General features: G+C 37.2%; 1 protein-coding gene and 2 pseudogenes across 1 annotated transcript; 1 reads left to right on the top strand and 2 right to left on the bottom strand.

The window, feature by feature from the left end:
- Positions 1-7,122: 7,122 nt before the first annotated feature.
- Positions 7,123-86,469, bottom strand: UHRF2 (ubiquitin like with PHD and ring finger domains 2). The gene is made up of 16 exons (XM_003995480.6): positions 85,879-86,469; positions 79,143-79,376; positions 67,111-67,370; positions 49,555-49,773; positions 37,714-37,823; positions 34,049-34,235; positions 29,683-29,806; positions 29,281-29,388; positions 25,729-25,833; positions 19,972-20,078; positions 16,547-16,709; positions 15,719-15,859; positions 13,924-14,020; positions 13,434-13,591; positions 9,510-9,608; positions 7,123-8,526 (listed from the first exon to the last, which is right to left on the bottom strand). The coding sequence occupies exons 1-16, from the start codon at positions 86,029-86,031 to the stop codon at positions 8,380-8,382; spliced, it is 2,412 nt and encodes an 803-aa protein (XP_003995529.1). The 5' UTR covers positions 86,032-86,469; the 3' UTR covers positions 7,123-8,379.
- A 29,448-nt stretch (positions 86,470-115,917) lies between these two features.
- Positions 115,918-116,232, top strand: LOC101093652 (annotated as a pseudogene).
- Positions 116,233-123,665: 7,433 nt separating this feature from the next.
- Positions 123,666-124,263, bottom strand: LOC101099912 (annotated as a pseudogene).
- Positions 124,264-128,392: the final 4,129 nt, after the last annotated feature.

The following is a 128,392-nucleotide window of genomic DNA, read 5'->3' as shown; positions in this document are numbered from 1 at the left end:
TGCTATCTAACTTACGGTAACTCTCTTGAAATCAGTAACTTATCTATAAAATGTAGATAATACCATTTACCTCACAAAGTGTGTATGAGAAGTGAAATAATAATGTATGAAAAATGCCAACAGCACTTTTCTTTTTGGACACAGACTCAAGAGATGTGGGAACTGTTGCCATCCCTGTTCCAAATGGAAAGGCTGGTAAAATGCTCTTTACCCCTCCCCCCCCATTAAAAACAAACAGGAAAACAAAAACTGGTTATTAAGGAAGAAAAGGAGACCTCCAGATGGCAGAAATGAAAAGGGAACCCACAGGGCCTGAAACCATGTGGACATGAAGGAGGCTGGACAAGATATGTGTTTTATGATTGGGGCTTCCATGCCTCTACAGCAGACTTGTTATCAGAAACCATAGAGGCCAGAACGAAGTGGCAAGATATTTTCAAGTGCTAGAAGAAAAGCCAACCAGAATTCGATATCCTGTGAAAAGATCTCCCAGAGTAAAAGTGAAATAGATTTTCTTGGATGAAGGAAAACAAAGAGAAGTTGTCACCAGAAGATCTGATCTATAAGAATTCTTATAGTAAATTCTTCATACAGAAAGGAAATAACAGAAAAGCGGAAAATCAGCCTTGTAAAGAATAATGGAAAGTATCTGAGTAAAAGTAATAAATTATGTTCCTCTAGAGTTGTTTAACCCTAGAAACATGACCCATAAAATAAAAAACTGATAGATAGACTTCATCAAAATTAAAGCCTTTTTCTCCGAGAAACACTCTCTTAACAAAAATATGAGTCACAGACTGGGATAAAAATATTCTGAAATTCACATATCTGACAAAGGACTAGTGCTCATATTAAGAATTCTAGGGGTGCCTGGGTGGCTCAGTCGGTTAAGCATCCGACTTTGGCTCAGGTCATGATCTCACAGTTTGTAGGTTCAAGCCCTGCATCAGGCTCTGTGTTGACAGCTCGGAGCCTGGGGCCTGCTTTGGATTCTGTTTCCCTCTCTCTTTGCCCCTCCCCGCTCATGCTCGATCTTTTTCTCTCAAAAATAAATGTTAAAAAAATATTCTAAACTCAACATTAGAAACAATCCAACTAGAAAACAGACAAAAAATTTAAACAGACACTTCATGAATATACCGGATGGTAAATAAGCACATGAAAGATTAAATCATCAGCTATTAGGGAAATGCAAAAGAAAGCCATGATGATACTCCTACACATCTATTAGAATTACTAAAAGAAAAAAATATTGACGATAACAAGTACTGGCGAGAACACTGAACAATTGGGTCTCTCAGGAATGCAAAATGGTACAGCCACTCTGGAAACCTGTGTAGCAGTTTCTTATAAAGTAAAACACACACAATATAACCCAGAATTGTGCTGTGTATGTATCCTAGAGAAATGAAGACTTGTGTTCACACAATAACCTGTATGAGTTTTTGTTTTGTTGGTTTTTTTTTTTTTTTTTTTTTTGCCTTATAGGCAAAAACTAGAGACAACCTCAAAGCCCATTGATGGGTTAATAGAAGATAAAACTGACTACTCCTCAGTAATAGAAAGAATGAAACTATCAATATATGCAATGACTTAGGTGGATCTCAAGGTTATCATGCTATGGGGAAAAAAACACATCAATCTCAAAAAGTTACATATTGTATGTTTCCACTGATATAACTTTCTTGAAATGACAAAATTATGGAGAACTTATTAGCAATTGTCAGGAGTTAGGGTTAGTGAAAGGGTGTGACTATGAAGTGGATAGCATGAAGCAATTTTTTTGTGATAGAACATTGAAATATCTTTTTTTAATGTTTATTTTTGAGAGAGAGAGACAGAGTGAGTGGGGGAGGGGCAGAGAGAGAGGGAGACACAGAATCTGAAGCAGGCTCTAGGCTTTGAGCTGTCAGCACCGAGCACGTTGTGGGGCTCAAACCCACCAACTGCAAGATCATGACCTAAGTGGAAGTTGGATGCTCAACCGAACCACCCAGGTGCCCTGTGATGGAACCTTTAAATATACAGTTACACCCATCTATACATGTATAAAATTTCAGAACTAGATTTGTCTAAAATGACTTCATGTAAAAACTGATGAGATCTGAGTAAGATCTATAAATTTATATTATTGCACCAGTATCAATTTCCTGGTTTTGATAACTTATTGTGGCTATAGAAGATGTATCTTTAAGGTAAAGGTAAGTGAAGAGTACACAAGAACTCTAGAACTTGTCAGTGTACAATAAATTTAAAATACAAAGTGAAAAAAAGTGAGTCGGGGGTATTCTCTATAAAACTGAAGTATTTTTTATAAGTATTATATTTTATAAGTATTTTATAAGGACTTATAGATTTGTTAAGATGTGTTTGTGTGAATTTTTGGTAAATAAATATCTGGGACCAAAATTAAAATGTGTAGTCTATATAGTTTAGTGGTGGTTGCAAACAAGCTCAAAACTCATGCAACTTTTACTGTGATTTCTTAATAGATAACCAATCAGGCAAATTCTAACTAAAGCATTTGAGCAATATAGTTCACGATCTTCACACAAACAGAATGAAGAACAGATATATGTGAGAAGGGAAGGGCACCTCAAAAATTTTTCCTAGTGTCTAGTAGAGTTCTAGTTAGAAGTTTTTTGGAGACCATTTCCAGGCAAAATGTTCATGGGAATGCTATGCTTTCTACTGGTATCATTTCTCATCTATGGCAATTCACCAGAGATTTAAAAAACAAAACAGAACAAAACAAAAAAAACCCCTGCATTTTCTCAAGGAAAAAAAATGGTATTGAGTTAAATTCTTGGGTATGGTAGGGAAAGAATATTTTCAGAAACAAAGTGTCAGGGTTAGGTCATCAGAGATCTTAATTGAGTCTATGAATAAGGTAATCTTTCCTAAACTTGACCACTTTAAAAAAGGAAAAGTGAATGGTATTCATAATCACTCTGGAACAAACAATAAAACTTGGTTTGTCCTGACGAACTGACACTTAGGGTTACCCTATCTGTATTAGTCATCTTTTGCTGCATAACAAATTACCCCAAAGTTTAGTAATTAAAACAACATTCCTTATCATAGTTTCTGTGGGTCTGGAATCCAGAAGTAGCTTAGCTGGCACCTCTGGCTTCTAACAGGTCATGTTGTCTTGGTCATATTGTGTTAACTCAAAAATCTTAGGGTCTGAAGATTTACTTTTCACTTATGGTTACATGTTCATCATGGCTTGGCTGGGGGTGGGGTGGGCCTCTGTATTATTCTCATTCTGGGACCCAGGTTATGAGAAAAGCTGTCTTGGTGCTACTGATCCCCATGAAAGGGCAAAGAAAACTCTGGAGGGCAATGAAATGCTCTCCCAAAAGTGACACACAGCATTTGTTACAGTTCAATGATTAACTGGTCACATGACTATAGCCAGCCACAAGGAGGCTAAGATGTACAATCCTAACATGCCCTTGAGAGTCAGAAATACCAGGAGTACAGTACCAATGACTATCCTCATTCTGGTCAGTAAATATTCAACCCACTCTTGTGTCCTACAGAAATTACACGTCCCCTAGAATGATTATAATGAAAGGGCAAAAATGAAGTGTTAGTGAGAATGTGGGGCAACTAGATTCCCATACATGACTGGCAGGAATGTAAAATGGTATAAAACACTTTCGAATATCTCTTAATTTATCTTGAGTAAATACTAATGAAACTGGTGGGTTGCATAGTAAGAACATATTTAATTTATAGGAAACTTTCAACTATTTTCCAAATACTTACACATGAAGCAGCTTTATACAGCAATATCCTGGAAACTCAAATATCCATTAGCAGATGCATTAACAAATTTTGGAATATCCATATATAATGGAATACCCAGTAATATGTTCAGATTTTGTCTATTCTGTCTATTTTGTTTTCATTTATTTACAAGAATTTTAATCTCAAACTACTCTTCACACAGCAGCTTGTTGTTATTCTATCAATGCAATGCAATTTTATACTTGAGAATATAGTGTGACATTCTTTCATTTATTCTTTTTTTTTTTTTTCCGCGTTTTTACTTATTTTTTTGGGACAGAGAGAGACAGAGCATGAACGGGGGAGGGGCAGAGAGAGAGGGAGACACAGAATCGGAAACAGGCTCCAGGCTCTGAGCCATCAGCCCAGAGCCTGACGCGGGGCTCGAACTCACGGACCGCGAGATCGTGACCTGGCTGAAGTCGGACGCTTAACCGACTGCGCCACCCAGGCGCCCCTCATTCATTCTTTCAATAGTAGTCATTTGGTCTGCCTGTCTGGTCCCTCTAGCTAGTTCTTGGTATCTTGTGTCTAGTGTTTGTTTTGTGTGTGTGTGTGTGTAGTGTCTGATTAATCCAGGTTACTAAATAATTAGTTCCTTCAGGGATTTAAAGGTCTGATATGGGGATCAGCCAGCATACAACAGTTAAGCACAAAACACTCTTCCCAGCGTAAGCTGGTGATGAGTAGACCATCAAGCTCAGTTCCCTCAAATCAGGTAGTCATGAGCTCTATCTTTTCAGGGTGCTCTGGAGAATAGGGAAAGGTTTGATCCCTAATAAGCAAAAATAGAAGTGCCACACAGTGGACAAGTCAGAACAGATCTCTATCCAATTTGTATGTAGACTCTACAGTAAAATCCAAAGCTTTTAAGTTACAGGCAGGGCCCTTTTCTGTTAGCCAAACTGTCGTAACAAGTTTGTGAGAGAGCTTACGGTGTTTTAGATTGCTACCTCCCCAAAGCTTACTTAATATTATTTTGTTTCATTTTGTTTTTCAATGTTTATTTAATTTGAGAGAAAGAGAGCATGTGACTGGGGGAGGGACAGAAAGAATCCCAAGCAGGATCTGTGCTGTTGGCACAGAACCTGAAGTGGGGCTCCAACTTGCAAACCGAGATCGTGACCTGAGCCAAAGTCAAGAGTTGGATGCTTATAACTGAGCCACCCAGGTGCCCTCCTTTTTTTTTTTTTTTTTAATGTTTGTTTATTTTGAGAGAGGGCTTGCGAAGGGGAAGGGCAGAGAAAGAGAGGGAGACAGAGAGAGAATCCCATGATGGCTCTGAGTTGTCTGCATAGAGCCCAACATGGCGCTCAATCTCACAAACTGAGATCATGACCTGAGCTGCAATTAAGAGTCTGATCAGCACTTAACTAAGCCACCCAGATGCCCTTACCTAACATTCTTAAACATACCTGCATGCACATATTTGTTGAGTGAGCCATATTATTTAGAAATGAGTCTATAACTAGAAGCCCTTCTTAATCTAAGAAAATTTAAGAAAAAAACCTACCCATATGAAAGTGGCTAAGTACTTAATAGTAATCACTGTAACCTACTACATGTACCAGAATCCAGTGAAAAGCTCCTCTTTCAAATTTAAGCCTGAGAAACCAGATACTATGTAGTATCTGAAGGGATAACCACATCACCTATGAAGAAATCTTGCCAAAAAAACCCCTCACACCTAAATCTGGTCATGCTTGAATTCTAACTACCAATTTACATAAAAGAGAAACAGGTTAAACCATACCACATGGTTACTGTCAGCAAAATCTTACTCTGTCAGACTCTAGAGTAATTTAAACATACAAATCACAAAAAGTAAAGGAAAATTGACAGAGGGGATATATGCAGACTAAAAGATACTTAAGTGATAGCAATTAACAACAATGTAAGGTCCTCATTTGGATCCTGATGCAAACAAACTAACCTAAAATATCTATATATGACATTTGAGACAATGGAATTTTGAATATTTACTAGATATTTGATAATAACATTTTTTTTCTTTACATGTATGACAATGGTATTGTGGTTATTTCCTGTATCTTTTAGAGTAAACTGAAATATTTATGTAAAAACAAACGAAGCCTTTTAAAAAAGTTTAAAAGCAAAATAAAATTGCTTAGTTTGGGGCTGTCCTGGACTCCTGAACATGTTAAGCTGGAATCAGCTTTCTTTCCTAGTCTATAATGTTATAGCAAAGTTAAGACAAAACATAGCATAGGGGTGCCTGGGTGGCTCAGTCAGTTGAGTGTCTGACTTAAGCTCAGGTCATGATCTCGCAGTTCATGAGTTCAAGCCCCACGTCGGGCTCTGTGCTGACAGCTCAGAGCCTGGGGCCTACTTCAGATTCTGTGTGTCTGTCTCTCTCTCTCTGCCCCTTCCCCACTCATGCTCTGTCTCTCAGAAGTGAATAAATGTTAAAAAAAATAATAAAAATTAAAAAAAAGACAAAACATAGCCTAACTATGGAAATCACTAATTTTGCTAATAAAAGCAGAACAATCCAGTTCAAGTAGCTGAAACTGGGAGATGTTCCCCACCCTTCATGCAGAGAGATGGCCAATGCCAAAGGGAATACACTAGATGATGCAATTTAATGACTCATTTCAATCTAAAAAGGTTCTATTTAAATTAGATCCTTCAAAATAAAAATGATTCCAATGTCTGTTAAAAACAAGCCCAAAGTGACAACCATTCCAATCACTATGCTGTAAGTGTTCCCCAGAACTTGATTTTGATGTGAGATCCTTTATAGCCCAACAGTAAAGACTGCAAGCACCTGGGCTCACATTGCCTGTTTCTAGCACAGCTGTGCCACTTCTCTGAAGTATGAACTTTGGCAAGTTCCTTTTTTTTTTTTTTTAATGTTTATTTATTTTTTAGAGAGAGAGAGAGAGAGAAAGAGAGAGAGACAGAGAGAGAGAGAGAGAAAGAGAGAGAGACAGAGAGAGAGAGAGAGAAAGAGAGAGAGAAAGAGAGACAGAGAGTGAACAGGGGAATGGCAGATAGAAAGGGAGACACAGGATCAGAAGTAGGCTTTGGGCTCCGAGCTGTCAGCACAGAGCCCAACGTGGGGCTTGAACCCACCAACTGTGAGATCATGACCTGAGCTGAAGTCAGACGTTTAACTGACTGAGCCACCCAGAAGCCCCTGAACTTTGGCAAGTTTCTTAACCTTTCTGTACCTCTGAGGTTCATCCATAAGATGGGGATAACAGGACTGCTTCTAAGGGTTGTCAGAAGGATTAAATAAACACACATATACTCAATAAATATTGGCATTATATATGGCTCTGAATTCAGGAATAGAAAAACTGATTCAATCATATTAAAACTTTACTCTGATGAAAACAATATACTTTCAGAGACTAGAACAATGTTTTAGCATATTCTCATGTCTGTGAAATAAGAAGTAGCACTGATGCTAAAATTGAACGTAAGACAAGTTATTATAGAAAATTTTTCTAATTTAGTAAAATTAAAAAAGAAAAATCAAACATAAGGTGAAACCTGTCCTTAGTTCATACTAGTTCTTATTACCAAAAACCAAGAATAGAGAATTGTACAAAATGTCTATTTTAAAATGCACAATGAAATACTCTGGAAGTGATTACTTCTGGAAGTGATTACTTCTTAAAAATACATACTTACAAGCCAGACAAATGTAGAAAAGTGAAGTAAGATGAGCTATTTTTCTGGTCATAAAATATTTATTAATGTATACTTTAGGGAATATAGTGAATATAAAATTTAGGATCACAATATGAAGCAATTTCAGTCCTCTCAAAAGTCAAGCCCAGCCCTCAATGCTCTGCAGATGTAAAACCACTGGTGAGACTCACTAAAAGCAGTTTGACTAGTACAGAAGAGGCTTTTCATGAACATTTACAACTAGAGCATCTGAATACCTCTTTTAAGTGCAAAACCACACCACATTACACTAATGCAGCAACAATGCATTCATATTGTTCTCATTAGTCATTAGTAGTCAACTTGCATAAAACACCAGAAAAAAAGCACAATGGAGCTCACAAAATGGGCTAAAAAATGAACTTGTCCTTGCAAAACACATTGTAATGGAAGAAGACATTAAAAATGTATTATGCACAATACAGAAGCTGCGTTCCAAAGATCTCGAGTGTCATTTCCTTTTCTGTAAAATCAAATTACATGAACCAGGCACAACTAATATTTGGGAGGCAGTGCGTAGCTAAAACTTCATTTAACTAATTACTCAATGATTTAAAAAATCCCCATACGTCTTTTCTGTCCTGAGGTAGTTGCAAAATAAATCATAACTTGGATATCAACTAGAGCTGAGGCTTTGACTTTTTACTCATTTAAAACTAGTTGTTACTGACAGGAACTACCTTTTGATATTTAAAAGACAGTTGAGAAATGGGCCTCTCACTACACACACAAGATAATGGCTATGTAGGAAAGAGGATTAGCTGCTTCAGAACGTGAGAGATATGGTCCACCATAGCGCTTCCACCCTCCCCGCCCCCTCCCCCCAACCATTTTAGATTCTTTATTGTCCAAAAAGCCACCAAGAGCAACACAGTAGTAGACAAATCATCGTCCTTTGCTGTAGCCAGGGAAGAAAAGGTCAAGTAGAGTCTGCAGAATCTCATTGGGAATCATGAGATAATTCTGGCCAAGATCATGCCGGCAAGCAGGGCAGGAGAAAACTTGAGCCTTAAAGGAGCGCTGTAAGCAATCCTAAGGCAAAATCAAAACAGAAACAAAAACATACCCAATTTCATCAGAGTATAGCATGTAGAAAAGTCAATGGCTTATGCTTTTAAATAGGAACTAGAAACTTAAGATGAACTGTAAAGGCCTGAATCTGCACTCTGAAAACTAGTCTATAGACATGGCTTTAAGTTCCACTTACAGCATATATTGTGAGACTTCAGGTAAATGACCTTAATTTTGAGTGCTTTAATTTCCTCATCCAATAAAATGAGAGTGTTAGAATTTATGTATGATTTTCACTAGCCTCACCTACATTGGATTTTAATCCTGTTCTTTATAACAAAACACCTAAAAGAAATTTAGGATTTCCCTGCTTAGAACTAAGTTATATATCTTATCAAATCACTTAACATAGAATGTGTCTTCCAGAAATATATGGGTCAGGCACAAACACATATGTGGAAGATTTGTTTCCATGTTACAAAAGAAATTAAAATTCAGAAGCTAGGTCAGGACACACAATCACTGAGCAGTAGAGCAGGATTCCAACCTTGGTTTGACTAAAACTCAATCTTCCCCTTTACACCACACTAATAATGCAATATTCAACTCCTCTGGAAATGCTACCAGACAGAATCTGTTTTAGGTTTCATTAAGTGGATGGAATTATTTCAGTCTGCACTATAATATATAAAACATACATAAGCTATAACAAAAATAGCAATGACACCTTACTTTCTTCTCCATTTCAAATTCTCCTCAACAATTCCAAACATGATACAATACCTTTGACTATAGAATACATATTTGACTATTACTGTCTATAGTAATAAAATTAAAATAAATTAAAACATGCATTACTGCCAAAATGTAATGAAATGTTTCTTAACTGGCAAGGTTCCACAACTATTCTGCTGCATGGAAAAATGTTTCACGTACTAAAACTATGTTTGGAGGTTAGTTGCCCTCTGTCCTAACAAGGGAAAATGAGAAAGAAACCTACTTACTTTACAGACATTATGGAGGCAATCTGTTGTCACAGGCTGGTAAACTAGCTCCTGGCAGCAGACACACATAAAAGATTGTTCCAATTTTTTCAGAAAATTCTAGAATGGCACCCAGGGGAAAGAAAAAAAAAAAAAAGGTTAGCTTTGTAAAAAATTAGTAAGATTATAAGTAATTAGGGAAAAAATGTCTTTGTCACATTTAAAACATTTTGTATTAAAAAAAAGTAACGGTAACCATAAGCAAGTATGAAAATATAAAACCGAAGAAACTTCATTCCATAATATATACACATTAGTTTTAAATCTTATAATTGGTTTGGAAAAGCTGCAAAGTGAAAATATATGGCATTAAAAAGTGAATGTCTCCCCTTAAACCTCACATTCCAGAGATTACTATTTTTGCCTTTAACACAGTCATGGACATGTGTTAACAAACTAGAATTTAAATAAAAACTTAAAAGGGGGAAAAAATCAATCATGGATAGCTTGTCTCAAGGTCATTACATATAGATGTCTCTTTTCAAAAAAGCTGGGTGGGTGGTATTCCAGTAATATGAACACATTATTTATTTAATCTTTTGCTGTTAAGAAACTTCAATATTTATTTTTTAGCTAAATAAATAAGTAAATAAATAAATAAATAATAGCACTAGGCAATAATACTCTGTAGTATCTAATACTCCAAAGAATCAACATATTTATTCTCCTAGGATTATCTTCTGTGATATTTTGCCTCAATCCAAAAATCCCATATTTTCCTGATGCCAATGTTCACTCAAATTGGGACTAAATTATAAACGGTAGAGCCATCTAAAGCAAATATGATCAAATGGGTATTCTTATACTCATCAAAAGCGATTACTGGTTCCATTTTACCCAACTATTTCTTTTAAACTAGAAAGGTAAGTAGAGTTTTGAATAGTCACAAGGCTAATCTTCTGTTATTTCTGGTAATATGGGAAAATATTTTATGTTTTTTTCTGTCAATAAAAAAGTAGAATTTACAAGAGTTTCAAGTTAAAATTAAACCAAAGATCCCATTTCAAAGTTATATCTTGAAACTAACTTATTTATGGACATTATAAAAGTCAAGTGAATTAGTAACAAAATATTATACAATATACTGGAAGAATAAAATGGGAGGAGATATGGAAAAAACTCAAACTGTAATACCAAGTACACCCCCCAACACACAACAAACTACTTTGTTAATGACTGCTAATTTCCCTGGCATCTCCATGATACTTGTAATATGTACTAAGATATTTCAAATTCCTACAATGGGCTAGGTACTCATCTGCATCGTGGTGACAAAAATGCAAAGTCTCTCCTTTCATGGAACTTTATAAAATCAATTTCAGATAGTAATAACTGAGCAAACAAAGCAAACTAAAGCAACAGAGTAAAAGAGTGGCTGTTTTAGAAAGTGTAGCCAGGGAAGACCTTTGTGAAGACCTGTACTTTGCAGAGACTTACAGGAAAGAAGGAGTGAGCGACATGAAGGTGTAAAGAATTTTCTAGTCAGAGAGATAGTATGGGTCTAAGGGCCTAGGATAAGGAACAGGCTGAGCATGTTTAAATAGCACAGAGCGTGTTTAAATATGGCTGAAGCGTTTGGGCCTGAGAGGGCCCATGCCAGATCATGTAGGGCCTTGGGAAGGTATTGGGATAAAAATATACTCACATATACGTAACATATGCACTTATTTTAAAGCCACCAATGGCCAACACTTAGTTTTTCTGGCTTAATAAATGTGTTCCTGGCTTATCTGAAGAGAATGGGCATAAAAGCTGTTCACAACAATAGTACATACACATCCAGAGTAATCAATAGCAGCAAGCTCATAATCATCTCACCCAGGCATGCAAGATCCTGCCAACAGAGGATAACCTACTGGATACAATTTTGTCTTTTTTTTTTAAGTTTATTTATTTTGAGGGGGGGGGGGGCAGAGAGAGGAGACAGAATACCAAGCAGGCTCCATACTGTCAGTGTGAAGCCTTATGAGGGGCTGGAACCCACAAAAATGCAAGATCTTGACCTGAGTGAAACCAAGAGTCAGATGCTTAACCAACTGAGCCACCCAGGTGCTCCCACCTTTTTTAAAATTGTGGCTTGAGAACTGTCAATTATTGACTTTATTTCATATTAAAGTTACATTGAAAGAACTCACAAGTTTAATTGGTTTGCACACAATTGCCAAGTCTCACAGGACTCAATCACTTCAATAATTTTTTTTAATTGATAAACAGTATACACATATTAGCAGTCTTACACTGAAGCCCAATACACACATCCAAACCAGTCAATAGATGTGCAAGAGAACTTCCATGTACACTCAGATAGCTTTTTCCTCCACCTGTATCTGCTACTTTGTCTCCTGCCCACCCACAGCTGGAACTCACCCACGTTATCCACCTAACCACCAGCTGTACCCCTCCAACTAGAGAATATTTAGACTATGATCAATAACTGTTTGCTGCACCTTACTTTCTCTAAGTGAAAATGACCTACCAGGGTCAGACTCTCACTATGTCTGGGTCTCTTGGCTAAAAAGCAAGTAACACTTCACACAGAGCTCAATCACTTTCCTTCTGTCCTCCAAACACGTAAGCTTCATTTTACCAAGAATAACCCATTATCACATACATAAGCAAAGGAAATGATGACTCCTAAAGGGTATTTGATAAATTTCACCCATTTCTAAAACTTTAAAAATTAGGGGCATCTGGCTGCCTCAGTCTGTAGAGCATGAGCGTCTTGATCTTGGTGTCATGAGTTTGAGCCCCATTTTTGGGTGTTACTCAAAAATAAGTTAAAAAATAAGTAAGGCGTCTGGCTGGCTCAATCAGTAGAGCCAGGGTAGATCTCAGGGTTCTGAGTTCAATCCTCGTGCTGGGTACAGAGATTACTTAAAAATGAAATCTTAAAAAAAATATGTACACACACACACACACACACACACACACACACACATAGAAATAAATAAATGTTTAAAAATTATATCAGGGAACATTCTTCCTTAATATTGATGACTATTTCTCAAACAAAAAGCAACACAAAAATTCAGAGTTCTAAATTTAGATAGAAAGATAGATCTTAACTAACCCGATTTCAGACATATGAGAAATTCTGGCTAATACACTGATAAAAATAAAAGGAGCATTGGAAAGAAGAAAACTAGTAGAAGATGACAGGATAAAACTTCAAGAGAAGATACTAAGGTTCACTCACAATAGCTGCACAGAGGAAAAAATGCAGAGAAGTAATTATGTCACACCTGACAAGGGGTTAATATCTAATAAACAGAATATTCTAATTTTAAGCAAAATAAATTAAGACATAAATAAAAGCAAGTGAACAAAGAAGGAATAGCCAATTCACATTTGAAAACTCCAGCTTTTAGGATTTGATAAGGAAGCCTCATTTGCAAAACACAGCTTAACACAAAATCCACACACATCAGTTGTAATTTCTTTTCACTTTAAAATTTCATGATTACCAAAAATGGGAAAAAAAATCCAAAACATATAAAGTATTTAAATAAATCAATACTGGTTTATTTTACAAACAGGTTAAACATGTGCTGCATTGCTTAAGACTTATGCCATCATCAGATAACTTTGAACTATAGCAAAAAATTTCCTGATGAGTTTTAAACTAAGTGTGTTTACACAACTGAAAATTCTTCCCATGAATAGTGCCTTCAACATAAATGATTAAGTTCAGGCACAAAGAGGTCAAAACCAACAACTAAGAGGCCTAAAATCCACCTAAGAGCATTTAAGTATTAGATTATTTCTGAAAGTGACACTGGATGAGATGATTACATAAAAACGTTAAGTTTTGACTGACTTGCAAAGGAAAATTATTTTTCATCATGTCAATAATAAAACATTATTATTTAAAAAATCTTTACATACTGGACCTTCCACAAGAGATGCAAGCACTTCATCCCATAGCTTCTGGTTTTGGTGATCTTCTCTGATTAGATGTTGTTGTTGAGGGGTTAGTTGGAAAGCCTCAACTGCTTCTGCTGAATCTGATGTTTTTAACACTTTGGAGGCACTTGGACAATCATCTAGATTTATTTAAAAATACATAAGCAGGTTTACTGGCGGTTCTAAGCACAACTATGAGACCTAAGAGTTAACTGGTACCAGTTAATGTTTAGCATGAAGATAACCTACACACAGCAGCATCTAACTTCCGATGGAGTTTAGAATACTACGTTTGCTGCTATTTTGGCTCTGACACTATTAAAATACACAGAAAGCCCCTCACCACCCCTCCACCCCCAAAAAATCCTTCACTTTGCTTTTAATTTCTTATGAGTTTCTCAAATTTTTCTCTTAATATTTTTCTTTATTAGAAACTATGATTTTAGGACTTATGTTTGCAATCATTACCTACCATCTGTAGTTGGCCTTTTTGAGGCTCCACTAGCCTGCTTCTTTGACTGTCCTTTAGTCTTCTTCCCTTCCTTATCTGAAGGGTAACCTACTGGATACTGTTGGGGGAAAAAGTACAATATAGATTTAAGTTTCACAGAGAAAAGGGGTTCTAGATGCTGCTGAGAAATTAAAAAAGGGTAGGTGGGGTAAGAGTCTGTATTTTCCCTAAACTGAAAGACTTTATATAAAGGAAACAAACATTTAAAGGACAGAAGACTATTAAAATCCCCAATTCAGTGTAAAACCATGTAGTTTTGACTGTTAAACATTCCATTTTATAAAATAATAATATTAGTTTCAGATCTAAAAGAGGAAAGACAAGTTTTCAGGAAGTTTGACTAGGTGGCTTGAAAAGTATGAGGAAGAAATTAAAGAATCTAGATATGAAGGTAAGTGAGATCAACCACACAGCACAATATGGTACTCATAGAGATGGTAGTACACTCAATTGTGGAGCCAATCTTTAAAAAACAAAACAAAACAAACCCACCCGCAACATTAAGGGTCAAATTTCTTATCTCCCAAAATAAGGTGGGGCACAGGGGCTTTTAGAGGACCTAAAGACACTAAATTACTGAATTCTTTATCAGCTAAAGGTTAGACTTTAAGGAATAAAATTCTACCTATTTGTGTTTTACTGGCTACCCTTATGGGGAGAACATGCTTTGTTGATAACACTGATATTTAAAGCTCAACATGTTTCAGGCCCCATCAATGATGTTTTTAACTTAATCATAGTAGATGAGCTTACATGCTTCTGCTTAGTTTCAAATCTAACCTATCTAGAGCATTGCTCTGCTGAACAATGAATCTGAAAAATTCTTTTGAAAATGGATTTAACAAGTTATTTTTTTATATTGTTATAAAAAGAATATTGGCAGTTATTTTCTCAGCTGATGGGTCTCATTTAAACAATCAATTCTACAAGTTTAAAAAGAAAACAAAAACAGACACAGACTTGCACTAGAAAACACACACTCACCTGCCTGGGTGGTCAGACACTTGCCCATAGTTCAGCCCCTACACATGCAGTGTGGGCAGAGCCAGGGGAAATGAAAAGCTGGTAGTCTTTACAGGAAGCACAACAATGGGGGATGATGGAAGATGAACTCAAACCATGCTCTGAAGTCAGTGTCAGGGACAAAGTCTAGGGTGCATAGGCAGTGGACGGGGGAATGTAGCCATACCATCCATTATGCATACAAAACCAACAAAGTCTTATATGGGCTAACAGCTGAACATGGGCAAAGGGGAAAAAAAAGGCAAAGCACTAAAGGTGGTGACAGGACAGGGAAGCAGCTTTGAGGGGGAAGAGAAAAAAGGGGTGAGGAAAAGTGAGAAGGGTAGGAGAAGCAGACCACTCTTATAAGCCACCTCCCCCTTCCCCTACCAGAGACACACCCCCTGTGCCCTCTATGATAAACTTCCCTTCTTAAGGTCTTCTCTATATTAATTTTATGTATCCCTCTCCTTCATTGTTCAAGTCATTTCCAAATTGAATTACAACTATTTTACTTTTCATTGAAGGCTTGGTTTTTCCCAAGCACAATTCTTGGTCTTAGAGCAGTTTGACACCTAGAATGCTACTACCTTTTTATTTGTTTTCCTTCTGTATACTTGAATGATTTCATTCCTCACCCCTTACAGTCCACTGATCAATTGCTGTGAGCTGTATCCAGTGTTAAGGCACAAAGATACTACAGAGGTGTGTGTTTTTATGAGCATACAGGTAGCCTAGACAAATGTAATCTAACCTGTAAACGTAGACATAGTCTCCTTGACCGTTCTATTCCTTCTGAGGTCCAAGGAGCAGGTTCAACATCATCTCTTCTTAAAAGGTAGCGCCAAACCAAGAATCCATGGCTTGATGAAATCTCTGGCCAGTATTTCACCACCTAAATCATAATTATTTCGGTACTAGTTTGAGATTTAATATTTAGACTTATTCATAATGCCACATTACTAGTTTAACTAAGTACACTTGACTTAACTGAATGCAACTTCAAAAGATACTTGCTTTAAGAATAGTAAATAAAAAAATCACTAGAATACTGTTTTTACCTTGATTTTTAATTAAGGTAGTTCCCACATAAGTACCCATTGCTATAAGTTTGAAATATTAACAAGATTATGCTCAATAATAGAATCTCGCATAATAGGATATAAAAATGGTGGCAGTAAATGCCTCCATTTTTTAAAACAATACAACCTATCTGAACAATTATAATGTGCTTGGCTCTGAAAATCTATTATAATTAAAATAATTCTGAAAGATATAACAATCAGTATCTATGATGCCCATGTTATTTAAATAGTTTTATCACAGAGAATATATACTTATAAAAAACTTAACCTAAAACAGAACTCTGCCCTTATGGACTTCAAATAAGCATTAAGAGAAAAAATATCAAAGTTAGGAGCTCACTTTGTATATCTGTTACATTTCCAGAAAAAGTAGAGATACCAACTAAGGTGGTCTACTACTTCCTTTAGCCCACCCACTGTAGGGTAGTTCCCTGTGGCAACCCTGTCTTGAAAGCCCAGGAAAAATGACTAACAAGATGTCATGCCAGATAGAGCACCTTATAAATGCCATCATATCTGTTGCCTTCTTCAGGAGCATATTTGCTGATCTTCCTCCCTTTAAAACTGCGTATCACTCTGACTGGCTTACCAGCTCTCCAATTCCGAGACTCTGCTCCAATTTTATCATCCAATGGAGCATCACAGTTTAGGGCCAATGCCCTAAAAAATAAAACAAAGTCTTTATACCAAGTAATCTTTAAGTATATAATCGCATTATTAGCTCAATTAAAAGGTGAATTATGCCTTACCTGATAGTTAAGATTCTATGATTCTTTCCATATTATTCCAGATAATAGGATTATGCTTTCCCCCACCAGCAGAGAAGACAAATCAGTTTTCTGATGTCACCCCCAAGCCAGGGGATTGGTTCTCAGATAGCCTGTAGGGTTCTTCTGAAAGTAATAACATCTGTGCCACGTATAATAGAAAACAACTAGAAATACATGGAATTTTTTTTTAAATAACGAGGGAAGGGAGAAAGTTGGACACTAAAGCAAGTGATTGTTGTAGTAGTTATTTGTGATAAGGGAGGGAGTGAAGTATATTGCTGGAATAATGTAGAAAGAAATCCAGAAAAATAAATTTGTCAGCAAGGTACAAATGACCTTTCTAGGTCTACTTTCCACATTCCAGATGATAGAGATTCCTTACCGTTTAAAAGTTATTAAAGAACAATTTTAATATGAAATTATCGTTTAAAGATTTCTAGTAAAAAGGTAAGTTTAAATAAAACTGAAGCAATCAAATGCCTGCACTAAATCATGATAATAAAGATTTTTGGCTCCTCCAGATCACTATTTTTATGATGACACATGAACAAGGAGGAACAGTGAGTGAGAAGCAGCACCTGATTTACTTGAAGCTTCCTTAGTATGTGTACTCACTTAGTAGTAATTAATCAGTAAGGTTATGTTAGAAGACCTTTCTTGGGAGAACTTAGTCCTGCCAAAAAAACAAAAACAACAAAAAAAAACCAAACCAAACAAAAAAACCCCAAAGTTCCCACCAAATCAGAAACTATTTAAAATTAGTATTCTTCCTCTGAGATACCTACTTCCTAACTTAAGTGACAAGACACCACTGAGAACATGTAAGGTTAAAAACACACACACCCAATTTGGTAAATTCAGATATGATACAAAATACTTTTTCAGGGCATAATTCTTTTTATGCAGCTTCAAATGAAATTCACCATAAGATGAAATGTCTAATCTACCCAAATCTCTTCATCACAGTTATATTGTTAAAGTAAATACAGTGTTTTGTTAAAAAAAAAAAAACAAAAAAAAAAAAAAAAAAAAACTTTCATAAATGTGGTCAAATAGTTGGAGTTTACCAAGTTATTTTTTTTTAATCTCAAAGGGAGATGCATTAAATCTCTGGGAGGTAGAAGAAAATGTATCCAATCTTCTAGTGTTAGTATTATATCTTATTTATGGAATGCCTATTGAGATATACATACTTCATCTTCTTAAAGAGCAAGGAAAAGAATAAGTACTATTTTCACATTAATGAACAGAATGGTTTGGTACTTACAAGGACCTTTAGTCAGAACTGCCACCACTAACTGGCATTAATAACTCACTTCTATTTTCACATTAAGTATGTAGGTTGTTCAAGTATGTGAAGAGATTCCAAGAAGATCAAACTATGCAAAACAAGGCTTTACCATTAGTCTGCAGCTCAATTGGTTGTTTCTAACTGCCCTGATAAAGGAAGGCCAGGATACCTTGCTGCCCACTTCAGTTTCATAAAGTGAAAGAGCTGAGAAGAAATAGGAACAACCTTCTCAAAGCAAGAAGCAAGGGTCAAACTCCCTCTTAGTGGAGAAGGAAAAATAAACTGGACCATACACTAGTCAGGAAAAAGTGTAATATGGGTCAGAGCTAAGGGTCTTTGACCTTGGTTTTCATGTTTATGAAACATATATGTATCTTTGCTCAAGAGGTCTTTATAATCACAATGTGTACTCAAAACTTAATGTATAAATTAACTGAATGGATGTCAGAGTCCCTATGGTAAGTCAATCCTAAATTGTTTTCAGTCAGAATTTTATTTTCACTACCTTCTCTTAAATACAAACATTTTTACAACTTGTCAATTATTTTCTGAGATTGTAACATAATGGTAAACAGGGTTATACTTAGATTCTTTAAAAGCTTGAAAAATATTTACCATTTACATTACAAGTGCAGGTAGTTAGGAAACAAATCTCATTCAAACAAAATAACTCATTATTATTAAAGGGTAAATATAATCTTCAGATGAGACAACTTAAAAAAGCACTTTTAAAAATTCAAGATATACTTTCACTGACAAAAACACATCAAAATATTTCTAACTCCTTTTAAGATCATTCCTCCTAAAGAGCTGCTTTCTCGCTAGAAAAAGACTAACTAGGAACTGGACTCCTACTTCAGGAATGTTTTCACCAGCAAATCTGACCTGTCTCCTCTGCTGGTTCAGTTAAATAATCCTACTGTCAGAAATAATAGAGAAGGAAGACATAAAAACAGACTATGTAATTTGGTATGCAACAAATTCTTGAAATCATACTGGTATATTATTTACTTCACACGGTAATCAGAAATTAAGGGCACACTACTTAAAACCGAGTGATTCAGATTCAAAGAAAAATACTCATTTTTACTCAATAATCCATAAAACACTCGTAACAATAGGATATAAAAATTTTGACTTTATGAAATTGATCTAAAAATTATGACAAGTTATAATGTGGTTGTTGCTATCTGATGATCTGGGTCACTTTATTATTATTGCTATTAGCATGCATTTATGAACTAAAACATTTTGAAGTCGTCAAGTTTTCTGCTCCCATGGAAGCTGGCATATCATTAATACTTCTATAGAACAAAGGTCAGCACAAGGTGGCTCTTTTGTAATGCTTTATAAGCATTTAGTTAGAAAAGGTCACTTTTATAAAAAGCACCTTGAGTATAGCTTTAAGTTTATCTGCTATTTCATTTATGCCCACAAATGTGGGCTCCCAATCTTAAACCTACTTCATATTGGTGAGTTTCCTCTAAAAAGAAGTTTGTTACTTTAAAAGACAAATCTGTGTTGGGTAAAACATAACTTTGATCCATGAGGTAGTAGATAAGCCACCTTGTTCTCAGTATCACTTATATTAGATTCCCTTCCTTCAAAGGTTTCAACATGTTTTAAAATGTAAAGCACATGTATTAAGACTGGGAATTATGTTATTTACAAAATATAAAGAAATAAGTTATAATACTTATAAACAATTGTATAATCAGATAATGGGATTTTAAATTTAGATTTTTAACTCTCAATTTAAGATTCTGCCCTACAGAATAACTTACAAATTATATTAATATAATCAAACTTTTATACAAAGCCCAAATAAATAGACTTTACAAACTCTAACAGTAAAGAATACCTGTTCATGTTTGTTAATGTTTGATCAGCTGATGGTGCACCAATTCTTTTATTACCAGCAAGATTTTTACCACCACTCCCAGTGTATGTGAATTCATCACCTCGGTCCTACAGGAGAAAAATTTCAACATTAAGATACCTAAGCCCAAATATAATTTCACTAATTCTTGTTTTACAGTCAGAGCACTTGGTTAGGATGTTATGAATTTACACGTTCTCTCAAGGTATATACCAAAATCAGACAAAATTTAAATGCGGTGTATGTAGTATACCTTGTAGTATACCACAAGTTATCGAGTTGATCATTTTAAAGTTATAGCTTCCAATACTTCTAAATGTGGCTATTCTCATGCTATACATATAAGCCAATAATTTACAGAATGTTAGAAAACAGGGGCTCCTGGGTGGCTCAGTCGGGTAAGCGGCCAGCTTTGGCTCAGGTTGTGATCTTGCGGTTCGTGAGTTTGAGCCCCAGGTCAGGCTCTGTGCTGACAACTCAGAGCCTGGAGCCTGCTTCGGATTCTGTGTCTCCCTCTCTCTCTGCCCCTTCCCTGCTTTTGTTCTGTCTGTCTGTCTCTCTCAAAAACAAATAAACATTATAAACAAACAAACATTTTAAAAAATTAAAAAAAAAAGAATGCTAGAAAATAAGGTCTTATGGACTGGGAATATTATTTCATTTAATTCAACGATATTAAAATAAACATCAGGGGCGCCTGGGTGGCGCTGTCGGTTAAGCGTCCGACTTCAGCCAGGTCACGATCTCGCGGTCCGTGAGTTCAAGCCCCGTGTCAGGCTCTGGGCTGATGGCTCAGAGCCTGGAGCCTGTTTCCGATTCTGTGTCTCCCTCTCTCTCTGCCCCTCCCCCGTTCATGCTCTGTCTCTCTCTGTCCCAAAAAATAAATAAACGTTGATAAAATAAACATCAATAATAGCTTGTAGGTTTTTACAGAGTATCATTTCAGTAAATACTCTGTATCTGATTTCCCATCAGCAGTCGATGTCATACCCAAGTTTGCTGTTAAATTTCAAAATTAAAATCCTTACAGAATACTAAGTTCCCCACATTTCACGCTGTACAGGTTCACTCAAATCACACTGAGATAAAAAAAAAATCACCTAGCATTAAAAAGAACATTGGAAAAGAATTTGAAAACTAAAATCTGTATAAAGTATCTAGTAAATGTGAAAAAAACATGCCAAAGGAAGTAGGTATTACATAAACTAGCTCCACAAATATCTCTGTAATAGCTATAAATTTATATTGATATTACTAAGTTTCTATCTGAATCAGTACTCAAAATCAATTGAGAAGAGTATCAGTATACAAATTAATTCTATTAGCACTATCAAAATAGTGGTTCTTTTTTTTTTTATTATTGTTATAGTTGACACACAATATAACATTAGTCTCAGGCATCCAACATAGTGATTCAACAAAATTACACATTACTCTATGCTAACCACAAGCGTAGCTACCATCTATCACCATACAATGCTAATATAACCATTGACTATATTATTTATGCTGTCTTTTATATTCCCATGACTTAGTAATTCCATAACTAGAAGACTATCTCTTACTCCTCTTCACTCATCTTGCCCATTCCCCCACCCATTAGTGTTACTTCTTTATTGCAAGATTTTAATTAGTTTAGACTGAACTCAAGATAATGAAGTGTTCTCTATTAAATCCTTGTCTGTAATAAAGGTCAATTATTTTGCATCTTGTTTTTCCTTTGGATAAAGTCAAAACTAAAATTTCATGTTTAAAAAAAATTTTTTTTAAATGTTTATTCACTTTTGAGAGATGGAGAGAGACAGAGTGTGAGCTGGGGAGGGGCAGAGAGAGAGGGAGACACAGAATTTGAAACAGGCTCCAGGCTCTGAGCTGTCAGCACAGAGCCCTGCACGGGGCTCTAACTCATGACCCGGGGCTCTAACTCATGAACTGTGAGATCATGACCTGAGCTAAAGTCGGATGCTTAACTGACTGAGCCACCCAGGTGCCCCCAAAATCTCATGGTCTAGTAAGTGTTCTTATCTGTCTAAAAACCTTGACTTCAGTTTTTGTTGATCCAATACTGAGGACTATATCTTAAAGACTAAGGCTCATGACCTGAACCAAAATCAGGAGTTGGACAGTGAACTGACTGAGCCACCCAAGCACCCCAACTCTGTCAACTTTTGAAGTTAGAATTGTGGCAGTGCTATAAAGGAAAAGGGAGTGGGGACTAGGAGAGAATAATAGGGACAATCTAAGCTCAGTACTGTTTAAAATGAAAGAACAAAAACATTTCTGATTATTTTTCAAGCAGCAAATAAGTAAAAATAGTTAATTCTACCTCATATTGTATTCTATGTCATTAACTCATCCTTACTTTAATTGTCACACCAATAGAAACTTTAATTGTCACTGGGGAAAAAAGAATTGTCAGACTGTCAGAGCTCAGTCGGTATTAGTTCAGACTAATTTTCCTAAGGAAAAATGAACAGCCCAAATTTATTACATCTTTAAGTCCATGTACCCCTGTGAGCCAGTAGCCTAAAGACTGCTGTCTGAGAACCCCTCACATAAGAAGTCATCATTTATAGAGGGGACATACCACTGCCCCACAGTGACTCAATTTCCCAGTCTCTACTCTTTTTTCAAGTTGTAAAGCAGCTAACACAATAAGCTGGATGTTCCCATTCCTGCCATCACCTTTATCAAGCAAAAGGAGTTCATCTCAAATCTTCTCAACACCCCCCGCCAAAGACTATCAGATAAATATCCTAAAGCATAGTTAACATCATTAAACTTTTCTCAGACACCTTTGATGATTCCTTAATTCAAGGCTATTTAGATAGAATACAGTTGCAATTTCTGTGAGTTTCTCTCTTCTAATACTCCTTACATGTTTGCAAAACTGGATACTACCACTACTGCTGGTAACACTTCCACTTACTGTGTGTGTGTGTGTGTGTGTGTGTGTGTGTGTGTGTGTGGTTAGGCTAAGATTTTACATGGATTCTTTTTACCCTCACATCAACCCTGTGATGTAAAGTATCATAAAGCCTTATTTTATAGATGAGGAAGAGGTTCATTAACTTCCCTAAAGTCACTTAGCTAGTAAAAGATGGCACCAGGACACAAACCCTAACTGTTTAGTTCCAGAATCTGTTCCTATCACTAAGAAAACTACTTCTCAAGACAACTAAAAGGCAGACCAGCTTTGTGGATCCTCATTCCTTAAGTGAGGTCACAAAGGGCACTAAAACTAGCATTTGATTGTCAAGTTACTGGACTAAAATATTAACCAGTTTATCAACAGGTATTCAGTAGTTTCATGTCCATTCATCTGGACAGAACAAAGATCACTGGTTCCATGGATGTTAAACTAAATTAAAGGTTTCAAAACAAATCATTTTCTAACCAAAAAAAAAAAAAAAAAAAAGAGCTTATTCAGGTTTCCTCCACCTATTTCTGTACATATGATCTGCCTATGATAAAAGAGGAAAAGATTGAAAATGCTTATAAAATATATTAACATCTCCAGATACATCTTAGTTGGTGAACTAAGCCTATGTGTTTTAGCCTTAAAATATTCTTACATTATTTAACATTCTTTAACTGCTTAATACACATCATTGAGAGCTCATCAGTACTGCAAATGTTTAATGTTTGATTAGTAACTATATTCAAAAGATGGGGAAAAAGGGAAGTAATAATACCCATCTGAATTCAATTAGCACTCATTTTCAACTTTACATGTTTATGTTTCATATATTTAAGATAATCTGCTATAGACAATACAATTATTTGAATTCTTGTTATGTTCCAAGATTACATAAATTACCTCATTTAACATCAATTATTTTGATATAAAATGGTGATACTATTTTCTCTATTTTACACATGGGGAAACTGAGGTTCACTGGGGTAAAATAATTAGGCAAGTCTCACACACAAATGTGAGACTCCAGATCAAACACAACTGGGTCGATGCTAAAAACATGTTAAAGAGTTTCTACTCTTGGCTTGTTTTCTTACAGAGCCTTAAAAAAAATAAGTGCCTACTGTAATAAACTATACAACACCCTTTGTATTTCTGAAAAATACAACTTCAAAATATACATGTTAAAGGAGTACTCAAAGACTTAACTTGAATATTTCCATTTTCAGTTTCCTTTGCCATGCTAATGCAAATGTACTGCCAAATCTGCCAGTCAGAAAAACGGCAAACTTTTCTACCTTTGTCTGAAAGCATACTACATCTTGGCTTCTCCATAGCTATTCTAATTCATCATAATAATATACCATGAAAACAAACCAATGAAACAAAATGGGAGAAAATACATGTAAAGTACACATTTAATGAACAGCAAACCAAATGTGACCCAATTAGAAAAATGGGCAAACGACCTGAAGATATACCACCAAGGAGGCTCTACACACAGCAAAAAAGCAAATAAATCATGCCTAACATCATCAGCCATTTGGGAACTGTCAACTAAAACCACAAGGAGATCTCACTACATACGTATCAGAATGGCTAAAGTAAAATAAAGCAACAACATTGAATGCTGGTAAGAATGCAGAGAAACTGAATCACTTACACACTGATAATAGGAATGTAAAGTAGTATAATCCCTCTGGAAAACAATTTGGCAGCTTCCTAAAAAACTAAATGTTCAACTACCATATAACCCAACAGTACACTTCTGGGCATTCATCACAGAGAAATGAAGAGTTACGTTTATAAAAAACAAAAAACAACAAAAGCCTGTACTCAAACATTTATCACAGTCATCTGTAAAGTCAAAAACTATACCAACCTGAATGTTCTTCAATGAGTGAATGGTTAAACTGTGTTATACCTATATCGTGGAATACTACTCAGCAATAAAAAAGGAATAAAATATTAATACATGCCACAATTTGAGAATTATGCTGGGCAAAAAGTACCATTCCCAAAGGTCACATACTGTATGATTCCACTCATAAAAATTATTTATTTATTTATTTTTTTGAGAGAGAGTGAGAGTATGTAAATGGGGGAGGGGCAGAGGGAGAGTGAGAGAGAATCTTAAGCAGGCTCCATGATCAGTGTGGAGCCCAGCCTCACAACTGTGAGATCATAATCTCACTGAGCCAAAACTGAGCCAAAATCAAGAGTCAAACACATAATGGACTGAGACGCCCAGATGACCCCAATTATAAAAATCTTTGAAGCAACAAAATTATAGGAATGGAGAACAGATTAGTGGTCGTCAGGGGTTAGGGATGGGTTGAGGGAGAGCAGATACAGTATGTGTGGTTATCAAAGGGCACAATGAGGGATACTTGTGGTTAAGGGAAATGTTCAGTGACCTGAATGTATCAATATGTCAATATCCTGGTTGTGATACTGTACTACAGTTTTGCAAGATGTTACCATTGGGAGGAAAATGCGTAAAGAGCACAGAGATCTCTGTAGTATTTCTAATGCTACATGTCAATCTGCAATATCCCAAAATAAAAAGTTTAATTAAAAAAATGAGCTCTGTAAAGTATGTTTTCATTGCAATAATCAGCAACCACATGTACACATAAATCAACACTTGTAAAGATTGAAGACTGTCAATTGACTTTTCTTATAACTTATATAGAAGTGACCACTTCAACATAAAAACTATGCTAAAAAAAGATGGGGTTTTATACACCCTACACAAAACTTCTGTATTTTACTGAATGATTAAGAATGGTTCTAAAGAACAAGGTTGTATTATGACTTACTACTTCATCCGCAAATCCACCAGCAAGGACAAGAGAATAAGCCCCATCATTACTTCGACCATGAATTCCACCAACATGGGGCCTATGGACACCCGCTTCGCTCACCTATGAAATAAAGAGAGTCTCAAAATACCTTTGAACAGTTATGTTTACAAAATGCTTTCGTATATATTATTGGATCCTAAAACCCTCCAACTAAGAACTGAATGTCACCCAGAGTTCTATCTTTCCTCCCCGACTTTACTTCTTTCTAACTACATATCCCTTAGGTACTAAGCTGATGACTCTTAAAACTGCTCAGATCTAGAATTCCAAGTTTCAAAATAATTATTAAATAATCATCATTTTATGTCTACCGGTCATTCCAGCTCAACTTGGGTCAAACAGAATTTGCTATCAGTGGCCGAGATCCCTCCCCACCTTATTTCTTGTCTTTAATTATGGCACTGCTCCCTAGCCACATGAGAAAGGCAAGAGTCATTTTTGCATCATACTTCTCTATTCTTAAAACACATTTGGTCACAAATACTGCTGATTCAATCTCCTAAATCTCTCAAGTCTTTACTTTTCTACTTCTGCTATAATCTTAGTTTGAGTCATGAATGTCATTAACCCCCTTTTTCACTGCCTCCAGTTTTTTCCCTTCAAACCCCATTCTACCGATCACAAACAGAAAATACTTTTAAGAACAATTCTGCTTTTAATATTCAACTGCTTAAAATATATTAAATGGTCTTATTGTATACCAAGCCCAAATTAAGTATTACACATTACTCTCTCTCAATCTGGCTCCTATCTGCTTTCCCAGCCTTAACTTTTTTTTTTTTTTAAAGTAATTTATCGCAACGTTAGCTAACACTGTATACAGTGTAGTCTTGGCGTCAGGATTAGATTCCCGTGATTGATCACTTATATATAACACCCAGTGCTCATCCCAACAAGTGCCCTCCTCAATGCCCATCTCCCATTTTTCCTGCCCCCTCAACCCCCCACCCCATCAACCCTCAGTTTGTTCTCTGTATTGAAGAGTCTTTTATGGTTTGCCTCTATCTCTGTAACTTATTTTTCTTCCCTTCCTCTATGTTCTTCTGTTTCTCAAATTCCACGTATGAATGAAAATCATATGATACCTATTTCTGACTGACTTATTTCACTTAGCATAATACCCTCCAGTTCCATCCATATTGTTGCAAATGGCAAGATTTCATTCTTTTAAATTGCTGAGTAGTATTCTAGTGTGTGTGTGTGTATGTGTGTATGTGTATGTGTGTGTGTGTGTGTTTGTGTGTGTATATATATATACACACATACATACATACACCACATCTTCTTAATCCATTCATCAGTTGATTTGGGCTCTTTCCATAATTTGGCTATTGTTGATAGCACTATTATAAACATTGGGGTACATGTGCCCTTATGAATCAGCACTCTTGTACCCTCAGGATAAATTGCTAGTAGAGCTACTGCTGAGTCGCAGGGTACTTCTATTTTTAATTTTTTGAGGAACCTCCACACTGTTTTCCAGAGTGACTGCACCAGTTTGCATTCCGACCAACAGAGCAAGAAAGTTCCCCTTTCTCTATATCCTTGCCAACATCTGTTGCTGTCTGAGTTGTTAAATTTAGCCACTCTAACTGGTATGAGGTGGTATCTCAATGTGGTTTTGGTTTGTATTTCCCTCATGATGAGTGATGTTGAGCATCTTTCATGTGTCTGTTGGCCACCTGGATGTCTTCTTTGGAAAAGGGTCTATTCATGTCTTCTGCCCATTTCTTCACTGGATAATTTCTTTTTTGGGTGCTGAGTTTGGTAAGTTCTTTATAGATTTTGGATACTAACCCTTTAACTGATGTGTCATTTAAAAATATCTTTTCCCATTCTGTTGCTTGCCTTTTACTTTTGTTGACTGTGTCCCTTGCTGTGTAGAAGCTTTTTATCTTGATGAGGTCTCAACAGTTCATTTTTTGCTTTTATTTCCCTTGCCTCCGGAGACATGTCAAGTAAGAAGTTGCTATGGCTGAGGTCAAAGAGGTTGCTGCCTGTTTTCTCTTCTAGGATTTTGATGGTTTCCTGTCTCACATTTAAATCTTTCATCCATTTTTAATTTATGTTTGTGTGTGGTGTAAGAAAGTGGTCCAGTTTCATTCTTCTGCATGTTCCCAGCCTTAACTCTTATCTTCTCCAGCTTCTCCTTCATAGAGCAAATGTTTGAACCAAAACTACTCAATGTTACCCAAACATGCTACCCAATTCGTCAGTTTAATCATGCTATTCTACTACAATGGCCTACTGCTTCTCCCCATAGATCTTCAATTTTGGCTCACTAAAACAGCGTTACTTTGTGTTCCTCAAATTCCCTGGACGGTGCACAGTGGGGCAGGGAAAGACACACATTAGAAGCCAGTGAGAAGCTAATAAAAGCCTCAGAACCTGAGTGTAAGCCTTGAAAACACCAGGTACTTCAGAAGATGGGACCACCTGATTCTCAACCTCATCAATCCTGATGACAATAAATCTTTTCTGATTCTTCCCCACTTCCTAAATGGCAAATCCATTCTTCTAACTGCTCAGGCTAACAACTGCAAATGCATCTGAGACAGTATTAATGGGGGCTTTTAAAGTTTGGGAATGAATTAGTGACAGGTATATAAAAAAAGAATGAAGCAAACAAAAACCCAAGGCAATTAAAAATATGCTAAGTGTACTTTTTATTGTATTTATATTATATTGTATTTATTTGTAGTATTTTTTACTGTATTTAAAGATTTGAGTCATACTATACAACATGCATATGTATTTAGCCAAAATTGTAATATAACCATTGCAAACATGGGAAGACACACAGTGTGTTAAACTTAATGCTCATCAACCATAGAAAGAAGTTAATAAAACTAAAATACAAAGACAAAAGCAGTATAAACATGCTACTTAGAAATAAGGAGGTAAATCTAGAAGAAACAGCTAAAACTTCAAAGTGGTGGTGCCTGAGAAACAGAAAATGAGGACAAAAAACTTTTAAAATCTCTATAATGATAAAATTACCTTTATAATAAAGAAATTAGAAATGAATACAACAGGAAAAGATGTGACAAGTGATTTTATCATTGAATCACCTGGCACTTCCTTTGACCAACAACTTAACATTCATTCCGGAGGATAAACTACAAACAAAACACCCGGAATGAGCTTTCTTGGACTTCAATAACATTAAATGAGAAGTTACCACAAATTTTAAAGAAAGAAACCCCTAATATTTCAAATATTAAATTCTCAGCAAGAAAAATTCTCTAGAAAGTTTAATAATGTTAACTATCATATCTAGAAAACAGTAAAAATGATTAAAAAAAGCACAGCTGATGCCTAATTCCATGATGTATGGACCTGTTAAACTATGTGGAAGAGTCTACCCATCCTATAGAGAATCTTTCATTGTAACAACTGAATGCCATGCGATACAACCTAGATTAGCCCACTTATAATCAATAGATACTGACACTGCTACAATTTTTTACAACTTTACCCTTTCAACAAAGTCAATTTAAAACATACCTGAACTCTAAATCTCCATGTTGACCCAACAGGAATCCCAGGAATAGGTCCATAATGATTAGAAGGAACAATAGTACATTCTCTAGTGCGACCAACACAGGCCATCCCCTACAAGTTATAGAACAAATTGTTTGACAAATTGGTTATGTCAACCCTTAAAGCCAAATCTTAAAGTCAAATAAAATGAGAACAAAACAGAAACCTAACTGCATAATTAATACATAATTTATATGATTTAATTAACACATAATTAAGTTATAGCAAATAAACAATAAAATTATTTAATATTTCTGATACGGCAAACGTAATTTATGTCACTACTACTGTTGGTATCAAACAGTTATAACTTGCATTACAGTTAAAACATTATAGCTAAGAAGGAAAGATGACTTTCTTCCTTACCCTGCCCCAGTCTCTCCGGCTTTCAGTACTAGCTGATGGCATCTTAGCTTTCTTTTTACTCATCTTGAGTCTTTCACCAGCCTTTACAACTTCACTGGAATCAGTTTTACAGGAAGGACAATACCTTTAAAAGAGAAAGGAATTTTAATATACCATATTAAAGCCAGTAACAGAATGGCCTTTCTAGGTCAGAAAATGTTTTAAGATGTAATACTTGGTGTATAATATAGATGTTCAGCTGGCATTTTAGTATTAAACTTTTCAAAATATTTATATGGTTAAGGTAGCAGAAAAAAAACCCTTATCATTCCTTTAAAGAATGTGAAAGATTATAATATCATAGAATCTCAAATTCAGTTCAAAAGCCAGAGCTGTCCAATTCAAATGGCAGCATGCGCTCTGATCTTATCACTAACCTGGAGAATGGAATTTACTCATTTGAAGTTCCTATTATTAAAACAAAAGTAGCAAGAATAGATGATCCTAGACAGTTCAACTATACAACTGATACATCTTCCCATCCAAATTAGTTATTAGAACTCTCCAACTCAAAACGTATAGTCTATCACAGCAAATATAGAGGATTCAAGGATGCTTGTTTATGTTAATTAGCCTTATCCCTAGCTCTTTTTAATTCTCTATACTTGTTTTTTCTTTAGCCTATTTGTAGTTGGTTACCCTACTATAACTTATATATCATTATAAGCTACCTTAAATCATTTCTAAAGAGCAAAGTATAAATAAATATGTCTATAGAATCAGATGGGGCTATTCCTATGTCAGCAAGAAATGGAAACTTGAGGAATACCCTAACAAAGATCAACTGGCCTCTCCCTGCATTAATTAATCTTAAATGTGCCTATACTTTCCATTTCATAATTATCCATATGGTCTATAGGGAAAAAAAGACACCGATGCCCACCAGTTAATTCTAATTGCCTAATTATGAGATATCTTGTTTAGTACTACAGGAAAGAAAAATGTAAGTCAGTCACTGATTCTGAGAAAATCAGTTAAGTTGTGATATACAGATGCAAAATCAAGGCAAAAATTAAAATGTAGAAGTCAACAGATAATACCAAGTAGAATCCCTTCTAACTGAGAAATCAGGAGGTTTCCCAAAATTAATTTTACCTGATGTGCTAACTTTTAAAACTAATTTTATCAGAGATCTTAGGGGCAAAGCAGGTACTATTTCTCATGAGAAAATGAGTTCAGAGGTGAAATGATTTGGAGACATAGAAAAGATGGTCAAACCTTCATTCCTTCATCAGGTTTGCTCAGAACCTCCTATGTCAGGCACTATTTTGATACTGGGGATAAATGTGATCAAAATGTTTGTACAGAGTAGTTAAGGAAAACTAGTACATATAATGAAACAATTTCAGGAAGTGACAAGTTCTATAAAGGAAATACATCAGGGTTATGTGGATGTTAAGACTGATTAAACATGGCACGTATCTTTAGATAGAGTAGTTTCTGAAGTGATATTCCAGCTGAGACCAAAGGAGTCAGTTGGTCTCCTTTGAGAAGAAGCCAGGGAAGGCATTCCGGGCAAAAAGACATTAAGTATAAAAGTCCCGAGGCATAAGAAGGAGTGGTATGCCTTGAAAAACATGAAGGTTGGGAAGCTGAAGTTTAGGTCAACTCTGAACTGCACAGAGATAAGCAATGAGGTTATAGAACAGGCAGGGGTCAGGTCATTGATGGCATTGGGCTTAGTTTTATTCTAAGTGCAAAAGGAAGACACTAGGGGGCTTTGAACAGATTCGGACTTAGTAAGATCATTCTGCTGCTATGGGAGAAAGGACACCTGGTAAGCATTGTGAAAGCAAGGACACAAGTTGGGTGTTTGTTATACAGTTCAGGGAAGAGATGTTGGTTTGGACTGAAGGGTGAGAGTGGAGAAAGATTATGCAGGACTGACAAGATCTGCTCATGTATAATTGGATGTGGACTATGTAAGGAGGGCAAAGAGAGAATCAAAGATGAAGTTTAGCTTTTAAGCCTGAGCAAGTAGACAGGATGACTGTAGTATTTACTGAGGACTGAGGGAGGAGGAAGGTTTTAGGGGGTATGTTTATGGAAATCAAGATCTCCAGCTGGACTACTTTTGTGATACTTGTCAAGTAAGCAATTGAATGAATACAGGAATACAGAGTCCAGGGAAGATTAGCTATGAAGATATCAAAAATTTAGAACCATTAGCTTCATATTTAAAGTCTCATGATAGGATAAGGTCATCTAGGGAGCAAGCATGAAGAACGAAAAGCAAGTGAATAGTGCTCTGGAAAACTCCAAAATCTGGTAGATATGAGAAAACCAACAAGAGATTAAGAAGGAAAGGCCAGTGGAGTAGGATGAAAATTAGGTCATATGGTATCATAAAATCTATAAAGACAGAGAGCTGATAAGTGTAAGTAAGAGAGGGCTTAGACAGGACCAATGGATTTGGCAACACGGAATGTGTCTGTGAGCCTAACTTAAACAAATATAGTGGAGTTGTGAGACGGAAAGTCCAATTGGAGAGCTGAAGTATGAACAGGAGGAGAGGAAATGGAAATTACCAATGCAGACAGTTCTTGAGAAGCTTTGCCATAAAGGAAGCAAAGAAATGGGATCAAGGGAAGGGTGTGTGTGTGTGACTGAATAGATTATAGGATACTGAGAATAACCCAGCAATGGCAATCTGGGAGAGGAATTCACCGTAGGAATGAAGTTCCTGAAAAGGCAAAGGGATACGGAACTGTGTGTGAGAGCAGACAGAAGGGTTCGCATTTTAGAGAAGCAGGAACATACTGTCCACAGAAACAAAAGGGAAGAAAAATATATGAGATTTTAGAGGAAATATGTTTACAGATGGTAAAATTCAGGCTGTGACCACGCAAGGCAGAGGAAGGGGGTGAAAGGAAGAAGTTACATCCCTTCCCTCCACCCACCCTTACAGCGTCTGTGGTAATACAGTAACAACCCTCCCAACAGATGGGGATAGGCCAAAGGGAAGAAAACAATCTATTCTTTACAGTAACACCAGCTACCCAATTGTAATGTTATTACAAGCACACTTCATTTTATTGCACTTTGCAGATACTGTGTGGTTTTTTATTTTTTACAAACAGAAGCTTTGTGGCAACACCGCATCGAGCAAGTCTATTGGTGTGATTTTTCCAATAGCATTTGCTCACTTTCTGTCTCTGTGTCACATTTGGGTAATTCTCACAATATTTCAAACTTTTTCAATATTATTATGTTGTCAGGGTGATCTGTGATCAGTGATTAAGACCTGCTGAAAACTCAGATGATGGCTAGCATTTTTAGCAATAAAGTATTTTGCACACTTAATAGGCTACAGCATCATGTGTAAACATAAATTTTATATGCACTGAGAAACAAAAAAGCTCATCTGACTTGCCTTATTGTGATATTTACTTTACCAGACTGTTCTGGAACCTGTACTATCTCTGAGGAATGCCCGTACTTCTGAGTATGTCATTCCTTAACTTAACCCTCCACGCCAGCAATAGTCCAAAGCTTAAGAAGAAAAAACTTATTATGACATGAAAAAGTTCATTATTACTTTGAGCATGTTCTTCCCAGTCTCTTTTCTAATGATTTTGTTTTGTAGCTAAGACTACTTAGCAGAGATTTTGGCTGGTATATTTAACCTTAGTGCCTGGTTCCACTTATTAACCTCATAGGATTAAATACAATAATCCATGTAAAACACTTTGTTAGCATCTAGCATATATTAAGCACTTAAATAACTATTAAGTACTATAACAGGCACATCTAAAATAGCTGAGGGATAGAGAGGCCACCCAAAAAGGCTTCCCAGATGGAATCACAGTTAAGTGAAAACCTGAAGGATAAATATCCTAAAGTTAAGCAAAGACGAATAGGTTTCAAAGAGAAAATGTGTCAAGTATAAAAACCCAGAGGAGAGAAAGAACTGGACTTACTTAAGGAGCTGAAAGATATTTAATCTGGCTAGACTGTAGAGTATTTGGGAAAATGAAGAGGAAAATGGTAAGAAATGCACCTGGAGAAATCAACTAAAAAAATATTGTGCAAGGCCTTGCACGGCAACATAAAACCTGAGAAGCAAAGGAATTAACACAATCAGATTTGCATTTTTGAAAGAACACAGACTCCATATTAGAGGAAGGACTGCAAGGATTAAAAACAGCTAGAGACTGGTTCACAAGCTGTGATAATCAAAGTTATCAATGCCAATAAACCACTGGCTATAAAATTTTAAGTGCTTTAATACACATTACATATCTTAAGAAATCTTTTTGTGGTTTAAATACATATTTCACATTCAATTCTTAACACAGTAATAACAAAAAAACCCTGATAATCATACCAGTATTCCTCTTCAGGGACCTTATCCAAAGGTGGATTCAGGCAGTAAATATGATAGGCCATGTTACATTCATCACACAGAAGCTGCATGTTGGGTTCCTGTTTCCCACCACATATATGACAGGAGCAAGAACGGCACTTCTTACTTGGATCTCCACCACAAATATCACACTCAGGATCATTTTTCCCTAGTAAGAACAAAATTATAACAAGCTCAGTCTTAAAATAATTTTTATTATCTATGAATCTTATAAAGAAAACCGCATGAAAATAGATAGCATACAGCTTTTCTTAATGAACAGAAAAAAATCACAAAGAATAATCAAGTGTGGGACTTTAAGAATAAATGCCTGAGCTTCATTCTATACTTACCAAAATTACAGGGATAAAGCACAGGCACAGCAGGCATCACTACCTGCAACCATGGGGATAATGTATACTTTTGCCTTAAAAATTTGTATTGGCTAGCTGGAAGTTCCCCAAATGTCCAGGGGCAATACAGTGAACTCACCAGGGCATCATAAGGTATCTTTAACTTTCAAGGAAAGACCATGAGGGAAGGGGAGGGGAGAAAATAGTTGCAAACAGAGAGGGAGGGAGGCAAACCACAAGAGACTCTTAAATACAGAGAACAAACTGAGGGTGGATGGGGTGGGGGAGTAGGGGAGAGGGGAAAATGGGTGATGGGCATGGAAAAGGACACTTGTTGGGATGTGCACTGGGTGTTGTATGTAAGCCAATTTGACAATGATATTCATAATAAAAAAATAAATTTCAAGGGAATACTACATTCTGTTAAAGTCGTTTGGATCTAGCTACTTAATAAGTGGAACTATTAAATACCATGTACTCTGCAGACCCAAACCTTTCCTTGAATATGCTAAAGTAGGAAGGGGAGGGCTGTTAAGAGTTAGCAAGCCCATTCTGGTTCTCATTCAAGTTATGCCCCCAACATACTTTTTAACATAATAGAAATAGCATTTCTTTATTTGTCTTTAAAATTTATTTGAGAAAGAGAGCACATGCACGCATGAGCCAGGGAAGGGCAGAGGGAGAGGGAGAGAGAATCCCAAGCAGGCTCCATAGTCAGCGTAGAGCTGATGTTACAAATGTTGAGACCATAACCTGAGTCAAAATCAAGAGTTGGACGTTTAACCGACTAAAACACCCAGGCACCCCTAGAAATAGCATTTCTAACCCAGTTGATTTTTTATCTTATTTGCCAATTGGTTCAGAACTCTGGCAACCTACTAAAATCCAAACACCTTCTACCCAACTGTTCCCTTGAAATTTTAAAATATACAGTATATATACTAAAAAATCTTTATGTTCACAATACCAAAAATTAAAATGTCAAGAGAAATGGTTGGGAAGATTTTATGAAAACTAAGGTAAATTTATATAAAATTCAAAAAGGACTACAGAATTTTTTTTTTTAATGTTTATTAATCTTTGAGAGAGAGAGAGAGAGAGAGAGAGAGAGAGAGAGAGAGAGAGAGAAAACACAAGTGAGGGCAGAAGAGAGAGGACAGAGGATCTGAAAGCAAGCTCCATGCTGAGAGCAGCCAGCTTGATGCAGGGCTTAAATTCACGAACCTGTGAGATCATGACCTGAGCCACCCAGGCACCCACTGCAGAATTTTGCAGATGAATTATGTAGATAGAGGAAGAGGTCTAGGATGATATACATAGTTTGACTGATTACTTCTTGGGAGTTCTGTTTTTAAATTAATATTGTTTTATATTTTGAATTTCTGACAAATATACACAACATATTTGTGAGGAAAATTACCATATCAGAACTGATCTAGCAATATAAGGGAAATGGGAAACCATATCTGAAAAATAAGAGAGGGGGAAGAGAAAAGGCACTGATTTCAGCACTATCTTTCTAACTGGTGACTGCCTTATTTTATTTTATTTTATTTTATTTTATTTTATTTTATTTTATTTTATTTTAGAGAAAGAGAGTGCAAGTGAAGGAAGTGGAGGAAGGGAGGGAGGGAGGGAGGGAGGGGGAGAGAGAGAGAGGGAAAGAGAAAGAGGGAGGGAGGGAGAGAGAATGAATCTTAAACAGGCTTCACAATATGGGGCTCAATCTCACGATCCTGAGAATCATGATCTGAGCTGAAATCAAGAGTTGATTTCGACTCTATTGTTGCTAATGAATGGCAGATTACAATTTTGTTTTACTTTCACTAAGGGAGCTATGACAACATACAAGTAATGGATGCATGACAGACCTAAAAACATGCCTTTGGCATGCTTAGATTTTTGGTATGAAGAGTGATATGATCAGTGGCAGTCTGGCTGTGGCTCTGAAATGATTTCTTCACATACAAGTTGTAGCTATAATGTGAGTAGCATTAGGCAGAGAAGAGATATATGGAGAATGAGAGGGAACAGAATACATGCAGAGGTACTGAGAATAGAAAGATGACAAAAACCTTATCTATCTTGGTTTTGCACTGTTTTACTGAGAATGACTAAGTTATATTAAAGAGGTTTACTCAAATTACTCAAGTTACCTGTAATCCTAGGATATAACCACACAAGTACTCCTACAGAGTACACCTAAAGGTTCTTTTAAAAAAAAAAAAATTATGTGTATTTATTTTTGAGAGACAGACAGACAGACAGACCATGAGCAAGGGAGGGGCCAGAGAGGGAGAGACAGAATCTGAAGCAGCTCCAGCTGTCAGCACAGAGCCTGACAGAGTACTGCTAAAGGTTCTTAATTCAAATCTAGATACATCAACATTGCAGTCTCAAAAAATGAGAATGGCTTAGACTGGTAACATGAAAGTCTATTTACTGATCTGTTAAAGGTCTTGTCTTGCTGTAATCTTGCACAATTGTGGTAAGAAGAGGTTAGGCAGAACATTTTAGTCTGCCTAAAAACTTTATTTTTCTAAAATATACTAGAAATTGGGGGCACCTGGCTCAGTAGATACAGCATTCAACTCTTGATCTCAGGGTTGTAAGTTTGAGCCCCACGTTAGGTGTAGAGATTAGATTACTTAAATCTTAAAAAACAAACAAAAAATACTAGACATTGACATGTGGCATAAAGCCAATAAATTGCTTCCCACAAAAAATTCAGAATTAAGAAAGTATGAAACAGTAATCTATTTGGAAAGATAGCAATTCAATCATGAATTAAAAGACCTAAAATCTTGCCCAACCTTTGTTACCAACCAGCTGTATGATATTAAGCAAATACAATATGCACAGTGAAAAGGTAGGGCTACATCCTAATATTCTCATGATTATTTAAACCTCATTTATTACCTCCCAGAAATTCAAAGTTTAACCATCATTACTGTCAGGCTCTACTCATATGAAAATAAGTCTCATTATTAAAAATCAATCTAGGTAGCCACAAAATTACTGAAATGTTATTTGGACAGATTTATAATAAACGAAACAAGAAAATGGCAATAAAATGCCAAGGTGAGAAAAAAAATTTGTTTTTTTAAAAACAAATCTTATCATTTGAGAAAAATTCACTAAACTAGAAAGGATCTTAGATCAAAACTATGGTCATGAAAATAAATTTGTATGATCTGCAGCAGCTTTAGACTTTCTCGAAAGTTATTACCTGGGTGGTTAAAATACCAATCAAGTACAATATATGTAATCTAAATCCATAAGAAAAATTCATACTTAAAAACTTTCCATCTGCCAGTGAGAGGGGATGTGCTCCAGGTTTCTCGATCTTAAAGATTTCATTTACGAATCTTATCTGGCAGTCATTTAATTTTCCTTCAGAACCCCTGTTTAAAAAAAGAAGAAAAGTTAACTTCTGCCAGCAAAATCTAAATCATATACAAATAATTAAGAGTCATTTAGGAAACCCACTGAACTCTGTCTATTTACAAATTGGGACTATAGCTATTCCAATCACTTTGAGCTTTCCAATGGCAGGAAAAGTCAAATAGTGACTAGTTACTATTCAAAACTAAGTGTAACTTTAGTGTAATATTAGGAAAAAAATTTATAGACTTCACCTAGATTATCTAGGAACAAGACAGTTTTCTTATAAATTAAATACTAGATAAAATGATACTCTATCAATCAAAATAAAAGATTTAAATATATTTCCAGTAAATACAGTAAGTTTCTGGGTAAAAAGTTGACCTCTTATTAAAAAGAAAAGTCCTTCAGATACCAGGCCATACTCCTCACAGACACAGTTTATACCTGTTTGCATAAGTTTCTTCAAACTTTCTGGCTGTGACTATGGATTTATATGTGGATTTCTCCTTTTAACATGTCAACTTTGGTTTATATTTTTGAAGTTTTGTTATTGGGTACACAGAGATTTAGGATTCTTAAACTGTCATAAAATGGCTCTGTATCTCTGTAACGCATTCTATATCAAAAGTGTACTTTTTTTGGTTAGAATTTGCTTGGTAACTTTTTCTATTCTTTCACCTTTTAAAACTTTTAATGTCAAATATTCACAAATGCAGAAAACTGCATAGACAAATGTGTAGTATAGCCAATTATAAGGTATACATTCTTGCAGTCATCAATCATGACAGGAAATAGAACTGTTTACCTCAGAAGCACTTGACATGCTCCCTCCCAATCTCATTATTCCCTTTCAAGTTTTATTTACCTTAATTTTCTTAGTCTTATCACCTATCTGCCTAAGCATATGATATATATAGTTCTACCTGTGCTTTAAAGATTCTAACCTATCAATTTCCATGCAATCTTTTTCTTGCTTACAATTTGTTGAAGAACTGCTATCATTTGTCCTAGTTTCCCCGCAGACTTGATTTTGATATGTGCATTCCCAAAGTGTAATTTAAATAGGTTTTTTTCCCATCATTTGTATTTCTAGTAAGTTAATAGTTGGATCCAGAGTAGAGGTAAAAAAACCCTAGTCTGCTGCCTATTTTTATAAATAAAGTTCTACTGGAAAAACTACTCATTTATGCATTCTCTATAGTTCATTTCGTACTATAGTGGCAGAATAGTTGAGACCACTTGGCCACCAATGGTTAAAGCTACCATCTGGCCCTTTGCACAAAACAATGGCCAACCCTTGCATTTAGAAATGCTTAATCAAATCCAGTTCATTTTTTGGTAAAACTGTTAATAGTTCTTGGAAGTGGTATACCAGGAAGCAGGAATCACTGCAGGTTATTTTGAAAGATGAACATCATAACTGTTATTCTCAAAACAGCTTGCTGAACTAGTTTTATTATTTCAGTGTGCTTGGGTTCATCACATATGCTACAGTTACCCTCTCCTACCTCTTGTACGGCTGCTGATACCACAGAGGTCTCATAGCTATCAGTTATTTATCCCACCAACTATTTTGGTGTTTGTAGGGGATACCACAATTCCCTGAATGGTTATAAATGTTGCCCATGACTTTCGGGTTAGATATTTTAGTTGTTCTATGTTTGTATAAGAATATCTAGGGAGATTAAAAATCTATGCTGTTGTCATCTTTCTAGAATTTCATCTATCCTTGTAATTTCAACTTGTGTGACTTCATATTTAAGGAGTCTTTCTTATAAGCAGCATATGGGTTTTGTTTTTATCTCCTCTGTTGATCTTTAATATTTAGCTCACATATAGTTAATATAATGGCTGACATATCTGGGTTTGTTTCTACCATTTTACTATATGTTTTCTATTTTCTCTACCTTTTTGTTTCTTTTACTCTTCTTGATTGCTTTCTTTTGAATTATTCTAATAATTATTCCATTTTACCCTATTTGTTAATATTTTAATATTTAATTATGTATGAAAATATTTCTTTAATGTGGTGGCTCTTAGAGAATATACCAGGTAAAAATCAATCTTTTAAGTTCTCACTACTTCTCTGATCGTATAAGAATTTCATAGCTTCATTTACCAACTTCCATCTTTTGTGGTTGTCATGCATTTTATTTTACACATATTTTAAACTTCACTATTATTGTGTGTTGTGAATAGTTTATTTGAACTTACTCATACAGTTACCCTTCCTATGTTTTTTCTTTCCTGTATTTCATGTCTCTTTAGTATTTCTTTTAGTGTAGTATGTTGGTATTGGATTCTTAGGGTTTTTTTTTTTATTTTTTTTTTCAACGTTTTATTTATTTTTGGGACAGAGAGAGACAGAGCATGAACGGGGGAGGGGCAGAGAGAGAGGGAGACACAGAATCGGAAACAGGCTCCAGGCTCTGAGCCATCAGCCCAGAGCCTGACGCGGGGCTCGAACTCACGGACCGCGAGATCGTGACCTGGCTGAAGTTGGATGCTTCACCGACTGCGCCACCCAGGCGTCCCGGTTGTTTTTTTTTTTTTTTAATGTCTTTTTTTTTTCCTAGGATTTTTTTAAAAATTTATTTTAAAATTTACATTCAAGTTAGTTAGCATATAGTGCAATAATGATTTCAGGAGTAGAATCCAGTGATTCATCCACTATATATAACACCCAGTGCTCATCCCAACAAGTGTCTCCTTAATGCCCCTTGTCATTTAGCCCACCCCCCCACCCCCAATCCCTCCAGCAACCCTGTTTGTTCTCTGTATTTAAGAATCTTTTATGTTTTGTCCCCCTCCCTGTTTTTATATTATTTTTGCTTCCCTTCCCCTATGTTCATCTGTTTTGTATCTTGAAGTCCTCATATGCGTAAAGTCGTATGATATTTGTCTTTCTCTGACTAATTTCACTTAGGATAATATACTCTAGTTCATCCATGTTGTTGCAAATGGCAAGATTTCATTCTTTTTGATTGCTGAGTAATATGTACCACATCTTCTTTATCCATTCATCTGTCAATGGACACTTGTACTCTTCATATTTTGGCTATTGTCGGCAGTGCTGCTATAAACCTTGGGGTGGCATGTGCTCCTCTGAAACAGCACACCTGTATCCTTTGGATAAATACATAGTAGTGCGATTGCTGGGTCGTAGAGTAGTTCTATTTTTAATTTTTTGAGGAACCTCCATCTGTTTTCCAGAACGGCTGCACCATTTTGCATTCCCACCAGCAGTGCAAAAGGGTTTGGATTCTTAGGTTTGGTTTGATAACATCTTTATCTTGCTTCATTTTTGTAATCTATTTTCATTAGAAATGTATTTCTAACATTTTTTATCAGTGTTCTCATATGTTGTTCCATTGTGTTCTAGCTTACATCGGTTTCTGATGAAAACTCAGCTCATATTCGTTTTTATCTTTAGTTTTCAGCAGCATTATTGCAATATGCCACAGTGTGTTCTTTGTATTTATCCTGGTTAGGGTTCACAGGGCTTCAATTTGGACTATCTTCTCCCATTTCTGGAAATTCTAGTTATTAGTTTTTCAAATATTGTTTTCACCCTTCTCTTCTTTGGGAACAACAAACAGATGTAATGCATACCTTTTGCCAGGTCCCATGTGTCCGACAGTCTTTTCTGTGTTGTTTCTCATAATTTTTTTCCATGTTTCAGTTTTGATATTTTTCACTGACTTGCCTATCACTACTCCTATTTTCTGCTATTAAGCCAATCTAATGAAGTCTTAGTTTCAGATACTGTATTTTTCAGTTCTAGAGTAATTATCTTATAGATTCCCACTGATTTTTTTATAGATTCCAATTCTCAGTTGAAATTCTCCATCTTCATTTATTTTCTTGAGCATATTAATCATAATTATTCTAAAATCCTGTTTGATAACCTGAATTATCAGTATCACCTATGGGTCCATTTTTATTATTGATTTTTCTTCTGGTTTTTGATTATGTGGCCCTATCTTTTGGTAGCATACTTTTGGTTCCATAGCAAGATAAATATAAAGAAAATACAATCGCATATTGCAATAATGCTGCTGAAAACTAAAGATAAAAACAAAAGGAATATGAGCCAAGTTTCATCAGAAACAATATAAGCTAGAACATAATGGAACAGCATCTGAAAACACAGACAAAAAATTTCTCAACTTAGAAATACAGTTCTAATGAAAACATATTATAAAAAATGAAGCCGAGATAAAGATGTTATCAAACCAAACAAAAATATTCAACAATATAAGTATAAAACATTAGAGGAGGCTTTAGACCAATCTTCCTCGTGCTGGGAAGATACTGTGGTGATTTAACATTTTATTCAGCAACTATGCTGAGGCAAGGCCTGTTTACAAAATGTAGTCTACATATTTGTCTTAGCCATCCAGTTTTCAACTAAGAGCCTTTTGTATACTCTGTGGGATCATTTCACCCAGTGATCACAAAATCTGTTTGCCTTTGAAGACTACTGAAAACTCCACTGTGCTTTTTACTTACATTTTTAGCCTCCTGCCCAGCAAAACCCCAGTATTTAGCAAAAGTCATGTGAGGAAAACAGACCATATGCGTGAAACATCCCCAACATCTGCCAAAACCTCAGTCTCCACCCTGCCCCCAGCTGCTTTCAACTAGATCTGCTCTACATCCATAATTATTAGCAAGGGTTCCCAGGGCAAAAAGCAACTACAAAAACCAACTGCTTTCTAAGGTTCTTCCCATTCCAGAGTCATAGGCTCTGGTAGTTCTCCTTACCTCTCTGCTGTCATTAACATAACAGATGATAATGTTATTTGAGCTGGCTCTTCTAGTTTAGGTAAAAATGCTAATCTACTGCCAGCTATTCCATCCTACCTGGAAACAGAAACCTTCCATGTACTTCATTAGGTGGTACAATAAATATCACAAAAACAGATTCAAAACTAGAATCACCTTTTCATTTATCTATCATTTCAGTTGAAGGCTTACCATACCGATTTCCTCTGAACAAAACTGATGAAGCCAAAACTGAATCTAATAAACCACCAATTATAAAATACATTATTTTATGTACTACCAAAAAAGAACTGGCCTGCAATGGGGTAGTCTAAGAAGAACTCCCAAAGTTAGGACTCTAAATGGAAGACAACTATAAGGCACACTATTTTATGACATCATAAAAAAGAAAAAATTTTGAGATGAGACGTCTGAGAAACACCCTCAAATAAAGCTAGGACACCAAACGGCTCTTCTCACAGTTTAAGATAAATGGTAAATAAACCACCTAGCAGGTAGAGATAAAAAATAAACATGACTATTTCAATGTTATCAGTGGGTATAAGGAGAAAAAGTATCCCAGGAACTGAACCACAAGGTAGGATTCATGCAGGTTTGTAGATGCAAACTCAAACTCAATCTCTTAAAGAACCCAACTTTGGTCCAATAGCAAGATATTTTAATTTGAGATGGTAAAATAAAGAAAACCGTTAATCTCCAATTCTATGAAATACTCTATTTACTTAATATTCATTATAACTAATGCCTAGAACAGGGCCTGGCACACAGTAGCCAACAAAAGTCAAGGCACTAACATTTCAGTGGTATGACAGGCAGAATAATGGGTGCCAAAGATATCTATGCCCTAAGTACGGGAACAGGTAAATATTATACTACATGGCAAAAGAGAATTTTGTAGACATGATGAAGTTAATTACCTTGAAATAGGATTAACCAGGTAGGCCCAAGGTAATTACAGGGGAACTTAAAAGTAGAAGAGGGAAGTGAGTCAGAGATATGCAACGTTAAAATGGGAGAAGTAGGCCATGGGCCAAGGCATTGGGAGGCCTGTAAAATCTGGAAAAGGCAAGAAAACAGATTCTCCCTTAGATTCTCCAAAAAGTGACACATCTCTGCTGACACTTTTAGTCCAGTGAAATCCATATAAGACTTCTGACTTACAGAACTATAAAATGGTAAGTTTTACTATTTAAGCCATTAATTTTATGAATTTGTTGCAGCAACAACAGGAAACTACTACAAGTAGGGCAAGAGAGAGAAATCTCAGGTGATAATACCACAAAGAAAGCGTAAGGAAACAATTCAATGCCCTGCATGTACATATGTAATGTTATACAACATTAAAGGCTTCTTTTGAAGTGATGTCTGAACAAACAACCAAGACAAGACACAGAACAAGCCAAATAAGGATATGCATGGAGCAGACCAGGCAGAGGAACGGCAAATGGCAAGGGCTCTGAAGCAGAAGCATGTTTATATGATTAAGCACCACAAAGAGGCCAATATGGTTAAAATACAGTAAACTTTGATTTATAACTTGATATGGACACCAAAATTGTAGTGTGTAAGAATGGTACAATAATAAGAATATCATTAAAGAGATGTGATGATAAACGAGTTGGATAAAATTTAGTCAGTAAAAAGCCCTAGAAAAAGGACACTGAAAATAAAGTACATCCATAGCTTACTTTAGCTTTAGATAAAGGATTTTCTTCCTATAGGATTCAAATTCTACTTTTTTGTCTTTAAAGGCTAAGTTTTTGTTAAAAAAAATTTGAGAGAGAGCGCACATGCGCACATGAGTGGAGGAGGGGCAGGGGAGGGGTATAGGGGTAGGGAGAGAGAGAATCCCAAGCAGGCTCAGTGCTGTCAGGGCACAAGCCTATCTCTGGGCTCAATCTTACAAACTCTGAGATCAGGACCTGAGCCAAAACCAAGTGTTGGACACTTAACGGTCTGAGCCACCCAGGTGCCCCTCAAATTCTACTTATAGATATCTAAACTAATATAACTTCATGTGGTATTAAGTGAATATGCATCACAATAGAAACTGAACAAAGTATTTTGAAAAATGGACTTAAAACTCCTAAACTTTTGTTCTGAATTTTTTTCAAAGCTAAAATATAAACAGAAAATGATAAGCTAAAAATAGAATTTGATCGCTAGACAGTTTAAGCATATTCACTTTTTAGTAGTCACAGATTAAAAATAGAAACAAGCATGAACTTTAACTCCGAGTTCCCTTATCAAATATCCAAGGCAGATTAAAAATCATGTCCTATATTTACTACTTCCTTTGCACCTTCAATACAATAGAGAGTATCCAAGCTGAAGTTTAAATAAAACTTAGATAAAATCTAGTTCCTTAAAAAAAAAAAATTCTATTTCAAGAAGTAGAAAATCTGGATTGCCCTATGATCATTATAGAAATTAACCAATTATAAAAATCCTTCCCACAAAGAAGGCTTTAGTGAGAAGTTATACCATTCAAGAAAAGGAAACAAAACTCCACCATAAGATAAAGAATATTCTCATTATTTTATAAAATCTGAATAATTTGTAAAGGACAGTTAAATAGGAAAACTAACATGCAAATTTTAGTCATTAACACAATGCAAAAATCCCACACAAAGTATCCACAAAATACTTATGTCAAACACTATAGATATTGGTGAGATTTTGAAAGTTTTTTTTATAGAGATAAAGGAGAAAAAAGATGCCTGCTATCATTACTTCCTTTCAACAACATACTAAATGCAGTTGGTGAATAAAAGAAATCAAAAGACAAAAATGTCATAATTCACACATGATGATTATAATAATAAAGATTCCCAAAAAAATCGACATGTAAATTAAAACTAATAAATCTAGGGGCGCCTGGGTGGCGCAGTCAGTTAAGCGTCCGACTTCAGCCAGGTCACGATCTCACGGTCCGTGAGTTCGAGCCCCGCCTCAGGCTCTGGGCTGATGGCTCGGAGCCTGGAGCCTGTTTCTGATTCTGTGTCTCCCTCTCTCTCTGCCCCTCCCCCGTTCATGCTCTGTCTCTCTTTGTCCCAAAAATAAATAAACATTGAAAAAAAAAATTTAGAAAAAAAAAAAAAACTAATCTAGTAAGGCTACTAGATCCAAGATCAAAGGTTACTTGTATACCACTAATAAAGGAAAATGAAATAAAAATACCATTTACAGGAATAACAAGTAGTACCTGAAGTTAAATAAGGATAACAGACACCCATATAAGATCAGATCTCTGGACAGCATTAAATCAGGATCTACCATATAATTGCCAACATTCAATTATTTTGAACCTACAAAGACATTTTATGTGGTTCAACCTAATAAAAACATGAGAAAAACAAAGACCTAAATAAATGGAGAACAGGCACATTCATGGATTAGAGTCAACACAATACGTATTAAATTCCCAATGGTTTTTATGTTTAAATTATCAAGATGACTTGGAAAACTCAAATAAAAGCACACAGACCTAAGAAAATAGAGAACTACTGAAGAGCAAGGTAGGAAGCCCTGTTGTATCATATCATTAAAGTGTGGAACTGCTATCAGGACACACAACATAGACCCATGGTATAGAACAGACATCAGATGGATGCATCAAATATAGTCACTTGATATGAGGGGATACTGAAATCAGTGAGGGAAAAGTGGGTTTTATTTTAGCCTCTCTCCCTCAAAAATGGGCTATTTTTTTTAATTGTCAAAAAAAAATTTTTTTCATTACTGATAGAGAGAGAGAACAAGCAGAGGAGGGGCAGAGAGAGAGGGAGACACAGGATCTGAAGCAGGCTCTGAGCTGTCAGCAGAGCTCAAACTCACAAACGGTGAGATCATGACCTAAGCTAAAGTCAGATGCCCAACTGACTGAGCCACCCAGACACCCCTTCATTTTTTTTTAATGTTTATTCATTTTTTGAGAGACAGAATGCAAGTGGGGGAGGGGCAGAGAGAGGGAGACAGAATCCAAAGCAGGTTACAGGCTCTGAGCTGTCAGCACAGAACCCCATGCAGGGCTCGAACCCACAAACTGTAAGATCATGTCCTGAGCTGAAGTCAGACACCCAACCAACTGAGCCGCCCAGGTGCCCCCCAAAATGGGTTTTTTAATAAATGATGCGAGGAAAAATGATTATCCATATATATCAAGGTAAGTCAAACTCTCACACTGTACACAAAAACCTACTTCAAATGGATTAAAGGCCTACTAAAGAAAGATAAAACCACAAAGCTGCTTAAAATAATAATGCATTCTGGGCAGAAAAAGTTTTTCCCCTGCCAATGCCATGTTTTATTGAGATGTAATTGACATATACTGTGTAACTATACACCATAATGATTTGATAGATACATATACTGACAAATGATTACCACAAAAAGTTAACTTCCATCACCTCAGATAGTTTTAAGGTTAAGAATATTATTCATAACATGAACAAAGCTATAAAAGATATTTTCTCTACACATAACTGAAATGGCCAAGCCCCCCAATTAGAACTCCTAAAAAATTAGTAATATAAAAAAAATCAGTAATACAGACTACCTAATAACAGACTGCCTAGTAACAACAAAACATTTATGTTTGGAACAGAGTCCTCACAAAAGATATCTAAATTGACAATAAACATAAGGTTATCAATCTCCTTAGTAGTCAAGGAAATACAAATCAAAACCATAATGATATACTATTTTATTCTACACCCACCTGATTAGCAAAAATTCAAGTCTAAAAAAATTAAGTGTGGATGAGAATGCAGAGCAATGAGACCTCTAATACTGCTGTAGAAGTGTAATGTGATACAGCCCCTTAAATATTTGGTCCTACCTATTAAAGATGTACAGGTTTTACAATCCAGCAATTCTACTTCTAGACAAGATGCGTCCCACAGAAATTAATGCACATAAGCACCAGAACACAGGGATAATGTCACAAACAGCAAAGTTTGGAACAGCTCCAAACTATCAACGTCAGAACACATTTATACCTTCATTCTGATTTTTTATCCACTCTTTCTAGTAATGAGAAAAGACTTTTAAACATGGGGAAAAAAAAATTCTATCCACAAGCCACATACCACACTGGCTCCTTTTTGGCTCTCATGTTCCTAACACATCTAGTAAGGGCGCCTGGGTGGCTCAGTCAGTTAAGTGTCTGACTTTGGCTCAGGTCATGATCTCATGATTTGTGGGTTTGAGCCCTGCGTCGGGTTCTGTGCTGAATGCTTCCTCAGAGCTTGGAGCCTGCTTCAGATTCTGTGTCTCCCACTCTCTCTGCCCCTCCCCTGCTCATGCTCTCACTGCCTCTCAAAAATAAGTAAATGTAATAAAATAAATTTTAAATAAAAATTTTTTTAAATGACAGAACATAACGTGTTACAGGACAGCATGTTGCACTACTGGGAGAGGCATCACATAATTGTTCTAATTGTTTGCCTATCTATAATTTCCACTCAATTGTAGTTCTAGTCCCTAAAGCCAGGGTGCTCCACTCTAACTGTACTTCAGAATCACTAAGGGAAAACTTTTTAAATAGTGAGCTGGTTTTTTTTTTTTTTTTTTTTTTTTTACTCTATACTATGAGTACTGTTACCTCTTCCTATTACGTATACATGCTGTTTTTGTACTTCCTGTACTCAAGTACATTATAAGGCTCCCTATATAACCAATTTATATAGATGCCTTTTCTTTTTCTTCATGATTTATATCCTTATCAGAATTTCAAGCTGCTTGGAAGTCTGTGAGTTACATCTTTACCTGGAAGTGTGATTCTGTTTGTAGAAAGTTCAGAAACCATTTTCTAAAGTGTAAGTTATTATCAGCACCTCACATTATTTTTCTTTATTGTAAGAGTCAGCAAACTTTTTCATCAAGAGTCAGAAAGTAAGTACTTTAGATTTTGCAAGCCAGGGAGTCTTATATTTTCAGTACACATTACTGTAATGGTATGCATTGCAATCATTGAACAATGTTTTTCAAAACAAAAACAGCCATAGATCATGTGCATATGGATAGGCATTCCAAGAACTATTTTCCTAAAATCAGGTAGCCAGTAGGCTATAGTTTATAGACTCCTACTTTGTATTACTAACCATAAGCAGATGCTTAACCTCAGATTTGTTACAAGATAGAACACAGCCATTATATTTAACATATAAATTATTATCTATCCAATATATATTATATATAATAATTCTGTTAATCAGAATTTGACAAGCATTAGTGTGGCTGCTTCATATATAAATACATACATATTTATACACACACACACACACACACACACGCACAACTGCCAGGGTCATTCTAGAATCCCCACTGCTCAACAAAAATGTTCTTCTAAGAATTCATTCTACAAAAAAAGCAGAGCACAAAATACATAATCCAAGATTGTTTACTTAAACATTATAAGAACTAGAAACAGTTTAAGAGACTTTTCAAAAAGTAAATTAGTGAATTAATGATGGAAATAGCGGTTAAGTAATTTGGCATTTTGGGTGACGTTTTACATTTTGAATTCTCGTTAAGCTTGTTAAATTCTGTAAACTTAAGAAAATTACTATGAAGGAAAATTTCAGCTAGTCTTACAAGTACTGCAGATAGCTGATTAGGCTGATAGTCACTGCTACTACATCAACATACATCCTCTGTGAGGTAAGCAAGGATTTCTCTAATACTCAGTTATTTCCAAGATGCTTTCAAATAGTATCTCCAGTCTTAAAGCAGTGATAGACATTTAAGGGCCATTCTTATAAAAAAAAAAAAAAAAAAAAAAAAAAGGAAAGAAAAAAAATCTCAAGAATTTGTATAAAATAGTTCTCTTTTAGTATGTAAATTTTTATCTTTCATAGATTACATCTTTTTTTTACTGAGGAACATGTGAGTAATACCTAAGAATTACATTCCTTGATTACTTCAGTAATTATAGGGTATCAGTGTAGAGCATCTTACCCTAAGATAATATTCACACGAAGTTCTTTTTTGGTTCTTGAGATGGTCTTCAGTGCAGTAATTTCTGCATCAAACCAAAATCCTCTGTTACTAGGATTTTCTACAGAGTAATTAACCATTACCACATCACCAATATTTAGTTCATTCCATTTCAAATTCGTTCTAGCTCGTGGTCGAAGATCCTTGACATTTATTTCTACAGTACCACTTTCTGGATATCTGAGGAGAGAAAAAGAGAAGAATCACATAAGAATGTTGCTTATGGGGGGGCCTGGGTGGTTCGTCAGTTAAGCGTCAGACTTGGGCTCAGGTCATGATCTCACAGTTCGTGGGTTCAAGCTCCACGTCAGGCTCTGTGCTGAGAGCTCAGAGCCTGGAGCCTGCTACAGATTCTGTCTCCCTCTCTCTGCCCCTCCCCACTCACACTCTGTCTCTCCCTTGCTCTCAAAAATAAATAAAAAAACATTAAAAACATTAAACAAAAAAAAAAAAAGAATGATGCTTATGATTACTACCAAAGACGAAAACTATATGCAACATATAAAGAATCAAATCATTCTTAATTTAACTTAAATGACATCTTTTCATGATTTTAATTGCCACAATAAAGTTCTTCCTAAAATTTTAGTAAGACATTCTTTGCTAGCTTGAGGGGTGCGGGTAGGGGTAGGTAAAAAACACAAGTTCTTCTTATTCCATTTTTTTAACCTAAACTCAAGAATTACTTTAACAGTGGATGCCTGGGTGGCTCAGTCAGTTAAGTGTCTGACTTTGGCTCAGGTCATGATCTCACGGTTTGTGAGTTTGAGCCCTGCCTTAGGCTCTGTGCTGAGAACTCACAGCCTGGAGCCTGTTTCAGATTCTGTCTCTGTCTCTGTCTCTCTGTCCCTCCTCCACTCATGCTCTGTGTGTGTCTCTCTCTCAAAAATAAATGTTAAAAAAAAATTACTTTAACGGGACTAGATGTGGACCTCTTCCTGAACTTGAAATCAGTTTGAGATCTGTTGTTTGCTTTACACAACTTAGCACATTTCAATAGCCTCCATTTTTCCAGGAAGAGAGAGGTAAAATTCTAGTTCGTACATGTAGCCATGTAGTCTAGTAATGGCAAAAAAAAAAAAAGAAAAAGAAACTTGTATATATCAGAGAGTGGAACTGTGCGAAATAATTCTAGCAGAATCTTGATTTTGTGCTTCTAATGGTAAGCTTAACATAAAAAACAAAACTGATCTGAACCTAAAGCTTTAGAAGTTTTCTAACTTTTCAGTCCTAACTTCTGGTATCAACAAGGCCAAAGACAGCAATGTAACAGTCTGTAGTGGTTTCTATAAAATTAAGACCGGCTGCCCCTATGTATTGCTGGGGAGTAGGGGGCAAAGAAATGAGTAATGTCTGGTTCCTACTCCTGTAAAGCTCAGTCTTTTGGGTAAGCCAAACTACTGTAATATAATGGTGTTTCTCAAAGTATGATCAACAGAATCAACATCATCTGGGAATATGCTACAAATGCAAATTCTTGGGCTCTACTTTGGATCTAATGAGTCAGATAATCTGGGAATAAGGCCTAGCAATTGATTTCACAAATCCTCTTAGTAACTGAAAAGCATGCTCGAGTCTGATAACCTAGTGTGCTCTAAGAATACAAGAATAAGTAGCATAGCCTACTGTGACAATATTAAGAAGGTAGAAACTAAGAGTAAAGACCATTAACCCTTAACCAACTGAGTGGCCTGCTCAAAATGTAAGTGGGTCTGAAATTGGAAGCATCTCTAGCAGAAAGCCTTGGTTCTTCTGAAGAAACCAAGTACTATGAAAGCCTATGACTCTCACAGTATATTTAACTCATTTAGAGTAAATGGGTATTAATTCTAGGTGGGATCTTTAGTTAATCATCCAAAAATCTCAGGATTAGCAAAGGGCCTCAAAGTGGATCTCGTCTATTTACCTTCTTATTGCCTTAATTCCCTTCTACCACAAGCCTTCCAAAAAATCACGTAACCTCTGCTTGGACTGTCATGAGAGGGCAGTTTTTTGTTGTTGTTTTTTCAAATTTATTTGAGAGAGTGCAAGCAGGGGAGGCACAGAAAGAGAATCCCAAGCAGGCCCTGCACCTTCAGTGTGAAGCCTGATACAGGGCTCTAACCTGTGAATAGTGAGGTCACGGCCTGAGCTGAAACCAAGAGACCACTGCTTCACTGACCAAGCCACCCAGGTGCCCCAAGGGGGTAAATTTTAACCCTAAGAAAAGCCATTCTATCTTCACATAGCTCTGACATAAAAAGGAGAACATACTTGATACTGGATCCAACATAAGCTTTGGAACTCATTCTATGCCCCAATTCCATGAAGGAATCCATATACTCTATCCACAGAAGACTTAATATTTGATGGTCTCAATGTCCCCACCACCCTCAATCTTCTCTTCTAAGTAAAAATATCTTCAACTTACAGAAAAAGGTTTTGAGTCCTTTATCATCCCGGTGTCTTCACTGGCTGAGTTTAAATTCCCATTTTAGCTTCCTGCTATTGGGACTCCCTGGGAAAATTCTGTACCCTTACTAACACTCTGTCATGTTTAAAATGTAGCTTAATGATAACTAACTGTACGTCATGTGGTTGTTTTGAGAACTAAAATGAGAAGACTTGTAAAGTGCTTAAATTAGTACATAATAGGCTAAGTAAATGTTAGTTAAGATATTGTTATTATCCCACAGAAATAATCATAAAGAAAGAAACTGACAATTACAACGTCAGGTTTATGGTTCTGCTCTTCTATTTCAATCCCATTTTTTAATGGTCAAATCTTGGGGCATCTGAGTGGCTCAGTCAGTTAAGCGTCAGACTCTGGCTCAGGTCATGATCTCATGGTTCATGAGTTCAAGCCCCGTGTTGGGCTCCGTGCAAACAGCCCAGAGCCTGGAGCCTGCTTTGGATTCTGTGTGTCTCTCTCTCTGCCCTCCCCTGCTTGTGCTCTGTCTCTCTCTCTCAAAAATAAACAAACATTTAAAAAAGTTTTAATGGTCAAATGTAAATTTAGAAGTCTCTAATACTTGGGGCTTATACACTCATGTTGTTTCACAATGGTTTGGTCACAAAAATAACCAACATTTCTCCTAACCTGTAAAATAAAGTTAAACTAGATTTTTTTAAGGACTTCTCTAATTTTGAAGTTTGTGAACTTGTTTCCTGCTTCAATATTCTTAAGACCATATAAGAATAGAAAACTATTCTTTTAGATGAGATTCCTTTTTCAGCTGTAATGTGAAAATTATACTTTGACATCATGACATTATCATGTATCTCTGTAAGTTTAATACAGGAAGAAAGCATATTTCAATGGCAAAACAATTCTCCATTTGCCTAAGTTTGTCAAAAGTAGATACTAAGGAAATATTTTAAAGTAGAAAACTTGACCAAAGTTTCAAATTTGTATATAAAATCATGTTTATCAGAGACAAGGCAAAATAAATCATCCCATACACCACAGCAAGGGAATATAAGCTATATTTGCCAGGGAATAAATTTGTACAATTTCGTAACAGAATTATACATACATATACTCTATGTGTATATACTACTAGTCTATAGAAGGTAAGTCATGAAAATTAAGTATACTTCTTCTAATTCCAGCCACAAAAAGATGCTAAGTCAATGCTGTGTATAAACACAAACATGGAAGGGGCACATAAAACTACCCTTACCAAAATCAAGAGCATGCCAAACACTCAAATATTATTACTATTTACCTGAGCATCTTCATCTACAGACAGAGTAAACAGAATGGGAACACATAAACTCTACTATAATCCCAATTTTCTTCAGACTCACATATCCAACTACATTTCTAACAGATATCTCAGAAGCACTTCAAATTCAAGGCAACCAAGATGGAATTTCCCATCCTATAATCTGATGTTTGGTATTCTCTGAGCAAACTATTCATATTCCCAGAAACTCAGGAATTACCCCGATTCCTCTTATAATGCCTTCATCCAGTTAATAAGTCCTCCTTATGCTATACCTTTGACACTACTTTAATGTAATTGTACCTCCTTAGTGAAGACCTGCATTTCTCTAAGACTATTGTCAAAGCCCAACATAGCTCCCTGTCTTTATGATCATACCTCAAAATATTTTGTGAAGTTTGATAATGGTCTGTTCACAGGTTGAGGGAAAACAAGTATTCTCAAACATTGCTGATGGGAATACAAAGTAGTATTGTCCCCTTGTAAAGAGAAATTTAGCAATAACCAGCAAAATTGCCTATGTTTACCTTTTGATCCAGAATTCTACTTCTAGGAATCCATCCCAAACATAGATAACAAAAATCCTTGTGAAAGGACACATTGGTGGACGCCCTGGTGGCTCAGTCAGTTGAGCATCTGACTTTGGCTCAGGTCATGATCTCATGGTTTGAGTCTGAGCCCTACATCAGGCTCTCTGCAGTCAGTGCAGAGCCTGCTTTGGATCCTCTGTCCCCTCTATCTCTGCCCCTCCACCATTCCCACTCTTTCAGAAATAAACATTAAAAAGAAAAAAGGACACATACACAAGCCTATTTATATATGTACTATCTATAATAGCAAGACTAGAAACAATCAAATGTCCATAGTAGAAAACCACTTGAAATAACATGATACAATTACATAACGGAATATTATGTTCCTATAAAAAGGAACAGAATTGTCTACAGTGAAATAATATATATGGAGAGCTCTATGGTAACTTAAAAAAAAAAAGCAAGATGCAAACAAGTTTATAGTGTGCTACTTTATACCTAATAAGTGTGTGGAAATACAAACATAAAAATACACTTGTATACATATAAAAATAGATGTGAGTGTATGTATGTGTATATATATGCATATATGTTTATTTTGAAACAGAAGGATAAACCAAAACTAATAAACATAGTTACTATAAAAAGAGGTAAGAAATAGAAGAAACTGGGATAGACACTTCTATTCATATATCTTGTTTTGGAGATTTACCTATAGATCATGTAATGTTTTATAAAAGCAAAATATAAAAAAAAAATGTAAGAAATTCCTTAAAATCAAAAGCATGGTGGCTTAAATACATAGACAGGAATCACTTTAAAAACACTAAATTAACAGTACACATCCCATACAGGGTTGTTTCCCAAGGACATAAAGTAAAAAACAAAAGCACCAACTTTCCAATAATCATATTGTTTGCAATATTACTACGGCCTATTCTGAAACTACAATGAATAGGATAAAGCAAATCAATGGTGTTATTAGGAACCATGCTTTTCAAGAGAAAAAATAATAAATGGAAGATTAAAGAGATTAAAGTATAACCCTTTAAATTTAACTAGAAATATCAATATAAAACTATGGTATATTTAGTATTTCCCAGCTGTGTCCAGTCAGAAAACCTAAAAATATGATTAAACAAGTATGGAGCAGCCCAGACTATGTACTCTAAATACCATCTCTAAAAAGAACTAGAACTCCACGAAGAAATGGCTGAATCCAGGCCTGTGAAGGAAATAGAAGAGCTGGGGACTCCTGCTGTACCTATTTGCAAAAAGCCCTCAAGAACTGTTGTGTGAAAATCAACCCAAAGGAGCCTCCCCAGGCCAGAGAGGGGACAATTTGGGCACCAAGAGCTTTAAATCAGGTGTTAAAATCTATTCATAATGACACTTAAGATTTTTAATCTTGTTGACCAACCTTTGGAGGATGATAAAGAACTTACTCTTAACACTCAAAAAGTTCAGGAAATCAATAGTTTATCCTTTTATAAATGAACCAATTGCTTGTTAAAGTTCTTTATGAAAGAATTATAGCTAGTAAATGAGGGAAAGATAGAATGAGGTATCATCCTTTTTGCAAGACAACAAAATAGTGGATACAGGTAAAGATAAATAGCTGTAGAACCATTAAAAGCTAATAGTAGGGTGCCTGGGTGGCTCAGTCAGTTAAGCATCTGACTTCGGCTCAGGTCATGATCTCACAGTTCGTGAGTTTGAGCCCCACATGGGGCTCTGTGCTGACAGGTCAGAGCCTGGAGCCTGCTGCAAATTCTGTGTCTCCCTCTCTCCGCTTCCCCCGCTCATGCTGTCTCGCTCTCCTCCAAAAATAAACGAAAACATTTAAAAAATTTAAAAAAAAAGCTAATAGCAAATTTCACAATAAATGGATCAGGATGACAACACCGAAATCTTAAGATAAAAAAAGAGAAAGAAGCAGGTATTATGTGCCTCCCCGTATCTTACAAAAGGTAAGTAAACATCATCTCTCAACTAGTCTTATCAAATAAGGAATTTTAATAAGCTTTCAGGAAACTAACATTAACAGAAAAAAAAAGTTAAATACCACTACAGGGTTGTAATCAGGAAAGCCCAGACTTTGAAAACTGAATAAACTGTCACTTGCCTTGTGCAAATAAATTAGCAAGGGAGAAAAATGGGTGAAATCTGTAGGTTGAAACTTAACCTATCAATTAAATGCAATGGGTAGATTTATTTTGCTTTTGATCCCTATTTGGACAACCTAAATATATTTTTTGAAAAGACCAGCCTATTGACTGGTCATTTGATATTCATGAATCATTACAAATTTCATGTGGGATTTGTCGGCTTGCTAGGGTCCCCAAGATTCAGTGATTTACTACGGAAACTCACAGGACTCTTTTTCACAAGGTTGTTTCCATGGCTATGATTTACTGCAGTGAAAGGATACAAAGCAAAATCAGCAAAGGAAAAAAGGCACACGCGGTGAAATCAGAAGAAATCAGGTACAAGCTCAGAATCCTCTCCCAGTGGAATCACACAAAATATGCTTAATTCCTCCAGCAACAAATTATAACAACACGTGTGAAGTATTATGTACCAGGGATGTGTAGTAAAGAATACTCAAGATTTTTATTAGGGGCTGGTCACATAAGCACTCAATTCCTAGCACGTACCAAAATTCCAGACTCCCAGAAGCAGGTGTTCAGTATAAACCATACTGTCTGCAGTTTAGACACAGTGGGTTTGTTTTTTTAAGTCAGGGAATGGTAAGAATCCTCCTGAAAGTGAATTTTCTCAAACACCAGCCAAAGGTCCACCGTACAAACAGACCTTTTAAAGAATATCAGCCTGAGATCTGATATGTTAGTTCTTCTCTTATACACTTTAAAAAGAATCCTGTCAGCTATTTTGCCAGCTGAATGCCCCGAGATGTTAAGATGAAGGTGAACCTTTAAAAGCTATGGAGAAAGAGTTGGACTAGATAGCAAAAGCCCTTAGACCATGTTGATCCATCACTTTGAAAGAAGAAAGGAGAGTTGGGCAAGAAAAGCATCAGAATGTGGTACAACTCTGACAAAGCTGACCAGTCCAACAGTGAGCCCTGTACAGAAACTGACTACATGGTCCCATAGTGAGCAGAAACTGCCAGGTCACACACACTAACTCATTGGAGGATGCCTGGAGAGCGTGACCTTGGCTCAAACACTGCGGCAGCTATCTAAGTGCTGTTGCTAAAAGTTATCAGCTAACTGCATTCATTCCTTGCAGCTAGTCATTTTTTTGTTTTTGTTTTTTTTCTGAAGGGAGCAGTGCACCCACCACAGCTACTAAGGCCATCTATAAGACCATTTACTGGTTGAGATGAGGTAAGGTTTGAGACTTGCTTCAAAATAATCCAGTGGTGCCTGAGGATGCTGGTTTAGATTAAACAACACTGGCTAGGAGTTCATAATGGTTGAAGCTAGGGCATGGGTTTGTTATACTTTTCTCTCAATCTCTGAATAAATTTAAAGATTTCTATAATAAATAATACAATGCTTTGTGGTTCAGGTTAAAATCCAAACAAAAGGCTTATGCTGCTTTTTCAGTTTTCCCATATATGTACAAAATCCAAAAAGTTAACACTCATGGCTTACTGTGAGGATAAACAGCCTGCCCTAGCCCACCATATTCCTGGCTCATATTCCCCAGATGCAACCATTTTCAATTCTTAGCTATTTCTTTAATTTACATCTGTATTTTTTAATAACATGCTTGAACTTTGATTTTTTACTTTAAACTATTATTCTACCCAGTCCCCATGTATAGTTCATTTGTCTCCATTCTCCTCTTCTTTATAATTGCTAACACATAGTGCTGCTTTAAGTGTGCACATATATTTACAATGCTTGGAACAGAGGTATGCTTTTCTAAGCCCCATTTTACAGATGAGGCACAGAGGTTTTCTGGACAGGAGCAGGAAGCAGAGACATGATTCCAACTCTGAAGATCTAAATCCCATTCTCCTTCAACAAACTTTTTCTTGTTTTTTGTTTTTTTTTTAATGTTTGTTTGTTTTTGAGAGACAGAGAGAGAGAATGAGAGAGCAGGGGAGAGGCAGAGAGAAAGAAAGATGGGAGAATCCAAAGCAGGCTTGGAGCTGTAAGTGCAGAGCCTCACGTGGGGCTTGAACTTCCCAACTGTGAGATCATGACCTGAGCTGAAATCGAGTCAGATGCTTCACCAACTGAGCCACTCAGGCACCCCAAACTTTTTGTTGCTCTTAAGAATATTATACAAACTTTGTAAAACTATGTTTTTTATGATTTTTAAAACATGTTGATTAAATAGTAATCACAAGAAAATAAAGTATGCTTTAATACCTGTCCTTTCTTCCACAGCTTTGTTTTCTGTTGAATGCTTAACTGTTCTGTAGTTATCATTACTTTACCTCCATTCTGCCCCTGTTGTTAAAACTCCTGTACATTCAGACATTTCAGGCACTCAACCAATCTTTCAGGCTTTAAAACATCTTTTTTAGAGACCTCACCCTAGTCTAACCTGGACTAGTGTGCTCTGTGCTCTGTAAGCCTATACCTGTTCCACAGCTTCATGCTGGTATCTCCTTTCATTACTTCTTATTTTCCTGACACAGTCTCCCTCTTCCTTGGTTTAAACTCTGAGCAGGGTGGGAGTAGTTAAAATGCTCTTTCATATAAATTAACCAATCCTCTTGTTCTCAGTTTTGTTCCATATGCCTACCTCCAAAGTAGCTCGTAAATCCAAGGCCTGAGCCTTCCAAAGGTTCTTCAATGCCAATTTAGTTGCTTGTTGTTGGCTTCTCATCCTTTAGGTTCCAGTTTTCTCCAGCCTGCTAAGTTAGGTATCATTTACCTATTAGCTTCGTACCTTCCAAAAGTTAGCTGCTTTCTTTTCTGTGTACTTTATTCCTATTTCATTTGTTATCCTTGGGGTTTTTGCATCTATTCTTTTACTGTCTTCTAGGAGGGTTTAAGAAGTGGAGACAAACAGCCATCTTAATCTGCCATGTTTAAATGAAAAGTCTTTACTCACCTTTAGTTTTACTGCTTACTACTCACCATATACCTCCTACACTCCAGCTACAGTAGTAATCTACCCTCAGGTAACCCTGTTATGTTTCCCACTTATCCTTGGTACCCTGCTATTCTCCTTCAGGAATACAAAAGTTATCTCCTCTACCTTGTACTCTTAGAGCCCTAGGTACTCTAAAAGCTAGGGGTGCATATTTCTATCACAGTACTTATGACTTTTCATTGAGAAGCAGGTACCATGTTCAAACTTAAGTGTGTTTGGGATATACCAGGGTCTACAAATGTTTGGAAAGATGTAACGCATTAAATAACAAAGTCTACTTTTATATAACTAAGGCTCTTAATCAACTGTAATAAACTATGACCATTATATTTCGAAAAGATCCTTCTGAGTCTCTTTCCTTGAGCTAGATAGTTAAGCAGGACCACGGAATTCTATGAAGAGCTAATACCGGCTTTTTAAAGACTGTTTTTGATGTTCTCAAAAACAAAACCCTGGGGCGCCTGGGTGGCTCAGTCGGTTAAGTGTCCGACTTGGGCTCAGGTCATGATCTCGTGGTTCACGAGTTCAAGCCCCGCGTCGGGCTCTGTGCTGACAGCTCGGAGCCTGGAGCCTCCTTCGGATTCTGTGTCTCCCTCTCTCTGACCCTCCCCCCATTCATGCTCTGTCTCTTTCTGTCTCAAAAATAAACAAACGTTAAAAAAAAAATTAAAAACAAAAAACAAAAAGCCTGTAGTCAGTTCAACTGTTAATTACGCCAGTACTCAAGACAGCTATAGGCAGTCCCCAAAACACCATTCTCCCCATCCCTTGAGGTCCAGTGTATGGTTGAAGACAACCTCTGCAAATTGGCCCAAGCTGCGGACTTTTTTCAGCATTTGCACAGGGGAAAACTGTAGGCGACTGAAATATTTTACAAAATGTTGGATGTCTGAACAACTTCTAAAACAGGGCTCAAGACATCCTCAAAGACTGAAACACAGAGATATAGGAATCTATCAAGGTCAACTTTACCTACATGGTGCTGAGGGCCAACTCTATAACGTACCAAAGTATGAAACTAGGGTCCTTCTTTCTCTTATATTACATGACTTCCTGTTCTCAGAACCTGAAGTCAAGGTTCTACTCTAATGTAAGATAAATCGTTCTAGTTAGCTACTTGCATTCTTTAGAGTTTAGACTACTTAGATAAGCTTAAAAATCTGTAAGCTTAGGGGTGCCTGGGTGGCTCAGTCGGTTAAGTGCCCAACTTCAGCTCAGGTCATGATCTCACGGTTTGTGAGTTTGCCCTTCATTAGGTTCTGGGTTGTCAGCACAGATCCTTCGGATCCTCAGTCTCCTTCTCTCTCTCTCTGCCCCACCCCCTTCTCTCTCAAAAATAAATATTGAGAAAAAAAATTATAAAAAAAATCCGTTTGGGGCGCCTGGGTGGCGCAGTCAGTTAAGCGTCCGACTTCAGCCAGGTCACGATCTTGCGGTCCGTGAGTTCGAGCCCCGCGTCAGGCTCTGGGCTGATGGCTCGGAGCCTGGAGCCTGTTTCCGATTCTGTGTCTCCCTCTCTCTCTGCCCCTCCCCCGTTCATGCTCTGTCTCTCTCTGTCCCCAAAATAAATAAAAACGTTGAAAAAAAAAAAATTAAAAAAAAAAATCCGTTTATTGTTGAATCACTATGTTGTACACCTGAAACTAATATAACATTGTATGTTAACTATACTTAAATTAAAATTTTTAAAAATCCCTAAGCTTAAGTTTCTTCAGTAACATTCGCACTGCTCTAAATATTTGGATATCTTTTAGAGCTATCCTTCAGAGTACATGCTTTTGATTATTCTAAACTCTGTTTAGCAAAGCCAAGTCTGTTTTCAACTCACAAAACAACCACTGAGTAAAGACAGGGGAGTTAAATTTAAGGGAAATTGAGTATTATTCTTCAAAAATAGGTTTATTACTATATTTCCTTATGTGGCTTGTAGGCTAATGCTAACTTTAGACTCAAACTGTATTAACAAAGTGGTATCACTGAAACTTTCCTTCAAAACGTGGCTTCCTGGAGACAGCGTGCTTAAATAAGAACATCATTCACCTGGAGGCATGTTCTAGTTTAGCACGTCTTTAATGTCATACCGCATGCAAAAAGCATTTCTTATTCTGATTGATAACATTACTAAAATGTTACACCTTAATGTAACAGCTTAATAAAATGTCACACCTTAAGTGCAAAGCATACTCAGACAATTAAGAATAACTTATAATTGCTTATAGTAGGGCTTTACATATTACATGGTAATAATATCATTTGTATAAGACATTAACAATGGTAGATAACTACCGTTATATTTTAATAATATAAACAACATAATTATGCTAAATACCTATGTTAAAGATAAAACTCTATTATTTAAGAGTATCTACCAACCTGGCTTTAATAAATGAAATGTAGAAAGTTTGATTCTATTATTACTGGGTACTTTTCAACGTTATTAGGGAAAAAAGCATAGGTCAAGTAGATATTTACTTGAAGATAAAGAAATTAAAGCTGCAAGAGTTCAAACAAAACAAAAACTTACCAATAAACCAAAGACCTAGAATTCAAACCAAATTCTGATTCTAATGCCTGAACTATGAAAGAACTACCACTCTGAAAACTTAACAGGTCTCTGGGGTACCTATTTGAAAAGCAGATTCCTGGGTCCTACCCCAGGTCCACCCTATACAGGAGTGGGGGTGAATTTAGTGTCTCTCTGGAATCTACATTTTAAACAACTTTCCTCCATGAATCTGAAGTGCTGCTAACCAGCCTTTTGAGAAACACTAATGTAAAGGGACAATGTATAAACTTAAAAAGGTGAGGGTGCCTCGGTGGCTCAGTTGGTTGAGCCTCTTGATTTTGGCTCAGGTCATGATCCCAGGGTTGTGGGATCAAGCCCTGCATCGGGCTCTGTGCTGAGCACAGAGCCTGCCTGAGATTCTCTGTCTCCCTCTGCTCCTCCCCTGTTACCACACACACTCTAAAAAAAAAAAAAAAAAGGAAAAGGTGAAATCAATATGTAAAGTCATTCTTCTAAGCAGTAAGCAGAAGAGCAATGATAAAGTTACAGCCCTAACTTCTTCTGCCTCCTTCTGATTATAATCCATTCAGAAAATGGCATGTCAGAGAAAGTTGGAAGGAAATAGTCTAAGTCTTTGGTAGATACACATAACAATAGGACAGTTTGGACCTCTCATTGCTGCTCCCTATACTCAATACCAACAGGACACTGACTTGATTAAAAATCTCCTACTCTCTCTCATCAAAACCCAGAAACCATTACATCTTGAAACTGCTTAAAATATTTTTGGGACTCCTTCAGAAATAGATCACTATATCAATACAGTTAAGAAAATCAGTGCTGCTCCCTTATAGAAAAACTACTTTTATCTAAAATACCACTTGATTTTATTTAGAACTGGCTCAGTGATTCTGTGCAATAATGGAGGCTACGCAAAGGTACTCAAAGGCATGCACCACAGGGTAGGAATAGCTTGAAAAATCTTAAAGAATGCTGAAAGCAATGACATTATCCTAGGACACTTCCCAGATGAGCTTTTAATTACAGCCTAGCATAAGTTACCCTGCAAGTCTCAAGTGATGCTATGGAATTTCCATCTGATTTCAATCCCACGGTAGAGCCTTGACACTGTTAAAAGCAGTTTAACCTATTTAAATGTCGTGTAACACTAATGAGCTATGGATTATCCCCAGAGAAAAAGGGCACAAAGGCATTCATGGAGGGTTCAAGGTATCTGTTCTGCAAAAAGCAATCATAATTGGAGAGATTGACAGAAAACATTTTAATTATGTTAACAACCCTATATGCAATATATAGATATTTTATAAGAATGCTTCTCTCAAAATTACAGTATGGTAGAGTCGTTGCCAAGTATGTGCTTTCCTGAATTGGGATCTACCACTTACTAGCAGTCCAACATTAGGCAAGTTACTCTTAAATTTCAGTTATTTCCACTTAACACATAAAAAAGTATCTACATCACTGAGTTTTTATAAGGATTATATAAAACAATCCAGGTAGAGTACTTGTTAGAATAATACTGTGTCAGGCACTGTACAAGATAATTATGGGGCGCCTGGGTGGCTCAGTCGGTTGAGCAGCCGACTTCGGCTCAGGTCATGATCTCGCGGTCTGTGAGTTCAAACCCCGCGTCGGGCTCTGTGCTGACAGCTCAGAGCCTGGAGCCTGTTTCGGATTCTGTGTCTCCCTCTCTCTGACCCTCCCCTGTTCATGCTCTGTCTCTTCCTGTCTCAAAAATAAATAAAAGGTTAAAAAAAAGTTAAAAAAAAAAAAGATAATTATTAAATTAAGCTAGTATACTTTAAAAAGAATACTTCAAGGGGCGCCTGGGTGGCGCAGTCGGTTAAGTGTCCGACTTCAGCCAGGTCACGATCTTGCGGTCCGTGAGTTCGAGCCCCGTCAGGCTCTGGGCTGATGGCTCGGAGCCTGGAGCCTGTTTCCGATTCTGTGTCTCCCTCTCTCTCTGCCCCTCCCCCGTTCATGCTCTGTCTCTCACTGTCCCAAAAATAAATAAAAAACGTTGAAAAAAAAATTTTTTTAAAAGAATACTTCAAAATAATTTACTAAAAAATCAAAACAAAAAGAACCTTGGTTTCTGAGGTAAACTGACATTGCTATTTTAAGTGGGAGAGGAAGAGAGAGAGAGGGAGAGCGAGAGTGAGTGAGGGTACACTGTAAGAGCATGGAAGACCACACAGTTTTCATGTGATTATGAAAACTCTTAACAATGTTTAAGGATTTGAACTTTGCTGAATAATTACTCTTTCTTAACGTATGGTATAGAAGGGGCTCCTGGCTCGCTCAGTCAGTGGAGCATGCAATCCTTGATCTCGGGGTTGCGAGTTCAAGCCCCATATTGGGTGTAGAAATTACTTAAAAATAAAATCTTTAAAAAAATAACTTCCATAAACATTTTCCATGTTTACATATATACTTCCTTATTCAAACTACTAGGTGTTTTCTAGATTTCTCTTCATAGAAATCAGGTAAAATTTAGAAATCAAGATCTCTAAAAGGGGAACGCTCTTGCACTATTGGTGGGAATGCAAACTGGAGCAGCCACTCTGGAAAAGAGTATGGAATTTCCTCAAAAAACTAAAAACAGAGCTACCCTACAACACAGCAATTGCGCTATTAGGTATCTACCCAAAGGATACAAAATGCTGATTTGAAGGGGCACGTGCACCCAATGTTTATATCAGCACTACCAATAGCCAAATTATGGAAAGAGCCCAAATGTCTAAAAACTGACAATGGATAAAGATGTGGTGTGTATATACATACATATGTACACACACACACACACACACAAACGGAATATTACTCAGTGATCAAAAAGAATGAAATCTTGCTATTTACAACAATGTGGATGGAACTAGAATGTATTATACGAAGCGAAATAAGTCAGTCAGAGAAAGACAAATACATATGATTCCACTCATGTGGAATTTAAGAAACAAAACAGATGAACACAGGGGAAGGGAAGGAAAAATAAGATAAAAACAAAGAGAAGCAAACCATAAGAGATTTTATGAGCTGTATGAATTTTTAAAAAAATTTTTTTAATGTTTATTTATTTTTAAGAGACAGAGTGTGAGTAGGGGAAGGGGAGAGGGAGAGGGAGGGGGAGGGGGAGGGGGAGGGGGAGGGGGAGGGGGAGGGGGAGGGGGAGGGGGAGGGAGGGAGACACAGAACCTGAAGCAGGCTCCAGGCTAGGAGCTGTTAGCACAGAGCCAGACAGGGGGCTCCAACTCAGGGACTGCGAGATCATGTCCTGAGCCCAACTCGGACACTTAACTGACTGAGCCACCCTGGCGCCCTGGTCCTGTTGGTATTCTTAAAGCATGAGAGATGGAAAATAATATTCCAAGGAGGGAATAACCAGTCCAGCACAACAGTAACATTACTGGGCTTATTCTAGATATTTTCTAGGTATCTAAGGATGATAAAACATCCTTACAGTGCATTTTTAAATTAAGTTTATTTATTTTGAGAGAGACAGAGGGAGTGGGGGAAGACAGGGAGAGAGAACCCCAAGCAGGCTCTGCACTGACAGCCGATACAGGGCTCGAACTCACGAAACTGTAAATCACAAACTGAGCAGAAACCAAGGGTTGAACGCTTAACTGACTGAGCCACCCAGGTGCCCCCAGTTTAAGTATCTAATAGCCATATTCTACTGATTCACTTGGAACTTACTACTCAATAAAATTCTATTACTGCTGCTAAACCATACACTCCAAAAGCACTACACAATGTATCCTCCATCCAAGGAATCAAGAACTTTTTTATTAGCTTAGTGAGATCATTATGTAGTTTACTATAGTTTTTAACTTACTTTTCCAGTAACCATGGGAAACAAGACTTTAACAAGATTTGCTATCCATCTTTATTGGGTCATGTCTATACCAACCTTCTGTTATTTGAGATTCTTATCCAGAAGCTCATCTATTTTATACTTTGTTTTATATAGTCTTTTTCTCTTTTTAAAGATGTAAATGACATTTACCTACCACTAAGCTTCTGTCATCTTTTATCTCTTAAAGATAGTTCAACTATTATATCTTTTAAGTTGCCAACAGTGACACATTTAATTGTAACACATAAAAGTATCTAGGACAAATTAATTTTAGTAAAAGAGAGTCTAAACCCAATAAGCATGAGAAGACTAACATTTATTCTAATGAAGACAAATACCTCCTTCTTTAAAAAAACAAAAAACAAAACAAAACGACAACAAAAAAAACCCAGCCAAATCAATGCTGAGGTACAGTGATTTGTGCCCTAATTACACCAAACTCAGGCCTAACCCTGGAAAAGTCCTACTCCAATAGCAAGAGCCCCTAAAACTGTTGAAAATTTAATAAGCCTTGGTTTGCTTAGTGTTTAAAGCTTAATACCCTATTTCTTTGCCATGCCATTCTGTACAATATATTTTGCCAATACTAGATGCTTTACTGGATTATTTCTTCTATTCTCTAAGAAATAAAACTCAAAGCAAATCAGGAACTCTAATTATTGATAGCAAATATACAGAGAGCTTAAGCTCCCTATACAGTATCTTGACTCTTTGTTACATCATTCATAAACTCATAAACTGATTACAACCCACACACCAACTCCAAACCCTTTCTATCTCAGCCTTGATTTACCAATAATGCCAGTTCTGGCCAATTCTAGATCTTAATATTCATTCTAGTTGTTGGTTATATGATGTCCTATTTGTTGTAGGAAGTCTCATTTGAAATAACCAACGTTGGCAAGTTAGACAAACCATAAGAAATATCAGAAAAGTAGATTAAAGTGATCTACTTTTGACCCCTTTCCAGGTATCCTGGAACTCTGGGTTAACAGCAAAGTATTTTATACCATTTTATGGCAAGAAAAATCACAACTAGTTTTGGATATTGAACTCTTATACTAGATAAAGATTTGGCAGTCTAATATTTCCACACATTAAGGTTATCATGATGACTCAAGTTCATTTAGTGTGTTGAATAAATACTAAATCTGCCCCAATGGTAACTTTTACAGGATTCTGAAAATAGGTAATTAAAAAAAAAAAAAAAATTCAGTTTTAGAATCTTGACCCTCAAGGCAAGTTCTTAACAGTTTTCAAATGAACATTTAAAAACATTTCATTGGGAGAGGGGGAGAAGGGAGTGACTGTTGGGTATGGGGGTTTTTGTGGGGAAGGAATAAAAATCTTCAAAAATTAGTTTGTGGTCATGAACAATCCTGTGAATACACTAAGAACACTGAACTGTACCCTTTAAATGGGTAAACTGTGTATGTGAATTTTCTCAGTAAGCTACTCAACATTCTTAACCTCATCCTAAAAGCTACTACTCTACATGTTATTACATGCTTTCTAAAACATTACTGAATACAAAAAAACCACTAATATCACAGAGGAAGAGACAAAGAGAAACTATTACATGCCAAATTAAGCCAGGTATTAAGACACCAAAAACAACAAACCACTTAGGAGCCAGAGATGACTAAGCATTAAGAAGCCCTTATTACAACCATTAAACAAAGGATAACAGACTGAACATGACCCCTAAAAGATTTCTTCAGAGAGACTATTATTTGAAAACAATCTTGGATGGAAGGCTTTGCTTCTATAAACAAAAATATGAACGAAGTCCTCAATAGCATGAGCACTTACTCATCATACTCGATATGATAAATAACGTCTTCATCAGCAGCAACAGAGTCTGAATTAGACGTAGAGGGTACACTGTCCAATTTATTTGTGTTCTCTTTGGAATTATGATTTACATTTCCATTAGTCCTTTTACAAGAACTGCCATTCTTCAGTGGAGTTTTGCCACGTGAATGTCCATCAGAAGCTCTAGTAACACTACGTATACGGGCTTCAAACCAAGCACCAAGGCCGACATCTCTGGCATCCACCAATTCATTTACCTAAAAAAAGTTTAAAATTAGTTAATGAAGCTTAATTTCATCTATTGCTTCAAAAACCATACTATAACTCAAGTTACTGTGAGAATTATCAAGGTTAATAACATTTGCAGCTATTCATGTTTAATTTCAAAGATTAGATCAGGACTATTCTTTTTGGACTATACTGTGAAATCTGTTATTTACTAATATGAAAATTAACTTTCCTTCCAATTTCGTTCAATGAAATAGATGTTTTCTTTTACTCCTTGCCTGGGTCTACATTAGACTTTTAAAAATATCATTCCTGTGTTCCCAAGAGTTGTTCTAGCAAGTCATTAAATAAGTATGTCACTTAGTGAAAAGCAGGGACTTCATAGTATTGTGCCTGTTATTGATTTGCTCCACTAATTTCTTCAGAATTCTAGCGATAACTTATATAGTCAGTTCAACAGAAAACAGTTAAGTATTAAACAGAAGAAACTTGAAAATGGGGGAAATTATACACATGAATAAAGAGAAGAATCTAGTGAACCTATATATATAAAATGGGGTAAGTTCCACTACCTGTTAATAATTCACTAACAAATGCATTATTTAGTATTTCAAAGAACAAAGAAAATAAAAAAGAGAACAGATGTATAAGATGCAAAATAGATGTAACTCAAGTCTAGTGGATGATTCAGAACTAAACCATGCAATCTGACAAAAGGAAAACTGTACATTAGAAAATATGACTATCAGGGGCGCCTGGGTGGCTCAGTCAGTTAAGCGTCCGACTTTGGCTCAGGTCACAATCTCACGAGTCGCTGAGTTCCAGCCCGTATCAGGCTCCACGCTGACAGCATGAAGCCTACTGGGGATTCTCTCCCTCTCTCTCTGTACCTCCCTGGCTCATGGTCGCTCTCTCTCTCAAAATAAATAAGTAAATAATAAATAAATAAATAAAATATACATGTATATGTACATATAAATAAAATATATACGTATATATATATAAAGGTTTCAAACTACCAAGCTAACATACAAGGTAGACTATAGACAAAACCAAAAAATATTAACAATCACTGCCATTAGAGGTATAATATCTGACCAAAAGTACTGTAAATAATGAATACAACAGCAAATGAAAAGTTTCAAAGACATAATAACATCTGACATAATATGAGAACAAAGAGTTTAGGAGGACAGAAAAAGATGTAAGGGTAAACCAGTCTAGACATAAGAAAGAATCAGAGCTGAAACACGATATATTTTACATAAATTAATTCATTTGGACACAAATGCTTTTCTTCCTCAATAGTCACTGACAAATTTAAAGACATTTACTTTCTTACAGGCAACATTAGGTAAAACAAAAACTAAAGTTAAGGTCTATCATACTTGGGAGAATAAACTGAGACTATTCTTTCACAGCAAATCAAAATATAAGATTGTATGTAGCACTACATAATTATAGAAGAAAATGTGGCATGTAATGGATACTGAAATAGTAACAGGAAACATAAGGAAATCTAAAAATACTCCCATTGCTTATACATCACACATAAGAGAACTTACTATCTCAAAGAGGTAGGACATCCTTTGAGTACAGCAACCTGAGACTTATAATTGTAAACAAGATCTACAAATTTTCATTAAGCATATGACAATGTATATAACCTGGGTGGGGAAAAATGCCTTTTAATTAAAAAGTAAGGTTTTTGCACATTATGTGGACATACTAAACTAGGTCAAATTTGAACGTGTCAAAATGCATTCAAGAAGTTAAAGGTAAAGCCTAGGTTTTAAAGATAATATAGAAGACGGTACTTAATATGATTAACATGAAAATAGGATACTGCCATGGTAATTTCTTGGATTTCATGGTAATCCAGTTCAAATTCAGAACTGATTGATAAAAAGTTAGGATATGTTATGATAAAAAACCCTTTGTAAAGTAGGTCTAGATGAAACATATCTCAGTAATAATGGCCTTATGTGAAAAACCCACAGCTAACACACTCAATGGTGAAAAACAGAGTTGTTCCCGAGGTCAAGAACGAGACAAGGATGTTCACTCTCAACACTTTTATTCAAATTAGCACTGGAAGCCCTAGCTACAGCAATTAGACAAATAAATAAAAGGCATCCAAATGGGGGCGCCTGGGTGGCTCAGTCAGTTAAGCGGCCGACTTCGGCTCAGGTCATGATCTCACGGTCCGTGGGTTCGAGCCCCGCGTCAGGCTCTGTGCTGACAGCTCAGAGCCTGGAGCCTGTTTCAGATTCTGTGTCTCCCTCTCTCTGACCCTCCCCCGTTCATGCTCTGTCTCTCTCTGTCTCAAAAATAAATGTTAAAAAAAAAATTAAAAAAAAAAAAAGGCATCCAGATGGCAAGGAAGAAGTCAAACTCTCATTATTTGCAGATGACATACTATACACAGAAAACTTGAAAGACTCCACCAAATAACTGTTAGTGATAAATGAATTCAGTAAAGTCATAGGATACAAATCAATGTACAGAACTCTGTTGCATTTCTTTTTGTTGTTATTGCATTTCTATACACTAATAATAGCAGAAAAGAAAATAATCTCATTTACAGTTGCACCAAAAACAATAAAATTATCCAGGAATAAACTTAACCAAAGAGGTGAAAGACCTGTACTCTGAAAACTATAAAACACTGATGAAAAAAATTCAAGACACAAAGACAGAAAGACATTCCATGCTCATGAATTAGAAGAACAAATACTGTTAAAACGTCTAGACTATCCAAAGCAATCTACAGATTCAACACAATCCCTATCAAAATACCAACAGCATTTTTCATAGAACTAGAAAAAAAAATCTTAAAATGTCTATGGAACCAAAAAAAGACCTCGAGTAGCCAAAGCAATGTTGAAAAAAGAAAAACAAAGCTGGAAGTATCACAATTCCAGATTTCAAGTTATACTACAAAAAGCGATAATAATTAAAGCAGTATGATACTGGGGCACCTGGGTGGCTCAGTGAGTTGCACGTTCAACTCTTACTTTCAGTTTAGGTCATGATCCCAGGGTCGTGGGATCAAGCCCTGCATCAGGCTCTGTGCTGAGCCTGGAGCCTGCTTAAGATCTGCTGTCTCTCCCTCTACTCCTTTCTCCTGCTTGCACTCTCTCTCAAATCAAAAAATAAAAACAAAAAACCCAAAAACACCTAGTGTGGTGCTGACACAAAAACAGACATATGGGTCAATGGAACAGAACAGAAAACCCAGAAATAAACCCATAATTATATGGTCATTTAATCGTTGACAAAGGAAGAATAAAGATCCAATGGGAAAAAGTCTCTTCAACAAATGGTGTTGGAAGAACTGGACAGCCACATACAAAACAATGACACTGGACAACTTTCTTACACCAAACACAAAAATAAATTCTAATGTGAGACCTAAAATCATCAAAATCCTAGAAGGGAGCACAGGCAGTAATGTCTCCGACACTGGCCATAGTATCTCCTCAGTATGGCCATATGATTTGTCATAAATCACTATACTCAGGGAAGGGAAACAAAAGGAAAAATAAACAACTGCGACTACATTAAAATAAAAAAACTTCTGCATAGTGAAGGAAACAATCAACAAAACTCAAAGGCAACCTAATGAATGGGAAAAGATATTGGCAAATGACATATCCAATAAAGAGTTAGTGTCCAAAATATATAAAGAACTGATAAAATTTAATACTCAAAAAACAATCCAATTAAAAGATGGGCAGATGACATGAATAGACATGTCTCCAAAGAAGACATACAGATGGCCAACAAACATGTGAAAAGATGCTCAACATCACTCATCATCAGGGAAATGCAAATCAAAAGTACAAGGAGATATTACCTTATACCTGTCAAAATGGCTAAAATCAAAAACACAAAAAGCACCCAATGTGGGTGAGGATGTGGAGAAAGGGGAACCCTCCTGCACTGTTGGTGGGAGTACAAACTGATGCAGCCATTGTAGATAACGGTATAGAGGTTCCTCAAAAAGTTAAAAATAAAACTACCTTATTATTCAGTAAAGCACACTACTGGGTGTTTATAAAGGATACAAAAACACTAATTTGAAAGGCTATATTCACCCATGTTCCACCATTATTTACAATAGCGAAATTATAGAAGTAGCCCAAGTATCCATAGATAAATGAATACATACATGGTGTATACACACACAGACACAGACACACACATGTAGTATTATTCAGCCATTAAAAAGGAATGAAATCTTTGCATTCCTTTATTTATTATTACTTATTTGCAATAACATGGATGGAGCTAGAGAGTACAATGCTAAATGCCAGAGAAAGGCAAATTCCATGATTTCACTCATGTGGAATTTAAGAAAACAAATGAACAAAAGAATAAAAAAAAGAGAGACAAACCATGAAACAGACTGAACTACAGAGAACAGCCTGGTTATCAAACCGGAAGTGAGCAGGGGATGGATGAAATAGGTGATGGGTTGGGGTGCCTGGGTTAAGCATCAGACTCTTGATTTCAACTCAGGTCATGATCTCATTTGTGGGTTCATGAGATCAAGCATGGTGCCTTCTCTCATCCCACCCTCTGCACGTACTCTCAAAATAAATAAATAAACTTTAAAAAAAAAAAGGGAAACAGGTGATGGGGATTAAAGAGTACACTCATCATGATGAGCACTAATATACAGAATGTTGAATCACTATACTGCACATGTGAAGCTGATTTAACTGTGTTAACTATACTGCAATAAAATAAAAAGAAATACAAAATCTAAACACCTCTACCCTGAATAAATAAATGGAATTCTTATATAAAAATCTTCCTATCACCATGGTGTGGGTGGGAGGGGAAGGTGGGCTCACTGACAAGTTGTTTATGGTCTATCTAGAAAGAGGTAATCTATCCTCAGCCAGCAAGTACCTCCCCCAAAGAGGTCAAAACATCAAAACATGTAAAGATACAGGGAAACAAATTAATGGGGGAGAGGTGTTTGAGCTAAAGTCATGAGATAAAGTTAAAAACAAAACAAACCCAATTATATAAATTATGTAAATATAAAAACCATAGCCACATTCAGAGAAGAATCTACCACATCCAAGTAGGTGATATAAAAAAAGAAAAAAGGAAGTATGGGAGGCAAGGAGAAATCATTAAAAAATGAAATATCAACAAATACTAGAAAATTTACTATATGCCAGGTGTACTCCTAAGCACTTTATATGTTCTGTTTAAAACACACCAGCTCTGCAGATAAACCTAGGTTTAAGTTTGTCTCTAACATCTACTAGATATAACCTAGAACAAATTACTTAACCTCCCTCACTTCAGCATCTTTATATACTTTGCTGTGTATTAAGAGATTGGGTGACAAAATCCACACGATGTGCCAACCTAGCAAGCATAGACACAAATGAAACAACTTTGCCTCCTTCTGCTAAGTATCAGTATGTCCAATTATAAGACTCATTAAACCTCAGTATAGTCTTAATACCATAGTCTTCTTAGTAAAGATATTAGCAGTTTATAATTATACTCATTAACTCCTTTAATAACTATAATACAAAGTTATTCTTATTTTCCAACGAGGTACAGAAGTAAATACACAGCTAGAAGTGGGAACTGTGAAAAAGCTGATACAGGTTTCTCTGACTCTGGGACTCTCTCATTATATCATGTTGTTTTCTAAAATTTACAAATCAGAGTACAATGTGGTTCCATTTACATAGAGTTCAGAAAGAAAATAAGGGATGCAAATATAGGTTAAAGGTTATTAAGAGGTTATTAAAGGGTAACAATAGGATAAAGTTAATAAAAAGTGAAGAAATAATTACCATAGAAATTTGGGTTATTAGTGGGGCGCCTGGGTGGCTCAGTCAGTTAAGTGTCCAACTTCAGCTCAGGTCAGGACCTTGTGGTTTGTGAGTTCGACCCCCACGTCAGGCTCTGTGCTGACAGCTCAGAGCCTGGAGCCTGCTTCAGATTCTGTGTCTCCCCCCTTTCTCTGTCTCTCCCATGTTCATGCTCTGTCTCTCTCTGTCCCTCAATAATAAATAAACATTTAAAAAAATTTTTTTAGAAGTTTGGGTATTAGTTACAACTAGGGAGGAGGGAGTAAGAATCAAGAGGGGGCCCCTGGGAAGTTCCTGGGGGACTGCTTTATATTTCCTAATTTGGTGGTATTTACAGACATTGACTTCATAATATTTCACTAAGCTCTACTTTTTTGTATTGTCTATTACGCTTCATAATCAAAAAGGTTAAAAATCAAGAAGAGCTGCACTATATGTAAAAGAAAATACTAAAGTATCCAGGAATTTTACTAATTATTGTGAAGTTTCCTCTTTCTTTTATTTCCTATAATGAGCATTAGAATATATGTAAAATTTAACAGTGCCACACACTTAACTAAACTCTAAAGGGCTTATTATCAACATCATTCCAGAGTTATTTAGGCCAAGATGACAGTCATTTCAACAGTAGGATCTACTGTGAGTCATTCAAAGCTTCTGCATCCAAAAACCAGAATTAAACTCTATTTAGGTATCAAAAGTCCACTTTGTTTGAGAAAATCACCTCTCAGAAACAATGGGAATGGATGGACCCAGCCTCTGCACAATCTTCCACAGGCTGAGTGTGATAATGATATCTAGTTTCATTATGAAAAGATGTCTGAAACTGACCAAATGTTGCTCAGTTACCAAATAGGGCGAAACAAGAATGACGGTGGGTAAGAATTTCAGATTAAAATTCTATCTTCATGTATTAAGTTTAAATGTTTACCTATGCCACTTTTGAGATACTAACTTGAAAATGCATTTTTTTGTATCCACTTGAGGTCCAAAGAAAAGTTTAGGCAAAAAGGAAAGCCCCAAATCTGTTTGCTCATCCATAAAGCAATTTTAATTACAGACAGTCCTATGTCTATGAAAGGAAAATCTTTGCAAAGCAAAAGTGACATAAGCAGTAATTCAAGAGAATGGCAAAAAAACCCTCCCAATTTTACTGAGCTAGGAACAATTTAATTTTGATGAGACTTGCTTAAAGGAAAATATTCAAAACAAACCAATTTAAAGGTAGCAGCTTCTAAGAGTTTTCAGGTTAGCCAAAGATGTTTTAATAGCTAACAACATTCCATGAAAACGGGGCAATATCATTTGTTTATCCTTGCATCTCTAATATCTAGTACAAATATATACTAGATAACCATTTATTCGATGAATGAATTACCCAGAAATAAGCACTTCTACGTCAAAAAAAAAAAAAAAAATCAGTGAAAATACCTATGACAATTACTAAGCTTAATGAAAAAAGCAAATAAATCTGTTACTCTCTTCAACTAGTAAGTTAAATGCAGCTTTGACTAAACATTACAAATAACAGCCTTTTGAGAGTTTAAGTTCCAGCTTGCATGTGTGTTTCATGTGTTTCCTAAATGAGGAAAGGGAGACCATGTAAAACTTGCCACATTTGTACCACTGGGAAGCAGCTGAACTGGAATTTGAAAGCAAGTCTGATGACAAAACTGAATACCTTAACCTCTACGCTATATATTAACATGAAATATAAGAGTTGTTTAAAAAGTTAGGTACATGAGGGGGTGATTGACCAGCTCAAGTCAGTAGAGCATATGACTCTTGATCTCAGGGCCATTACTCAAGCCCCACACTGGATGTAAAGCTTTAAAAAAAAAAAAAAAAAAAGACAAAAAATACTCCTGTGTCCTATACATAAAATCCTCTTTAAAAAGAAAAAAAAAGAAGAAAAAGAAAAAAAAATGTATTAAAAAAAGTTAGGTGCTAGAAATAGTGGGCAAAGTAGTAATACTGAAAATGAAATGCATAGATCTGCTGAGAAAAGCAGTTTCTCATAATGGTCTTCTGAATTTGGTTGGAGACATGGAAGGGTACTGAGAAATATGCTAAACAGAAAGAATTTAAGTTGACTAGACAGCTTAACCTGGACACTACATAAGCTGGCCCTCCTATGAAAATAAATTCTATACCTTCACTGCCCAAAATCTATCAAGTCAAATGTAGCAGCTTCTCAACTGTTACCCTTAGCCAAAAAGTCAAAATGTAAACTTAACATAGATACAGATGGCTACATACATATTTACGGATATATGGATATACAGGAATTATACATACATACACAAACCTCCTTAGTCTGGCATCTAAGGGTAATAAGAGCAATGATACTCCAGTAGCAAGAAGCATACCTAGTCCCCAGATCTTGGTTTCTAATACCATTCCCCAATTAAAGAATCAAGGCTCCTTAAGGAAATGGTTGATTCCAGGGCTGGGGCAGAAATAACTAAGATGAGCCTGGAGCAACTTCTAGGGCCAGAAAGAAGGTGCTTTAACAAAAACAAAAAACCCCACAAAAATGGAGGTATACTGAAGGGATATGTGGAAAAAAATATCCCTACTGATGTGAATAAATGACTAACAAAAAATAAATGGGGGAAAAGAGATCAGTCTCTCATGTAGAATTCCCAATACATTTTGTAGGTAATCTACCCTTCATGAAGTAGAGTTCATAACTCCCTCCTTAAATTTGGGCTACAGGTAGGGACTTCATCTCAAAGACTACAGCATGGAAAAAGGGGTAGGGGAAGAATAACTTCACAGTGAAGAAACTTGACAAATGTTACCTCAGCCAGGTAATTAAGGTTCATAGCAACAGGGATAACTTAACTACTGATGTAAAAACCCAAGCTATAATTAGCAAATGGAATGCTGATAGCTTGTGCCCTACATAGGATGTGATGAAAATAGCACTATACTTCTGTGGTCTTCCTCCAAAAATATGTAAATCCAGTCTAATGATGAGGAAAACAAGATGAATACTAATAGAAGGGTATTTTACGAAGTATCTGACCAGTACTCCTCAAAACTGTCAAGGTCATCAAAAAGAAAAGTCTGAAAAACTGTCAGAGCCAAGAGGAACCTAAGGAAATTCAACAACCATTTTCTATCGCACTAATGTAAATATGCTACCCTAGATGGGATTCTGGAATAGAAAAAGGACATTAGATAAAAGCTAAGGAGACAGGGCTCATTAATTATAACTAATGTACCATAGTATCATTAATGTAAAATGCTAAAGTTAACAGGGCAAACCAGGTGTGTAATACATGGAAAATTCTAGTATCTTCCCAATTATGCTATAAATCTAAAATTGTCCTAAAATAACAAATTTATTTAGAAAAAAACATAGAAAATACTGGTTACTCAGAGGGATGAAATCTCCAAAAGGGGACTTTCAATATTAATAATTCTGTCTAAATTTTGAGTACTACATAAAAGTTTTTTTATTTATTTATTTTAATGTTTTATTTATTTTTAGAAAGAGAGAGACAGAGCATAAGCAGGTGAGAGGCTGAACGAGAGGGACACAGAATCCGAAGCAGGCTCCAAGCTCTGAGCTGTCAGCACAGAGCCCGACGCGGGGCTCGAACTCACAAGCTGTGAGATCATGACCTGAGCTGAAGTTGGATGCTTAACCGACTGAGCCACCCAGGCACCCCCATAGAAGTTTTAATTGATATGTCTTGCTCATATCATGTTAATATTCCCAGACTTTACATTTTCTTATTGTAAGTTTTTTTTCTTTTACTAAATGATGGTAACAAGGAAAGCTATTGGTATTTAAAGAGCCACCTTACTGACTGCTCACATCATTCTAATAGGTTTATCTTAGTCTTTCCATATATCCATAAATAACTTTGCCTTCTCCAATATTTACACTTTGTTGTTCTCCTGCCTATCTGCATCATCTAGAAAGACGTTAAGTAACAGCATTAACTGACTTCTGTGGCTCCTGTCTTTAATGGGAAGGCTTTTGGCTTTTCCCCACTATTATATGAAGTATGGTTTAAAATATTCATCCACTCCCCTTGTTTCACTTACCAAGGATTTTTTAAAATTTAGAAATGGACCGCCCCCTTTAAGATTAGATCACTTATTTATTAATATGATGAATTATATTACTATATTGCGGGTTGGGTGAAATGGGTGAAGGGAGTCAACTGTGTGGTAACAGAAGGTAACTAGACTCGTGGTGATCACCTTGTAGTGTTACCAAATTATAAAGCTGTACACCTGAATTTTAGGTGGCAAACTATAAAGCTATATACTTGAAACGTCTATTAAAAAAAAAAAATCCAAATAACGAACTATCCCACTTCTTGACAAACCATACTTGGTCAAGGTATTATGTTCTTTTAACATATAATCATAATTTTATTTGCTAAATATAACTTAGGTTTTACATCAATATGTAGTGATACTGGTGTCCTTTTTGTCATGTTTTAGAATCAGTATTATATTAAATTTAAAAAGCAACTGAAAGCTTTCCTTTTTTTTAAGATGTGGGTCAATTTAGATAATACAATAGAGGTTTAAGGTAATTTATCAGTGTAGCCATCTAGACCAGGTACTTTGGAGATATAGGTCTTGGTGGGTTTTCTTGATTCTATATACATATGGACTTTCTGCATTTCTCCTTAGATCAAAAATTATCTCTATTTGCATTTTCTTAAATAATTTATTTCAGCTACCAATTTTTTACATTTTCGCCTTAAAAATGCTCTAAAAAATTGAGTCTAGGTCCCAATTTGTCCCAACCAGTATGAATGAAGAAAAATAGTTTTAAGGATAGAAAAGGATGAAGCAAAACTGTCAATTATTTCTACAAAATTTATTAGAATTTGAAAAAGTTGGTAGATACAAGGGTCAATAAATATTATCAATTGCACTTCCATATGTATGCAAACAAATCACAATTTTAAAAGATAACCATTTATAATAGCATTTAAAAATGCAGCTACTAGAATAAGATATATAGAGAAAACTGATAATGAGGTAAAGATCGAAGTTGATGGAGACATTATGTTCAAGAATGAAGGTCAATTCTCCAAGTTACTCTATAGATTCAGTTCCCATCAAAATCCCATATTACTTATCTGCAGAGTTTTGGCAAACTAATTTTAAAATTCTTACATGCAAGTGTTAAGCAAGACACCCTTGAATAGGAATAGATCTGGGAGATGGGGGGTAGGGAGGTAACAGTCTACTAGGCTACTAGTACTTAGAATAGTATAAGCACAGAAATACACAAGCAGACCAATGGAACACAGTAGACAGCAGTTATGCAGCATCCTGTGAGTGAACGAGCACTATTTCTAGACAAAAATTCCTAATGAAATTCTAGAACATGTGCACCTAGATACACAAAAGTTCAAAATAGCTGAAACTGGGAAAAGCCCAAATGTATCTATTAATCATGGATTAAATATACTGTAGCATGTTAATAGAATAATGTAATCATGAAAAGTAAAATACAACTATATGCATGAGAATCAAAGCTGTGAAAAAGCAGAATTCCATTAGATAGACTTCAAATATAGGCAAAGCAAATCATTTTTTTAGAGATAACATAAGTAGTAACACTAAAGAAAAACAAAACAAAATGATCATGATAGTTTACCTCTTCAGATAAGAGGAAGATATGTTCTGGGAGAGGCACACAGAAGGCTTTAAAAAGGAACTGGCATTATTCTACTTAACCTCACTGCAATTACACAGGTTTTTGTTTTATATTCTTTAAACTGTACTTATACATTTTATATACATTTATCTATATACTTCACAATTTTTAAAGACTACTTTTAAAAGTTAAAGTATCAACAGCTCAGTCTTTACTTGCAAATAAGTGAAGATTGATTGCCATTTGAAACATTCTAAAGAGAACAGACATCTGTATTCTCACAACTATGAAGTCTAAAGAAGACAACATACCTTATATAGCCCAATGCCAGGATCAATAAGAAAATCACAAGTTGATGTAGACGGCTGACCAGAAAGTCCCACCCTTGGGGTTTTCTTTACTTTAGGTGGGCTATTAGAACAGGGTTTGGCCTGTACATCAGTCTGTTTAGATGTGCTAGGAAGATCAGGGTCTGGGCGAACTAGTAGCTGAATTATGTCATTCAGTCCAACATCATAGTCAAATAAAGTATATCCATTTTCCAACTAGAAAAAAAGAATAAAAAAGATTAAAATGTTTCTCTCAAAATTTGATCTTTCTACATCTTTAGTTACTCAAATGTCCTAGCCAAATTATTAAAACAAAATTCATAGCAATGCAATTTAGTGAACTTAAAACCATTCCTACTACTTTATGGCCTCTGATGTCAGCATCTTCTCAGGACCTCAATAAATTCTTAAGAATCATTCTGTATTACCTATCAGGAAGACAGATAGCCACTGAAACCAAGAATGTACCATTGCTTCTGTGACTTCAACACCCAGGCAGAAAAACTCTAGATTTCTCACCAGGTCTTATTTATTTTAATTAACAGTATCTGAATCCACTGTAAGAAAGGAAGGTGAATTTTGAAAGAGGTTTTATGATCTTGTGTTCATAAAGACATTAAGTTAAAAATTTTGTTTCTGAAGCACTGTAATTTTTTTTTAAATCAAAAAAAATTGAAGAATAATTACAATTATTGTTCATGGTATTCCACTTGCCTAAAGTTCTCTAATTCTATTTGTAAAGGTTGTCAAGTTGTATCATAAAAAGTCTTCCAGGATGAATAGTGAATAAATTATCTTGCAACTTACCAATATTTTGGTAGAGACCTTGCCCACCTCCCCAATTTGCGGAAGTCCTAATCCCAAATATCTCAGTATGTGACTTTATTTGGAAACAGGATCTTTACAGAAGTAATCAATTAAAATTAGGTCATATGAGTGGGCCCTAAACCACTGTAATTGACATCCTCATAAAAAGTTTAAATTTGGAACACAGAAACAAACACAGAAGGAAGATGTGGAGGCAGCCACCTGAATGGAGCAATGCACCTACAAGCCAAGGAACTTAACAATGGATTGCTGGCAAACACTAGAAGCTGAAGGAAACAAGGATTCTCTATTAGAACCAGGGAACATGACCCTGATGATATTTTGATTTCAGACTCATAGCCTCTGGAAATAGAAGACAATAAATTTCTATCGTTTTAAGCCATGTAAGTTTTAGTACTTTGTTACAGAAACCCTTGAAAACTAAAAGTCTCCATTTTGTTTCTTTATAAAATCAGTTGGCTATTTCACCATGATACAGTAATAAAACCAAACTCCATAAATATCAAAACTATCATTTCCCCAGAAACATTACTAATTTAATCACTATTCATTTCCCCCTTTGTATATCATTCCTGTCACCAATCCTCAACTCCCTAACACAATAAGGCCATATTTCCAAAATCCACCAAAGAATGAAAGTTTGTCCATAAATATTGATAGACTTACTAAATGTACTAGATGAGTAATTTTAATTCAAGTGGTCCCAAAACACATCTAGCACAATCCTGCACATTACAGATGTTCACAGTTTTAACTACAATATGGGATCAAAAAATTCACAAATTTCCCAGGGGGAATTAGACACCATCTCACAGGTTAGTTAACATGCTTATTCCAAATAAGCCTAAGGAGTCTCTCAGGTCAACAACCAGATAAATCCTTATAGGGATTAGAGATTGTTTTGTTTTTAAATAAGGTAAGCAAAGGAGTACTGATGCATAGGGGCACTTGTACCCCAATGTTTATAGCAGCACTCTCAACAATAGCCAAATTATGGAAAGAGCCTAAATGTCCATCAACTGATGAATGGATAAAGAAATTGTGGTTTATATACACAATGGAGTACTATGTGGCAATGAGAAAGAATGAAATATGGCCCTTTGTAGCAACGTGGATGGAACTGGAGAGTGTTATGCTCAGTGAAATAAGCCATACAGAGAAAGACAGATACCATATGGTTTCACTCTTATGTGGACCCTGAGAAACTTAACAGAAACCCATGGGGGAGGGGAAGGGGAAAAAAAAAAAAAAAAGAGGTTAGAGTGGGAGAGAGCCAAAGCATAAGAGACTCTTAAAAACTGAGAACTGAGGGTTGATGGGGGGTGGGAGGGAGGGGAGGGTGGGTGATGGGTACTGAGGAGGGCACCTTTTAGGATGAGCACTAGGTGTTGTATGGAAACCAATTTGACAATAAATTTCATATATAGAAAAAATAAAAAATAAATAAATAAGGTAAGCAATATTAGCAAACAACAACTTCCTCTAATCCTGAATTCCTGGAGAAAACAAACTCAAGGAGCAAAAGAACTATACATTCACACCTTCATTTGACATTCTCCAATACTCCTTTCCCCCAAAAAAGGTGAGAACATACTAGTTCTGGAATAGTTAAATAAGTACAATGTGATCAAACATACAACTATTGCACATTATGACAGTGTTCAAAGCAGAAAATAAAAACTCTGTTAACATTTATAGGGCATGCAAACCAAACCAAAACAGTACAGTACATGCAAATTAACTGGAAGGACATTTCCTAAAATGAAGAGAGCTGTGAAGGCAGTAAAATAACTGGAAATCCAAAGTGCTTCCATAAACATTTTTCCATTGAAATCTGAGGCACAAGAGTCAGAGCGATAGTGGGGACATTCTCATATTCAATACCTCTGACTAGTTTCTACCAAGTGATTGGTCCAAATAACATAAGCTGCTTCAAATGGGATTTCGTTTGAAAGGAAAAGCAATGTGTGTAGTAAAACATGAAGCGTATCAAGGAATGAGGCCCTATAACAGAAGTTAGGTTTACATTAACATGTAACTTTTCCTTCAATTATTCATGCTTGCTAGGAGAGTCACTTTTACCCACATTATCTACTCCTTCCCTAATTCATAGGTATTCAGTTTTCAAAAAAAAGTGATTATCAGCCATTGCACAGTAACTTCCACACAGCTAGGCTATTGTGAATAATGTTGGAATGAATGTTACTTGAAAAGTAGTGAAGTGCCCCCAAATTAATGAAAGTGCAGACTGGAATCACTGTCATTTATATTATACTGTAAGAAAGAGATTGAGTCACTTAGAAATTATAAACACCTATGCGTTTCAGGCATGTAACTATAGTCCATCAATGTCTCATAGCTGAAAATGTTTCCAACTGCCATCCTAGAAGACAGGGGCACAGTCTTAGAATACTAGAAAGGCAGAAATGGCCCTAGAATTTTTTTATTATTGTTTTTTGTTTTTTTCTGCCAGACTGCAGTCTTCAATTTGTATTGGGTTGAAGTCAGAAATTCCAGGTAACAGTAAGAACTAGAAAAGTGATGCAAGGGAAAACTAGGAAGCAAACACCAACTGACAATTGCTGAGAAGTCAGGGGAGGAGAATTCATTCCAAAGGGGTTACTGATAAAGAATGCAGGTAGAGGGCATGAGGTTGACAACTTTTATGTATCTTTCCCATCACATATATAATATAAATATGACATACACATTCTCTTTCCCCTTTAAATAGGCAAAAACTTTTACTTTGTAATCCATGTGAAAACAGAATCTAGGGGCAAAAGCAACTACTCCGTTTTTCTTCAGCTTTGGTTCATGTCCCATCTACAGTGATACAAATGAAAAAAAGAGGAGGGAACAAATTCCTTTAAAAGTAGGAAAGCTCCGGATTTTCAAAATATTTAGAGATCCATCAACCTAACTCTTCCCTAAAGACCCAATCCCCAGGATGCACACTCAAACTCCCAGAGTAATGTCCAAGTGAGGTTACCCTACTCTAACCAGAACTCACAGCCCAAAATTGCTATTTTGACCCACAAAAGTGGAATCAACTACTCTGCTTCTCAAATTTAATTTGCATAGAGATCACCTGGGACCTTATTAAAAATATGGATTCTACTTCGATAGGTGTAGCGTGAGGCTCCCAGGTGAAGGTAAGGCTGCAGGTCCTGCTGATTCAGGGACCATACTTTGAAGAGTAAGAAATTAGGAGACCGACTATTTTTCAACTCTGGTGGTCATGAGAATCTCCCATGCGGTCTTGTTATATTCAACCACTTGCAATTCTGGGGTGAGCTGAGCATCTATAATAAATATCCACAAGTGATATATACCAAAGACTATAAGTAACAATCCTAACAAAAAGGGGTGGGGAATAAGGGAGAAAGGGTACCACTTACATCACAGACACCATAAATTTATCTATGACTTTTTTTCTCACTATGTAGTAAGGGGTGCCTTTTTCTGATAAGCACAAAGGCAGTTTACAAGTGAGAGAAAGCCCTGTGATGCCAATCCAGTAGTTGTCTGCTATAGACATACTACTCTCTCCATGCACTGTGAACTCCAAAGAGATAATAATCACTGCCATGGCTACTTAGCTCACAGAGAAGTAAACAAAACACAGCAGTGTCATCCTTCTGTCTTCAACTCAATGGGGCACCGAAGGTCCATTCCTCATCCCTACTGCTTTATCACTGAGCTGAAGAAATCAAAGTAGTGAGTTAAGAGTCCTGGGGGAAGAAGTACAAAAGGATAATTACCCTGAACAGTTTTTCCCTAAACCTGGAACTGACTTCCTGGTTTACTGGAAGTCTACTTTGTTGACCTAAATGTAACTCTATTTCTACTTTTTCCTCAAGGCAGCCATGTGCAGGTTCTCTTTTTGCATTTTTGATAATTAGACTTTAGGTGTGTTGCCCAGGAATATATTCTCATGCTTCATTTCTCTCTTGTGCTGAAGTCACCTAAGTATCCCAGAATTCATGTACTATTATCCCTACCTAGAAAATAAAACTCAGAAGACTTGATAACCTAATTTTCATCTTTGACCAAAAGATAAAAAAGGGATCACTGGAGGTACAGCAATATAAAGCTACATGGGGTTTAACATACACGATTTCAAAAGCAAGATTTACAACTAAAAATTGAACATGTGTTTTACAAGTCAAACAGTAAATGATCGACGTAAAAGAGCTGCAAACACATTATGAAAGATGCTACCACTTATTTGGAAACAAAACAGGGGCGCCTGGGTGGCACAGGTCACCATCTCGCGGTTTGTGAGTTCGAGCCCTCATCCGGCTGTGTGCGGACAACTCAGGGCCTGGAGCCTGTTTCAGATTCTGTGCTTCCCCCTCTCTGCCCCTCCCCTGCTCATGCTCTTTCAGTAATAAGTAGACATTAAAAAAATTAAAATAAATTAAAAATAAAAACAAATTAAAATAACCTTGGCACTTTCTCTGAGCATAATCTTGTTACTCTGAAATTTCTGGGTAGTTTTTGAAGCTAAACCTATGAAGAGAAGAAAAATATTCCTTTCAAATCCTTTGTGGCTATAGGAAAACGATGGGGTGCCTGGGTGGCTCAGTAGGTTGGGTGGCCGACTTCACCTCAGGTCCTGATCTCACAGCCCCAGAGTTCGAGCCCCGTGTCAGGGTCTGTGCTGACAGCTCAGAATCTGGAGCCTGCTTCGGAGTCTGTGCCTCCCTCTCTCTCTGCCCCAACCCACTCGCATTCTGTCTCTGTCTCTCTCAAAAATAAAAAAAAAAAATAAAAAAATAAAACAAAAAAAACGTTACTTCCACCAAATCAACAAGCTACTTTTATTCCAAACCACAGAACTGGAGCCAAACTGTGGTCTACCCAACTGGAGAATGCCACCTTTTTTAGTGAATTGAAAAATAATAATAAGGCAAAGACAAAATAGAGACCTGCCTCTAGGTATAGACCATGAGAGACCTCTGGTATAGGTAAAATATTCAATAGGTCAGGGCAGGGCCATACCATGCATGTAACTACTAGAGACACCCACAAACACCCTCACTCACTACCAATACCACTTTCAGCCTTGTACGTACCGCTGGTTATGCTCCAGTTGCAGTGTTAAAAGCTTGGGTGAGGGGGACATTAGAAGGTGAGAACAGGAAGAATAAAACAGCCTTTCGTACTCTTTTCCACTCTGAAAATAATCCCCCTTGCCTATACCTGGCAGCTTAAACCCGATTCCGAATTACATCAAGAGCTCGCTCCTTCAGCCCAAGTCTCCAATCTTCAAGACAGATTTCAATTTTAGAAGAGAAGGTGAAGGAAGGGAGCCAGAAGTTTTGGAAAACCTTCGAATCTTCAGTGTGTTCAAAACCCTTCACAGCGAGGAGGCAGAACTAGGGATCTTGTGCCAAAGAGGAAGCGATTTTTAAGTTTCCCCTCTCCTATCTGCGAGCCGCGGAAGCACTGCGAGCCGTTAGCCGGGTCAGCCCTCCCCACCCGCACCGTGGCATGGCCGCCAGAGCCAGCTGCCCTCCCCGCCTCCAGGGGCGCCGGACCCCACTGAGCGCGGGAAGCGAGGCAACCCAGACGCTCTAGCGGGCTCTGCTGCGAGCTGCTCTTGCCCAGCTGAGAAAGAGGGGTGAGGTCTCTGCGTTCTGGGCGTCCCCTCCTCTCACCCCTCCGGGCGCACTTCCACAACGAGCTGGTAGGGACCCGCTGCACCCCCTCGGCGGGCCCTGGGCATGCGCTATGAGCCTCGCGAGCTGCCCAACCCAGGAGGAGCCAGGTGCTCTCTACACGCGCTGCGAACCAAGCCCTCCGGCCCGCCGAGCCCACGCGTTTTGGAGGCGCCCTGCAGCCCTCACCCCGGGCTTCCCGAGAGGGTGCGGTGGGTACGCCTCACCTGCTTGCCCCGGTAGAACAGGCGCTGGCACTCGGGCCGCACGTCGAAGAGCGCCCACACCCGTTCGCGCAGCTCCTCAATTGTGGCTTTGCGAGACACGTCCTCAATGGTGCGCGTCTGAGAGCCGTCGATGGTGCGAACCTGGATCCACATCTTGGCTCCGGGAAAGGGGGCTGGCCCGGCTTTGTCTCCCCCTGCTCTTCGGACGCCGCTCCCCGCCCGGCCCGTGCGGCTTCCCCAGAGGCTCCGGCTCTCTGCGGGTGGCGGGCGAGCGCGCGCACAAACGAAGGAAACCGACCAGACGCTGGGCCCCACTGGCGGCGGTGACTGCTAGACCTCACGCCCGCCCAGCGGAGCCGAGAAGGAAAGGAAACCGGAACCAGTCGCAGGGTACGCCACTACCGCAACCGCCGCCTCACAAATAGGAAGAAGCCTTGTCTGCGCCGCGCGGAGTGTTTACTTATAGAGAGCTCTAGCTCCCACATGGAGGTCACGGCGCCAACCCGGATCTCGCGAGATCGACGCCCGGTTCCGCCTTAAAGAGGAAGCAGCGAGGGAAGAAGCTACAGACCAGAGAGAACTAAGATGGGCGGGTGCGGGGAGGGCGGGCTGAGGGGCGGGGCTACCGAGAGCAGTTACTTGTCTCTAAGCCTGCACCTGGGCCCTGAACACGCCCTCTAGCCTTTGGTTTTTGGGCCGTTACAAAGCCTACCACAGGGGTTCCCGGCTTAGTACCGGTTTTGGGACTGAGCAACTCCTCAGGTCTAGTGGATACGGCTTCTGTGATCTCAAAAACATGTCCAAAATAAACTCTGGCGTCCACTTGTATGATCATGAAAATGGGGGTGCGGGCGGGCACGGCCTAGATTTCTGAGAAAGCACACAAGGAAGTGAGCCTGTCCCACCGCGCTCGGCGGGACACTGCCCCCAATGGGGCCTGGCGGGGCCCGCTGCCCAGGAAAGGACCCAGGATCCTGTTTCGCTAACTTCCCGCCGGGCCCGAATGCTGGCTTCGCGTGGAAACCTGCTTCCTGCGGTTTTCCACAGCTGGGCAGAGGTGGCGGCTTCAGTTCCGCAGGCCGCTGGTCCAGCTGCTATCTCTCCGATCCAATGAGCTCACACCTGGACCTCTGGCCACAGACGTGTTGGTGTCGCCGCCCGGTGGGCCGCTCTCCAGGACGTTGTTTGTGAACCTTCCTTATTGGTGCGCTTTTGACCTAAGGGATGGAGGGGTCATGGAAAACACTTAACAAAGGATGAGGAACTACACCCCTCAGAGGAAAAAACTCCCAAGATCCTACCAGGAGTGAATTCTCAGGAATAGGCCTATCGCAGCATTGCTTAACAGTGGGTTTATTTAAAACGAAAATGCTTTCATAAGAAGGAAAAGAGCATATGAAAGCAGAAATACTTTAGAGACACAGGTATAAAATAAATAAATAAATAAATATATATATATATATATATATATATATATATATATATATATTAAAACAAGATTTGGACTTTATATTTGCCAAAATCCATAACTTGAATATTCAGTCTGATGCTAATTATTACCATAAAGGCAGAGCAGCATTTTTGTAATAACCAATTCAAATAATTACAAGTACAGAGAAGTCCAGAAGTAACATTAAAAAAGGATGACCCAACGTGGAAGAGACACAAAAAATGGAATACATACACATATTTTGGGTGTCTGCTCTTGCTGAAAATTTTACATTCACTTATATCCTCTAAATATAATTCATCTTGTCTGCTCCTGATTTAAGTAAAGCAAATATTGAATATTCATTATATGTGTAAATGAAATGATGGAGATATGTAAAGCACACTTCTAACCTGCCTCAATAAGGGATAGCTATTTGCTATGAAAAGAATACTCTAGGGGCACCTGCATGGCTCAAGTCATGATCCCATGGTTTGTAGGATTTGGGCAGGTGTCAGGCTCTGTGCTGACAGCTTAGAGCCTGGAGCCTGCTTCAGATTCTGTGTCCCACTCCCTCTCTGCCCTTCCCCTGCTCACACTCTGACTCTCAAAAATAAACATTAAGTTTTTTTTTTTAAAAAAGAATATGTTATACCCTTGTGGAGGCATGTTAAGAGTTTCTTTAATTCTCTGCGTACAGAGAATTTACAACCTAGTTTAGGTAAGATTTAGAAAAATGAAAATACTAAAGAATCATTTAGCATAAAATAGTTTGCTGTCAGTTTAAGCAGTAATTAGCAATGAGAGAAGGAGGACTACACTTACACTAGAGTGTAAGGATGGGGTACAGCTTGACCTGAGTTAGATGTTATATTGTAATGGGGACAGAATTTAAATGTTCAACTCATGCGTTGAGATAGATCTGAATTATAATCCTAGTGTTGACATTTACTTCAAATGTGATCTTGGACAAATTATTTAATTTCCTCAGTGTAAAATAGTGCTTACAACATTTAATGAATATATAGTGTTTAACGTAGTACCCATTCATTGGTAGTACACAATAAATTATTTTCATGCTATTATTATGGAGAGGATTTAGATAAGCAGAGAATGCCCAAAGAGGGGAGAGTGCATAAGCACAGACTGAGGGTATGAATTTTTACAAGTCAGAAGAGATCGCATATCAGAGAAAGGTTGACTAAATAGAGAAGGGCAGAGTGTGAAGATTAGCATTCAAAGCAGTAGGTTTTGTGGGCCCCATGGAGAAACTAAAATTTTAGGGAGCCCACCAATGTGATTAAATATGCATCTGGAAAGAGAGTAGAAGGTTTGTTGTAGGATGTCTTAGGGAAAAACTAAGGGACAGGGAAAGGAAAGGGAAATGAAGTCAGAAAGTTTAGTGAAGAAGCAATTGTGTCATTTTCAGTGAAATTTTGTGGCAGTGGCTAAGAGAAGAAAGGGTAGATTCCAGAATATTCTAGAAAATGAACCCTTGTTCATTCACACTTGTAAAATGTGTGAATATGAGGGTTGTGGAAATGTGAAATGCTGAGACTAATTCCCGAGTTTCTAGTTTAGGAGAAAAATGAGTTGGCTTGGGTAAATGGTGATGCTCTTAAACTGAACTAGATGGAGATATGTAACTGACCATTGGAAAAATAAGTCCAAAGTTTTTAAGGGAAGTAGAAAAGTTCTGACAGAGGAACTAGTCAAGACCTCTGTACTCACCCCCATGAGGGGATTTATCCTTGTTAATGTAGTGGAGAACTCTTGGGGGGAAAAGACAACTGTCAAGAGTGGTATCTACTTGGAATGTATCGGATTTATGTTAATTTAGTCAATATAGATCCTAAAGGATTTGGTAGGACAGGACTTAGAGGTGTGAGACCCAGAAAAGATATATTTGTCATGTGGAGAACAAATTAATTACTAATGGAAACAAGCTTATGTGTGTAGTAAGTTACTTAGGATATAAATAAGTAATTGCAAATAGTGATTCTGTATGTAACAAAATACATTCTGTATGTAACAAAATACATTCTGTATGTAACAAAATGTGTTTCTGTATTTCATCGCACAGTACATATTGTAACTAAGGTTTTACCTCTTTCCCTACAGTGCTTTTTCCTGCTTAGGAAAATTCTTTACTTAGGATATAAATAAGTAATTGCAAATAGTGATTCTGTATGTAACAAAATACATTCTGTATGTAACAAAATACATTCTGTATGTAACAAAATGTGTTTCTGTATTTCATCGCACAGTACATATTGTAACTAAGGTTTTACCTCTTTCCCTACAGTGCTTTTTCCTGCTTAGGAAAATTCTTAAGTTGCAAAAGCAAGATAGAAGTTCTCTGACAAAAAACAAAATATGAGACAGTTCTGACATAAACATACCTTATTATCACATGTATAGCTGACACAACTTGGATGTGAATAATCGAAGAGAAGAGGAATTATTTTCACGGATAAAGAGTAAATACTAAAATTTATGCCATCAGTCATGACTCAATATTTCTGCAAGTCAAAACAGGCAAAACAGAAAAAGATTGGTTTTTGAACTAATTATTCTAGACTCCTCATACCACAGAATATCTCCAGTTTTCTCACCTACTGTTCAAACTCAAGAACTTTCATATACATTAAAAATGAATTTCAATTTCCTCTTTGAAGGTGGGATTATCTTTTCATCAGCATCTCTATGTTGATGGTCTTCCTTTTGTTCCACCAGAGCTATCTGCTTGCTCTTCTGGAGTCTAAGGGCAAGGAATACATCAATGGGATCAGTGCTCTCAGGTTTCCAATTGAATCTAGCCAGTAGGAAGGAAGCACAGACAGTAAACTGGAAGAATAAGGTCAGCATATTTATTCTTCTGGCTTCCCCCTCTGAAAGTTCACCTCTAGCTGTCTGTTGCCTTCCTGGGAAGTCACTATTCCTCTCACAGTGGCCTACTCTACATGACTTACTTTTGCATGTTCTGATAATCTTTCCTTTCTCTTGTTGCTTTGGGTCTACAGACTGTAACAGCTCTACAGCCCTAGATTTATACCATGGTCCATCCATACCCTTTCAATTGAAGATTTTGTTATAATCTCTAGTGCTATTTCTAAAAGAACTACACGTTATGAGAAGTGAACTAGAATTTCCATTGACTAAAAAACACTTCATATTGTGGCTTATTACTTAAATTAGCTATATTTTAAAGGGTATGCTCTTTCTTTTTGATAGAATCACAGATTTTTACTGTGGACATCTGCTTTAGAGATCATTCTGGTCTACCTTGTCTTTAACAAATGAGAAAGTGATTTGGACACGGACATGTGACCCACTGTGTTCTTCCTCTTTTGCCAGAGTTCTTTACTCTTCAGCCATCCCTCTTTTGTTTCTGTCAAGGCTTCTCCATTCACTTTGTTCAGAGAATAATCCTTATCCTTCCTATAGTGTCTCTGGTTCTTTGATGGCTCACATAGAAGTGGGGACCTGGGATTCTCACTAAAGACTTAAAATTTATCCATGTTTTCAGTCACATGTTTTCTCTTGACTTCCAAAAAAAATTTTTCTTAAGATTTGATTTTTAAGTAATCTCTACACTCAACGTGGGGCTCAAATTCACAACCTTGAGATCAAGAATAGCATGGGCTACAGACTGAGCCAACCAGGCACCCTTCCTGCCCTATAAAATTGATCCTCCTATTGCTGAACCTTTCTGATGGTCTTTGGATCAATTCAGCTGAGATTCCCCCACTGAAGGCAGTTAGGGCTCAACTTTCTGATTACAGGGTCAGTGCTAGTTACAACTTGCTCTGTGAAACAAATTTTAGAGGTTTAAAATAGCACTAGTGACTACACAGCTTCTGTGACATAGGAGTTCTAAATTGGCTCAGTTGGAGAACCTGAGTTCTGGCTCAGAATTCATTAAGCTATTATAATCAGATGCAGCTCAAACTGGAACAATGAGGACTAGAGCAGTTGGGGATTAGCTAGGCATCTCTCCCTAGGAGACTTTCCCTCAGACTTCTCCATGTGATCTCTCTCTTTGGGCTAGTTTGGGCTTTCTCACAGCATGGCTGCCTTGGAGTACTTAGGCTTCTTACATGGTAATTGAAGACTTCAAGGGTGAGAATTGCACTCAGCAAAGTATAAGCTGTATCACTTTTTATGGCTTTGTTTGAAAGACATATAGCATCATTCTACCATACTCTTTTGGCTAAAACATTCACAAAAGCCCACTCAATGTCAGGGGGACAGGACAGATACCCCACCTCTTGATGGGAGGGGTACCAAAATCATGTAAGAAGAACATATGGGATGGAAGATATTGTTGCAGCCATTTTGAGGAAATAGAATGGTAGCATAACTTCTCCATCTAATTTTTTGTATAACCAAAGAGTTTTTAAATTATGACATACAGGGGCACCTGGATGACTCAGTCAATTAAGCATCCGATTTAGGCTCACGTCATGATCTCACCATTCGTGGGTTCGAGTTCCGTGTCGGGAGCTGTGCTGATGGCTCAGAGCCTGTGCTGATGGCTTAGAGCCCGGAGCCTGCTTCAGATTCTGTGTCACCTTTTCTCTGTGCCCCTCCCCTGCTCACACTGTCTGTCTGTCTCAAAAATTAAATAAACATTAGAAAAAAATTTTAACAAAAATAAATTATGAAATACATCAGTAATACAAAAAAGATACAGAGAATAATATAATAAACACTCTTGTATTCACCACCTTGCTTTGGAAATAAAATATTTCAAGTAGTTAAAACCCTCTCTGCTTACATTCTCTTCCTTTTTCAAACAGATAAACATTGTCTTGAATTGGACATTTATTATTATGAGGCCTGTCTTTATGCTTTTAATACATGTACATGACGGCTCAGACCCTGGGCCTGCTTCAGATTCTGTGTCTCTCTGCCCTTCCCCCATTTGTGCTCTGTCTCTATCAAAAATAAATAAGTGTAAAAAAAATACATTATTTCTAAAAATAGCAAACAACTTTGATGTCTTTTTAAGGTTTAATAACATGATTCTTTATAATATTGAAATTTATGTTTTAACTCAATTTTTTTTCTGAGATTTATTTATGTTACTATATAACTCTAGTACAAACTCTCTTAAAGGTTCATATGGTAAATATGTTTTCTGGACAAGCGATGTCTTGCAACTTTTCATTGTACAGTTGTAATACAAAAGCAGCTCTATTCAATATGTAAATGAATGATGTGACTGTGTTCTCTTTTTTTTTTTTTTGAGAGAGAGAGAGTGCATGAGTTGGGGAGAGGGACAGAGGGGGGAAAGAGAGAATCTCAAGCAGGCTCCATGCCTAGCATGGAACCCAATTTCCACAAGCCTGGGATCACGACCTGGGCCAAAATTAAGAGTCAGATGCTCAACAGACTGAGCCACCTAGACATGGCTCAGTGTGCCTATGTTCTGATTAAACTTTATTTTATAAAAATAAATTCAGAGTGCAGCATTGCTTACCTAAGCCCTAATATAACAATTATAACACTACAGATATCTTGTGTTCCCTAAAACTTACTCTAGGTTATAACCCATCTCCAACCCCATCCCTATCATACTCCTCTGCCTTAAGAAGTTTGGAGCAACACTGACTTAGGAATAAAATTGGCAGATTTGTTAAATTTTGATTTGTGGGAAGCCTCACTTGACTCTTGTTTTCATCTTTTATTCTTGAGGATAAAGGTCAGAAAATTCCTATCTTTAGACCCCTCTAGTCTTTTGAACTTGACCTGGCGCTTTCTTACCATGCCTTCTCTGCCTAGAACATTTATGTCAAGATTTCCCTCAAATGCCATTTCTTCCAGGCTGCCTTTCCTGATACTCCCCAGCTGAAGGAAATGCTTCTCCTGTATTCTCATACTTAGATCATGTCTCTACTCTTAACACTTAACTCATAGCTGTAATTGTTTGCATGACTGTCTTGCCCCATTAAATTTTTTATTCCCTAGAGGACAAGGAGTCAGTCTCATTATCTTTGTTTCCAACACAAAATTCAGTGCGTGGTACCTAGATATATTTAATAAGTGGTTGTTGAAGGATGGAAGGGAGGGAGGGAGGAATTAGAGTCTATTCAGGTATCTAATTGGAACAAAAAACAAATTTGTGTAATCTGTAGGCCTCTAAATATGGAGATCCCTCTTTCTTCATCATTCTATACCAATTTACCATAGAGCATTTCTTCATGCCCTCCTATCTCTTCTTTGCAGGGAGGCAGATAAATCATGCATTCTTTTATACAGATAAGTATAATTTTTACTAGAAAAAACTTTGCTGTACATTTTCTTATAATCTAAATTACCAGGTTTTAAGAGGTTAAACAGCTTTAAAACTATTGCTATTTATGACGGACAAGAAAATTGACATAATCAAAAAAATAGATTTTTCTCTAGAATAGTACAGAGAGAGAAAATACAGTGTTTCAATCTCATTAATATAATGTTTAATTTGCTATTAGGATTTACTGCCTGTGAAGGGGAAAACTTATTAACATAAACACTTTCTATAGTAGGGTGTTTCCCCCCATTTTCCAGTTGAAAACACATGTTGATGCTATTTTGCTGATTTGCCTGAGCAAGAAACCCTTTGTAATTGATCCATATCCGTTTAGTAATTAGTTTGTTTAATGTAGGTTTAATGAAATTGCGTAGCATAGGGGCACTTGGGTGGCTCAGTTGGTTAAGCATCTGACTTCGGCTCCTGTCATGATCTCACAGTTCATGAGTTTGAGCCCCATGTCAGGCTCTGTGTTGACAGTTCAGAGCCTGGAGCCTGCTTCAGATTATGTGTCTCCTTCTCTCTCTGCCCCTCCCCCACATAACACTCTGTCTCTCAAAAATAAATAAGAACGTTAAAAAAATTTTTCTTGAAGTGTGTATTATAATGGAAAGATCATGGGCTCCAAAATCAGGGACACTTGAATTTGAACCTGCAATCTGCTAATTACCAGTGTCATAGCATTGGGCAACTTAATTAATTTCTCCGAGCCTTGATTTCTGTATCCAAAATACAGAGCGCCGCAAGAAACAAATGAGACAAAGTCTCATTGAGTAGGCACTTTGTTTTTGTCACAATACCTGAATGCATTCTGTCAATAGAATTTATGCTGGTTTTCAAATGATTCTGTTGGTGATTTGAGATAATAAAGAAATTGTAATGGGAAGCACTGTTGTCATTTTAAATCCATTTATGGATTTATGGATTTATGTTTATGAGCTTGAGGAAGCTCTTTCTGATAGGGTTCCCGTCAGCTCAAGATGGAGATTAATTATGAAGTGCTAACTTTGCTTGGCAAATTTACATATATCTAAATTATTATTGTGTTTCATTAGTTCAACAAATAAATCATGATACTTACAAGGCACTTTAAGGCTTCTAGCCTCTTGTGAAATCCCAGAGGATTTCCAAAACTCAGAAAGATCTACTGTTTGCCTTCTCTCTTCTCATTCCCAGAATCCAAATTTAAAATCTAAAACATAACTTTGCAAAGCCAAAAAAAAAAAATCACAAAACAATTGCAAAAATATTTACAGTGATATAACATTCTCATTTTCTACCTGGTACCTAAAATGATGTCTAAAACATACAAATAAACCAAATATATCTAATGTACTCCCTACAAAACTATACTATTAAAATTGTATTTTATAAAGTTTCCATACAGTGAGGAATTTTGTTATTACCTTTAGGTTGTTGAAAGAGGTTTTTTTTGTTTTGTTTGTTTTTTAGAGAGAGAGAGAGAGAGAGAGAGAGTGAAGTGAGCAAGGGGCAGAGAGAGAGAGAGAGAGAGAATCCCACAAGAGGCACAGAAAGAAAAAGAGGCAGAGAGTGAGAGAGAGAAGTGGGGCTCACCTGAAGAGGGGCTCATGTTTTACTCGAAGAGAGACACAAGCTTACCTGATGTAGGGCTCAAGCTCATTGGATGCGGGACTCAAACTCACAAACCATGAGATCATGACCTGAGCCGAAGTCAGACGCTGAATTGACTGAGCCACACAGGCATCCAAAAGAGAGGGTTTTTTAAAAAGGATATTTAACCCAAGCCATCATTACCTTGATTCCAAAACCAGATAGAGACCCCACTAAAAAGAACTGTAGATCAATTTCCCTGATGAACATGGATGTAAAAATCCTCAACAAGATATTAGCCAACTGGATCCAACAATACATTTAAAATTATTCACCATGACCAAGTGAGATTTATACCTGGGATACAGGGCTGATTCAATATCCACGGAACAATCAGTGTGATTCATCACATCAATAGAAGAAAGGACAAGAACCATATGATCCTCTCAATAGATGCAGAGAAAGCATTTGACAAAATACAGCATCTTTTCTTGATAAAAACCCTCAAAGTAGGGATACAAGGATCATACCTCAAGATCATAAAAGCCATATACAAAAGACCCAATGCTAATATCATCCTTAATGGGGAAAAACTGAGAGCTTTCCCCCTAAAGTCAGGAATAAGTCAGGGATGTCCACTCTGACCACTGCTACTCAACATAGTATTGGAAGTCTTAGCCTCTGCAATCAGACAACACAAAGAAATAAAAGGCATCCAAATTGGCCAGGAGAAGGTCAAACTTTCACTCTTCACAGATGACATGATACTGTATATGGAAAACTCAAAATATTCCACCAAAAACCTGCTAGAACTGATTCATAAATTCAGTAAAGTTTCAGGATATAAAACCAACGCACAGAAATCAGTTGCATTCCTATACACCAACAATGAAACAACAGAAAGAGAAATCAAGGAATCGATCCCATTTACAATTGCACCAAAACCCATAAAATACCTAGGAATAAATCTAACCAAAGAGGTGAAAATCTATACACTGGAAACTATAGAAAGCTTATGAAAGAAATTGAGGAAGATACAAAAAAAATGGAAAAACATTCCTTGCAACCTGGATAGGAGGAACAAATATTGTTAAAATGTCAGTACTACCCAAAGCAATCTACATATTCAATGCAATCCCTATCAAAATAACACCAGCATTCTTCACAGAGCTAGAACAAATAATCCTAAAATTTGTATGGAACCAGAAAAGACCCCAAATAGCCAAAGCAATCTTGAAAAAGAAAACCAAAGCAGGAGGCATCACAATCAGACTTCAAGCTGTACTACAAAGCTGCAATCATCAAGACAGTATGGTATTGGCACAAAAACAGACACTCAGATCAATGGAACAGAATAGAGAACCCAGAAATGGACCCACAAACGTATGGCCAACTAATCTTTGACAAAGCAGGAAAGAATATCTAATGGAATAAAGACAGTCTCTTCAGCAAGTGGTGCTGGGAAAACTGGACAGCGACATGCAGAAGAACGAACCTGGACCACTTTCTTACACCATACACAAAAATAAACTCAAAATGGATGAAAGATCTCAATGTAGACAGGAAGCCATCAAAATCCTGGAGGAGAAAGCAGGCAAAAACCTCTTTGATCTTGGCCACAGCAATTTCTTACTCAACATGTCTCCAGAGGCAAAGGAAACAAAAGCAAAAATGAACTATTGGGACCTCATCAAAATAAGAAGCTTCTGCACAGCAAAGAAAACAATCAGCAAAACTAAAAGGAAACCGACAAAATGGGAGAAGATATTTGCAAATGACATGTCAGATAAAGGGTTAGTATCCAAAATCTGTAAATAACTTAACAAACTCAACACCCAAAAAACAAACAATCCAGTGAAGAAATGGGCAAAAGACATGAACAGACACTTCACCAAAGAAGACATCCAGATGGCCAACTGACACATGAAAAAATGCTCAACACCACTCATCATCAGGGAAATACAAATCAAAACTACAATGAGATACCACCTCACACCTGTCAGAATGGCTAACATTAACAACTCAGGCAACAACCGATGTTGGTGAGGATGCGGAGAAAGAGTATCTCTTTTGCACTGCTGGTGGGAATGCAATCTGGTGCAGCCACTCTGGAAAACAGTATGGAGGTTCCTCAAAAAATTAAAAGTAGAACTACCCTACGACCCAGCAATTGTACTACTAGGTATTTATCCAAGGGATACAGGTATGCTGTGTCGAAGGGACACATGCACTCCAAAGTTTATAGCAGCACTATCAACAGTAGCCAAAGTATGGAAAGGGCCCAAATGTCCATCGATGGATGAATGGATAAAGAAGGTGTGGTATATATATACAATGGAGTAATACTCAATGACCAAAAAGAATGAACTCTTCCCATTTGCAACTATGTAGATGGAACTAGAGGGTATTACGCTAAGTGTAATTAGTCAGTCAGAGAAAGACAAGTGTCACATGAGGACTTAAAGACACAGAACAGGGGCACCTGGGTGGCTCAGTCGGTTCAGCGTCCGACTTCAGCTCAGGTTATGATCTCACAGCTCGTGGGTTTGAGCCCCGCATTGGGCTCTGTGCTGACAGCTCAGACCCTGGAGCCTGCTTTGGATTCTGTGTCTCCCTCTCTCTCTGTCCCTCCCCCGTTTGTGCTCTGTCTCTCTCTCTCTCAAAAATAAGTTAGCATTAAAAAAATTAAAAAAAAAATAAGACACAGAACAGATGAATGTAAGGGAAGGGAAGCAAAAATAATATAAAAATAGGGAGGGGGACAAAACATAAGACTCTTAAATATGGGGAACAGACAGAGGGTTACTGGAGGGGCTTTGGGAGGAGGAATGGGCTAAATGGGTAAGGGGGATTAAGGAATCTACCCCTGAAATTATTGTTGCACTATATGCTAATTTGGATGTAAATTAAAAAACATTAATTTTAAAAATGCGACTAAAAAAAAAAGGATATTTAGCTCACATATTTTCTTTTACAAACTACCATGAAGATTTTTTATTATGAACATTAATATAATTTATAGACTACAAAGAATTTTAGTGAAAGACTAGAGTAAGAGATAGCAGAGAGAGCTTTGAGCAAATTGTAGTTTTTCTTGGCTATCAATTTCCTATCTGTAAATTGTAATGAGTAATAAAAGTAGTATTGGGTTAGAGTAAACCAATAGTTCTTAGCTCATGGTGCAGTGGCTCATAGCTTAAGCTTTGGAGACGGCTTTGGAGTCAACTCTGTGAGGCAAGCCTCAGTTTTCTCAACTGTAATCATTTAGGTACCTAATAGATTTATGGTAAGAATAAATGAGATATAATATGTGAGTCCTTAACATGCTATTCAGTGAATATTGAGTATCATTAGCAGCAGCAACTATTGGCAGGACTCAGAAGCAATTTATGTTTGAGTTTTTCATAATGATAATTAAGAATTTTTTCTTCATCAAGGACTCGTGATATACTTCCTATATTTGTTAGATTTTGCAGCACAACAAGCCACCCTAAAACTCACAGGCTTAAAAAAAACAGCCATTTATTCAACTCATAATTCTCGATGTTAACAATGTGGACTAGGCTCAGCTGAGCAGTTCTTCAGGTTTCAGATGATGGCTGGCTGATCTAGAATGGCCTGACTTGAAATGATCTGTCACTGCACCATTAGGGTCTAGCCTGGACTTGTTCACATAGTGAATGTGCAGGGTTCTGAGAAAGCCAGTGGAGCCCTGCAAGGCCTCTTGAGGCCTAGGCTTAGAATTGGCACAATGTCAATTCATCAGTATTGACCAAAGCAAGTCAAAAAGCCAGCCCAAATTCAAGGAGAGAAAAAATGGACTCTTCTTCTTGACAGGAGGAGCTGCAAAGACTCATAAAGGGGTAGGGAGGGAAATAATTATGGCCATTTTTGTAATTAATCTAAATCTAAATCTAATCACCATCTCCTACTAATCCTAGAAGTAATATTTATCCATTGGTATACTTTTCTAGCATTAGTAAGCTTATCACTCTATTTTTCATAATCCTCCAATCTCTCATTCTACCACAGATTGTGGTATTTGTTTTAAATTCATAGCAATAAAAAATGTTTTTAAAAACATAACAACAGGGGCACCTGGGCAGCTCAGTTGGCTAAGCATCCCATGTTGGCTCAGGTCATGATCTCGCGATTTGATTCGTGGGTTCGAGCACGGTGTCAGACTCTGTGCGGACAGCTCAGAGCCTGGAGCCTGCTTTGGATTCTGTGTCTCCCTCTCTCTATGCCCTTCCCCTTCTCACGCTATGTCTCTCTCACACAAATAAACAAACATTTAAAAACATTAAAAAGAATATCACAACAATGCTTAGTTTCTTAAAACTTACCACAAGTCCCAGGAGAATGGACTAAAAATAAAAAGATTGATAATGTTGAGTGTTAACAAGAGTAAAGAGCAACTGGGACTTTCATACCATGCAGGTGGGAATGCAAATTGATTCAACCAAATTTGAAACCTGGGCAGTTTCTACCTACCCACCCTAAGAGCAATTCCACTCATAGGTATATATGCAATAAAAATTAGTGCATATGTCCAATAAGAAATGTGCAAGAATGTTTGTAGTAGCCTTAGTTATAATAGCTCCAGGTTGGAAACCACCTAAATATCTATACATATGAGAATGAATGAACAAATTGTAATATATTTATACCATGGAATACTACAGAGCAATAAAAAAGAATGGACTATTAATATATGCCACACATGAATGAATCTCAAAAAAATTATGCTGAGTAAATGAAGGCAGGCACAAAAAGCATATGCTATATGTCTCCTTATATAAAATTCAAGAAAATGCAAATTTAATTCATAGTGTTAGAAGTCAAAACTTTGGGGAGTGAAGGAATTGGCAATGTTGACTGAGAAAACATCTGGGTAGGAAGAACTTCTCGGTGATAGTAATGTTCTATATTGTGATCTGGGTAGTGGCCACAGGCAGGTTTATATATGGAAAAATTACTTCTGATGTGTTCATTTTATGTATATCAAATGTTTATATTATACCTACACTCACATAGTTATATGGATATCCTTCTTTATTTTTATTTTTTTTTAAGTTTATTTATTTTTTGAGACAGAGACAGAGCATGAGCAGGGGAGGGGCAGAGAGAGAGGGAGACACAGAATCTGAAACAGGCTCCAGGCTCCGAGTCGTCAGCACAGAGCCCGATGCGGGGCTCGAACTCACAAACTGTGAGATTATGCCCTGAGCCTAAGTCGGACGCTTAACCGACTGAGCCACCCAGGTGCCCCTAATATCCTTCTTAGAAAAAGTGGACTTCTTATTTCTATGGGTAATACAAATGAAAATGTAAATTCTACCCCAGGCTTCAGAGTTGATCTGTAGAGAGAAATTAAAAAACCTTCTGCTTTTCTCTCTTCTTTTTCAGAGATTTATTAGGGAGAAATCCCAGTATAAGAGTTTGATCTGGTCAAAGGTAAAGAAAAGCAAAATTTAAAAGCTTCTGCAGGTTCTGCGATTAAGGATATTGATGAGAGGTTGGTTGTTCTGCATTTTGGGGAAGGTATGGTGGTGTGTGCACAAGCATATGTGTGTGAATGTGTGTGACCATGTGTGTGCACATGTTGTGCGCACACATGTGATGCATGTATGTGTGCCCATGAGTGTCTATGAGGGTGCATGTGTGTTTTCTACTAGATTCCCATAGGGGGAGCTAGGAAGCATAGCTTTCCTGTAAAATAGCAAAAGTGTATGCTCTAAGTTCCCAAATTCTGCTGAAGATCCTGAGTACTATTATTCTAGATATAACAATGCAATTTTGGGGAAATGTTTACCTTCAAGTGAATTGCTCTAGGTGGAAGTGGGGCACAAGGTACAGAGCCTAGGACCAGTACATCACTCTAAAGTAAGGTTAGAATCTCAGTGTGAAGGTAAATGGAGGGGATCTCTGAGGCAAAGTGACCTTTGAAGGAGGGTGATGGAAGGAAGTCTAGGAACTATGCTGCTCTGTCAAGGGGACACTTGTTTCTATTTTTTGGACCATGTAGCGTCTGGTTCTATGTTTTTTCCTACATTTTAATTCATTCTAGCTTTCTCCGAATTCTTCAGAAAAACATAGTACCCATTCTGCAGCCTTATGTTAGGGGTGTTGTGGGGACAGTGGCAAGGGAATTAAGAGACAAGGCAGTAAACGGAAGAGCAGCCTTACCATCTCTGAGGTCAGTGTAACTGGAACCACAGGGTATAGAGAGGGAGGACAATGATCCTAGAAATTATGAGGCCACCAGGAGTGAAGTGAATTGAACCCCACTATGTGACAACAGAGAAGCTGCTGCAACATAGACAAATGCAGGTGGGGGTGGGAGACAAACCCCCTGAGGTAAGGCAGGGCTGGGAAAGATGAGGGAGGATGAGCAGACACTTGGCTCACAGTGTGATTTTGGATCTTTGATAAAGAGACTAAATGACATGTGAATGAGTAGATCATAAAGAAAGCGACCTATTGGATTTTTTAAAATATTTTGAAACATCCCATGCGTGTTTCAATTTTAAAATGCGTGACAATTTTAAAAAGTCGAAATAAAGAGCTAAAATGCATTTGCATTTAGCTTACTGTTATCATGAAAGTATGAGAACAAATTGAAACAAGGTACAAATTTTAAAGAGTGGAGTTATACTTAAAGTATATTCCTTGAAGATTTAAATTATTCCAAATTATTCATAGATCAGTGGGGGAAATCATGGATTAGAAAAAAATGTGGTTTAAATTGTGCATATCTTCACCAACATTATCCATAGTCAGCAAATAGGCTAAATACATTTTAATTGTCAAAAATGATAAAAGAAACTCAACAAGAGTAAATGTAATTGAGACAGGGGCTTGCCCTTGTCAGATTTTGTATTCAGTAATTTCAACAAAACAACCCTTAAAATATTACTGGAAGATTTTTATATGTCCCATAGTCTTGGAATGTTAGTAAAAATAGAATGTATTCTCCTGAATGTCTCCTTTGAAGCAGAAAGTCCAATCAGGCTAATACTAAATGTAGCATGATTTCCTTCTATCTTTTCTGGGCTCAGTCCTAATCCATATGTAGTGATTAAGATGGTAACTCTGAATGTGGCCCCATTTTGGAGCAGTCAATTCAACCATGGTCATTAAAGCATCCAGACCTACATGGTCATTGTATCTGCTACTGTGTATGGAACCAGTTTATTATTTTCTGTTAAATTATTTGCAGAATTCCTGAAGTCGTTTTTTTTTTTTCCTATCCTCATTAGTAGGCATTTATTTGTGGCTCAAAAATACTTGAATGCTTCAGATATTGTATTAGTTTGCTAGGGTTGCCATAACAAAATACCACAAACTAGGTGGCTTAAACAACAGAAATTTATTTTCTTACAGTTTGTAGGCTTGTCCACGTTCAAGGTGGTCTTGAATCAAGCAGGTTTGATTCTCCTGTGGCCATTCTTCATGGCTTGCAGATGGCCACCTAGTTGCTTTGTCTTCACATGGTCTTTTCTCTGTACATGTGCATTCCTAATGACTTTCCCTCTTATATGGATATCATTCATATCAATTAGGGTCCTACCCATATGACCTGCTTGACCTTAGTTACTTCTTGAAAGGCTGTGTCTTCAAATACAGTCATATTGGGGGTTATGACTTCAACATGAATTTTGAGGGGAGGGGGACATAATTGAGTTCATAGGATATTGCCACACTCATGAATTTGATGTTTATCATTACCCACTTGCCTTTTAAGATTGCAACTTACTGCTAATTATAAACAACAAAATACCTTAAGTAAAGGATGAATTGCTATTGGAAAAAACCTTGGAACTAATTTAGGGATTTTAAAGTTTACTTCAGCCAGGTAGAACCTCAGATTGCTAAGAGCTGAAAGAATTATAACCAGATGTTGAATATTAATCTTAGAAAATTCAGTTATCTTAAATGTTAGTAAAACCATTGGCAAATAAATAACAAAAACAACTGTGAGAAAGAATGTAATGACCTGATCTTTTTTGCTTTGCAAATCTAAGAAAATCTAGATGAGATATTTTTTAGAACTTTTCCTTTTAATGAATCATGTTAAACCCTAAAATACCTAAAGAATTTTGCTTTCTAAAGCTAAATAGTTAAGATGCACTTTCCTTAAAAGAGCAAAGAACTCAAAAATGTAAATAAATAAGTTCTAAAAATATGTAATGAGAGAAGAAAGAACTTTGTATATATGACCTAAAGAGATAGAAATGTACGTATGTTTTAAGAATAGCTATTTTTTTAGAAAATGAGGAAAGAGTACTGAGATAAATCATGTTAAAAGATGATTGCTGCTCTGATTTGGCTTTCCTACTTTTGAAATAAACATGGCATGGATGCCAGAGAAGAAGCCTGTGGTTTTTCTGCAAATCTGGAGTGGCTCTTGTGTGCTGGCAAGTTTGGTGTGCTTGTTCTCAGAGAAATTCTTCCTATTTTGACAGTCGAAACCCTTAATTAGAGTTTAAAATATGATATTATGATCCCATAAAGCTATAGATATAAAAGACACTTTAAGTTTGCTTTTAAAATTAAAGGTAGACAAGAGTTGGTTTTTTGAAAAAATAAACAAAATTGACAAACCTCTAGCCAGGCTTCTCAAAAAGAAAAGGGAGATGACCCAAATAGATAAAATCATGAATGAAAATGGGATTATTACAACCAATCCCTCAGAGATACAAACAATTATCAGGGAATACTATGAAAAATTATATGCCAACAAATTGGACAACCTGGAAGAAATGGACAAATTTCTAAACACCCACACTCTTCCAAAACTCAATCAGGAGGAAATAGAAAGCTTGAACAGACCCATAACCAGTGAAGAAATTGAATCGGTTATCAAAAATCTCCCAACAATAAGAGTCCAGGACCAGATGGCTTCCCAGGGGAGTTCTACCAGACGTTTAAAGCAGAGATAATACCTATCCTTCTCAAGCTATTCCAAGAAATAGAAAGGGAAGGAAAACTTCCAGACTCATTCTATGAAGCCAGTATTACTTTGATTCCTAAACCAGACAGAGACCCAGTAAAAAAAGAGAACTACAGGCCAATATCCCTGATGAATATGGATGCAAAAATTCTCAATAAGATACTAGCAAATCAAATTCAACAGCATATAAAAAGAATTATTCACCATGATCAAGTGGGATTCATTCCTGGGATGCAGGGCTGGTTCAACATTCGCAAATCAATCAACGTGATACATCACATTAACAAAAAAAAAGAGAAGAAGCATATGATCCTGTCAATCGATGCAGAAAAGGCCTTTGACAAAATCCAGCACCCTTTCTTAATAAAAACCCTTGAGAAAGTCGGGATAGAAGGAACATACTTAAAGATCATAAAAGCCATTTATGAAAAGCCCACAGCTAACATCATCCTCAATGGGGAAAAACTGAGAGCTTTTTCCCTGAGATCAGGAACACGACAGGGATGTCCACTCTCACCGCTGTTGTTTAACATAGAGCTGGAAGTTCTAGCATCAGCAATCAGACAACAAAAGGAAATCAAAGGCATCAAAATTGGCAAAGATGAAGTCAAGCTTTCGCTTTTTGCAGATGACATGATATTATACATGGAAAATCCGATAGGCTCCACCAAAAGTCTGCTAGAACTGCTACATGAATTCAGCAAAGTTGCAGGATACAAAATCAATGTACAGAAATCAGTTGCATTCTTATACACTAACAATGAAGCAACAGAAAGACGAATAAAGAAACTGATCCCATTCACAATTGCACCAAGAAGCATAAAATACCTAGGAATAAATCTACCCAAAGATGTAAAAGATCGGTATGCTGAAAACTATAGAAAGCTTATGAAGGTAATTGAAGAAGATATAAAGAAATGGAAAGACATTCCCTGCTCATGGATTGGAAGAACAAATATTGTCAAAATGTCAATACTACCCAAAGCTATCTACACATTCAATGCAATCCCAATCAAAATTGCACCAGCATTCTTCTCGAAGCTAGAACAAGCAATCCTAAAATTCATATGGAACCACAAAAGGCCCCGAATAGCCAAAGTAATTTTGAAGAAGAAGACCAAAGCAGGAGGCATCACAATCCCAGACTTTAGCCTCTACTACAATGCTGTAATCATCAAGACAGCATGGTATTGGCACAAACACAGACACATAGACCAATGGAACAGAATAGAAACCCCAGAACTAGACCCACAAACGTATGGCCAACTCATCTTTGACAAAGCAGGAAAGAACATCCAATGGAAAAAAGACAGTCTCTTTAACAAATGGTGCTGGGAGAACTGGACAGCAACATGCAGAAGGTTGAAACTAGACCACTTTCTCACATCATTCACAAAAATAAACTCAAAATGGATAAAAGACCTGAATGTGAGACAGGAAACCATCAAAACCCTAGAGGAGAAAGCAGGAAAAGACCTCTCTGACCTCAGCCGTAGCAATCTCTTACTCGACACATCCCCAAAGGCAAGGGAATTAAAAGCAAAAGTGAATTACTGGGATCTTATGAAGATAAAAAGCTTCTGCACAGCAAAGGAAACAACCAACAAAACTAAAAGGCAACCAACGGAATGGGAAAAGATATTTGCAAATGACATATCGGACAAAGGGCTAGTATCCAAAATGTATAAAGAGCTCACCAAACTCCACACCCGTAAAACAAATAACCCAGTGAAGAAATGGGCAGAAAACATGAATAGACACTTCTCTAAAGAAGACATCCGGATGGCCAACAGGCACATGAAAAGATGTTCAACGTCGCTCCTTATCAGGGAAATACAAATCAAAACCACACTCAGATATCACCTCACGCCAGTCAGAGTGGCCAAAATGAACAAATCAGGAGACTATAGATGCTGGAGAGGATGTGGAGAAACGGGAACCCTCTTGCACTGTTGGTGGGAATGCAAATTGGTGCAGCCGCTCTGGAAAGCAGTGTGGAGGTTCCTCAGTAAATTAAAAATAGACCTACCCTATGAGCCAGCAATAGCACTGCTAGGAATTTATCCAAGGGATACAGGAGTACTGATGCATAGGGCCACTTGTACCCCAATGTTTATAGCAGCACTCTCAACAATAGCCAAATTATGGAAAGAGCCTAAATGTCCATCAACTGATGAATGGATAAAGAAATTGTGGTTTATATACACAATGGAATACTACGTGGCAGTGAAAAAAAATGAAATATGGCCTTTTGTAGCAACGTGGATGGAACTGGAGAGTGTTATGCTAAGTGAAATAAGCCATACAGAGAAAGACAGATACCATATGGTTTCACTCTTATGTGGATCCTGAGAAACTTAACAGAAACCCATGGGGGAGGGGAAGGAAAAAAAAAAAAAGAGGTTAGAGTGGGAGAGAGCCAAAGCATAAGAGACTGTTAAAAACTGAGAACAAACTGAGGGTTGATGGGGGTGGGAGGGAGGGGAGGGTGGGTGATGGGTGTTGAAGAGGGCACCTTTTGGGATGAGCACTGGGTGTTGTATGGAAACCAATTTGACAATAAATTTCATATATTAAAAAAAACAAACAAAAAAAAAGAAAACAAAAAAAACAAAAAAAAAATAAAATTAAAGGTAGAAAAATTTGCAATCTGTTCATTTTGCCAGCATGGATAATCACAGGTTTTATCCACTGTAAATATTTTAATTTTCCTGGAAAATTCATCTATTTTTGTTTTTGCTGTTTAATGATATTTTCTGAGAGAAAAAAAATGTTTATATACCTGTATGTCTAACTTTAATGGTTTCTAGAATGGCTTATAAAAAAAAAAAGAAAGAAAGAAAGTCTTTCCCCCACTCCCCCTTCTGACATTGGTAAATAAATGCCCTTCAATGATATAAAGCAGTGATAAAAATCTGTTGAAGTAACCACAGAACCCCCATTATGATAAGTATGTTCTAAAGACAACTTTTTAGGAGAAAATTTAGAGAATATTGTTGTAATTTCTATTGAGGTCCACAAAGATAAGTATGATTTTAAGTAGTCAAAGAATCAGAATTGGTCAGTTTTAAAACAGAAATTATTTTCTTTCTCAGCCCCAAAGTTTTTCATTTGTCGTTTATTATCTTTAGTACCTAGGCAATACATATTCATTGTAGAAATTAGAGATAAACAGAATGGGGGAAAATCACTTGAATTTCTACCATCTCTTAGAAAAAAACACTGTGAATTTTTTTTTTTTTTTTGAGAGAGAGAGAGAGAGAGAGAGAGAAAGGGCTCAAGTGAGCATTGGGCAGAGGGAGAGAGAATCCCAAGGTGGGGGGAGAGAGAGGGAGAGAGAGAGAGAGAGAAGTGGGGCTCACCCAAAGTGGGGCTCATATCCACCAGAAGCGGGGCTCAAGCTCACCTGATGCAGGACTCGAACTCATAAACCATGAGATCATGACCCGAGCTGAAGTCAGATGCTTAACTGATTAGCCAACCAGGTGCCTCACCACTGTGAATTTTTTAATATAAATACTCTAGTCATTTTTCTATGTGTATGTAATGTTTACTTAACACTTAACAGAATAACCTGAACAATGTTTGTTATTATATAGAGATCTATTTTGATATTTTTGATGGTTTTGCATAATATCTATTGAATGGATAACATATTTAACAAACTCCCAATGGTGGATATTTGGGAAGCTTCTAAGTTTTGCTCGTATAAAAAATACCAACATGAACACACACATGCACACATATGCATATCTATAGCTATATCTGTATATTTACATACCTATCCCTGTCTATCCTTATAAGTGATAAATGATATTTGTTTAGGATAAGTTCCTAGATATATATTCACTGGATTAAAGAACATGCATATTTTGAAAGGTAGAAGCCCTCTTAATCAAAGAGATAAAAGCTGGTAAATGGCCTATTAATCAAAATAGGTGGCTAAAGAGGGAAGTCATAAAAATATTATGTATATTATTATATATATTTATACACACAGACAAGCATATATATGTATAAAATCTATACATATATCTTAAGTATTTTACTTTTACTTAGAAAATATAAATTACAAATGTATTCATTCACCCATTTGAATGAAATTTTAAAATTTGTTTTTAGGTCAATGGAATTTATTGTTGTTGCTGTTGTTGTTGACAATGGACCCATGATTAAAGTTCCACATAATCTTTGTTGGATAAATGACATCTGCAATGAATTGTTTAGGGTTTTTAGTTTCCTTTTTTTTTAAGGTGGGGCAAAAATTGAAAAAAATGTATATTCTTCCTCCTATATTTTGCTCCTAAATTGACATTTTTGTGTGTGTGGTATGTCTTTAGAATCTATCCATAGCATTTCATTTAGTTTTCCCTGAAACATCTCTTTTTCTTTTCTTTTACATAATACGATTAAATAACATAATTGCAAAACAAGTACAATTGACATAAAAGTGTTAAAATAAAAAGCACCGACTCTCGATAAAAAGAAAATTCAAAATGTCAAGAGCAGATCAAAGAGTAGCCTATAAAGCCTATAAAGTAGCTGGACTCAATGGGTCCAGGCCATCAGTGTGTTTTATAGAAAGAATACAGTGTCAGTTTATCTAATAATTTAGTTAATTCAGGATTGGTTGAGAGAGTTTCTACTAAACTGCTTTCCAATAAAGTACCATTGACTTGCCCTCTTATCAGCAGTATATGAGGGCCTGTCTCCTTCCATTCTAGTTCTCAAACTTCAGTGGATATAAGAATCACACAGCTTGTTAAAAATGCAGATTCTTAACACACCATTTTAACATATTCTGATTTGGGGCAAGTCCCAAGAATTTGCAAAATATCAACCAAAGTGATCAGATCAAAATATTTAACTCAAGGATGAGATTTTATGATTCTAATTAACCCACAGTCTTCTAAAAAAATTTGGGTAAGGTAACAAAATAACTCATCTAGGTCATTTTTCCTCCTTGATTAATCCCTTCTTGATTAACTCTGGAGAGATAACTTTTTGGAAAAGAATTCTCTTGGTCTAGCTTTTCTGTGATAGAGATTTTGGCAATCTAAATATTCAGATTTATTTAAAAAAATTGAAAACTAGATATTTGAAAAATTTAAATGCATCTTAGCAGTAAGGAGTAGATCCTCTAAAAGCACACCAGGTAGGGTTTTTCAGAGTTGGATTAGGATTCAGAGGTAACTCAGATTCTTTTTTTTTTTTAATTTTTAAATTTGAGTATATTTGACATAAAATATTTTGTTAGTTTCAGGTGTAAAACCTAGTGATTCAAGTTTTCTATATGTTATGCTATGCTCACCACAAGTGTAGCTGTCACCATACAATGCTATTACGACATCATTGACTATATTCCTTATGCTGTGATTTATTCATTCCATAACCAGAAACTTTCATCTCCCACCCCTTCACTCAATTTGCTCATCCTTCCCATCTGCCTTCTCTCTGGCAACCATCAGCTTGTTCTCTGTATTTATATGTATGGTTGGGCTTTTTGTTTGTTTATTCATTTGTTTTGTTTTTTCATTCATATTCCACATATAAGTGAAATTATATGGTATTTATCTCTCTCAGTCTGGCTTATTTCGCTTAGCATAATATCCTCTAGGTCCATCCGTATTGTCACAAATAGCACAATCTCATCCCTTTTCATGACTGTGTAATATTTTGTTATATATGTAATATATATGTCATGTAATATATATGTCATATATATCACATATTATTTATTCATCTATTGATGGACACTTAAGTTGCTTCCATATCTTATCTATTATAAGTAATGCTGCAATAAACATAGTGGTGCACATATCTTTTCAAATTACTCTTTTGTTTTCTTTGGGTAAATACCCAGGAGTGGAATTATTGGATTATATAGTATTTCTATTTTTAACTTTTTGAAGAACCTCCATTCTGCTTTTCACAGCAGCTGTACCAATTTACATTCCCACCAATAGTGTATTGTTATGCCCAGAATTCGCGATCCCCAAAGACCACTAGGGAGCTGAGTCTGATGCAAAAGCAAAAGAGCCTTTATTCGAGCTAGCTCGAGCTCAATCCCCTACCTGCACCGACGCAGCGGTGAGATACCGAGGAGAGAGAGCGAGTTTCAAAAGGACAAAGGTTTTATTGGGGCCTAGGAGCAGTTGGTGAGGTAATGGCTGTGGCCTCAGCGATTGGCTGGGGAAGGGTCCGAGTCCTGTTAGGCAGGTAGGGGGGGAGTTGCTCAAGGGGAGGAGGTGTGGTCAAGGTGAAGGACACAGAACAAGATGGAGTCTGCCGGCATAGGCCCGCCTTTTCAGTATGAGGGTTCCTTTTTCTCCATATCCTCACCAACACTTACTATTTCTTGTCTTTTTTATTTTAGGCATTCTGATATGGAGTACATTCTTTCTTATGTATTAAACAATTTCATAGGGGCAATCTCACTTTAGTTTTTATCCAAGTCACTTTGCTATTAAACAGAATTTAAATAAACCTACAGTAAGGTAAATGAAAGAATTTGTTCTCTAAAAACCATGTCTCTTATAAGCCAATGATACTAAAACCTGAATTTATAATAAGGAGGTAATGCTTATTATCTCCTAAAACAAGAACAACAAAATACTCATTTTTTTTTTTTGATAGTAGAAAACCACAGTTAATTTACTAATACTTTTAGAGGTTTAGGGCCTTAATTAATCTTGACTAAATTGCAGTGTAGCTACCTAGTGTCTTGCAAAGAAGAATGGTGGGGAGCAAGGGGATTTTTATCCGGTTTTCTTGTTTTTTTTCGGGTTTGAGAGGTGGTAGTCAGCTGCAAAGGAAGATGATTTTTTCACTGGGATGAATGTTTCTGAAATTTTCTTGCCAACCTAGGGCCCTAGGACACTGAGTTAGCCTGGAAGCCAAGGCTGGCCTGATGGTGTTAATGGATGTTAGGAGGAGAGAATGCCCAGAGGTCAGGGAAGGGTTGAAAAGTAAAGAGACTTTCTGGCTCTAGGAGACTGAAGTAGGAGTCTTATTTTAAGGTGCCTGAGGCTTCCATCTGTGAGTCAGGCAGGAAGTGTTAAAGGCCTCAGCTTTCTCAGAGAAGTGTGGGAGTAAATATACATGAGCTTCAGGCTTAAAGTCCAGGGCTTCACTGAAGATGACATTTGGTGAGGGAATTACCCTTGGGAACAAAGATTTGGTATCAGAGGGTCTCTTAGTGAAGTTCAACATATAAAGGAACTAATATTTATTGAATGATTTATTATATACATCTTTTCATTTAAAATTGTTATCATCCCTCAAGAAGTTAAAAAAATGGTTGACATAAAAGATAAAGGGATTGCAATAAAAGGCATCATCTTTATAAGGCTTGCTTTTGTATTCATAATTTGGGACTTAACGACTAGAGAATTGGCTGATGTCAGACAGTGCTGTGTATCAGACACCTTAGTCTGTAGTACATGATGTTCTGACAGAGATTCTTTCCTTGACCATATTCAGGGTCCCCTTAAGACCTCTTTTCCACCAGGCCTCAACCTTGGTTTATAAAGACTGCAGACTCTCAGCATAAACAATTTTATTCACTGTCTCCCAGCACCCCCAAGACTGGAACAAACTCTAGCAGGTTTCTACAAGCTCAAAGCCATATACCCGGGAAGTTCCTGCTTGGGAGAGCTCAAGTCTGCCAAAATAATTTACTGTTTATTTCAGTCAACACCTGACAATAGGGCCACTGACTCCCAGTCTCTGTGAGAGGGTAGAAGCCTAACTTTGATAAGTATCAGTCAGCAAACTCAGATGGCCTATTCACATTGACCAACTTACCTACTGGCTTTTTTGTAATCTCCCATTTTCCAGACTGTCAAGCTCCTACTTATTCTGTTTCCTTACTCCCTCATTCTCCCTTTAAAATGCCTAGTCACTCCTGCGTGAATCAAAGCTAAACTCAATTTATAGTGGATTCTTTTCCCAACTGCAGTAGTTATTGAGTAAATCTGTCTTTACTGCCTTTAACTAGAGTCTGGCTTTGTTTCTCTTTGGCAGCTTTCATAATAAGTTGGAATGGCTCTAGTTGTGAGATGATATTTCCCCCATGTCTCCATTTGTGCTATGGCTGTACCAGACATAGCTTATGAATCTTCTCAGATTGATTCAACCCCACAGGTTCCATGGTTCTTGGTTGCTATCACAGTAACTCTAGGGTCTTGTCTAATCCATCTGGAACCAGTGGACATTCAGAGGGAATGTGGAAGTGCAGGGGCATTAATGCTGTGTGGGCAAACTTGAGTAAAGGAAAACAGGAAACAGGAAGGAATCAGCAGGTAAATTGCCTTTCTTTCTAACAGAAGATTTCAAGACATGGTGGCTCCATATGGCCTTTTCTAGAGAGGTCCTGTGACACTGAGCAATCCATTGTGTGCTTTTTGAAGCTATGATCAGCTAAGTAATGTACTATCGTGTTTGCCTTCTCTCCTTACCTGATGGAATCCTCTTTTTCTTCATTCTTGCTTCCTTGAGATTGCACTCCCCAATAAAACATTAGCACAAAATTTTTGCCTCAGGCCCTGGGTTTTTTTTTGGAAATTGAGGCTAAGAAAATGGATTCCAGGATTAGCCCTAAAAAGAAAACCCTCAGGATGGAATTTTTGAGTTGGGTTACCTACTTAACTAAAGACAATAAAGATCCTATTTCTGGTGGCAAGTGGGGTATTAAATGATCCCTGGCAGTGAAATCACAATTAATGAAGTTTTGCCTGTGGTTAGTTGGGAGGAGATGCAAGGTGGAGGGCAGCATATTTTCCTTAGCTGCCTCTAAAGTAGTTGATCTTTCTAGGGAAGCAAAGTCTGCATTGGTTTAATGGTCATGAACTCCTTTAGTTTTTGTTTGTCTGGGAAAGTCTTTATCTTTCCTTCTATTCTGAAAGACAGACTTGCTGGATAAAGGATTCTTAGCTGTATATTTTTCCAATTCAGCACATTGAATATTTCCTGCCTCTCCCTTCTGGCCTGCCAAGTTTCAGTGGATAGGTCTGCTACTACCCGTATGTGACTAACCTTGTAGGTTAAGGATCGTTTGCCATTAGCTGCTTTCAGAATTCTCTATCTTTGTATTTTGCTAGTTTCACTATGATATGTCATGGTGTTAACCTGTTTTTTTTATTGTGAAGGGAATTCTCTGTGCCTCCTGGACTTGGTTGCTTGTTTCCTTCTCCAGATTAGGGTAGTTCTCTGCTATAATTTGTTCAAATAAACCTTCTGCCCCTTTCTCTCACTCTTCTTCTGAAACTTCTCTAATACAGATTTGTTTTGTTTTATGGAATCATTTAGCTCTCTAATTCTCCCCCTCATAATCTAGTAATTTCCTTTCCCTTTTTTTTTTCAGCTTCATCATTTTCCATAATTTTATCTTCTGTTTCACCTATTATCTCCTCTGCTTCTTTCATCCTCGCTGTCACTGTACCTAGTTTATTTTGCATTTCATTTATAGCATTTCTTAATTCATTGTGACTATTTCTTAGGTCTTTGATCTCTGCAGCAATAGATTCTCTCCTGTCTTCTATGCTTTTTTCAAGCCCAGCTATTAGTCTTATGATTGTTATTCTAAATTCTTATTCAGATATATTGTTTATATCTGTTTTGGACAATTCTCTGTCATTTTTTCCTGAATTTTCTTTTGAGGCAAATTCTTCCATTTCATCAGTTTAGCTAGGTTTCTGTCTTTTACATGTTTTATTTTTTATTTATTTTTTAATTTTTTTAAATGTTTATTTATTTTTGAGATAGAGAGAGAGACAGAGCATGAATGGGGGAGGGTCAGAGAGAGAGGGAGACACAGAATCTGAAGCAGGCTCCAGGCTCCGAGCTGTCAGCACAGAGCGCAACATGGGGCTGGAACTCACAGACCGTGAGATCATGACCTGAGCCGAAGTCGGACGCTCAACCGACTGAGCCACCCAGGCACCCCTCTTTTACATGTTTTAATAACTTGTTATATGTCCTGCACCTGCAAGTACTACTATATTAAAAAGGGGTCACACACTGTCCAGAGCTTGGCACTTTAGGAAGTGTTTTTGAAGTGTGTTGCATGCACTCTGTTGTTGTGTATTTGGCTGCTCTGTCCCACTGGTCAGTCCTCTGCAAAGCTCCTCCTTGCTAGTAGTGGTGGAGTATTTGGACCTTCAACTAGGTGTGCTTTGATTTGTTCGTTGAGGTAACCCTGGAAAAACAGGAAAGGAGGGGGAAGCCTGATCCCATACAAAAGAAAAATGAAAGGGAAGAAAAGAAGACCAAGCAGAGAGTCAAGCAAACTATAATGCTTAATCCAGAGAGAGAAAGGAAAATAAAGAAGCAAAAGATATAGAAAAGGTGTAAAAAGAATAGAGTAAAAATGTCTGATTAAACAAACAAAATGGAAAAAAAAATGTGTGTGTGTGTATATATATATATACATACATATATATGTACATATATGCATACATATGTATATACATATACATACACACACATACATATATACATACATATTATATATGTATGTATATATGTATGTGTGTGTATATATGTAATATAATATGTATATATGTAATAATATATGTAATATAATATGTATGTATATATGTAACAAGAATTGACCAAAAACAAATCAGAAACTATGCACCTTATTCCAAAAGAGAAAAAAAAGAGGGTAGAAGGAAAAAGAAAAGAGAAGAGAAGACCAAACAGACAAATTGACAGATGGACAAACAGACAAAAACAAAAAACAGTTGTCTTTTGGTGACTGGGACCAGTGGCTGTGCTGGTCTGCAGGAGAGGCCGTCTGGTTGGCTCAGTGTCAGTCTTCCTCAAGTAAGCAGTTGCCATGCAAGGAGGGGTGGGGTTTGGTGTAAGAGGTCCCGCCTCCATTGGGGGCTGCCATGCTGCTCCCTTAAGTCCCATGTGTTGCTGTTGGGGAGAAAAAAGGCAACACTCCAATCTCTCCTTCCGGGTGGACCGGGTGTCTCCAACCATGCTATTCAGGCAGCCGTCACAGAACTGGCGTGGGTGATCAGCTTGCCTGGCTCCACAGTTATCCTTCATCTTCTAGGTGCTTAGCTGGCATTCGAAACCCGATGCCTTAAAGGGCCCTGCACCACGCAAACCCTGTTCAGGTGTAGTGCCCTGCAGATAAAAAGCCTTTGGCTGGTGCCTGCAGGGCCTTTCGTCCTTGGCAATATACCCTCTTCCCACAGAACTCAAGGAAGGAGACTGTCCTCTCCCAGTGCTCCCCTGAGATTGCTATAGCACCCCAGAGCTGGCTCCTTCTCCATCAGGTGCATGCCTCTTCTGTAAACTGTGGGCTGAAGAAAGTCAGACTTTTGAAACCTCTGAAATTTCAGCTCCTAGGGCTGTTTGCAAAATAGAAACTGGCCTCTCCGTATTTCTCGTTCCCCAGTCCTTGGTCCGGGGAGGTTTTCCTTCATAATATTTCAATACTGTAATTTCACATCCCCTCTGTCTTTCTCTTCCTTTTGTCTCTCCACAGAAGCAGTTCCCTCCCCTTCATGCCTAAGCTGTTTTATCTCCCCCAATGCACATACATGCACTTCGATCTCACCAAGCTTATTTCCCTCCACCTATAGAGATCCTTCTGCCACTCCACAGATTGAATTCCTGGGTGTTCCAAGTGATCTAACTTGGATACAACTGTGTTGGAAGGATGAGGGGAAATCCCAACCCCCCTACTTTTCCACCATCTTTACTCCTCCCAGGGAAATCTGCATTGGGGTGTGGCCCAGCAGCGCCCACTCAGCAATCTCCCACACCATGGCCTCTGTCTAGGAGCTCGCCTGCATCTACTGGCCCTCATCCTGCATGATGATGAGGTGACAGTCTCAGAGGATAAGATCAATGCCCTTATTAAAGCAGCAGGTATAAATGTTGAACCTTTCTGGATGGGCTTGCTTGCAAAGGCCATGGCCAATGTCAATATTGGGAGCCTCATCTGCACTGTAGGGTTGATGGACCTGCCCCAGCAGCTGGCACTGCACTGCTCCTTCTACCATGGCTGCACCAGCTGAGAAGAAAGTGGAAACAAAGAAAGAAGAATCAGAGGAGTCTGATGATGACATAGGCTTTGGTCTTTTTTTTTTTTTTTTTTTAATTTTTTTTCAACGTTTATTTATTTTTGGGACAGAGAGAGACAGAGCATGAATGGGGGAGGGGCAGAGAGAGAGGGAGACACAGAATCGGAAACAGGCTCCAGGCTCCGAGCCATCAGCCCAGAGCCTGACGCGGGGCTCGAACTCACGGACTGCGAGATCGTGACCTGGCTGAAGTCGGACGCTTAACTGACTGCGCCACCCAGGCGCCCCTGGTCTTTTTGAATAAACCTCTTCTGTAAACTGTTCAATAAAAAACTGAATTCTTAAAGAAAAAAAAAATAAAATTATATACTCTGGGCAGCTAATGGCTAACTTAAGGGATCCTCTGAAAACCAGCAGGATCAATGGCAGTCTGGCCTCAGGGTAGAATGGGTTGAAAATCAGATCCAGATTCTAATTATAAGCACAGTAAAGATATAAAGGAATTTAAATTTGTAGCTTAATATGTATATACTATATTAAAACCAGGAGCCAGGTAGGAAAGAGGGCACAAAAAATCTGTTATGAGGATATTTAAATGGGTAAACCTAAGAACCCTCAACTAAAAATTTCCCTGAAATATTCCTGGGACAGTGGAATATACCTGTTTCCTTTGCTAAAGGAAAACACCCTCACCTTTCCTAAATCTGTACAATGCCCTCACTTAAAGCAGGTGCCTAATAAGATGATACTTGTTCTCTTTAAAAGCTGCCTCTGCCACAACTCATCACATCCAGGCCAATAACCAGGGTCATAATTCAGCATAGCCTGAGAGAAAAGGTACAGTCCCTGCTTAGGGAAGAAACAGACTACCTATTAAATGACAGAATCTGGCTATTACATATATTAGCAGAGAACAAGGGAATATGTGTAGGAGTGAATTTTGAGAATAGATCAGGGGAATATAAGGCTGGACAGGAGAGAAGTCACAGGTATGGGGGTATCTTCCATGACTCAGGATTCAATGTTCCAGGACCTAGAGTTGCTCTAAACAAACTGTCAGGTTGGCTTCTTTAAACTTGGTCATGACAATGGCCCAGGGTATGTGAGGTGAAGTTGCCAGTTGTATTGGCATTATATTGAGCAGTGAGGACATATGGATCAGGAAGGCAAGAATATTAGAATGGATTTACTATGTACAACCTGAGAACCTGTTGCTGATTATGTTCCCTGAAAGACTCAGAGCTCACTCCTATCTCTAAGGCAATAGGAAATATACTAGTGCTGGGTATTCCAGTTTCTTTAGGAAGCTTAGTGGTGCCTGTTTTCTGCAAGTGATGCTTGTAGATGTGGAATAGAAATTAGGCTGCCTAATATTAATGAGGATAATGGGATTCCAGAATGACAGACACCTATGGCAGGACTTAATTCTCAGAGGCAAGATGTACATAATTAACACAATGGACATCAAAATCAGAATAGCAGTTAGAGTGTATTGGCCGCGATATACCTATAGTGATTTTAGGGGCAAGATACATGGAGAATTATCAGGCATTGCTTGATTTGGGTAACAGAAAATTTGAGAGCTGGAAAACTGACATCAGTGCTACAATTAACACTCACCCAGTTTCCAGAACTAAATAGACCCAGAGTCCATTGACTGAAGGGGAGACCAGTCAAGGTGTCTTGGGGGAAAGTTGAGCTCTGAGGTTCCCTGTCTTTCTGGTTTAACAGAGCCTTAATGAGTTGACCTTCAGGGCACAGTTGAAGACACTGCTTTTAATTTAACCCTTTATTTCTGGATAGACCTAACCAAACATGTTATTTAATAATTATTTTTTATTTCATTATATTCCATGATATGCTTGTAACACAGACTCTACAGATGTACATACCAGTGGGAGTGGTTGCCTCAGGAGGGTAGACCTCAGAAGAGGTCCTTGCAGGCTCTAGGAGGAGGCTTGATGCTGTTTGGACAAAGCTTTCTGTGGTCCTAGCAATCTCATGTGTGATTTAGAAGAGTGAGAGATACTGGGTTTTGATAGGCACATCCCTTGGCCTGTGGACCTCATTCTATAGGGAGTGGCATGGAGGAAGGAAAGCTATAAAATGCAGGATTTGGGGCAGGGCCTGGTTTTATGGGTGATGTGGGAAGTAGGGATGATTGAGGAACAAAAAGACTGGTGAAGCTGAAAGGAGGTAAACATGGGAGGCTGTAGTAATAGGATGAAACTGATGAGATAAGCCTTGAAGACAAGGAATTTAGATTTTTGTTTATTGGTATGGTTGTTTGCCAGTCAGACTGCATTTAGGTCTGCAGAGCCTTAAGTAAGAGCTGATTAGGACCTTGTCTGAGGCTTATCTGCGAAACTTTGGGACAGAAGACCTTCTGAAGGAAGGGGCTTAAGATTTCAGCAAGTTTGTGGTGAAGCAGAGGTCAAAGTAGACCAAAGTAGACCAAGATAATATCATAACTTGAGGAAGGAGCTTTTCCATAATATGATTCACCATGTATACCCCAGGCCTGAAACTAGAAACAAAGCCTATTTTAAATCACCTAAGAGCTGGGTAGGAGATAGAAGGCTACACTTTGCTATGAAGCTGACAAATGTTTGTGTTTCTTTTTTTTTTTTTTAATTTTTTTAATGTTTATTTATTTTTGAGACAGAGAGAGACAGAGCATCAACGGGGCAGGGTCAGAGAGAGAGGGAGACACAGAATCTGAAGCAGGCTCCAGGCTCTGAGCTATCAGCACAGAGCCCGACGCGGGGCTCGAACCCACTGACCGTGAGATCATGACCTGAGCCGAAGTCGGACGCTTAACCGACTGAGCCACCCAGGTGCCCCCAAATGTTTATGTTTCATACTGTCTTGGTTTCACTTACAAACACATTGAGGTTCTTTACAGCAGTGCCCTTGGATACCTTTCTTTGCATTCTACCTTCCCGTAAAATGAACTCCAGTTTGCCTGAATCTCAAACCCTGGTTCTGCAATTCCAACCTCTGGATTTGGGTTAAGTATTAGTTCTTTGTCTTGCCAGCTTTCCAATGTAAGCTTTCCCTAATGGAGTCTGATTTAGCTGATGTGTCTGACCTCCTGATGCCGTATGGCAAACACTGTTCTAGTTCTGAGCACTTGCAATCTAACTTCTGCCCTAGCTAAAACAACCTCTGCCTCCCAGCAAGGAGAAATTGAGCATTTTGTTAAGAACCACCAGATTCAGAGCACCTGCTTGGTTGCCCTGGCAACAAGGCAATGGCTCTGTTTTCCTTTAGTTCCTGGGCTCGGAGAATATGACACTACAGAAGGAAAATTCAGAGCCCCACAGACAGTTTCCTGTTGTTGGGTCCACCCAGTCAGTGTAGGTTGGGATGCAGATACAGACCACGCTTTCATAGTTACTGGGGCTTGCAGCTGTTGTGGGCAGCTAGGCTCATCCCTATTTACCAATCCAGAGAAATGTAGAGGCAATTCAGCAGAATTCTCTGAAATTAAGCAGTCATAATGATTTGTGAATATCCAGAGCTTTGGTTGGGAACTGGAGAAGGAGGGAGGTGCTGGTGGGTGCAAACTGATTGCATTTCTAACATACTGCATTTTAAAAGATGTGGAGGGTGGTAGCTCTGCTCCTGAAGCCCAGAAGCCATTGCCAGAGGGGAAGCAATAAAGGTCTACCCACAAGAACTGATAGGTATTGCTTATCTGCTAGGAGGAAGAATTGACACCTCTAGAGCTTTATGGGCTATCATGCAGGGGAAATGAGGCAGGAGTGGTCCAAAATTCCATCACAATTCAGCCACAGCCTCAAGGGAGGATTATGTAATAACCTAGCTCAGGTCACCAGGCTTGAGCCTTTCAATATTAACAAGTCATTAGGGAAATAAGTAAGTCAGAGAAAGATATCATGATTTCATTCATACGTGGAATTTGAGAAACTCAACAGGTGAACATAGGGGAAGGCAAGGGAAAAATAAGATAAAAACTGAGAGGGAGGCAAACCATAAGAGACTCTTAAATACAGAGAACAAACTGAGGGTTGCTAGAAGGGAGGTCGATGGGGGGGATGGGTTAAATGGGTGATGGGCATTAAGGAGGGCACTTTTCTGGGATAAGCACTTGTTGTTATATGTAAGAGATGAATCACTGGGTTCTATTCCTGAAGCCAAGGTTACACTATATGTTAACTAATTTCAATTTAAATATAGATAGGTAGGTAAATTAAATTAAATTAAATTAAATTAAATAAATACAGGTTAAAAATATATTAACAAGGCTTTGTACAAGGCTAGAAATGAAACTAGCACGTACTGTGCTTCCCTCTCTCTCTCGTGATAGCAGGGCTACTTTTCCAAGGCATGTGCATGTGTGTTTGCGTACATACCTGTTCCCCTCTGTCAGCTCCCCAAAGCAAGTCACCTATATCCTTATCACACATCGTGACTATTTTTATGCAGATTGCATTACTCATATTCTACTTATAAAAGATACTTGCTTAAAGATCATCTATTGCACAAAAATTATACATTAATTATAAAGATTTGTTGTTGGCAATTAATGTATAAGGATACTTCCTCTGGCAAGTGCCTTTTTTTGTACAGAGGAAACTTTTGGGAATGTTTTACACATGATGTTTGCACTATAAAGAAGTACCCAAACAATCTTTGGTAATAATGACTGATGCTTAGTAGTGGCAGCAGGACTTGTGCCATTTGAGAGACAGTAGATAGTTGAGAGCTTGGATCTGAGTCAGATGCACCTGGACTCAAATGTCCACTCTGCCATTTACAAGCTGCAGAGATTTGGGTAAGTTTCTTAATCTTCCTGCCTTAATTTTTACATTTGTGAAATTTCTTCCTTAAAGTGCTTTGATGGGATTAAAGAAGATAATAGGTGTATAGACCTTAGAACATAGCACTCAAATAAATGCATGACATGAAGGTTTATTGGACTTTATCACTGTGCTCCTGCTTATGAAGGCTCTTTAGATATTTGCAGAACATTTCCTTCTTTTTTCTTTTTTTTTAAAGATGTGCCAAGATTTTATTTCTTCAAAAAGGACAATAAAAAAAAATTCTATAATTCAAAATTATTATGTAGAATACCAAATGACTGCCACCAAAAAACCTAGAGCATTGCCCCTTCAAGAGGAGGAGGTACTTAAGCCTATTTATTACATTTCTAAATTATTTATAATTCCTTATCTCAACCATTCTATTTGCTCATTTGCAAGCTGGTTATTCATGTAGAGATTGGGCTCTCAATATTAAACAGCACCCTAAATTAGTTTTAAAAAGTCTCTGGATACTTTACTCACCCAACCTTCCCCCCCAAAAGTAACATATAACAATTATAAAATAACTGTTTGCCCGAATGAGTTTCTTCACTGAAGATTAAACGGATTGTTAATATTTTATCACAAAGTAAATTACCATTTTTCATTGTTATTGATTTTAATGTAAACAATGCTCTTAACATCTGTGCCTACAAACCATAAACTTTAAAAATCCGTATTTTGCAAATGTTTTTTCTTTCCACAATATCATTTCAAAGCTGCTATAAAAATGTTATGAATAATTGTGATATTTATCAATTGAACTATATACAGTAAAACAAATCAGACTTTGCCTTCCAAAATTGTAAATGGACTTTGGTTCTTTTATGAAGCACTTTAACCATAAGAAAGCATGGCTCAACTGGCCTTACTCATCACCACTGTTTCAGACATATGGTAACTTTTGAAAATATATAGATAGCTAGGTTTGATAGGCAGATTAGATAGGTCATAGATAAAAATATATAAATATATAAATATATATGATAAGGGTGATCTCTCAATATATACAGACATGCATTCTGCTGCAATGTTCATTTTTATATAAGGTAATAAAAGAACTAGGGGATATAAACCTTAAGTTTAAACCTTATGTTTATGTATGTAGGGAAGGGATGATTAAATCCAGCTCTCAGTCTTTGAAATACAAGATTGAAGGGTGCCTGGGTGGCGCAGTCGGTTGAGCGTCTGACTTCAGCCAGGTCACGATCTCGCGGTCCGTGAGTTCGAGCCCCGCGTCAGGCTCTGGGCTGATGGCTCAGAGCCTAGAGCCTGTTTCCGATTCTGTGTCTCCCTCTCTCTCTGCCCCTCCCCCATTCATGCTCTGCCTCGCTCTGTCCCAAAAATAAATAAACGTTGAAAAAAAAATTAAAAAAAAAAAAAGAAATACAAGATTGAGATGTTATGGCCACTTATAAAACCAATCAGTAATATTTGATTTGCATGCTGAAAATCCAGGACAAACACATTTAAACTTGCAGTTAAAGGAGGATCTCCCCAGATGGAAACTGACACTGTAAGGAATCTGCACTGAAATAAGAAAATAATTTAACAATCAATTTAACAATTATGAAAGGAATATGAGTGAGTTATAAATACCAACAAGCAAGATCCATTTGCATACATCTCCTCTTTGTAGAAGGTGGCTGTTATAAAACAAGAGAAAGGAATCATGGCTCAAAACCTGTAAATTGTGTTCCTCTTTCAAAACAATAAAATTTAATGCTAAAGCAGTTATAATCAAAAGTTGTACAGCATTTGTTAGAAAATATTTTTCCATTAATATTGTTCAGTTTCTGGCACTTGTATCAATAATTAAATTACAAATGATAACTATGACAACAGTGGATATGTATTTACAAAAAAAAGTTGTTACAAAAGGAAACTGTGTACTTAACGTTACAGTCTGTGGAGAGATAATATCACATCCTCAGCCTGAAAAAAATACTGAACAGCTTTGACCCCATTAGACAAAAATACATTCAGAAGTGTAATGCTTTGAGGAGAAGTTCAAGACATAACAGGACTTTAGCATGCTTTAAGACCTTGAGAGTTGAGGAATGCCTACCCAGGTGGCTCAGTTAGGCATCTGACTCTTGATTTTGGCTCAGGTCATGATCTCACAGTTAGTGAGATTGAACTCCATGCTATCAGCAAAGAGCCTGCTTGGGATTTCTCTCTCTCTCTCTCTCTCTCTCTCTCTCTCTCTCTCTCTCTCAGAATAAATAAATAAACTTAAAAAAAAAAAAAGACTGAGAATTTAAACAATCACCAGTAAGGTGAAGAATTTCCATCAGTTTAACATCACCACCACCAACAGGCCTTCTGTAACTTCCTGTCAATAAACAAGACAGGCATTAAAATGAACTGAAGGAGTTTAGGAGTGTGGTATGCAGAGAGCAAGAAAAAAGGGAGAAAAAGCAGTGAAAAGAAGTTTTAAAAAAATCCTTCAAATTCCAAAACATATTTTCTAATCCTGAGAAAAGGGCATGGCTACTTTGGGATCTTGCCCCCAAACCTTCCCAGACAAATGCAATTACCAAGATGTAATCCCACCTCTTGCCTTAAAACTCCATTTCCATCTGCTTGGTCTTAGTTTTCTCTTTAAAATCCATTTGGTCTATTCTATGGTTAAAAGGGTTTGTTTTTGTGTTTGTCCTCAGACATACCATTTGTTAAAATTGGGAGGAAGTCCAGAGTTGTGGCTGGTGCTAGTTTGAACTGCAGATGGGGTTTTAGTGGTATCTTTGCTGTTTGCAGAAGCTACAGTGGGTGGAGTAGAAGATTCATAGCCTGAACTGGCAGCAGAAGAGGAATCTGACCCTTGAGATTCATAAACCTTCATGCACTTGTGCAGGGAGCTTGGGTGCAGGACTTGTTGCACACTTTGCAGATGAAAGGCTTATCCAAGGTGTGCACATGTGTGCTTCTTGTGGTCACTGCTGTTGGCAAAGTGTCTGTTATAGCCTTCAAATTCATATTTGAAAGGCTTCTCCCCTGTATGGATCCTCTTGTGGACTTTGTGGTTTTTGGAGCAGGCAAAGATCTTCCCACAGCCCACGAAGGGGTATGGAAAGGGCTTCTGGCCCATGTGCACTTGAATGTGGTTGGCCAGTTTGTAGTTCACCTTGAAGGACTTGCCCTCACGAAGGCACTCTTCCCAGTAGCAGATGTAGTTGTTCTGCTCCAGGCTGTCTACATGCTCCATGGTGACACGTATCACCAGCTCGTGCATGATGCTGAAGGTCTGGTCACAGCTCTTGGGCTGGCTGAGCTGAGCCTTCTTGATCCACTTGCACAATGTAGGAATTTCTTATATGTAAAAATGTTAATTACCAAATCATAATATGAAAAAGCCTGTTTCATCTCTTGCTATTTTCAAATGATGTTTCTCCCCCCCCCCCCCCCCCCCGCCCCACTGCCCGGGGGGTGGGGTGGGGAGGGGAACCTTGCAATGTAGGAATATTTCCATGTGCTAGAAGTTGATTGCATTGTTTTGCCAAGGGACCCCCAAAAAGGATAAATATGATTTGGTGGCTAGCTTGCATATAAACAATACTATGCTAAACAATACTGTGCTATAGCTCACATAGTATTGGCATCTTTTCAGAGTTAACTAAACTTTCAGTTTTACTAAGAAGACTGCATTTTCTTCCTGCCCTCCCTCCCTTACACACACACATATACACATGAACACACACCTACAATTATACTAAAGTTGCTACAATAAAATAAAGTTTAATAACTCAAATTTAGATAAAAATTCTCTAAGCTTCAGTAAGGAGGGTCACTTGAATCAGATATACTTTAGCAATTTTCATGATCAAAATGTCCAAAGAAGCTAAAATTAAATTTCTTTTCAATTTTTACTTGTTCTTTTATATTTCTAAGCAAGTGAGACACAACATCCTTGCTTTTGACCTTACAGGAATCAATGGATATGTTGGTCAGTGGCCTCAGAATCCTTCAAGACCTAGCCAGAAGGAAAGAAACATATTTCATTTTTTGAAACACATTTCTTTTTTTTTGGAAACACATTCCTTGACCTCTAGAATGATCAAAAGGCAATATAAGGAAGCTTTCAAGCAAAAAGGACACATGATCTTTCCTTGTCCTATGAACCTAAAAGTCCTAGAAGACATCAATGTGCCTTCCTCCCTCATTTAAATGTTGCACAGGCAGTCTTCATGTAAGAATGGAAGAATTCCAATGGCCCATTTGAAGTAAGCTATATAGAATTCAGGATGCATTCTCCTTAGAAACCATATTAGGCATAGTGGTTAGCTATGTTTATTTTTTATTTTTTGAGAGAATATGCTGATTATTTTATTTTATTTTATTTTATTATTTTTTTATTATATGAAATTTATTGTCAGATTAGTTTCCATACAACACCCAGTGCTCATACCAAAATATGCCCTCTTCAATGCCCATCACCTACCCTCCCCTCCCTCCCACCCCCCATTAACCTTCAGTTTGTTCTCAGTTTTTAAGAGTCTCTTATGCTTTGGCTCTCTCTCCCACTCTAACCTCTTTCTTTTTTCTTTTTTTTCCTTCCCTCCCCCATGGGTTTCTGTTAAGTTTCTCAAGATCCACATAAGAGTGAAAACATATGGTATCTGTCTTTCTCTGTATGGCTTATTTCACTTAGCATAACACTCTTCAGTTCCATCCATGTTGCTACGAAGAGCCATATTTCATTCTTTCTCATTGCCACATAGTACTCCATTGTGTATATAAACCACAATTTCTTTATCCATTCATCAGCTGATGGACATTTAGGCTTTATCCACAATTTAGCTATTGTTGAGAGTGCTGCTATAAACATTGGGGTACAAGTGCCCCTATGCATCAGTACTCCTGTATCCCTTGGGTAAATTCCTAGCAGTGCTATTGCTGGCTCATAGGGTAGGTCTATTTTTAATTTTTTGAGGAACCTCCACACTGTTTTCCAGAGTGGCTGCACCAGTTTGCATTCCCACCAACAGTGCAAGAGGGTCCCCGTTTCTCCACATCCTCTCCAGCATCTATAGTCTCCTGATTTGTTCATTTTGGCCACTCTGATTGGCATGAGGTAGTATCTGAGTGTGGTTTTGATTTGTATTTCCCTGATGAGGAGCGATGTTGAGCATCTTTTCATGTGCCTGTTGGCCATCCGGATGTCTTCTTTAGAGAAGTGTCTATTCATGTTTTCTGCCCATTTCTTCACTGGGTTATTTGTTTTTCGGGTGTGGAGTTTGGTGAGCTCTTTACACATTTTGGATACTAGCCCTTTGTCTGATATATCATTTGCAAATATCTTTTCCCATTCCGTTGGTTGCCTTTTAGTTTTGTTGATTGTTTCCTTTGCTGTGCAGAAGCTTTTTATCTTCATGAGGTGCCAATAGTTCATTTTTGCTTTTAATTCCCTTGCCTTTGGGAATGTGTCGAGTAAGAGATTGCTATGGCTGAGGTCAGAGAGGTCTTTTCCTGCTTTCTCCTCTAGGGTTTTGATGGTTTCCTGTCTCACATTCAGGTCCTTTATCCATTTTGAGTTTATTTTTGTGAATGGTGTGAGAAAGTGGTCTAGTTTCAACCTTCTGCATGTTGCTGTCCAGTTCTCCCAGCACCATTTGTTAAAGAGACTGTCTTTTTTCCATTGGATGTTCTTTCCTGCTTTGTCAAAGATGAATTGGCCATACGTTTGTGGGTCTAGTTCTGGGGTTTCTATTCTATTCCATTGGTCTATGTGTCTGTTTTTGTACCAATACCATGCTGTCTTGATGATTACAGCTTTGTAGTAGAGGCTAAAGTCTGAGATTGTGATGCCTTCTGCTTTGGTCTTCTTCAAAATTACTTTGGCTATTCGGGGCCTTTTGTGGTTCCATATGAATTTTAGGATTGCTTGTTCTAGCTTCGAGAAGAATGCTGGTGCAATTTTGATTGGGATTGCATTGAATGTGTAGATAGCTTTGGGTAGTATTGACATTTTGACAATATTTATTCTTCCAATCCATGAGCATGGAATGTTTTTCCATTTCTTTGTATCTTCTTCAATTACCTTCATAAGCTTTCTATAGTTTTCAGCATACAGATCTTTTACATCTTTCGTTAGATTTATTCCTAGGTATTTTATGCTTCTTGGTGCAATTGTGAATGGGATCAGTTTCTTTATTTGTCTTTCTGTTGCTTCATTATTAGTGTATAAGAATGCAACTGATTTCTGTACATTGATTTTGTATCCTGCAACTTTGCTGAATTCATGTAGCAGTTCTAGCAGACTTTTGGTGGAGTCTATCGGATTTTCCATGTATAATATCATGACATCTGCAAAAAGTGAAAGCTTGACTTCATCTTTGCCAATTTTGATGCCTTTGGTTCCTTTTGTTGTCTAATTGCTGATGCTAGCACTTCCAACACTATGTTAAACAACAGCGGTGAGAGTGGACATCCCTGTCGTGTTCCTGATCTCAGGGGGAATGCTCTCAGTTTTTCCCCATTGAGGATGATATTAGCTGTGGGCTTTTCATAAATGGCTTTTATGATCTTTAAGTATGTTCCTTCTATCCCGTTTCTCAAGGGTTTTTTATTAACAAAGGGTGTTGAATTTTGTCAGATGCTTTTTCTGCATCGATTGACAGGATCATATGGTTCTTCTCTTTTTTTTTTTTTTTTTTTTTTTGTTAATGTGATGTATCACGTTGATTGATTTGCGAATGTTGAACCAGCCCTGCATCCCAGGAATGAATCCCACTTGATCATGGTGAATAATTCTTTTTATATGCTGTTGAATTTGATTTGCTAGTATCTTATTGAGAATTTTTGCATCCATATTCATCAGGGATATTGGCCTGTAGTTCTCTTTTTTTACTGGGTCTCTGTCTGGTTTAGGAATCAAAGTAATACTGGCTTCATAGAATGAGTCTGGAAGTTTTCCTTCCCTTTCTATTTCTTGGAATAGCTTGAGAAGGATAGGTATTATCTCTGCTTTAAATGTCTGGTAGAACTCCCCTGGGAAGCCATCTGGTCCTGGACTCTTATTTGTTGAGAGATTTTTGATAACTGATTCAGTTTCTTCCCTGGTTATGGGTCTGTTCAAGCTTTCTATTTCCTCCTGATTGAGTTTTGGAAGTGTGTGGGTGTTTAGGAATTTGTCCATTTCTTCCAGGTTGTCCAGTTTGTTGGCATGTAATTTTTCATGGTATTCCCTGATAATTGCTTGTGTGTCTGAGGGATTGGTTGTAATAATCCCATTTTCATTCATGATTTTATCTATTTGGGTCATCTCCCTTTTCTTTTTGAGAAGCATGAGGTTTATCAATTTTGTTTATTTTTTCAAAAAACCAACTCTTGGTTTCATTGATCTGCTCTACAGTTTTTTTTTTAGATTCTATATTGTTTATTTCT

The sequence above is a fragment of the Felis catus genome, chromosome D4, assembly GCF_018350175.1.
Source record: "Felis catus isolate Fca126 chromosome D4, F.catus_Fca126_mat1.0, whole genome shotgun sequence".
Lineage (NCBI taxonomy): Eukaryota > Metazoa > Chordata > Mammalia > Carnivora > Felidae > Felis > Felis catus.
Note: the sequence above shows the minus strand (reverse complement) of the source record. Positions and strands in the feature narration are given on the sequence as shown.

What these genes read in the sequence shown, in the direction of transcription:
- UHRF2 (XM_003995480.6), bottom strand. Translation starts at nt 86,031, where the DNA reads ATGTGGATCCAGGTTCGCACCATCGACGGCTCTCAGACGCGCACCATT. An exon ending in GATATGATGGCATTTATAAG is followed by an intron (nt 15,860 to 16,546) that starts GTGCTCTATCTG and finishes ATTATGATTTAG; the next exon opens with GTGGTGAAATACTGGCCAGA. An exon ending in AAAAAGGCCAACTACAGATG is followed by an intron (nt 13,592 to 13,923) that starts GTAGGTAATGAT and finishes AAATAAATCTAG; the next exon opens with ATGATTGTCCAAGTGCCTCC.